The sequence below is a fragment of the Dasypus novemcinctus genome, chromosome 10 (genome assembly GCF_030445035.2).
Source record: "Dasypus novemcinctus isolate mDasNov1 chromosome 10, mDasNov1.1.hap2, whole genome shotgun sequence".
NCBI lineage: Eukaryota > Metazoa > Chordata > Mammalia > Cingulata > Dasypodidae > Dasypus > Dasypus novemcinctus.
Genome location: NC_080682.1, coordinates 125612477 through 125756655, shown reverse-complemented (window position 1 = coordinate 125756655; position 144179 = coordinate 125612477). Strand labels below are relative to the sequence as shown.

At 39.1% G+C, this 144179-nt stretch overlaps 1 pseudogene; it reads right to left on the bottom strand.

Annotated features, from left to right (window-relative positions):
• Positions 1-25229: 25229 nt before the first annotated feature.
• Positions 25230-25974, bottom strand: LOC101425231 (chromatin target of PRMT1 protein pseudogene; annotated as a pseudogene).
• Positions 25975-144179: the final 118205 nt, after the last annotated feature.

Sequence of the window (144179 nt, the reverse complement as noted above, 5' to 3'; positions counted from 1 at the left end):
ATCAAACATTATATTGTATTGCATGACTCATTTTTTCACTTAGCATAATATTTTCAAGGTTCATCCATGTTGCAGCAAGTAACAGTACCTCATTAATTTTAATTGTTGAATAATTTCCCATTATATGGATATACCACATATTGTTTATCCATTCATCAGTTGGTGGACAATTAGGTTTGTCTCAGTTTGCCAGGCTGCTATGACATGTGCCACGCAATGTGTTGGCTTAACAACAGGAATGTATCGGCTCATGTTTTCAGAGGCTTGAAGTCCAAAATCCAGGTGATACCACTGTGTCTGAATTTTTTCTGCTAATGAAAGTCTCCTGTAACAAAGATTAGAGGCAACCTTGATTCACTGGGCCAAAATTAGCATCTTAAAAGGTAAAGATCCTATATACAGATGAGTTCCCATCTAAGATTAAGACATATCTTTCACTGGGTACATAATTCAACCTACCACATGGTTGTTTCTATGTTTTTGATACTATAAATATGCTGCTATAGAATTGTATGCATACATTTTTGAGGGGGCACATGCTTTGATTTCTCATAGGTATATTTCTAGGAGTGGAATTTCTGGAGTTATGGGGTTTCTATGTTCAACATTTTGAAGAAACTGTTTCCCAAACCAGTCACACAATTTTACACTGACACCAGCAGTATATGAGGGTTCCAATTTCTCCACATCCTCACCAACACTTGTTGCTGTCTGTCTTTTTTATTATAGCTATCCTAGTGATTGTGAGGAGCTATCTCATTGTGGGTTTTGCTAGGGAAGTCACGGACACACCTAGCAGCTACCTCCCAGCCCTTCACCACCCCCTTCTTTTCTATGCTGTACAGACGTTTCACCATGTTACCATGCCATAGCCCTGGGAAAATATTGGGTCTAATAGAGCAGCCTGACCATATCTTTTAATCCCCCAACCCAGCTACAAGCAGTTTCTGCTAACCAGCTTATCAGAGCAGAACTCCCAGTGGCAGGGCTACCTCCCCTTGGTGTATATAAATACCCCATCCTCAGGCTGCATGATTTGTCTCTTCTCTCCCATACAAAATAGGGCATATGAAAATATGGAAGTGGTGTCCACTGACCCTGACCTGGGCATTTGTCCTCCCTGGGAGACCAGTCGTGATGGACTCTCTTCACCTGCTCTTTTGGACCTCTGGGCTGTGTAAGTTATAAAGCGGTCATTTGCTGAAAGCCATCATTGTGTCTGAGGCTGTGTTCCCATGATGTACCATATACCAACTCATGCCACAGTTTGGAGTCACATTTTCTTAAAGAATAATGATGCTGAGCATTTTCATGTGTGCTTATTTGTCATATATATATATGTCATATATATATATGGGAAATATCTATTTGAATCCTTTGACATTTTTTAATGAGACTTATTTGTCTATATATTGATACTTGTAAAAGTTCTTTAGATATTCCTGATACAAATATCTTATCAGATAAGTGATTTAAAAATATTTTCTCTACTCTGTGTGTTATCTGTTCACTTTCTTGACAGTATCACTTGCCACCCCAAAGTTTTTAATTTTAATGACATAAAATTCATTTTTTCCTTTTGTCACTGGTTCTTTTAATGTCATATATAAGAAAACAATGCCTAATATCTGGTCACAAAGATTTATGTCTGTTTTCTTTTAAGAGTTATGATTTTACCATGCACATTAATGTATTAGGTCCATGATGAGTTAATTTTTGCATATTGTATGAAGGAGAAGTCTGAAGTACGTTTTTTTGTTTTGTTTTGTTTTTTGCCTGTGGATATCCGATTGTCCTGGCGCAATTTCTTAAAGAGACAATCTTTCCCTATTTAATTGTCTTGATGCCCCTGTCAAATGTCAATTGACTATGAATGTCAGGGTTTATTTCTAGACTTTCAATTCTGTGCCAATGAGACATTTATATATAGATGTAAATGTACCTTTTTCTATATATCAGATAGATAGGTTAATCGGATAGAATATATCATCTTGGACAAAGAGGATACATGGAATGTGCTAGTTATTGCTTTGCTTGTTAAAACTTTCTAGTAAGTTTCAAAATTGGGAAATGAGAGTCTTCCAACTTTGATTTTTTACAAGATTTCTTTAACTCTTTTGGATTCTTTGCATTTCTATATAAGTTTGAGAATCACCAAGTCAATTTTTGAAGAAAAAAAAAAGCTGGGCTTTCTATAGGCAATGCGTTGAATCTATAGACCCATGTGGCGAGAACAGTAATCTAAAAGACATTAAGTCCTCTAGTCACAGGAGGGTCTCCATTTACCTAGGTCTTTATTTAGGTAATGTTCTCAAGTTTCAAGGTGTAAATACTGCACTCCTTTTGTTAAATATATTCAGAGATATTTTAAGGCTTTAAAAATTGAATGGTTTTCTTAACCCAATTTTTGGTTTGTCCATTGCTAGTGTATAGAAATGCAGTTGAGAGGTACATATTTATCTTATATCTGGGAATGTTGCAGAACTCACATGTTTAGTTCAACCAGCCTTTTTGTGGGTTTCTTAGAATTGTCTACATACACAGTTGTGTCATCTGTAAATAGAGATAGTTTTCCTCTTACTTTCTAATCAGGATGCCTTTTATTCCTTTCAGGATGTCTGATTTTCCTGGCTGGAACCTATAGTATAATGAATAGAAGTGGCAAAAGCAGCTAACCTCATCTGTTTCCTGAATGTGCCTTGACCCTCAGCATTAAGTATATTAGCATGTGTTCTTCATAGATACCCATTATTGGGATGAGGAAGTACTCCTCTAGTCTGTTGAGTATTTTATTAAGAAATGGTAATTCTTTTTTTCCCCCAGAATTCATCTATTTTCTTATGTGCCTACTGCCTACTTTTTCCATTATGTAGGGGTCTGGAAGTCTCCAATGCTTTTTTATTTTTCTATTTCTCCATTCAATTCTGCCAGTTTTTGCTTAATTTATTTTGGGACAATGTTCTTTTCTTTTTAAAAAATTTTTTACTCTAATAACATATATACAACCTAAAATTTCCCTTTGAACCACATTAAAGTACATAATTCTGTTATATATACCTAATTAACATAATGCTGTTAATTATGTTCACAGTGTTGTACTACATTACCACCATCCATTATCAAAACTTTTCCATCAATCTGAATAGATATTCCATACATTTTAAGCATTAAGTCCCTGTCAACATCTCCCACCTTGTCTCCTGGTAACTGATATTCTAGATTCTAACTTTATAAGTTTGTTTATTCTAATTATCTCATATCAGTGAGAACATACAATATTTGTCCTTTAGTCTCTGCTTTATTTCACTCAACATGATGTTTTCAAGGTTTATTCATGCTGTCACATGTATGAGAACTTCATTCAATGAATAATATTCTGTGTAAATACCACATATTGTTTATATAATCATTAGCTGATGGACACGAGTTATTTCCTTCTAGCAGCAATTATGAATAATGCTGTTATGATTATCAGTGTGCAAATATCTTTTTGAGTCCATGCTTTCAATTCCTTTGGGTATATACCTAGAAGTGAGAGTGCTGGGACATATGATAATTCTATACTTAACTTTCTGAGGTGTCCCAGCCAGCGGGACGATCAACGGGAGCTCCGGATCCTAGGAGGGAAAGAATGGTATGGGACAAGAGAGACGCAAGGAACGACAGCAAGACAGTGTTCTGATCAAGCTGCAAAACTTTATTGAGGGGACTGAGCATATATACTCTAGGGAGGAGGGGGGGTGGTGGGTAAGGATAGGTGGCGGTCTGGGATTGGCCGCTGCTGTTGCTAGGGCGGGAGGCAGATTTGAGGTAAGAACTTTTGGCAGGAACTGGTTCTGTAAAGAAGGGGGGAGGGTAACCTAAGCTATTGTTGTATCAGCTCCGTCGGCCGTGTTACCGGCATTGCTGAAAGGTAGATTCTATGCCTGCTGCCTTAATTGCCCACATCTCCTCCCTTTGTTTTTCAAAAGGATGGAGGAAGAATGCTCATCGAGCACTCTTTTGGCATTAACCTGCTGGGGGAAGTAGAGGCCTCATTCCCCATGTTGTTTGTGGCTCTGTTTTTCTGGGGAGGGGAATTTGGGGTAGGATTCACGCAGAGCGAACCCTTATTTGTGCAGAGTGAACCCCTATGCTAATGAGGCATGCTACTCAAGGAGCTCGAAAGTGGCCTTTAATTGTTTTGACCCTCCTTTGCAGTGCATTGCCTCGCACCCAGCAGTACCAATCGAAGCATAGTTTCGAGTTATAAGCTGTTCCCATAGGAGGGGGCTCTTCACCTGTGAGGGTGGGCAGCAGTTAGTTAGTTTAGAGATATACCTTGATCAGCGAGGTGAAGCCAGTGATAGTGCACTTGAATAGGCCTGCTAAGAGTGGAATCAATTTCGTCTTTTACTAGTTGTATAATTCTTTTTATGGCCCAAGGTGCAAAGGATATTACAAGGAGTATGGTTATTAAGGGACCTAATATGGGGAGAATGTAAGGAAGGATTCCGTTGAATCCCCAGGAGGCACCTCCTTGGGCTTCTCACTCACGTTTGCGGTTTGCAATTCCTTCCCTAAGTTTGGACATGGAATCTTTGACTAAGCCAGAATGGTCAGCGTAAAAGCAACATTCCTCGCCTAGTGCGGCACAAAGCCCTCCTTGCTTAAGGAAAAGTAGATCTAGGCCTCTCCTGTTTTGGAGAACAACTTCTGATAAGGATGTAAGGGATTTTTCGAGATGGGTGATGGAGTTTTCAATGCGTGCTAAATCTTCATCTACAGCAGCTCTCAAGTGGGACAAACCTTGCTTTTGGAGAACGACAGTGGCGGTTCCAGTACCTAGGCCAGCAATACCTAAAAGAGAGGCAATAGTGACAGCCGTAACAAGTTCTCTTTTGTTCCTTGATATGGTTGGAGGTTGTGCGTCCCAGTATTGATAAAGGTCTTCTCCTCTACGGAAGACGAAGCGGGGCAGCACAGCTACTAAGAGGCACACTTCTTTAGTCTCGTTGAGGGCTTTTGCTGATATGCAAGGAGTAAGCCCTGTGGAAGAGCATAGCCATTTTACCCCTGTTGGGGGAATATAGAATTTACCTGGTGGTGGAGAGGATGACTGTGCACAGACCTTATTAAAGGAGGAGGGGATAGTACCAATGCAATGTCCAGAGTGAATAACAGATTGCATGGTGAGGCCGATTTTTGTTGTATTCCAAGAGCATTGGGGAGGATTATCTTCGTTTGAAGTATTGAATGAGGTATTAAGGGTGACAGCATCATAAAAAGGGGGGTTGGCAGAAAAACATAACCAACAACTACGGGTAAAGTTGGGCTGGGAGGAGTTCAGGGAGAGAAAGGCAGCTTGGAGCACTGACCAGAATGGGTTATAAGTTGGTTTAGGCTCCATGGAAGTTTTTGAAGGCAACAGTGTTAGGCTGGTAGCAAAGAAGAATGGGTTGAAATGATTTGATTGGTGGGTTTGTGAGGAGGGGTAGTTGCGATTTGAGGGGATGGGGGTGAAGCTTGGAGAGGAGGGGGAGCGAGCACTACATTTGGCCCAATGGTGATTGATGGTTGCCGTACTGCTTCCTTTTTTATCATGATAAGACTCCCTGGGTTAGTCCCTGATACCTAGAGCCTGATACCCCAGGTTCGACCGATTGTCCAAGCGAGGTTATTGGGGAGCTGTACAGTGCTTTTTAATCCTATGCAGGTCCCTGGGGTAGTGCGGCCGAGCCCATCAGTGGAAGAAGGTTTGCAGTGAGGGGGAGTTCGTGTTAGGGTAAGATATTGATCGGTGGTACTAGGTTTCCAATCAGTGGCTAATGTTTCACACTCCCAGTATGCACAATAGTATTGATTGGGGGCGTTGCAATAGGTTTTTCCAGGATTTGAGGCTGGGCACATGTAGACCTGGCTGAGGTTAAGATTTTGGCGTATGCCAGCACGGCCTCCTCTACGGGAACTGCTGGAGCAGCTATTGGCATTGGGGAAAGTGCCAGGGAGAAACAGGGTAGTGACATTAAAGATAAAGGAAGGTGCCCCCGCGGTAATGGTGGAATTTACAATTTGTGAATCTTCCCATCGTATTAGGGACCAATTCCAAGGCTGGTGGGGGTTAGTTTCAAGGGAAGTGGTGCTTAGGTTATTGAGCACACTTTGCAGGAAAAAATGTAGGGCGACAGCCTTAAACGGCAGTGGGCTTAATAAGGCCATGGTACCGAGGGCTGTAGGTGTTTAAGGAAGGCAAGCTAGCAGAATAAAGCACGCTACAATGCACAAATACGTTACGGCAAGAAGGGTTTTTTCTAGCAGGTTCCAATCTTTTGGGGCAACAGTTGCTAATCCGGCTGCGAACAGCAATGCCAGAAAACCAATTGGCAAGAGCCAATAGTTATTGTGGCAATAATTCATGTGGCTTTAGTGATGGAGCAAACCTGTACGCTGAACTTCTTTAAGTTATAGGCTGTATGTGGATTCTCTGTGCAGAACTTGAAATCCAATGAGGTTTCTCCGCGCAGGTTACAGCAAGGTTGGCGGGTTTTTGTTGGCGACGTGCTGGAAGAGAAAAAAAAATTTCTTTTCTCAGGGAGGGGTTTGTTCCCTGGAAAGGTTGTTGTTAAAGGGGAGAGGGTTTTTTTCCTATAGTGGAGGATTAACATGTCTTATTAATCTTTCTGGCAGCCAGCGAGGGCCTTCTTTTTCTTGGTCGTATATGCAAGCAGAGCCTCGCCCCCAGATGATAACGGGGTCGGGCCCATTCCATTTCGATGTTGAGGGGTTGCGCCACATAACGGTGGCTTGTCGCGTTTGTGTTTTGGGATGCCAGTGCAGAGTGCCCTTCTTGATCCAGAGTTAGGAAGTTGAGGACAAAGAGAGCATGATGTAAAAGATCTTGGGGGCGTTGTTTTGTGAGATCAAGAGTGCTATCAGCTAGACGGCACAAGGCATTTTTTAGGGTGTGATGTGCTCGTTCTACTATTCCTTGGCCCAGGGGGTTGTATGGTATTCCTGTATTGTGTACGATTTGTAATTTTTGACAGAAGGTTTGAAAATTTTTTCCAGTGTATCCTGGTCCATTGTCTGTTTTAATGAGCTTAGGCTGGCCTAGAATAGTAAAACAATGTAGTAAATGAGAGATAACATGTTTTAAAGCTTCTCCTGATTGTAGGCTAGCTAAAATAAATCTGCTGTATGTGTCAATGCAAACATGAATATATTTGAGTTGCCCAAAACTGGCAAAATGGGTGATATCCATTTGCCAGATTTCGTTTGGGATAAGTCCTGCTGGGTTAACTCCTAGGTGAGGGACTGGCAATTGGGTTACACAATTTTTGCAGGTTTTAACAATTTCCCTTGCTTGTTCTCTAGTAATATTGAATTTCAGTCGGAGAGTGTTTGCATTTAGGTGATGTTGTGCATGGGCTTGGGAAGCTAAGGTAAAAGAGTTGCAAAGATTGGGACATATTAGCTGAGTGGCAGCGTCTGCTAATGCATTGCCTTCTGCAAGAGGGCCTGGTAGACTTTGGTGGGCACGGAGATGCCCTACAAAGAAGGGGTGTTGTCGTTTGAGAATTAGTTTTTGCAGCTGTGAGAATAAGGGGACTGCAGTGGAGGAGAGCTTGATAAATGGAGTGGTTTCTAATAGCGGTATAGACTGGGCTATATATGCACTATCAGTGTATAAATTAAAAGGTTGGTTTTGAAGGCGGGAAAAAACTTGCAGGACTGCGTAGAGTTCGACAAGTTGGGCTGAAGTATAGGGAGAACACATGGGAAAGGCTTGACCCTGGATGACGTAAGCTGCAGTCCCTTTAGCTGATCCATCAGTAAAGACTAAGGTGGCCGAGTCTATGGGTTTTGTTGTAGTGACTTTAGGGAAGGTGAATTGATGGATGTTGGCGAACTGAATTAGTGGATCACCAGGGTAGTGGCTATCAATATTGCCTGGAAACGAAAAGCATGTGATAGCCCATTCGTCGTCGGTTTGGGAGAGCCAATGGATTTGATCCTGAGTGTACGGAACGATAAGGGAATCGGGGTCTTTTCCAAACAATTGACGACTAGTTTGCTGGCCTTTTATTATGAGGGCAGCTATAAGAGAAATGTATGATGAGAGCACCTTTGATGGAGTAGCGGAGAGGTGAACCCAGAGCAATGGGTGACCTTGTCCATTTTGCTGTTTTATGTGTGATTGCCAGAAAACTCCTGTAGGTGTATGAACTGTAGCTAGAATTATAAAGATTAAGGGTTGGTGGTAATTTATTTGATAACAGGTTTGACTTTGGATAGCTTGATTTATTAAGATAAGCGCTTGCATTGCCTCTGGAGTTTCGCTTCGGGGAGAGGAGGGGTTTGCGTCACCTTTTAAGATATTATAGAGTGGCAGAAGGGTTTCAGTGGGTAGTTTTAGGTAGGGGCGGAGCCATTGAATGTCTCCTAGAAGTTTTTGGAAATCATTTAGAGTTAATAGATGGGAGGTTCGCAGCTGAAAGCAGGGTGTTAAAACTTGTTGGTGCCAAAGCTCGAAACCCAAATAGGAAAAGGGGTTTGAAGTTTGCACCTTATCAAGGGCTATTTGAAGACCTCTTGCAGTTAAGTTTTTTAGAAGGTCTTGAAAACAAAGGTGTAGGTTGGACAAGTTTTGACCTGCTAACAGGATATCATCCATATAATGAAGGATATAGATTTGTGGCCATAGTTGCCGGATGGGGTTAATAGCGTCGGCAACAAATTTTTGACATAAAGTTGGGCTATTGGCCATGCCTTGTGGTAAGACTTTCCATTGAAATTGGGGCATAGGGCCTTGGAAGTTAATTTGAGGAACACTAAAGGCGAAATGTTGCCTGTCTTTCGGGTGAAGCAGTATGGAAAAAAAACCAATCCTTTAAGTCTATAACTATTTTGTGAAAGTCAATAGGAATAGCAACTGGTGAAGGGAGACCGGGTTGCAGTGCCCCCATGGGCACCATTGCTTTGTTTACAGCTCGTAAGTCTTGTAATAGTCTCCATTTACCTGTTCTCTTTTTTATGACAAAAATGGGAGTGTTCCAAGGGGACTGAGTGGGTTCAATATGTCCGGCGTTAAGTTGTTCCTGTACTTACTCTGTAGCCACTAGGGTTTTTTCCTGAGTTAGGGGCCATTGATCAACCCATACTGGCTCTGTGGATTTCCAGGAGATTTTTTCCGCTTGGGGTACAGGGATGTCAATGGCCATCAGGTTAAATTTTGAGAGAGCCCAAGTCCTGTTTTAGTTGTATTAGGTGTTATAGAGATGGGCTGCTTTATCCCTTGATTAGTTTTGCCCAGGCCTTTGCCAGGGAGAAAGTTCATTTTGAGCATTTGGGCAGTAACTACATCGCTGGGGCTGCACATAAAAATTTTCATTTGAGTTAGAATATCTCTGCCCCAGAGATTAACGGGGAGATGGGGGATAATATACGGTATAACTGTACCAGTGTTTCCTTCCTCATCTTCCCATTTTAGGGTTTGTGAACTTTGTAGAGGATTTGTGGCTTCACCTATTCCTTGTCAGTGGGTGGCAGCGGCTGTGAGGGGCCAGGATTTTGGCCAGTGGTTTGAGGATATAACTGTGGAATCGGTTCCTGTGTCTAAGATTCCCTCAAATAGCTTGCCATTAAGTTTTAGTTTTAAGGTGGGCCGATTATGGGATATTGGTTGTGCCCAAAAAACATCGGAAGATCCAGGGCCTTCTGTGGGGCGCTGGAGCTTTTTGAAGTTTGAGTTGACATGTAGAATGGGGAATATTATAAGTTGTGCTATTCGAGTGCCAGAAGGAATATGAATAATATTGTTTGAGGTGGTTGCAATTATTTGTATTTCACCCTTAAAGTCATTATCTAGTACACCTGGGATAATTTGGATTCCGCGCAGGGTGACACTAGCTCTTCCTAAAATGAGACCAAAGGTATTTGGGTGCAGAGGCCCATAGATCCCTGTAGGTATGAGGAGAGGGCTGGTTTCTGGGGTTAATATTGACTTGGAGGCGGTACAGAGGTCCATTCCTGCGCTCCCTGCTGTGGCTCTCCATAGGTCTGAGATGCAGCAGCATGGTTTATGGTTGGGAGCGCAGGGACTGCGACTGGGGAAGGTGGAACAAACCGCACTGCCCTGGGTTTGTTCTGGTCGGGGCCTGGGGCCAGCCCCATTGCAAGTTTCCCTGGGGCTTAGGCCTAAGGGGTTGGCCATTAATATCTATGCGGGAGTGACACTCGGATGCCCAATGAAACCTTTTTTTACAACGGGGGCAAATAGAGGGTGGCGACAAGGGTTTCTTAGAGATGAATGAGGAGGAATTGACTCTTGGTACGGGGCAATTTTTTGAAAAATGGCCAGGTTGTTTACAGTTATAGCATGTAGGAGGCTTAGTTTGTGCTGCAAAGTTTTGGAGGGCAGCGCCAGTGGCTATTCCCAGAGTTTGAGTGGGCCCGATGCCAGAACAAAGTTTTATGTAGTTATTAAGATCGGTATTGCGAAAAGGGCGAATTGCGGCTTGGCAGGCAGCGTTGGCATTTTCAAAAGCCAGATGTTTAATGAAATCACTATCACTCTCGCTGGCCCCAAATAAACACTCAGCCATATTCTGTAGGCGGCTGAGGAAATCGGTATATGGTTCATCGGGTCCTTGCCTTAATTTAGCGAGAGAGGCAGTGGCAGCACCCTTTTGTGGAAGTTTTTCCATGCTCTAAGCGCGGCTGTTTGTATTTGTGCTATAAGGCCGGGGGGGAACTGGACTTGTTTGTTATTTTGATGGTAGGGGCTTTGACCTAGAAATTTGTTTAATGTCCATTTTTTAGAGGTGGCTTTACGGGCGTTATGGGTGGCATACTTTTTGCAGTGTTCTTCATAATCGGATTTCCACAACAGGAAATCGCCGCCGGACAAGGCAGCTCTAGCTAAGTGAAACCAATCGTTGGGAGTAAGTTCTTTCTCACTGATGCTTTCTAATAATGCGAGTGTGAAGGGGGCGGTGGCGCCATAAGCATTCACTGCCTTTTTTAATTTTTCTAAATATTTTAAACTAAGTTTCTTATGTTTAGCTGTTGTTGTAGTACTAACTTCCTCTTTCTCTCTCCATGTAGTACTAACTTCCTCTTGTTCTCCCTCATCAGAGCTGGGGGGCTCTTCCTCACTTTCGCTACTCGAAGCGCCATTTTGAGACCTGGCGGTGCCATTTTGGGAGCTGGCGGCGCCATCTTGGGAGCTGGCAGCAAGGTCTTTGCTCTGACTGCGCGTGACTGGGAAAGCATAGGTATGGTGAGCACAATGGAGGCGGGGTGAGTGGACATTTTCTGGGAGTGCTAGGGCAGCAATGGTTTGAGTTGCCGACCGGAGTTCAGCAAGTAAATCGGTGGCCAGCTGCCGCTCTTGATTAAAGGTTTCTTTAAAGTTATCGGTGTGTAGCCAGAGATTTTTTGTTATCTTTTCTAAAGCGTGGAATTGAGGCAGAGACACGGCTGGATAAAAAGGAGGATATGGATCGGAAAAATTAGGTTTATAGGGGGGTGGCCGAAATGGGGGAAGGGAATTGGTCTCGAACATGGAAGGGATTTTAGCTTTTGGTTTCGTCTCTGGGTTTTCAAAAAGAGGGTGGGTTTTAGCCTCTGGTTCGATTTCGGCTTGATCGGGCGATAGACTAGCTTGACTGGTTGGGGTATTTGGCATACTTTCGTTGGGGTTTTTGTTAAGGGGGCTTTCAGGCATATTAATTATTACTGAGCTGCATGCTGAAGTGGGACGAGAGTGCTCCTTCAAAGCTTCCTCTCCCTTTTTGCAAAGTTCTTGAATGTCTGGAGTGGAAAAATGGACTTTTAAGGTTTCAGAAATAAGACTCCAGTAAGAAAAGGCAGTAACTGGGACTTTTTCTGGCCCAAAAGTTTTGTAAGAGTCTTGTAGGCAGTCTCCAACCCTTTTCCAACACTTATGCTCTATAGTACCTTCTAGAGGGAACCAAGGGCAGGTTTTTAACAAAAATTCAAAAAAGCATGTGAGATCCTTTTTCTTAACTCTAGTTCCTCGTGCCTTGAGTGCCTCTTTCAATTGTTTCATATATAAACTATGTTGGGAAGTTCCTTGTTCCATGGTGGGGGAGGGGGGAGCCTACCTTTTTGCTTTTTTCTTTTTTCTTTTTTTTCTTTCTTTCTTCTTTTCGCCGACACTGGGTGATTTCTCAACGGATCTGTCTCACGAGCGAGTTCCCTCATGGTGATCCCGGGTGCGGTGAGTGAGAGCGTGCTCTTCTTTAGTGCGGCGTTCTATCTCTCAGAGGTTTCGTGCCCCACGTTGGGCACCAGTTTGTCTCGGCCAGCGGGACGATCAACGGGAGCTCTGGATCCTAGGAGGGAAAGAATGGTATGGGACAAGAGAGACACAAGGAACGACAGCAAGACAGTATTCTGACCAAGCTGCAAAACTTTATTGAGGGGACTGAGCATATATACTCTAGGGAGGAGGGGGGGTGGTGGGTAAGGATAGGTGGCAGTCTGGGATTGGCCGCTGCTGTTGCTAGGGCGGGAGGCAGATTTGAGGTAAGAACTTTTGGCGGGAACTGGTTCTGTAAAGAAGGGGGGAGGGTGACCTAAGCTATTGTTGTATCAGCTCTGGTGGCCATGTTACCGGCATTGCTGAAAGGTAGATTCTATGCCTGCTGCCTTAATCGCCCACAACACTGAGGAACTGGCAAACTGTCTTCCACAGTGGCTGCACCATTTTACATTCCCACCAACAGTAAATGAGTTTTCCTATTTCTCCACATCCTCTCCAATATTTGTAATTTTCTGTTTTGTTTTTAATAGTAGGGAGAAAATGGTATCTCATTGTGGTTTTGATTTGCATTTCTCCAAGGGCTAATAAAGCTGAACATCATTTCATATGTGTTTCGGTCATTTGTATACATTTTTGAGAAATGTTCATACGATTCTTATATCCACTTTTAAAATTGGGTTTTTGTCTTTTTGTTGTTAAGTTTAAGGATTTCTATATACATTCTGGATATTAATCCTTATCAGATATGTGGCTTCCAAAAGTATTCTCCCATTGTGTTGTTTGTTGTTTTACTTTCATAATTAAATCCTTAGATGCACAAAGTTTAAATTTCACTGAAAGATTCCATTTATTTTTTTCTTTTGTTGTTTGTGCTTTGGGTATAAAATATTTAAAAAACATATTTAGGTCTTTGATTCATTTTTAGTTGATTTTGTATGTGGTGTGAAAAAGTGGTTGTCCTTCATTCTTTTGCTTATGGATATTCAGTTTTACTAGCACCATTTGTTGAAGAGACTATTCTTTTCCAGTTGAGGGATCTTTGCCACCTAGTCAAAAATCACTTGGTCATAAATAAGAAGATTAACTTCTGAGCTCTAAATTTGATTCTATTTGTCTATATGTCCTTGTGACAATACCATGCTGTTTTGATTACTGTGTCTTTGTAGTACATTTTAAGATTGGCAAGTGTATTAGTAATCAAAGAAAATGTGGCATTGGTGTGGAGAAAGTGGCCATGGTGGCTGCTGGGGGTAGGGAATGGGAGGAAGAGATGAGATGTGGGGATGTTTTTGGGACTTGGAGTTGTCCTGGGTGGTGCTGCAGGGACAGTTACCAGACATTGTATGTCCTCCCATGGCCCACTGGGTGGAATGTGGGAGAGTGTGGGCTATGATGTGGACCATTGACCATGAGGTGCAGCGGTGCTCAGAGATGTATTCACCAAATGCAATGAATGTCACATGATGATGGGGGAGATTGTTGTTATGGGGGGAGGAGAGGGGTGAGGAGGGTGGGGTATATATGGGGACCTCATATTTTTTGAATGTAATATTAAAAAAATAAATAAAGAAAAAAAAAAAGAAAATACAAAAGAAAAAGATTGGCAAGAGTGAGTGTGCCAACTTCATTATATTCATTTTCAAGATGTCTTTGGTTATTTGGCTTTCCTTTACCCTACCATATAAATTTAATTACTAGCTTTTCAATTTCTGCAAAATGGTTGTTGGAATTTTGATTTAATTGCATTGAATCTATGAACCTCTTTGGATAGAACTGATGTCTTAACAGTATTTGGTCTTCCAATCCATGAACATGGAATGTCCCTCCATTTATTAAGTTTTCTTTGATTTCTTTTAGATATGTTTTGCAGGTTTCTGTGTACAAGTCCTTTAATTCCTTTGTTAAATTTATTGCAGATATTTGATTCTGTTACTTATTATTTTACATGGAAGTTTTTTTCAGTATCAACTATATTGAGGAACGAAGTTCATAATAGTGTATAGAAACACTACAGATTTTGGGGTATTGATATCACTCCCCCATTTTGCTGTATTAGATCTAGGATTTTTGTTGTGAATTTTTCAGGATTTTATGTATATAGGATCATGCCATATACAAATAGGAAATGTTTTACCTCTTCCATTCCAATTTGGATGTACTTTATTTCCTTTTTTTTCCTCCTAAATGCTCTGGCTAGAACTTCTTGTAAAATGTTGAATGGAAGTGGTGACAGTTCCTGACCTTAGAGGGAAAACTTTCAGTCTTTCAACATTAGGTATAATGTTATCTGTGGGTTTTTTGCTTTTTGTTTTCATATATGCACTTTATAATGTTGAGGAAGTTTCCTTCTATTCCTAGTTTTTTAAGGTTTGTTTTTTTTCAGTCATGAAAGCATGGTGCTTGTAAGGGCTAAATTCAAGGGTCCACTTGGCCGAGTTTTAGTGTTCAGTTGTTTGGTCAAGCAAGCACTGGCCTCATTGCTACTGTGAGGACATTTTGGGGATTTAAATCATCAGTAACTTGATTGCAGCTAAGACTGATTACATCCACAATCAACTGAGGAGATTGTCCTTAACAAGGAGAGAGGTCTCATCTGATTTGTTGAAGGCCTTAAAAGGAGAATTGATTATTTCAGCAGTCAGAAGAGAGAATTTCTATCTGTATTTTAATTAGCCAGCTTCTGGGGATTCATCAGAGTTCTAGCTTGCTGCCTGCTTTATAGAATTTGAAGTTGCATATCCCCATGGTCGTTTGGACATTTCTTATAAAAGTATCATAATATTTACTGATATTTCTTATCAGTTTCCCTAGAGAATCATGCCTACTACAGCTTTGGTACCTGGAGTGGTTTCTGAGAAATGGAATGTTAAAGACGAAATTTCTGAATTGGTTCTGTAATATGATTAGATTCAAAGGCACTAAGGATTGTAATTCCAATTCCAAAAATCAAGATGACACTAATACTCTATGGCATGCGATGTCAATAAAATTATGCAAATACACTGGCTATGGTATGCAAATGTTTATAAGAAGCAAGGTTCTGAGTGAGAGTGGTTTTGACACCTTAAAAGAGTTTTGTGGAGTTAAAAGCTATAACAATGTTAGCTAGTTGCTCCTAAATACACTGATTAGAGTTATAATAAAAGGGATTGAACTCAAACCTTCAAATTTTCAACTTATGTTGTGTGTAATGGAAGTGAAAGTTTATATGCCTGTGCCCTGAATGGAATTTTTTATCATGGAGCAGCAGATTTGAAATTTCTGAAAACCAGATCCAGATTCTAATTGCTCAAGTGGTGAATTACAATGTTTACTAAACTCCCAACTTTACAGGGTGTCTGCTGTTAAAGTAAGGTCATAGACTGTAAAGGAATAGGATACTGAAAATTGGAATGTGGACAGATGTGTTGATAATGATGGTGGTGGGGTCATTGAAACACTAGATTCTTCTGAGTCTTTGCCAGATAAAACTGTAATGATCTGCCCTGAGCAACCAGCCATGTGACCTCCATTCTGTCCTGAGGAATCTTCAACCCAACCACTATCTAAAGAAATTAAACTTGCTATGCCTGCTAAACCTGTAACCACCTCCCCAGAACAAACAGCCCTCATTTATCAGTCTAAAGAGATTAATCCTGTTTACCAGATGAAACTGAAGTAACTGGCTTGCAGGACCCTTCTACTTCATCTTGTGACCCATACCCACCACCCCTCTTTTCTTACAGACCTATAATTAAACTGAAGAACCAGCAGGCCCCCGAGGATGAAGTACAAAGTGTGACCCATGAGGAAGTACACTATACTCTGAAAGAACTGCATGATTTTACAAATGTATATAGATAGAAATTGGGAATATGTGTGAGAATAGGAATTAAGGGTATAGAAATATGGTGGAAGGGGTATAAATTTGGATTGGGCTGAATTTTTTGATACAGGCTAACTAAACAGATTCTGGATTCAATGTTGTAGATGGAAGTGTTAAAATGGGCTTTAACAGTTTACTCAGTTGGCTGGCTGAAATATGGACCAAAGATAGTGACATTATCTGTGGTCAAAATGAAAGAATTGACCTAGAATAATATATACAAGAGGATCCTGTTAGAGTTGATTTATCATGTAAGACCTGCTAATGTATCCCAGGAATATCCCGAGTTCATACCTTCAGCAGAACTCTGAGGAATAAATTTGTGATACTAACTCTATCTTCCCTGAGAGCTCTGTGGTTGCTCTTCTCTGTAGGTCAGATATTACTTTGGGAACTGCTGTCACTGAACTTGGATTATTAAACAAAATGGGATCATCAGATCCTGAGTGGGCAGAAGTCAAGTAGCAGCAATTAATAGCCAAAAACAAGGTGGGCATGACTACCACAATGGACAGCAGACTCAAAGCAGCAGTCGAACAGTCTGACTTGCTGAGACCTATGACATTGGCTAATAGATCATGAGGTACCTAGAAATAAAACAGATGAGCAGGCTTCCAGATTCTTACTTGATCTGTATAAGAAGTATTCTAAGTCAGATGAACAAAAGTCTAAATTAAATTTCAAAATCACAGATTAACAACTCCTTAATCAACTCCCAGACTTGAGACAGTTTATAGACCCCCTTGAATGAGAGGAAGACTGGGTCCCCTTGGGGAAAGACACTGTTATAGTGCCAAAAACGTATACTGTTTATCTTCCTCCATGGATTCCTGAAGGAATAACTGTGAATTAGGGAAAAGAAGTAAGACATTTTGGGGATTATTAAACCCTGGCTCAGATACTACATTAATTCCAGGAGACTAGAAGGCAGATATGGCTTAACAGATAGAGCTTCTGCCTACCATATAGGGGGTCCAGGGTTCAATACCCAGGGCCTCCTGGCCTGTGTGGCATGCTGGCCGATGTGGAGGACTGCCATGTGCAAGGAGTGTCACCCTGCACAAGGGTGTACCCCCACACAATGAGTGGCCCCCATGCATGGAGTGCAGCCCCATGCAGGATGGCAGGGTGCCCAGGAGTGGTGCAGCACACACAGGGAAGCTAACACAGTACGATGATGCAACAAAAGGGAGACAGAGAAGAGACAATATGAGATGCAGCAAACAAGGGAACTGAGGTGGAACAAGAGAATGGTCACCTCTCTCTCCCCCACTCTGGAAGGTCATGGCATGGGTTCCTGGAGCTGCCTAATGAGAAAACAACAGACACAGAAGAACACACAGTGAATGGACAGAGAGAGCAGTCAATGGGGGTGGGAGATGGGGGGAGGGGGGAGGGGAAAGAAAGAAGGAAAAAAAATTACAGGAGACCCTAATCGTCACTGTGGTCTACCGATCAGATAAGCAGCTTATGTAGGTCAGGTTGTTGGTAGAGCTTTAGATCAGGCCCATCTCACAGTGGCTCTAATGGTTTCAAAGGCCCATTCTGTGGTTTTTCCCCAGTTCTGGAATGTACAACTGGAAGAAACATACTAAACAACTGGCAGAATCCCCACACTAATTCTATGATTTGTGGAGTGAGGGGTATTATGGTAGAAAAGGCCAGATGGAAGCCACTAGAACTGCCTCAACCTAGAAAAACAGTAAATCAAAAGCAATCCTGGATTCCTGGAGGGATTGCTGAGTTAGTGCCACCATCAAGGACTTGAAGGATGCAGGGGTGGTGATTCCCACCATATCCATATTCAACTCCCCTATGTGGCCTGTGCAAAAAACAGATGTGTCTTGGAGGATGACAGTGGGTTATTGTACCTTAACTGGGTAGTGACTCCAGTTGTGGCAGCTGTTCCCAATGTGGTTTCTTTGCTTGAGCAAATCAACATATCCTCTGGTTTGGTATGCAACAATTGATCTGGCAAATGTTTTTTTCTTGATTTCTGCTAGTACGTCACCAAGAACAGTTTGATTTCAATTGGCAAGGCCAGCAATATAGCTCTACTGCCCTCCCTCAACGGTATATCAACTCCCCAGCCGATATAATAACCTTGTTCACAGGGACTTTGATCATAGTTCCCTCACAAGATATCACGCTGGTCCATTATATTGATGATATCAGGTTGATTTGAATTACTGAACAAAAAGTAGAGACTACTCTAGATTTATTGGTAGAGTATCTGTGTGTCAGAGGATGGGAGATAAATCCAACAACAAAAATACAGGGGCCTTCCTCCTCAGTGAAATTTCTAGGTATCCAGTAGTGTCGAGATATCCCTCCAGGGGAAGGATAAGCTGTTGCATCGGGCCTCCTCTACAACTAAAAAGGAGCACAATGCCTAGCTGACCTCTTTGGATTTTAGAGACAACATATTTCTCATTGGAGTGTGCTACTCAGCCCATTTACGGAGTGACCTGAAACTCTGCTAGCATTGTGTAGGGACTGGAGCAAGAAGAGGCTCTGTGACAGGTCCTGGCTGCTGTGCAAGGTGCACTACCACTTGGGCCATATGATGCAGCAGACCCAACAGTACTGGAAGTGTCAGTGGCAAATAGAGATGATGTCTGGAGTCTTTGACAGTTACCTATAGCAAAATCACAATGTAGCCCTTTAGGATTTTGCATCAAAACCTTGCCATCCTCTGCAGATAACTACTCTTCTATTGAAAAACAGCTTTTGGCCTACTAGTGGGTCTTAATAGAGACTTAATGCTTTGCCACGGGCTATCAAGTTATCATGCTATCTGAGTTGCCTATGAGGAGCTTGGTGTTGTCTGACACACAAAACCATAAGTTTGGGTATGCATACCAGCACTCCATCATAAAATGGAAGTGGCATATTTGAGATATGGCTGGAGCAGGTCCTGAAGTCACAAGTTACATGAGGAAGAGGCCCAAATGCCCATTGCCCTCATTTCCACCACACTACCTCTCTTTCCCAGCCCACAGCTATGGCCTCTTGGAGAATCCCTTAAAATCAATTATCAGAGGAATAGAAAACTTGGGCCTGGTTTACAGATGGTTCTGCATAATATACAGGTACTACCTGAAGGTTGTCAGCTGAAGCATTATAGCCCCTTTCCGTGACATACCTGAAGGACAGCGATGAAGGGAGATCCTCAAACTTGGCAGAACTTCTTTCATTCATTTTGCTTGGAAGCAAAAATGGCTGGAGGTGTGTTTGTATACTTATTCATGGGCTGTCACCAATGGTTTAGCTGGATGTCAGGGACCTAGAAGGAAAAGGATTGGAAAATTGGTGACATAGAATTCATGGGCAAAGCTAGATGGATAGATTTTTCTAGGTGGGCAAAAATCATGAAGATATCTGTGTCCCATGTGAGGGCTCACCAGAGGGTGATTTCAGCAGAGGAAGATTTTAATAATCAAGTGGATAAGATGGCTCATTCTGCGGATACCAGCCAGCCTCTTTCCCCAGCCACTCCTGTCATTGCCCAATGGGCTCATGAACAAAGTGTCCGTGGTGTAGAGATGGAGTTTACACATAAGCTCAGCAACATCGACTTCAACTCATGAAGGCTGACCTGACTCGGACACTGGTGTGTGCTCAGTATGCTAGCAGCAGAGACCAACATTCAGCCCCTGATATGGACATTTCTTGAGGCGATCAGCCTGCTTCTTGGTGGCAGGTTGATTACATTGGACCACTTTCATCATGACAGGGCAGTGATTTATTCTAACTGGAATAGACACATACTCTGGATATGGACTTGCCTTCCCTGCAATGCAATGCTTCTGCCAAACTCTTAACCATGGACTTACAGAATGCCTTATCCACCATTGTAGTATTCCTTCTAGCATTGATTCTGATCCAGGAAACCACTTCATAGCAAATGATGTGCAGGAATGGGTACATGCTCATGAAATTCACTGGTATTGCCAAGTTCTCAATCATTCTGAAGCAGCTAGATTGATTGAGAAGACTCATATGGTACCAATTAGGTGGCAATACTCTATAGAGCTAGGGCAATGTTCTCCAGGAGACTGTGCATGCTTTAAATCAACATCTATGGCACTGCTTCTCTTGTAGCCAGGATTCATGAGTCTAGGAATCAAGGGGTAGAAATGGGAGTGGCACCACTCACTATATTATCCCTAGTTATCCACTAGAAAAATGTTTGCTTCCTGTCCCTACAAACTTAGTCTTTGCTGGTCTTTGTTCCAAAAGGAAAAGGACTTCTACCGGGAGCACAATGATTTCACTGAACTGATAATTAAGACTAACACCTAGCCAGTTTGGGCTCCTCATGCCTCTTAATCAATAGGCAAAGAAAGAAATCATTGTACTGGCTGGGGTAATTGATCTGACTATCAAGTGGAAATAAGAATGCCATTACTCAGTGGAAGTAAAGAAGAGTTTTCATGGAATACAGAGATACTCTAGGGTGTCTCTTTTTACTACCATGCTCTGAAATAAAAGTCAATGGAAAACTGCCACAGTCCAATCCAGACAGGATGACCAATGGCCTAGAAACTTCAGGAGTGAAGCTTTGGGTCAATCCACCAGGGAAAGAACCACAGTCAGTTGAGGTTCTTATTGAGGGCAAAGGGAATATGGAATAGGTTGTAGAAAAAGGAAGTTATAAATGCAAACTATAAATATGTGACCAGTTACAGAAACAAGGACTAAAATGGTTATGAACATTTTTCTTCCTTGTTTTTTATGAGTATATTTGTATATGTACATAAAGTAAATATCTTTGTTTTATTCCCTATCTTACCCTGTTGTGACCAATTATTTGGTCAAACAAGCACTGGCCTGATAGGTACTGTGAGAACATGTTGTGGACTTAAATCATCACGGTAAGTTGATTGCAACAACAGCTAATCGCATCTACAGTCAACTGAGTAGATTTCCTTCAGCAATAAAGATGTCCAATCACTTGAAGGCCTTAAAAGAAGAAGTGATGATTTCAGAAGTCAGAAGGGAGAGTTTCCGTTGCTACCTTAGCCAGCCAGCTTCTCCTGGGGAGTTCATGGAAGCCTTCATCAGAGTTACTGTCTTACAGCCTGCCTTATGAAATTTGCACTTGGGCATCTCCACAGTTGCATGAGACAATTCCTATAAAAATCTCATTTTACTTCTTTCCAGTTGGTTCTGTTTCCCTAGAGAACCATGACTAATACAGTACAGGATATTTTCAAATAACTTTTCTGCATCAATTGAGATGATCACTTTTTCCTTCATTCTCTTAGTGTGATACATTTCTTTGATTGCTTTCTATGTTGAAACAGCTTTTTGTCTTGGGCTTTTGACAGTGTCTCAGTGTGGGGCTCCTTTAGCTTATCCTAATGGGAGTTTGAGTATGGTCTTGGATGTGTAAGTATATGTTTTCACCGAAATTTGGGAAATTTTGAGCCATTACTCTTCCTGATGATTTTTCTCTCTCTCTCCTTTCTTTATGGGAGAAAGAATTATTTATGCGCTTGTATTTTTGATGATACCCTACACTTGAAGACCCGGTCATCAGACTGGATTATCATAATGGACCTACCTTCAAGTTCACTTGTTTATTTCAGTTTTAAATCTATTTTTCAGATCCTTTCATGAATTTTTCATTACAGTTCCTATTACTTTTAAACTCCAGAATTTTCATTTGGCTTTTTTTCTTAATTTCTGTATCTTTATTGATATTTCTATTTGTTGAAACATCATTGTCATACTTTCTTTTCAGTCTTCATACAAAGTTTACATTCATTCCTTTAATATATTTATAGTGGTTGATTTAAAGTCTTTCTCTAGTAAGTTTAACATTTGCTTACCATCAAGGACATTCTCTGTTGCCTGCTTTTTTTCCTCTTTCTGGTACCAACATTTTTCCTTTCATTTTTATTTGCGTATCTTATAAATTTTTGTTGACATTTAAGATAAATAATACAGTAATTCTGCAAGTCAGAATTTTCCCTCTTCCTCCTTGTCTTATTTTTATAAATTAATTATATCGATACATATTAATAAAGGATGAATCCATGCAAAGTGTACAATAAATGGTATTCAGTATAATCACATACTTGTACATTCATCACTTCAATCAATTTTAGTGCATTTTCATTAGTCCAATAATAATAGCAACAACAAACAAACACCATAACAAAAATCTCATCACATCTCAATCATTCCTTGCTTCCCCTGCCATACGTATTTGCTATTCTGTTTCTGTCTTTCTGGTTTATTTGTATTTGTAGTTTGTATATAGGTTGGTGCATAAGTAATTGCGGTTTTGCTTGACATTTGCTGTTTGATATTGGAATACATTCTTAAATAAATATATTATGCTGCACATCATTTCAATGTGCATTTCTCCCTTTATGGTTTTTTTGTTTTTGTTTTTTTGCTAATGGCTTATTACTTGCTGTTTATTTTATATTCATTTTAGACTGGGGTAATGATGTTAGACAAAAAGCAAATGTGAGCAATTTTCTTGTTTGAATTCAAAATGGGTCGTAAAGCAGCAGAGACAACTCGCAACATCAACAATGCATTTGGCCAGGAACTGCTAATGAGCATACAATGCAGTGGTGGTTCAAGAAGTTTTGCAAAGAAGACAAGAGCCTTGAAGATGAGAAGCATAGTGGTCAACCACCAGAGTTAACAATGACCATATGAGAGCGATCATTGAAGCTGATCCTCTTAAACTACACAAGAATTTACTGAAGAACTCAATGTGGACCATTTTATGGTCATTCAGCATTTGAAGCAAATTGGAAAGGTGAAAAAGCTCTATAAGTGGGTGCCTCATAAGCTAATAAAATTAAAAAGAATTGTCATTTTGAAGTATCTTCTCTTATTCTATGCAACAACAAACTTTTTCTTGACTGAATTGGGATTTGCAACGAACAGTGGATTTTATATGACAACTGGTGACAACCTGCTCAGTGTTTGGACTGAGAAGAAGCTCCAAAGCACTCCCAAAGCCAAACTTGCATAAAAAAAGGTCATGGCCACTGTTTGGTGGTCTGCTGCTGGTCTGATCCACTACAGCTTTCTGAATTCTGACGAAACCATTACATCTGAGAAGTATGCTCGGCAAATCGATGAGATACACTAAAAACTGCAGTGCCTGCAGCCAGCAATGGTCAACAGAAATGGCCCAATTCACCACAACAACACCGGACCACATGTCTCACAACCAACACTTCAAAGGTTGAACGAATTGGGCTACAAAGTTTTGCCTCATCTGCCATATTTATCTGACATCTAACCAACCAACTACTATTTCTTCAAGCATCTTGACAACCTTTTGCAGGGAAAACATTTCCACAACCAGCAGGATGCAGAAAATGCTTTCTAAGAGTTCATTGAATCCTGAAGCACAGATTTTTATACTACAGGAATAAACAAACTTATTTCTCATTGGCGAAAATGTGTTCATTGCAATGGTTCCTATTTTGACTAATAAAGATATATTTGAGTCTAGTTATAATGATTTAAGATTCACGGCCCAAAACCACAATTCCTTTTGCACACATAAGAAAAACATTCTTATATGTGCAATATCACCCATATTCATAATTACCTTAGGTTTCCCTATGTTATACAGTCCCATGCTACAGTTTTTAGCTTCTAGTAATATACATGTTCTTAGACTTTCCCTTTCAACCACTGTCATACCCATATAGTACACTATGATGTGCTTTCACCATTCCTATATATTACCAAAGATTTACAAACAACCTTTTTTTAACCAATTCTGCACAGATTAACTCTCAGCTTTTCATTCTCGGCCCGCATTCTATTTTATAGTGACTTATAGTCTAATAATTAACCCCATGAGTTTATACAATATATTTAGTTCAAAATAGTTCAATCATACAGTATTTGTCCTTTTGCTTTCGGCCTGCTTCACTCAACATAATGTCCTCTGGGTTCCTCCGTGTCATATGTTTCACAATTTCATTTCTTCTTACTGCTGCATAATATTCCATCATGTTTATACAGCACAATTTGTTTATCCATTCATCAATGGTGGACACCTGGGTTTTTTCCAACTTTTGGCAATTGTGAATATGCCACTATGAACACTGGTGTGCAGATGTCTAGTCATGTCACTACTCTCAGTTCCTCTGGGCATATACCCAGTAATGGTATTGACAGGTCCCATGGCAAGTCTATATTCAGCATTCTTAGGAGCTGCCAAAGAGTCTTCCACAATGGCTGTATCATCCTACATTCCTAGCAATAGTGAAAAAGTGTTCCTATCTCTCCACATGCTCTCCAACACTTACAGTTTTCCAACTTTTTAATAGTGACCAGTCTAAGAGGTGTGAAATGATATCTTATTGTCATTTTTTTTTAGCAAAGCCAAGAGGAAAGTTTATTAATCTCACTCAAGGGTAGAAGTGCACACACTTAACCCCACACACTGGTTATCATCTATCAATGTAGTGTCAAAACATGTAGTAGTAACTTTAACCAGCTCAGAGCTGCTACCACCTGTAACCTGTCATGTGACCCTGTAGCTAAGTCAAATCTTTCCAATTGGCTAGATATATTATCAACATAGCAGAATCATTTTTAAACTTCAGATTTTTATACACTTCTAAGAGGACATTAAAGATGTAAAACAGAAGCATACCTCAGAAACCTAGACATTAGGGAGGCACCTTAATCTCCCAATTATACTGATTGTAAAGTGTACCCTAAATGACTCCTTTCAGAGGTGAGATGAAGAGAGGAAATTTTTGAATGTTAGCGTAAAAGAAAGAAGGCATGTGGGAAAGAGGGTGTTTTAGTCACAAGGCCAACACATTGATATTCAAAGAGAAGTCTGGGTGAAAAAAAATTAAAATTATATAGAAATATATATATATAAAAACAAATCAAAGGAAAGAATGGTTTCATACAATGCAGTATCAAAATGTAAAAGGAACACACTCTATGCACTAACTGGTGGCAAGTCAGTCCATAGACTGTTGTGATAGGTCCTTCCAGCATCAATCAAATTTCTTCTCATCTGTTACCTAAGGTTATTTACAATTGAGTGACTTTAACAAGAGTCTCACAAAGGAGGGTAGGCAGGCTTCAATCACTGGTTTCAGGATCTGTCTGTGCCATGTAGGCGACCAACTGTGCATCCAGGTGTCCCTTCGTTTTTGACATGTAGGCATCCAAATGGTTGTCCAGCTGCTTCTTGGTCAGTACAGAGCAAGCAAGGGCACCTCTCCCTTGGCCACAGGCTTCTGCCTCTTCCTCCAAAGGCCTCTCTTCCCATATCTATCACACCCTGACCTCTACCACTGATTCCACCATGACCTATAGCTCCACACCTTGGGGTCCCTCTCCTAGGACCTCCACGACCTTGAACGCCACCTCTTCTTATGCCCATTTGGAGAGCTATGGCTAGTCCATCTTGGAACAGGTTTTGACCTTGGAGCAGCATCCTGCCCCTAAGTAGGGTTCTCTTGGCCCGTCCCCCATGAAGTCCTCCTCTGGGCAAGCTTCTCTCTAGGGTGCAGATGCCTATTTGTATCATTGCTCTCAGTTTCCCGATTGCTTCCCAGACTAGGGTCCCTATGGGTTGGACTAACCATGCCTGGATGTTACTCTTACCCAGATGCTGCTTCAAGCTCTGCTTAGGTTTTAATGGCGCCCAGACAGAGGGTCTACTCTCCCTCTGCTGGGCCCGTCTTCTGTTTCTGGCACTGGCTAGCCGCTCTTGTTGCTGCATCAAAGTCTGCGTGTTCTTCAACATATTAGTAAAGTGATCACTTAGAGACGTCTTGGTGATGCTTTTTAGCACAACTTTCGGAGCTGATTGTGCAGCCATTTTCAAATCCCAAGAATCAGAAAAAATGGATGCCAGTGCTCACCCCAGGGCTGCCCCCACGGCTGGACAGGCAGGATGGGAACTGGCCCAACCTGAGTTGACAGTGGGGGAGCTCGGGTTAACTTGGGGGGCAGGTAGTTAGATACATAAGTGGTAGGTACTAGGTCACTTCATTGTTGGTTAGCTGTTTGGTCAGCAGTACACTGCTCACCTGACTTGCCTTTTCCTCGCTTTGTTCTGTGCCACCACAGCTGCTGCCAACTCCCGCTCGGAGTCCAAGACCTCACTGTCATTTTGATTTGCATTTCCCTAATCGCTAGCAATGTTGAATATTTTTTCATATGTTTCTTTATCATTTGTATTTCTTCTTTAGACAATTGACTTTTTAAGACTTTTGCCCATTTATAAGTGGGTAGTTTGTCTTTTTATTGCTGAGTTGTATGATCTATTTATATATCATGGATATTAAACCCTAATTGGATATGTGATCGCCAAGTATGTTCTCCCATTGAGTTGGCTGCCTTTTCACCCCTTTGACAAACTCTTCTGAACTGTAAAAGAGTTGAATTTCAAGGAGGTCCCATTTATCTACTTTTTCTTTTGTTGCTCATGATTTGGGTGTAAGGTTTAAGAAATTACCAGCACCACAAGATCTTGAAAATGTTTTTCTACATTTTCTTCTAGTAGCTTTATGGTTGTCACATTTATGTTTAAGTCCTTGATCCATTTTGAGTTAATTTTTGTATAAGGTGTTAGATAGGGGTCCTCTCTATTGCTTTTGGATATGGCTATCCAGTTTTTTGTACCAATTATTGAATAGACCATTCAGGCCAGCCAGAGGGTTTGACAATTTGTCAAAAATCACTGGACTGTGGATGTGAACATCTATTTCTGAGTTCTTGATTCAGAAGCATTGGTCAACCTGTCTGAGTTTATGCCAGTACCAAGTTGTTTTTACCACTGTAGCTAAATAATAGGCTTTGGAGTTAGAAAGTGAGAGTTCTTCAAACTTGTTCTTCTTTTTAAAGACATTTTTGGCTATTTTGGGCCCTTTACCCTTCCAGATAAATTTGCTAATTGACTTTTCCATTTCTGCAAAAAAGGAGGTTGGTATTTTTATTGAGATTGTGTTGAATCTGTAACTCAGTTTAGGTAGAACTGACATCTTAACAATATTTAGTCTTCTAATTCATGAACACAGAATGTCCTTCCATTTATTTAAGTCTTTGGTATAGTTTAGCAATGTTTCATAGTTTTCTGAATACAGGTCCTAATTTCTGTCCTTGGTTAAGTTTTTCTGAAATATTTGATTGTTTTAGTTGCTATTATAAAAAGAATTTTTTTTCTGATTTCTTCCTCAGATTGCTCATCAGTAGTGTATAGAAACACTACTGATTTTTGCATATTAATCTTGTAGCCCACCACGTTGCTGAAATTGTCTATTATTTCTAGTAGATCATGATGGATTTTACAGGGTTTTCTAGATACTGGATCATGTCATCAGCAAATAGTGAAAGTTTTACTTCTTCCTTTCCTATTTGCATGCCTTTTATTTCTTTATCTAGCCTAATTGGTCTAGCTAGAACCTCTAGCACAATACTTAATAACATTGGTGACGGTAGGCATCCATGTCTTGTTCCTGATCTGAGCAGGAAAGCTTTCAGTCTTTCAACATGTGATACAATGCAAGGTGTAGGTTTTCATATATGTACTTTACCATATTGAGAAAGCTTCCTTCTATTGCAGTCTTTTGGAATTTTTTTTTTTTTCAAGAAACAGTACTATATTTTGTCAAATGCCTTTTCTGTATCAATGGAGAGGATCATATGATTTTTCTTTCTTAATTTATAATTGTGGGTTATTCCACAAATTGATTTTCTTGTGTTGAACCATCCTTGCATACCTGGGATAAAACCCACTTGATTGTAGTGTATAATTATTTGAATGTGCTTTTGGATTTGGTTTGTAAGTATCTTGTTGAGAATTCTTCATCTATATTCATTAGGAATATTGGTCTCTAATTTTCTTTTTTTGAAATATCTCTATCTGGTCTTGTATGATGGTGATGTTGGCTTTATAGAATGAATTTTTGGAAAAGCTTGAGCAAGACTGGTATTAGATTGTCTTTTAATTATTGGTAGACTTCACCTGTGAAGCCATCTGATCCTGGGTTTTCCTCTTTTTGAGGTTTTTGATGATTGATTCAATCTCTTCACTTGTGATTGGTTTGCTGAGGTTTCCTATTTCTTCTAGGGTCAATGTAGGTTGTGTGCTTCTAGGAATTTGTCCATCTTGACTATATAGTCTAGTTTTATGGCTTACAGTTGTTCATAATTTTCTCTTATAATCTGTCTTATTTCTGTGGGGTTATTCATTCAGAATTTATTCATTTGTATTTTCTCTCTTTTCTTCTTTGTCAGTATAGCTATGGACTTGTCAGTTTTTGTTTTTTTTTATATCTTCTCAAAGAACCAGCTTTAAGTTAAGTTGATTCTATTGTTTTTTGTTGTTGTCGTCGTTCTCGATTTTATTTATTTCTGCTCTGATAGTTACTATTTCTTTCCTTCAGCTTGGTTCAGGATTAGTTTTCTGGTTCTCATTCTGGTTCCTTCAGGTGTGCAGTTAGATCTTCAGTTTTAACTCTTTCTTTTAGCTCTTCATTCAGTTATGACCAGGAAAGGCTGTTTTGTATAATTTCAATCTTTTCAAATTTCTTAAGTCTTATTCTGACCCAATATATGGTCTGTCTTGGAGAAGGGTCTCTGAGCACTTGAAAAAAATTTATAACCTGCTGTTTGGGGTGTAATGCTATATAAATGTCTGTTAAATCTAGTTCATTTATCATATTATTTAGGCTCTGTTTCTTTATTTATCCTCTGTTCAGATGTTCTATCCAATATGGAGTGTGGTGTATTGAAGTCTCCAACTATTATTGTAGAGACATCTATTTCTTCCTTCAGGTTTGCCAGGGTATGCCTGATGTATCTTTGGGACACTCAGGTTCAGTGCATAAATATTTAGTATAGTTATTTCTTCTTGATGAATTGTCCCATTTATTAATATATAATGACCTTCTTCATCCCTTATAACAGTTTTGCATTTAAAATCAATTTTGTCCGATATTAATATTACTACTCCAACTCATTTGGTTATGATTTTCATGGAATATCTTTTTCCAATCTATCACTTTTAACTTGGTTGTGTGCTTACCTCTGAGTTGAATTTCTTGTAGATAGTATATAGATGGCTCATATGTTTTTTCCCATTTATCAGTCTATGTCTTTTGATTGGAGAGTTCAGACATTAACATTCAATGTTACTAATGTAATGGCATTACTGACTTCAGCCATTTTATCCTTTGGCTTTCTGCTGTCATATCCTACTTTTTTTATGCCCTTGTACACTTTAATTTACCTTTCTTAACAATCTTCATGTCTATGATCTTCTCCTAGTCTCTCACACATCTATTTTACTTTCAGGCTGCAGGACTCCATTTAGTATCTGCTGTAATTCTGGTGTTTTGGTAATATATGCTATCAGTTTTTGTCTGTTTTCAAAGACTTTGAACTCACCCTCCCATTTTTTAGCTTAATCAATAGGAATATATTGGTAACAATTTTCAGACTAGGATATGTCCACATTTGTGGCATCATCAAGACAATACTTTCTCCCTTTAGATTGTGGACTTCTGATCCTGGAATGCTTGCTATTCCATCACCTGGCAATGCATGTAGTGGCTTCTTCTCTTTTCTCATTCATGTTCCTTTGACTTCCCTCTTGTGTTCCTCCATATAGCTTCTCCATATCTGTTAGTAGAATGCTCTGATTTTCTCTGTTCTTGGTTATGTTGCATAAGGGAATTTAAGTTCATGCTATACAGTAGGCAAGGGAGTAAAGAGTTAATTAAGAAACAAAGCAGAGATAGTACACACCCCAGGCACAATCATTTTTGATGGAAAGTTTTTCCAGATACAGAAATCTTGGCTGGCAGTTTTTCTCTCTAGTATTTAAATACATCATATCACTTTCTTCTCGCATCCATGGTTTCCAATGAGAAGTCTGCACTAATCTTATTGAGAGTCCCTTATATGTAATGCTTTTCTTTTATCTTACTGCTTTCAGAATCCACTCTTTATGTGTGATAATTGTCATTCTGAATTGTAGGTGTCTTCATGTAGGTCTATTTGGATTTTTCTGTTTGGAGTGCATTGTCCTTCTTGGATATTGCTATTTATATTTTTCATAGGGGTTGGGAAGTTTTCAATCATAATTTCCTCAAACGTTCTTTCTACACTTTTTCCATTTTCTTATTCTTCTGGGATACTGATAATGTGTATGTTTGTGAGTTTTGCATTGTCATTCAATTCCCTGAGACCCTGTTACATTTTCCCCCATTATCTTCTCTTTCTGTTCTCTTATCCTTTCCAGTTTAGAATATCTGTTTGAAATCGCTAATTCTGTCTTTAAGCAATTCCACTACACTCTTATGTGCCTCTAATGAATTTTAAATCTCATCTATTGTGTCTTTCACTCCCATAAGCTCTGTTACTTTTCTGTGCAGGCTTTCAAATTGTTCTTTATGCTCACCCAGCATCTTATTAATATCCTTTATCTCTTTAGTCATATTTTATTTCAATTTTTTGAGTTGATTTAAGAGATTTGTGTGATTATCATTGATTGTCTTAAATTCTCTATCTCTTCGGGATATTTGGTTTGTTTCTTTGGCTGGGCCATCTCTTCCTGTTTCCTGGTCTGATTTATAATCTTTCATTGATATTGAGGCATCTGAATATATTGGTGAATTTACTCTGGCCAATTTCTCTCTCTTGCCTATTATTTCTTTTTACAGTTCTTCTTTGATATTTAGTTCAACTTATATGTCTTTAAAATTTCCCAGTTTAAGTTCTCAAAATTGGGCCAGAGACTCACTAATGGGGCACAGTTTTCTACCTCGAGTTCAAGTTAAGGGAGACCTAAAAGCAGATTTAGTTCTTGCAATTTCCATGCCAGCCAGCAGGGGTTGATAATTGTCACAACTTTCCATGGAGATCTTCCTTTAAATCTGTTTTTCTGTGTTTTGGTCTGACTAGAGTGGAGTTTCAAAGTGGGATCTGCTGGCAGTATTCACTGAAGAGAAACCTCCTTGACTCCACCTCCCTTTTCCCTTGTAACAGAGACAGAGAGGAAGATGTCTGTTCTTCTTTCAGTCAGTTGCAGTAAGCCAGAAGATTTATCCCAGCGTAATATATTGGGGGTGGGGGATGGGAGCCTCCCTGGCCACCATTTGGTAACTTCAGGTTCTTTGTCTCTCTGTCCCTCACACTCCTTGGAGTTATGTAGGACTTTTCTGGTCTGCCTATCCCCAATGCAGGTCTCTTGGACAGATTTTGGCCCTTTTTCTGTTGTTTTTATGAGAGAATTTAGCCCAGTCTGCTGACTCCAATACCATCTTCCCAGAACTCCTCCTCATTGTTTTTTAATATTGCTGTTGGTTTGTAACTTTTCTGGTATAATTCTGTAAAGTATGTATTTCCTTAGTTTGCAGCCAATGAAGTCTCTTCTTGGTTAGCTGGTGGTTAGCTAATGATTGTTTCAAGATTCCCTTAATACCTTAAAACAGTAAGCTTTCCACACTTCTCTAAAATACTCTCTGAGTATGTGTGCATGTTTAAGTTAGATCAAATAACAGCAACATCCTGCAATTGCATTGTTTTCTAATGAAACTGTGAGATAATTCAAATAGGGAAAATACTCTGAGAATTGGAATTTTTGAGGCACTCCCAAGTTAGTCTGACCCATTTGGTTGTTAAAAGGCTGCTGGTTTTCACAGCAACAATTATTACAGGGTGGCTTGTTATCAAGGCTACCATTGATCGGAAGATGAGGGGGATGGAAGTAGGCTTAAAACACCACAACTCCTGCTGCTGCTTTTATGAAATTTAGGAAGTTGTCATGTATAAATGCTCCTCATATTGTCACAGGGCTTTGTTTAATTGCCACAGTCTGAAAAGATGATTATGATAATTTTGCCCATATTTTCATTGCTTTTATTGAGAGTAAATTTATGGAGATCCTCATTTCACCATTCCCTCTCTCTAATAGTTTTTCAATGATGCTGTGACTTACAGTATCTCATAAAAATGCACTGCCAATTGTTAAGTGTGTTTGAAAAAGAAGTTCACATCCTTTAGTGTATTTGTCTCTGAAATTTCAAGAAAGATGAGAACCTCTAAAACAGGTTAGCTGTTTTTGTGTAATACACAATGCCAAAAACTTGTCTTCTCTATGGAGATTGCATTTTTAAGCTCAGTTCTCTTTACATTCATATGTGCATCAATGTAATGTTGCAGCATAAGGAATTAATCTTTTCACAATTTTAAAGTTGTTGCTTTTAAAAAATATGCTATTGGTGTTTTTCAGATAAATTTTTAGGATATTGACCTTGCTCTTTGTCAAGTTTTCAACAGTAAATTTTTCCTCATTTAAACTGCTTAAAAACTTATGCAGTAAAACTCAGAAGTTATTTCTAGCATAATTGATTCCAAAAGAAGTAACCATCTCCTAGATCCATCCAAAAGTTTGTCTGCATTTTATTTTTATCATGAATAATAGGAATATGAATAGGACTATTCCTATTTTCACAAATGTTGAAGTGAACCAACAATAAAGCTATTTAGGGTGTACCAAGAGATGGCAAATCTGGTCCTGTGACTACCCATTAAAGCTAACATTTAGGAGAGATGACTGAGGAAATCATTAGAGTCATGTGTTGTCTACCATATGGCCAGTTTTTGTGGCATTACCCTCTCTACCACATGGGATATACACCCTATCAAAAACTTATCAGAGAAAGATGGCAGTATGGAGACAAGTGTCATATTTGATATAGTCTGTCTCGACAAGGATATATGTGATTTTACCATTGGTGTCATAGATGTATTAGAAAGTAAACTCATTTCCTTCCAGAAGGAAGTGGTTGAGGGAGAGGCTTTCAAGGTCTGATCTTGGGGGTGGGTGCTGTAGTTAGAAGAAATCATGACAAAGCTCCTCTGGGAAGTAAGTAAGCCCTGCATGGCCTTCTTATAAAAAAATAACAAAAACAGCATTGTATACTTTCCTCAAAAATGGCACTCATGGCTATCAAGAGTTCTTGCTATTGTCTATTACAGTACTGCTAAATAAAAATGCTTGCGACACTTCCTCCATTCATTCTCTCAGCAGAGCTGAATGTGAGGCCCAGAGGTGGTTCTGGGAATATATGCAGCAAAAGTGAAATAGTCTTTTAAACTTTATCTATGTTTTCTTTGTTATCTTTTCCTTATTTTCCATCTTATCCCTTTCCATGTGCGTATCTTTCTATCCTACACGCTAACAACATTATGAGAATATTCTGTTCCTAATTAGCCATGTCTATGCCAATGCAGGTAGTGAGCTTCTTTAGAACAGGGGCTGTACACTGTTCTGAACATGGATAAATTTAATCAATTGTATGGAACATATAAACAGTTACATTAGAGTTTCAATTGGGGAAGAACTTTAATATCATGTGAGAAATTTGTCCCTAAGTCTCTAGTCAGTTGTGGGTCTGTGAAGACTCATTTTGTGGTGAAAACCAGGGCACATTTTAGAAATAGTAGACAATTTTAGGTAAATTATGGGAGGATGATGGTGGAGACTGGAATTCTAATAAGTTAAGAACTTATTAACATAGTCCAGGAGAGAAGATAATAAATACATAAAATTACACAAATGGCAGCAGGGGCAAAGAAGGGATAAATAGGAAAAATATATATACATTAGTTATAGAAATACATGTCACTAGGACATTCAAGCCATCTACATTAGGTTCCAAGATATGTTTTCTAGTCTCATCTCCTACTCTATGCATTCATTCCATCACAACGTATATTTTAGCCAGTGTAGAAATTGTCCTAAACATCCCTTTTAGCTTTTGTTCATGGGGTTGCCTCTCCTAGAGTAATATTCTTTGAGTATTTTCAATGAAAGAACTAATTATATCAGAAAAAATCCCACCTCCTCAACTGTATCTTTCCAAGACTTTCCCATTGACTTTACTCTCTCTTTTCCCATACCCCTACAATATTCTTATTTACCTATAATTCTATTAGAATACAGATTTTATTCCATCTATGGGTCTTTCTGTCCTTCTGCTAGATTATGAGATAGGAGTTTACAGGCAGGGGCTGCTGCTTTTTTATCTTTCCATTACATGGTACCTGTGACTTAGTACAGGAGGGCTAAAAATGTTGAATTATTGAAGTGAATTATCACACTTTAGGTAATCTGATGTAGTGTTGAAAAACTGAAAAACATGAATTTGGAGCCAGATGAATCTGACCTGACTCCAGCTCTGTCACTAGTTAGCCGTAGTCTCTGAAAAAAACCATTAAATCTTTTGGTGCATTTTTGGAAATGTGAAATGGGGATAACAGCAAACACATGTGAAGTTGAAATGAGTGGGTTTTATGATTAGTATTTATAAACTAAAAATATCATTCATCATCATTTCATGTTAGTTATTAAGTATAACTGTGTGAGCTTGGATCTAAAGAAGATTCCTCAAGTCAGATTTCCTTCCAAGAAAAATGTCATTTATGGGCATCTCAGCAGTCTGACCACTTTCTCAACAGTTAGAGTCTCTTCCTTGATTATAAAGAACTACAAATTACTGTTGGACTATCTCTAAAGGGACAAATACTGTCCTTACTGGGCATCCCTCATGGATCCCATCCCCAGTGTAGGCCGCCACCCTCTCCCCTCCTCTGTGGGGTTATAGGAGTTACCCCTCTCCCGTCTCACTAATAGATCAAAGACCATTTTACAATACTGGTTCCAACTTGAGTGGGGCTCTGACCATCCCAGAATGGGAAGCAGCCAACACCAACAGGACAGGCTTTGCGCTGAATGCTCTTAGAGGAAGACCTGGGTGAGACGAGACAGCAAGGTTTCAGAAAGCTCTTAACAAGTGTGTTCTCTGGCTGCTTGTGGCCCAGGTCGGAGTAATAAGAACTTGTCACACAAACAACTATCCTGCTCAAGGTAATGAGCATTGACTTATACAGTTTTATTTGTATGTTTGTAAAATGTTTCTGTTCAAAGGTCAGCATTTGTTGAAAAATTCATTAGAGTAGGATTATGAAAACATGGGTTGAAATACCCATTCTGTAATTCCCTCCCACCAACGCCCCTCTCACACACACGTGCACACACATGCACATACATACACTCACATGTGTTTATCAGACAACACCTACCCTTAGAAAGAACAGGTTGAGAACATGGACAATCAGATCTGGGTTTTCCACATGCTAGCTGTATGACCTCTCCAACACCAATTTCCTCATCTATAAAATTGAAATAGTGTGACACTTGTGGGCTTTTGCTGGTATTGTTTACCAGTCTATTTTCTCCTTTAAAGTAAATTCTTTGGAATCTCACCCTATATTTTACTTATTTCTACAACTTTATCATTTAGATTAGTATTTGGGACATGTTAACACTTCACATTTGCTGAATGAAAGATGGGTAATTCTTAAATCAAGCTTGTTTATCACATATTGTGTGATTTTTAAAAATCTATTGAAGTATATCTCTCACACATAAACATACATAAACAATAAATGTATAGTAATAGTTGTGAACCTAAAAAACAAACATAAATAACTTCATACCTCACCCTACTACCAATACCTTAACATTGTTGTTAAACATTTTTAACTAATAATTAAAGAATATCATCATAATATTACTACTAACCAAAGCATTTTCCCCCAACTCACCCTATTATTATTATATCATTTATATATGAACATACATAAACATTAAATATATAGGACAGGTTGTGAGCTTACAAAGCAAGCATGCACGACATCATACAGGAGTCCCACACATCAACCCTCCACCAACACCTTGCATTGTCGTGAGACATTTGTTACAGATTATGAAAAAAATATTGTCAGATTCTTACTATGAATTACAGTCCTTATCTTACATTTGGTGTATTTCCCCCCCAACTCACCCTACTATTATTTTTAAATATATTTTTATGACAGTTGTAAACTTACAAAACAATCATGCACATGTGCAGAATTCCCAAACAATACTCCCTATCAATACACCACACTGTGGTGGAATATTTGTTACAGATGATGAGATAATATCATCTGATTATTACCAGGTCCATAGCATACATTTGGCACACATTTTCCACACTCCCCATTACATCTTTGGCATAAATGAAAGAATATTACATTATTACTGCTAACCACAGTCCATAGGTCACTCCAGTTGTAGTTTTCCCATGCTTCTTCACATTCCTACCACACTGCAGCAGTGATATACATTTGCTCTAGCTAACAAAGGACATGTTTGCATCTATACCATCAACCACAATTCTCATCCATCTCTGGGTTTACTGTGTTATTCAGTCCCTAAATTATTCTCTACCTTTCTGTCAATTGTCATTTACATCACTAGACTACCATTTTTAGCCACGTCCACATTTATAAACCAGCTGTTACTCACTACGTGTTATCATCCACTCTATATATTTCCACACTTTTAAAGCTAATTAAAACTGCTACATACATTAAGCATCAGTAGCCCATCTCAGTCCTCCTATCTCCTTTAAGAATCTACCACCTACCACAGGTCTTGAAGATATTTTCCTATATTTTCTTCTAGAAGATTTATGGGCTGGAGTGTCAGGAAGCAATATTTCAATTTTTTTTTCTTTTCTCACTTTGGGAATTGATAAATTCCAAGTTCATTTAAGAGAAAGCAATAGGTATAGAAGTGTATATATATTTCCTACAGGCAGACAGAGATGCAATCTTACTCTCTAATTAAGGATTCAGGGAGGAAGTTTCTGTGGTGCCATGAGGTGTCAAACACACAGGAAACACACATGGCAGTCAGTTGCTGTGGAGGTAGCTAACATGCAAATTCACTAATTAGAGAAATGCAAATTGGTAAGGCATAATCTGTTATAACCTGGAGCCATGATGCATAGGAATCATCATAGGAAGGATCCTAAAAGTGCCCACCTTTGGGGGATACTGTAGCCAGGATGTGGTTGGCACACATTAAAGCAACAGCAAGTGCCCTAGAAGCAGGGCAGCTCAATGGAGAACAGGTTTAAATTGTGAGAGCAAAGAGAGGGCTCTGTAGACCTGGAACCCAGATGAAAAACTTGTGAAACCATTAGGTGTGACAAAACTTCCTATATTCTATACTCTGCTCTGTCTCTGATTCAGTTTCAGATAGTTTGAGTAGTTTGAGTACACTTTACTGGTTAGAAATGGAAATGGGGTTTCCTGTGTGTATGATACCTCACAACACCACAAATAAGCAGGAAATGGATTAAATGAGTATATTCCTTATTTCCTTCATTTCTGACCGTCCATGAGAGAAAAGGGTTAAAATTACCACTGCAGAATGAACACATTTAAACATTCAATTCTTTTTTCCAAATAACCTGTAGATTTTTCCCCTTCTGAATCAATTGATTTTTAATTAAATCAAATTACTTGGCTGATTGTTTTTATCTTCAGACTGCCTAAATCCTGACTTACTGTGCTGAAGCCCTAGCTTAAAATTGATTATTGGTTTATAGATCAATGGTACTCAGCTTTGAGTTTCTGTTCTCCATGGGGAATCTTCATTTAGCATAGGAAAGTCTACACACATTCTAGAACTCTAGGAAACAATTTGTTAAAATGCATGCATATAGTTTTTTTAAATTTGTTTCATTAAAAAAATCTTTTATCCCCCACTCCCCCTTGCGGCTTGCTTGCTGTCTGCTCTGTGTCCATTCACTGCGCATTCTTCTATGTGTTCTTGTCTCCCTTCGTTGTGTCATCTTGCAGCCCCAGCTCTCTGCAGGCACAGGCTGTCAGCTCTCCATGGACATGGGCCATCAGTTCTTCATGGGCACAGGCCATCCTGCCTTCACAAGAAGGCCCTGGGACACAAACCCAGGGTCTCCCATATGGTAAACAGGGGCCCAATTGATGGAGCCACACCCACTTCCCAGTGTACAGTTTTCTGAAGAGGTTTATGGCATTTTCTTTGGGCCTTTGCCTCCCCTAGCCCAGTCTCCAAATTTAATAGAAGTGCTTTTTCAATCTTATGACTAGTAAATTTCAGAGTGTCTTGAATAATACTTGAGTCTGGCTACTTCTCCCCAGCTTTCTTCATTTATATTCATTGGTGCAGACTTTGGGGGAGACAGCATTACTTATAATGGATGGTGAGTACAGATATCAGATGGTCTTGCCCTTTTACACATTCCTAATGACTTAACTCACTTCTCTGGCCAGCAAAGAGGGTTTAACATACTTGTATTTTGATCATATTATTGTGAAAATTCTGAAATAAATTTATTGCATTGATTAGAAAAAATGTACTAATTATGCAATGAATCTGCCTTTTTTATACTGTTATCTCCCTTCTTTATATTGTTATCTCAACATTTTCCCTGATAAAATAGAGACACATAAAACTCATTTGTTCAGTGGCTACTCATGTAGGATTTTCAGTTATTCAGTCTGAACTCTTCTGAAGGTTGCCCTGGCATTGTATATGAAGGAAGGTTTCTTCAGAGTATGTATATGTTACAAAGATAAGCAATCCTTACATAGGAATTGCTGATGGTTTTAAGAGCAAGACCACATATATTGCTATTTCCAGATAAGTAATAGTAACACCAAGGACATATGTCTTATTCATTGAAGTATTCTAGGTTGGACTTCTGTATATCAACAGCTTGTTTTCAATTATTTGAAGTACTAAGAAAATTCCATTTCTTAAAAAAATTCTGTGATTCAAATTTTTCACTCTTTAGAGTGAGTTTCTTTCTCAAATAGTAAGAAGTAATAAAATAGTAAAATTTGAATAAGTCGATTTTATAAAAGAAATTGATATAAACAGAGAATATATATATTTTAATGAATTTCATCACAATCTTATAATAAGGCAGTGCTAAGCAGAATTAAACCTTAAATAATGACACAAGAGGTACCTCTTGAACCACTACATGTTGAGAAAAAGTACTACAACTCTTACATATCGCTTCATACACTAGTTTTCTATTAATAAGTCAAGACAGCAGACTTTCTTTTTTATGACCTTAACAGAAGCGTCGTCAGGAAGGTGACAGAGAAGCGATTGCAGAAGAGGAAATGGAGCTCAAAGAGAGGTAAGTGACTTGCCAAAGTCATATAGCCTCAAACTGATAAGGTTGAGTCTCCAAGAAAATAGCACTTCCTCTTTGGGTAAATCATTTCAATGTGGTTTTAAGGGCACTGGTTTTTAATGTCAGAAAGGCCTATGTTTAAACCTATTCTGCTTCTTCATAGTGGCATAATTTTAGAAAAGTCATTTCTTCTCTATAAGCTTCTGCTTTCTTATCTGTAAAAAGGGGTTACTAATAGAAAACTGATGAGGGTTTGATTATGTTAACAAATAACACAAGAATATCTCTGAAATAAGATCAGACATTGATAGCTGGTTTATTAAAATTATGTGACACACTCAAAGTTCAATTCAGACAGAAAAAGAAAATTAAACAAAATCAAGTACAATGATCTTCAAAGCAACAAGAGGAAAATGATGCCTTCCATGAAGTGGCGCATCCGTAAAAGTCATGGGTCGTGGCCACAAAGCTGTGGAATGGCATGGTCAGAGCAGTGCAAGGAAACACTGTCAACCATGGACTCCACACCCAGCAAAGTGAAAGTAAGGTAAAGACAACCCAAGACAGACAAATAACAAATATGTAGGTGGTTGGCTTGAATAACAAGAATGCTTGACTCACAATTTCAGAAACTGCCATCTAAAAGGAAGAAGCCAACGAGGCATGCTTTCTTTTCCAGCCAGTCGTTCTGATAAGAGCAGTGCTTTATCACGTGATGATGTGGTTTTAAAAAGTTTTTTTAGAGAACATGGGTACTCTGTGCAGTTGGAAAGATTGACTTCCGTTCCTGGCTGTGCTAATTTCCAGGTTTGCAAACTTAGGTAAGTTTTTGTACCTCTCTGTACCCCATCTGTAAGATGCAGGTTTGTTTGACAAACCAACACATAAGGTGATAATGATGGGTCCCATATGATCAGCAGTACACAAATATTTGTCTCTCTTTATCCACCAGGTTGCCTGCACATCCTCAGTTATAGCTAAGGATGGTAGAATTCCGTTAGACATAGAACATTAGGCACAGAGCAGGGATGTGATGCTCTTACATTTTAAAATAATTTACAGACATACGTTTAATTGTAAAACATAGAAAACAAATAATATTTTTTTCTGGATTGGTGAAGTTTGACTCTACCTTAAGTAAACTCAGGGAACTGATTCCTTGCACTTTATCCAGAGTTTATTCTTAGATCTTACCTCCTGTGATTTTTCACCTGCCTCAGACTTAGAACTTGAATTCAGCTCTCACAGATTTCTGGCCTGAGAGGTCTGTGGTGATTTCAGTAAGATTCAGAGGTCACAGTCTCCAGAGTCTCATGCTTATTTCACCTGATTGGCTATAAGTTTTACAGAATCAGGGGATCATATCAAGCCAATGGCATTTTGGCCACAATAAGTTTAACACCAACTTTAACATCATTGTCACCACATTCCTGGGGAAATTACTCCATTTTGACTATCTGTAAATAATCTATTATAAAGACATAAAAATGTGAAAGTCCTTGGATAGTGCCAGTTCCTTCTATGAAATACTTAAAGTGAGGTTACTTCTCTCCATTCAATTCCTACCTCAACCTCTCACTTTTACATACCTTTAATAAATTTTTGTAGGCTTGAGTTCTAGTTTTCCTCTTAAAAAGATCTGTATAAATATATAAATACCATCTATCTTAGGTATAGTATAAAAATATCACTTCAAAATTATACTCATCACACTACAGCAAGTCTAAGTTAATTCTGAGAAAGCATTTAATATCCTCATAAAGAATTTCATGCTACCCCCTACTAACCTGCTAGTGGTTCCATTTTCCACTTAATTAGGCTGTTCTAATGGAGCCGACCAGTCTATTATGCTATGGTTTGGCATGCCAGTGGGCAAAATCTCTTTACCTTACAGTGTCTCCTGTGGGTGAGTGTAGGTCAAGAAACATTCCGTGAGTGCCTATCAGGTACCTGGCTCTGAGGTAAATCTTGAGAATCAAAAATGGATAACACGGTCCCTGCCCTTGATGTATGCTCAGTCTAATGGGAAGACCCAAAGGTAAATTGCTTAATTTGAAACACTGTGATGAATGCCCTGATGAAAGTATATGTAGAGTATAGTGGGAGTTAATGCAAACATACACGGGGACTGGCCTTTCCAGAAGAGCTGATGTCAATATCTCTTTCTCTATTGGACAAGGGTATGGATTTTAGAACCAGATTAAAAGTTAGCATGTCCTAAAATTTCATGTGTTTATTATTATCAGATAATCATTATTATGATTGGCATATTATTCTTGTCTGCTACTTCATGTTCCTTCCTTCCATTTATTTTTATAACCATTTTTAGAATACTTATAGATAAGCAGGTAGATGACTTTCAAATTTTCTAAAGTATAATCTACCATAGTAAACACACTTTATATTAAATCAAGTGTGTGTATATATATATTATAAAATGTATACATATAGATACCTACAAATAATCCATATATTAGTGAAGCACTCTATATTGTTTATTCCATTCCATTAAATTCCATTCCAATAACAGTCAAAAGAGTGCTTGTCACAACCCATTGGATTGAATTTAATGATCCAATAATGGGTTGAGGCCTGTGGTATGAAAACATGGAGGTGGGTAATATCGACTAATAATTAAGAAATTTCATTGTGTGCTGTGATAAATGCTGCAATGTAATATGCAAGGGTGACAAGGAAGATTAAGGGAGGAAATCCTGATAAGCACATGGAGATAAGCACATGGAGGGCAGGAGCTGGGGCTTTTGGCATTTAGTCTGTCTTCATAAACACTTGTTCAATTAATGAAGCAGGGCCAAGTCAGCATCACTTACTTCCAGATAATCTCCAATGTAGTCATTGTGTCTTTTAGCTAGTACAGAGAAGACAAGCACAGGGCATATTTGTCACCACACATGCCTGCCTGTGACAGACATTCCATGGCACCATTTTCTCTGAAGCTCAGAATCTGTCCCAACATAATGATGCAGACAGCTGCTACTAATCTCCTGTATCTGACATGTTAAAATGTCTTTTTGGATATCTCTTTAAAACATTTTATACTACTGGCAGGTTGGCCAAAGACAGTTTCATTCTGAGTATCTCTCTGAAATGTCCCCTTCCTTAAAAGCAAGAGCAATGTCTCCTAATTAATTTCAACTCCAGGGAGCACTTAATTTTAGGTGTGGCACACAGTGGGCTCACATATTGAGATGATATAACTTTGTTATGAATTTAATTCAACTTTCCCATCAAATTGGAACTGTTAAATTGTGAACATATTTTTGCTTTCCTGCTTCATAAAATATGAACACTCTAAACCCAGATGGCAAATCATCCAGAAACATATGGACAGGACAATTTATAAGGAGTACTCTTTCAGGAGCCGGCTCCACTTAGCAGAGGAGGCTGCCTGATTTTGCCAAGGTATTTCAAGTTACTTATTGAGAAGGAGGGTGAGCCAGTTTTATGCAGCCAAGGAACTGAAAATATGTGGTACAATTTCCTACCTTGAAGGGTAGGCTTTTACATAATTAGGGATGAGGTGTGGTAGGTTGGGATGGGAAATTCTCCCCCCCACCCTACACATGAATATATACCTTCTTTTGATTCTTTACCACCGAAATAGGCTATTCCTGGTCTTGCCAAGCTAAGTTCAGAAAGGGCATGTGAAGGAGGAAAAGGAACTTGGTATTTGTGGACAACCTGCTATAAACAACCACCTCAGTGTTTTACATATATCATAGCATGTGTTTTGAATACATTACATCATTCTAATGCTATGTCTTACCCTTAGTATGTCTCTTAAAAGAGGGTAAACTGTGGTCAGAAATACAGTTAGAAATATTGTAACTTAAGGGAATGGGCTGGTGAAAATCAATGAAGCCCTGAATATAGGAATGTTTTCTCAGGGAATATGCTCTTATTACACCAAAGGAAACTTGGTTACCTGTGCCAGAAGTGACAAAAACCTGCTGAGTTTTAGTTGCTTCATTTGAGAAATGGAAATCAATATTAAATTCACTATATTATTTTATGGTTTGAGTTTCAGCATTTAAAAGCACAGGGCCCAGTATTAATTATTCAATATGTAAGGATGAGTATACAAGGGTGAATAACAGGTGGTTGTTTCGTGGAGATGATAGCCGGGATAATATTGAGATAAAATAATATAACATTTAAAAAATACTATGGAACCTCAGAAGAGGGAATATAGAATTTTAAGGGAGATTGAGAAGGCTTCAGAGAGGAAAAGTAGAATTCAAGGTAAGTTATGAAAGATGATTAAGCATTTCCAAGGAGGAGAAAGTAGAGTTAGGCCACTGTAGACGGAGTGAACCACTGACGAAAAGATACAGTTCATGACAAAACATGGCACATGTGAGACAATGAAAAAAACGTGGGTACTAGGGGTGTTAGATTCAGGGTGGGGAGCGGTAGGAAAACGTAGTGGACAGGCCACCAGCAGTCACAGGTGAGAAATGCTGCTTATCAAAAGGGTTTTTACCTAGCACTGAAATAGAATCGGGTGGGTTCGGGCGACTCTGCGCCGTCACTGCTTCAGGACCCCGTGACGGCGTGGATTGCGTGGTTCTCCAGCTTGACCGCCCAGAGATCTGTGCGGGGCAGGGAGGGAGTGTGCCTCCCAGGCAGGGAGGGTACCTACGAGTCCTGCACTCCTCCGTGCACTCCTCCGTGCCCACTCGTCTAGCACCTCCATATCCCCTAGCCCACCTGTCCAGGCCCCACCTGTCCAGCACCTGCTCATCTCTCAGCCCAGTGCCCACCTACACGTCCTCCGTGCCCACTCGTCTAGCACCTCCATATCCCCTAGCCCACCTGTCCAGGGCCCACCTGTCCAGCACCTGCTCATCTCTCAGCCCAGTGCCCACCTACACGTCCTCCGTGCCCACTCGTCTAGCACCTCCATATCCCCTAGCCCACCTGTCCAGCGCCCACCTGTCCAGCACCTGCTCATCTCCCAGCCCACTGCCCACCTGCACGTCCTCTGTGCCCACCTGTCCAGTGCACGCCTGTCCAGGGCCCGCCTGTCACAGCGCTTGCTTATCTGCCCGCCCACTTTTCCTCCCCTGCCATCACCAGAGGTAAGAAATTCACAGAAGCAGCACAAGAAATCATCACTGTTCTTAGGAGCTTAGTGTCCAAATGCTTGGAAGCAACAAAAAGGAATGAGTTACATAAAAATATGCCTGACCTCTGTGTAAGTAATCTGTAAATAACAGCGCTAGAGCCAGCTCACCTTTCCACTTTCCCTGTACACACCAGGCAACCCTAGGAAATGAAGCCCCAGTTGTCTGAGTACAGATGTCTGTGTGTCTGATAGTAATGCCTGTAATCTTTACACCAAGCTGTCTCTCCTGGTGAGCATTCTGCACAGAGCCGGGTCCGTGCTGACTGGTCAGGAAGTCAGGCTTGCATGAATAAGCCTTGCCCTCTGTCTATGCCTTGCCTGCCCCATTGTGTCTGCACTTCCAGCAGTCTTCCCTCACCTTGCCTCACCTTTTTGGCCATTGGCAGCTGGAGCTGGAGCAGGTATTTAAATCCTTTCTGTTGTTTGTGACACTGCCTCTTAGACTGATGGTCAGAACAGAGTCCCGGGCATTTTGCTATGTGCCAGATCAAATAGGCTTCTGACGTTGTTTTCCAGATCTGTATAATCCAATGACTAGTATTTGTAGGAGATTTAAATCATGCTTGCATGGTTTTACCAGATGGAATTGGAAAAAAAGTGTTTAAAATACAAATAGAAAGTTTTGGGGGCCTGCGACTAAATCACTGTTTTTATTATTTTCTGTTTAACAAGAGTTGAATCAACATAGAACAGGCTCATAGAGGCGACAGACTGGGAAGAGTAAACTTACACTTACATACTTTCATCACTATGCTAATTGCATCATCCACATTATTTTATTGAATATTTACAATAACCAAAAGAAGTAGATCTTATTAGTTCCAGGTTCTACATGCAGAGAGGTTAGATAACTTGCCCAGGGTCAGACAGCTAATAGAGGAAGAGCTGGGGTTTGAACATAGATCTGATTCTAAAACACCGTACATGCATAGCCTTTTATTTAAAATCCAGTTACTGAAAAAGCCCTTCTTATTCTTCTGTAAATTTCTACCATCTGCTGAGAAGTTGGAGCATCACCTAGCCAGAACACTGTCTTATTACCAGCAAATAAATGTCAGAATAAGACCATGAAAATCATCTGTTACCTCAGCCCTCAAGAAGCACATCCTCTCCTGCCTGACAGCACTTTTCAACTATGCTGGGAAAAAGAAATAGTTTAGTGAGGCTGGAGTCTTAGGGGGTAAGTAACCTTATGTTTCTGAACATTTAACTTACTAGAAGTCACAACAAAGACCTTATGGTGCCATCATTTAGCCCACCTAGCATCGTCAGGATGGCTCAAGGCTGTGGCTTTCGACAGCTGCCCCGGCAGCAGTGAGCATATGGTTTGCCTTCTCTTTGAAGCCTCAGGGCATCTGGTGGTGCCTTTCATGGATAATGGCTAAAGGCTGCCACACCAGTAGGTAACTTCTGTTCCATCGCTATTGCCTCCGTGCCAAGAATGCTGAACAAATTCCAGGTTTTGAACTGACCTAGCCTCTTCTGTCAACAGTAATGCCCTCACGAGCAGTAGGGACAAACGCTTCCTGATGAGCTCGATTTTGGAATTCCTCTATGTTCACATGAACTCCTTAAAGAAGGAGCTGGTATCACACTAGTCAGTGCCAAGTTTGATCTACAGTAATTTTTTTGGTAATTGTTTAATTGTCCTGGTTTGGTCTTTCTACCCTACTGCTTCAGGGTTAAAGAATAGAAGTTCTTACCATAGTAGCCTCAAGGGACTATTGCAAGCATCTATTAAGAGTATTTCCAAAAGAAAAGGTAACTGAAAATGTTCTTGCACATTATTTCCTATAGCACCTAAACTGTAAATAGCATCACTATTTATTGTGTCAGTGTCTTCCTAGCAATTAAGTGCAATTCTACCTAATCTGCATTCCATTGTCAATCTATCAAGAGGGTAAACATCTCCTTTCCACATTCCCCCGGAACTCTCATAATATTGAGAATAGTGCAGGGGATTTACCAAGACCATGGAAAGCATCTCATCTCAGCAGTGCATTCACAGTTGTTTTGAAGAGGAAAACCACAGGAGTTTTTTGTACTTTAAGGAGTTCCTGTAGTGTAGTGACTAGAAAGAGGGTAGGCTTTGGAACCAGATGGGGCTGGGTCCAAGTTCAAACTGGGTCACCTTTGGCAAGTTGCTTACTTCGTCATCATCAGTCCTCATTTCTTTTCTTTCCCTTTTATCTAGTTGTATTCAAATCAACAAATGTTACCATAATTCACATACCTGTTTAGACCCCCAAATTAGTACTCCTCATTGACTTCCTCCTACCACATCTAATCCATATCCCAGTCCTTCACACTATGCCTTAAAAATCTATCCTAAACGTCACCTTTTCTCATTAGCCCCATAGGTAAAAACTCTCATCAAAGGCACCATCTTCTCTCACCTAGACCCTAGCCTCCTACCTGAGTTCCCGCTTCACTCATCTATCCTTTAGAGCCTATTATCTGTAAAATTTATCTCCACGATCACTCCACAGCCAGAGTGAACCTCTTTAAATTAAAATTAGATCACATAATTCCTAGGCTGAACGCCTTCCAGCAGCTCAAATTAAAATTCCATGCTCCTTACCATTGCCTACAAGGCACTCTATCATCTGTCTGTTTTTCTTCATCTCTTTCTACTTCTCACTATGACTACTCTGTTGTAGCCAACCTAGCATTTTTGATGCTGCTTGAACAAATTGAATTCATTCCTCTCTGGGTATTTGGCCTTGCTATTTCCTCTACCCGGTGCCTTCATTTAATCCAAGATATTTGTGCTATGTCCTTCACATTGTCAGGGACTCAGAGAGCTCTCTTTCCAGCACCATAATAAAAATAGAACATAGTCTCAGCCTAACTCTCTATCCTCTAACTCAGGTAAGTATTATGTATTTGTTGAATGAACACATTGATAAATGCATAAATAAGGCCCTTTTTCTTTTCTTTATGTGAGTTTGATAATTTCTCCCTTGCAGGATTGCTATAAGGATTAGAGTTAAAATATAAAGCAACTAATCACGTTTGGCATGAGGCTTCAGTAAATAATTCCTGTTACTATTTAAATTTGAACCAGCTAGATTAAAGCAAACCAGCAAAGATTAAAGACAGATCTTTGTGGTAAGTAGTACCTTTTGGGACTGTGTGGAATTTAGCTAATGGATGGCATGGGGTCTCTGGATACTCACAGCCTGACCCAGATATCAACCCCACTGCTGCACCTGCTCTGGTGCCAGCAGGTCATGCTTAGCTCCGGGGTCACAGCTCTACTGGCTCACACTCATTGCTCAGTCACATCCTTGCCACAGACAGCTCTCTTCTGAAAAACTGAGGGCATTTTCTGGCCTGTCCCTCTCTTTCCTTCCAATGCATGCTCCTTTATCCTTTAAAGAAGAGGGTTTTGTCTGGGCCACCTATTCCTCTCAAGCAGATCTCCCTGGCTGCATCATGGTGGATGAGGTGTTAAATGTTCCAGCTCCTCTCCAGCACTGTGAGAGGTAAGGGACTGCAGGGATGGGCAGCTGTCGTAGTTTGCCACAGGACTGCCATTGCAAAGTACCAGAAAAGGGTTGGTTTTTATAATGGGGATTTCATTTAGGGTAACATTTACAGTTCAGAGGCCAGGAAAAGTCCAAATCAAGGCATCAGCAGAGATGCTTTCTCACCAAAGTCAGCCACTGGTGATCCTGGGGTCCTGTCACATGGTAAAGCAAGGCGGCCCCTGCTCTCTGCCAAGTTCCCTGTCTTCCCCTCCAGAATCTACCATCTCCTGGAGCCCAGCTGTGGGGAACCAGGCACAGCCCTCGTCTCTTCAGGCTCGAGCCAGCCATGGGCCAAGCCCCTCGTGGGCTGCATGTTTGTTTCAGCTACTTGGGATCCTCAAGTCCTCTACCACATGGCATGTGTCTCTCTCTGTGTCTCCATTTATTTAAGGAATAAGAGGAAGAGGGCAGAGACTCCACTTGAGTCATGCCTCATTGACATAGTCCAATCAAAAGCATTTTAATAAGGTGATCTAAAGTGAATCTACTGCAATCAAAGGGTACCACTCCCACAGGAATAGACCAGTTTAAGAACACAATCTTTTAGAATTCAAAAAAGAACTTCAAACTGTCACAGCATCCTTCTTTAAAGCACGGAATTCAGTTACAGCTTTCCTCCGGACAGTGTGTCCTTCATCTTAAGCCCGCACAACCACAAGTAACCCTCAAGGGATCCTTCCTCAAATGTCAAATTCTTCAGTAAGCCACTCTTGATCTTTAAAAAGGGAGGCAAATGGCACTCAGCTATATCTCATTATTTTTAGATTAGTTTACGAAACAAATCAACAGCAACAACAAACATTACTGAGTGCATTTAGTTTAGTATTTGGTTTAATCCAAAAAGTTATTCTTGAATTGAAGATTCCTCTTAAAGCCATGGTACTTTTGTTTTTATAAAATATATATGCTTTGGAAAATAATCATGTGTAATGTGAAGCAATTATTACCTAGCAATTTGGTGTTCAACCCAACGCAATTCTAATAATCTGAAGATTTCTTTATCCCTTTATAAACACATCCATAGTACTCAGAGTCCTCTTTGATATATTCCTACTTCAAAGCACAGCCCCTCTTTTCACTTATTTGATATGAATGTTCACGAATATAAAGCTTGCCTGGCAGAGGTTTCCCTAATACTGTCTGGCCTAAGACTTACTCACTCCAGGCTCTCCAGATAAGGCAGCTGTTTGTTCAGGATCTGGCTAAAATTTAGGAAAATAATTTTCAAAACTACAAGGAAGATACTTTGACTTCTGGAGTGAGTCAAAGGTAAAGATGCCATGCTATCATGCCCTGGTCGGGACCTTTGTCACCAAATAGGATGATGCCCAAAACAAATCTTGGAACTCAGCCCATCCAGATCAGACTTCTTTATAAGTCTCATGACGTGACTTGATTTTGATTTATTCTTGGAGAAGTAAGTCAGCTGGAGAAGTGACACTGCTGGGCTGTTATTTTAAAGTCATTCCATCCAGGGCTGACTCTTCTTCTTCCTAAGTCCTAAGTTTCAACCTTGATTCTGATTTATTCTTAGAAAAGCAAGTTAGCTGGAGAAGTGACTCTGCTAGGCTGTTATTTTATAGACCATCAGTAACCAGAAAAGACAGGTCCAAATATTGGGATTCTATTTATCCCAAATAAATTATTGGAAAAATTGGGTAAACTATGGAATTTTGTTGCATGGTTCCAAATGTATGGGATTGTGTTTTAGTAATGAAAGTAATTCAATACATTTGTAACTTTATGTGATTCTTCTTTTATATACTTTTTAGAAAAAAATCTCACTACATTGGAATAATGCATTTTAAAAGCAATCAGCCAACAATGAGACATAAAATAATTTTTAAAAATCAATAGATTTCACTCATGTGGGCATTGGCTCACAACCTTCCTCTCCTCTGCTATTTCCTGTAAGCCTATCATCCAGTCTCTAGCTCTCTGAGACAATTTAATTTGCTTAATTCATATCAGAGAGGTCATGTAGTATTTGTCCTTCACTGCCTGGCTTGCTTCACTCAACATAAGGTCCTCAAGATTCATCCATGATATCCCATGTGCTAGCATTGTATTCCTTCTTACAGTATTCCAGTTTATGCATGTACCACATTTTGTTTATCCATTCATCTGTTGGTGGGCATTTGGGTTGATTCCAACTTTTGGCAATGGTGAATCATGCTGCTATGAACAGCCGGTAATGCAACTAGAAAAAGACCTTGAATAAAGGGGGAAATGGTAAAGACAAATGAGTTTATATGGCTAAGAGACTTCAAAATTAGTTCAGAGGTCATCAGAGGGGTCACGTTTACACACTCTCAGCAGGATCTCAGAAATAGCCGAAGTAGATACAACTCCAGGTAGTGGTGCTTCTGAGGGTTACAGAGACACCCAGGTCCTATGGTCATGGCAGATGGCTCTGGTGTCACTGCCTTGCCAGTGGGCCCTACTTTGGAATTTGTGTTCCTGAGTATGATGGATTTGGACTCAGATGTGGCCTCTCTGCACATACCTCTTCTGTCACTTTTTCTGAACCTGTGCTTGGTGCTGGGGTTGGTGTATGCTCAAGAGACTTGAATCTCTGGACTGTCCATGTGCCAGCTGGGCCCTGAGCCTCAGCAGAGTTGCAACACCTACTCTCTGTTTCGTTGAACTTAACCAGGTCAGTTAATAGGGACGTGAGATGGTCAACCACGACACCAGGGAACCAAGAGTGCCTACAACAGCAAGCAGGAGAATCCCATCCATCACATATATGGGATCAAAGCCCCCCTCGATTTAGAGGTGGAGTGGACATTGCCATCCCTGGGTCCTCAGGATGGAGGAATAAAATATGGATTAGAGTGGACTAACTGGTATTCTACTATAGAATTATTGTGACTCTAGCAATGGAAGAGACTGTTTCATTGATGTGGAGACAGTGGCCATGGGAGTTGCTGAGGGCAGGGAGAGGGGAGAAGAGGTGTGATATGGTGACATCAAGTTGTCCTGAATGATATTGCAGGGACAGATGCAGGACATTATATATCCTGCCATAACCCACTGAATGGACTGTGAGAGAGTATAAACTCCAATGTAAACTATAATCCATGCTGTGTAGCAGTGCTCCAAAATGTATTCATCATGTGCCACACTGACGAAAGGGGTTGTTGATGTGGGAGGAATGGGGGTAGGGGTGGGGAGTGGGGATTATGGGAACCTCTTATTTTTTATTTTTTTATTTTTTTATTTTTATTTAGGTTTTTTTTTTGCATTTTAACATTTTTATTACTCCTTTTAACATTTTTTGTTATTGTTTGTAATATTTTTCCAAACAATTTAATTATCAGTAACCCCAAGTACCCTAAATCTTTACCATGTTTATTTTATGAAGAGAAATGTCAGAATAAGACACAGGTAGTTTATTCCAGCTTGTGTGTTAGCTAGTAACTCATTTAAAAAAAACAATAGAGCCTTAATTTTTCATTTAAGAATCACTTGAGTGACCCTTTTACAAAAATGTGAGTAGCTTTTCAATATCTAAGTCATGGGGTAATGGAACCCCATTTTGCAGCTTAATATAGGCTAAATTTTCATTAATTGACAAAAGGAATCATAGATTAATTGGAATAAGAAGCTCAGGAAGAGTGGGGTTGTGTCCTCAATCTCTTTGCCATATTTGAAGGTAGGAGAATCAGTCAGGAAACATCGGGAGACCCTAAAGAAACCTTTTGTTATTAACTAAGATCTATGAAGTTTATACTTGAAGTAGTCTTTAAAGATCACAAAAATCATGATAATAGTAATAATAATAATAAGCCTATCGGGATTTTTTGAAGATTAAGTTAGGTAATACATCTAAAGTAGTTAGAAAAGTATCTAGAAGCCCTCAAAATAGATGTTATTTTCTTTTCCAAAGAACATACAATGGACTCAGTCATTGTCATATAGACACTACTCAGTATATGTTGATAGTCATTATTTTTACTAGCCACCAAACTTTTACTATTCACAGTGCAGCTATGATAAATAGAATCTTCCTTCATTTTGTGTATAGCAGATTTGATGAGTCATTTTGTATTAATTTAAAATAAGAAAATGACAATATGATAGTCCAATATCTGAAGATTATTTAAAAAATCATTTTCTGTCTCTGCACTATGTTAAATCTATTTTTTTGCCTATTGGAATTCAAAAGTAGGGATTAGAGATATGTTTGAATCTGATTATCCTATGGGGTGAGTCTAAATTCTCACCCTATTAGAAAACATTAGCAAAGTTCTTTACTTCCAGGTCCTCAGCTGGAGAGAAGCAACCCCTAGGCAAAACTTCTAACTAGTTAAACTTAGATTATCTGTCTGAAACCAACTGTTACCAGCAACTCAGAATGTTGAGGAGAGAGATACCTATTCCTTGCTACCCATAGTGAGTAAATTTTCCATTTCTTTAAGCAATATGAATACATCTTTGTCATTTCCACATGGATGCAGGTTTTAGATTGGAAGATATTAGTTCACTAAATATTTTTAAAAAGAGAGCTGACCATTTATTTGCAGTCTGTAGGAGTAATATGTACTAAGCATAAATACTTATTTATGCAAATCCCTACCCTCTAATAATACAAAGTCATAATATTTAAAAAAGAAAGCACAAAAATCAGATCTACTATCAATTTTTATTTTCCTGATGATGAATTTGATGGCATTTTCCTCTCGTCGGTTTTCTTGACAATTTAATTTGGGGTTTCACCTAATTCTCTACAAAGCTCTTCAGTTGCTGGTAGGTTTGCTGGCTCCTGAGAGTCACTATAGCAAAATTGTTTAAAGAAAGCAAAATCAACAGTCTTTTCTACTGCTATGAAGAACCCACTTGTGAAAGACGTAGCTGAAAAGACTCCTCTCAACACAGCTGTGCTAACAGATTGCTCATCAGTGAGTGACCTTTCTCATCAGAGCAGTTCAAAGCCTTCTTCCCAACTTTGCTTTTAATTTAATTATCATTTGAAGGGAGGAAAATCCTTTTATGCATCACTGAGAAAAAGACTATATCTTGGGTTTGCAATGACAATGATTTTGCCTATTGCAAGGCCTGAGAACTATCTGATAAAAGTAAAACTTTGTTCCAGATCAGAGAAGCATTTAGGTTTAAAAAAATTGGATTACTCTTCAAAAAATGTAGAAATTAGGTAGATTGAAAATAGGAAAATAAAACGTTCTCTATGAATCACAGACTACTTGGGACAACAAAATTCTCTGAGGTATGGTTGCCTTATTTTATTTGATCATTGTAGAAAAAAAAAATTAAATTCATTCCAGTGTGAAACTTTTCATATTGCTTTCCCATGTGAATCAGGCAGAAAGTTTCTCATAGTCTTATTTAATCTATCAAATTGAAATAGCATGTGTAAAAAAATGATATTTTAGGCATGGATAGGTGGTTTCTGACCAGGTGATTCATAGTGATGATATATTCAAACTAGAGAATCTACTTACTTTGAATAGAGGCCCCAAATTGATAAGGCATCCATCCCACCCCACTTTCCTATGGTCACCTACAGAGTAGGAAATGACAGATCTGGCCATGTACATTTAAAACGGCCTTTGACCATAGGCCCCTGGCTCATTTCCATTATGAGTTAACACTTTTTTTTTTTTTATTTTTTTATTTTTTATTTATTTATTTATTTTAATTGATTTTGTAAAAATATTACATTAAAAAAAATATGTGAGGACCCCTTCAACCCCACCACTCCCCCCGCAGCAACACTCATTCCCATCATCATGACACATCCATTGCATTTGGTAAGTACGTCTCTGGGCACCTCTGCACCTCATGGTCAATGGTCCACATCATGGCCCATACTCCCCCCATTCCATCCAGTGGGCCCTGTGAGGATTTACAATGTCCGGTGATTGCCCCTGAAGCACCATCCAGGGCAGCTCCAAGTCCCTAAGACACCTCTACATCTCGTCTCTTCCTGCCATTCCCCATACCCATTAGCCACCATGTCCACTTTTCCCACTCTAATGCCACCTTTTCTCTGTGGACATTGGATTGGTTGGGTCCATTGCACCTCTATGTCAAGAGGAGGCTCAGATTCCTCATGGATACTGGATGCAATCTCTCGCTTTCAGTTGTAGGCACTCTAGGCTCCATGGTGTGGTGGTTGTCCTTCTTCAACTCCATCTTAGCTGAGTGAGGTGAGTCCAATAAATCAGATTGTAGGTGCTGGAGTCTGTTGAGGCTCAGGGCCTGGCTATCACATTGTCAGTCCAGAGATTCAGATCCCCTAAATATATCTTAAACCCCGACACCAACTACAAGTCCAGCACAGTAGCATGAAAGTCTTAAGAAGAGAGATCCCATCTGAGTCCAGATTCATCACGCATAAACACCAGCTCCAAAGAAGGGCCATCTGGCATGGCAGTTAACCCCATCTGCCATGACCATAGCACCCATGGGCCTCTTTAGCCCTCAAAGGAACCAATAACTGGGGTTGTATCTACTTTATCTGTCTCTTAGACTCTGCTCAGTTGTGCATAAGGGCAATCCTTCTGACAACCTCCAGACCCTTTTTTTAGAGACTTGTAGCCATATAAACTCATTTCTCCTTTCCATTTCCCCCTTAGATTAGGTCAAACAGCATTTTAAAGTCATGTTATTTTATGTAGACAGGGATATTCTGCTGATCCACATTGAACCTTCCATTCAAGGTCATTCTCCAGTTGCATCATCATTTGGTTGTTGATAGTGATCCCTCGGTGCCAGGGAGGCTCATCCCCGGGTGTCATGTCCCACGCTGGGGGGAAGGCATTGCATTTACATGCTGAGTTTGGCTTCGAGACTGGCCACATTTGAGTAACATGAAGGCTGTCAGGAGGAAACTCCCAGGCACAATGCTGCTCTAGGCCTTGTTCTTATTTCAGGCATATCAGCTCACAAGCATAGTCATTAGCATCAGGGGCTCACTCTTGACTCTGACTTTGTTCCCAGCCTATCTAGAGAAGTTGTACCTATGGTGCCTTCTGCTTCCCAACCTGTTCTTGCTGTCTTCCATTTCTGACCTCTTGCTACTGTCCTGTAGTTTACCCCTGCTCTTTTCAGTTTAAATCAATTTTGCTGATTTCAAAATGCACTTATGATGTACTTTCTACATGCCTAGTATAAATTAGCCACTGAGGATACAAGAATCAAATACATACCCTCTTTCTTTAGTAGGTTTTTATTTCATGGCCTAGATAAGCAAGCAGATCATTTCAGTAAAGTAGATTTTAACAGACAGTCATCCATAGGTTAATTTAGGGACTGAGGCTTTATATCTCTACATGTAACCATACTTGTTAGATCCAGGTTAAAGAGGCTCGGAGACAGATCAAGACTCAGGCAGGCGTTTATTAGGTCGCCAGCCGAGCAAGGGTCTAAGGAGAGGCTTTAGCCCCCCACCCCCACGCAGGTTGGGAGTGCTCCTTTCGAGCTGGGGGATCGGGCGGGTTTACAGAAAGTGTGCACGGATGTGGCACGAAGATATGGGGTGGGCGAGTACTAAGTTAGTTCTCTCAAGGTGAGGCATGCTGTTCTGAGAACTGTCCGAGCGTTGGGGAAGGAGTGTTCTGTGGCCTTGTGGGGACAGTGATAATCAAGGGTTGAAACAGGGCATCCCGTGTTTGAGCACGTACGAACTCAGGAGGCAAGAGATTATATCCTTATAAGACCATCCCTATGACCCACAAACAATCACTTGAAACAATACGGATTTATTTGTTATAGTTCTGTAGGTCAGAAGTCTGAAATCAGTTCTGCTGGGCTAAAATCGAGTCTCTGAGGGGAGAACCCATTTCCTTGTTTTTTTAAAAATTTGCTTTATTTTTACATACCGCCTTCATTCCTTGTCTCCTGATACCTTTCTTGCATCACTCCAAACTCTTGTTTCTATGGTAATATCTCCTTTGATCCTCCTGTTTCCCACTAATAAGGGCCCTTGTGATTACATTGAGCCTACGCAGATAATCTAGGATAAATTTTCCATCTAATGATTCTTAACTCAATCACATTTACAAAGATATTTTACCATATAAGATCACATATTCATGGGATCCTGGAAACAGTACATGGGATTTTTGGGAGACCATTATTCAGCCTACCACAGGATGGAAATAGTCTAGGTCTGTACTGTGGATGAAGGAACTTAGTTTGGTGGATAGATTTGCCAGTTTCTATAAAGATAAAAATAAAATGGCTGTCATACATTGTGTACTTTCTCTTTAGGATATCTATTATATATGGAGTATTATAGCATAGGCATTATATATGTCAGATAAATACCATGAATGTATTACCTTAATTCAACAATTCTGTGAGTAAAGTACTATTACTATTTCCTGTTTACTAAGGCAGAAAAATAAGGCTTAGTGCTATTAAGTTACATAGCCCAAGTATCATGGTTAGTGGTAGAGCTGGATTTAAGCCCACATCTGCCTGACACTAGAACATGCCTTTATCACTACATGCCATGGTCAATATCTAATTCTGCAGCATGATATTGGAGTGAAGAGAAGGAGATTTCAGCCCAAAGCAGAGATGCTGGAAAGACCTAGCAGAAGTCTTGGACTCAAGGACTGGTGCTGATGCTTAGTTGCTGATCACAATTTCCTGAGAGCTATAATCTCTCATGGTCTTTTATTTTTAAAAATTAATTTTTTAAAGATACTTAAGTTATATAAATGTTACATTAAAAATCTAGGGGATTCCCATATGTCTGACTCCCTACCCCTCCCATACTTTCCAAAATTAACAACATCCTTCTTTAGTGTGGAGCATTGCAACTAAGGGTGGATTATAGTTTACATTATAGCTTAAACTCTCTCCCAGGAAGTGGATGTGACTTAAGTGATAAGGCCACTGTCTACCATATGGGAGGACCCGGGTTCAGTCCCTGGGGCCTCCTGGTGACAAAGAAGGAAAGAAAGCATGCCCATGCAGCGAACCAGTGCCTGCATTGTGAGCCGAGTGCCCGCGTGGTGAGCCGAGTGCCCGCGTGGTGAGCCGAGTGCCCGCGTGGTGAGCCGAGTGCGCATGTGGTGAGCCAGTGCCCGTGTGGCAAGCCTGTGCCCGTGTGGCGAGTCAGTGCCCATGTGGTGAGCCAGTGCCCATGTGACGAGTCAGTGCCCGTGTGGCAAGCCAGTGCCTGTGTGGTGAGTCAGTGCCCGTGTGGCGAGTCAGTGCCCGTGTGGTGAGCCAGTGCCCGTGTGGTGAGCCAGTGCCCATGTGGTGAGCCAGTGCCCATGTGGCGAGCCAGTGCCCGTGTGGCGAGCCAGTGCCCGTGTGGCGAGCCTGTGCCCGTGTGGCGAGCCAGTGCCCGTGTGGCGAGCCTGTGCCCGTGTGGCGAGCCAGTGCCCATGTGGCAAGCCTGTGCCCGTGTGGCGAGTCAGTGCCCATGTGGTGAGCCAGTGCCCATGTGGCGAGTCAGTGCCCATGTGGCGAGTCAGTGCCCGTGTGGCAAGCTGAGTGCCTTCATGGTGAGCCAGTACCCATGGAGGCAAGCCGTGCAGCAAGATGATGACACTACAAGAGCAAGACAAAGGGGAGAGACCAGGAAAAGTGCAGCAGAGACCAGGTACTCAGGTGACACAATTCATAGGGAAACTCTCTCCACATCAGAGGTCCCCAGGATCGAATCCTGGTGAATCCTAGAGGAGAAAGACAAGAAGAGAAGACAAAAAGAGAAAGAGATACAGAAGATCACACAGCAAATGAATACAGACAGCAAAAACAGCAGGGCATGGGAGGGGGAGGGGAGGGGAGTAAACCTCTCTCATACAATTTTGTAAGTTATGACAAGATATATAATGGCCTGTATCTGTCATTGCAATGTCCTTCAGGACAATTCCAATGTACCCCAATGCCCCATATTATACCCGTCTTCCCTCTCCCTCCCCTCAGAACCTCCGGTGGTCCCTGCCTCCACATCAGTGATAAAAGCTAATTTGTATCTCCTTCCAGTGGTTCCCGGGAAGCACTAGCTGATGTGTATAGTGCCCTGTTCTCCTCACCAGTCTGGAATCTCTTCCACAAATAGCACCTTCAGTCCAGTAGGTTCTGGCCCTAAACTCACCCCAGTATGGGGAAACAAATCCTGACAGGATTCAGATCCAGAAGAAATCAAAAGATGAAAATGTGGGGTAGTCATCGGGGCAGGTGCAGACACAGCTCTCTGCATTGTGGGGCTGGAAAACAGCTTCTTCAACGGGTCTTTCCAGGCCCGGGCTGGGCTCCTCTAGCATTGAGGTTGGCTCTCTCCTTTGCTCTCCTCATGTAGCACATTTTGGGATTGCACACCAGCATCTAGTTATCAGATCGGGATTTGTATCTCCTTAAAATAAATCATGGTTCTCTATAGACCTCTCATTAGGCAGAAATAAAGTTAGCACGCTGGCACTTAGGTGACCCAAGTGGCCCTTTTCCAAAAACCATGGAAGTGAACCACTGTGGTTTTCCACTCACAAGGGCTGAGAAGTGATTATCATTCTTCCCCTAATTTTTTCATAGTGACATCTGTTGACCTTCCTCTGACTTTCTTATAATGTGTATGTAATGAACAGAAGAAGACAGAGTGGTACAAATTAGGCAAATAAGATTATTGGTCCCTCATGTTTTTAATGAAAAAGAAAGAACCCCCCCCCCCAAAAAAAAAAATTACTGCAGGATCTTCTTCAGCCTCATCTGACAAAATGACCTACTCATTTAAGAAACAGCAAACATTGAAAACCCCTGTGCCTTGTGAATTTGGAGTCAGATATTTCAATGATCTAATTTAGCCAAACCTGAAGCCATTAACTCTTCTAAATGAAGTCTTTCAGATGACAACACTATAAAGCTTTCATATACAAAAACACTGTTAACACAGGGGGTGAGCCGGGAACAGGTACTCTAACCACAGGCCGAGTGTTCAGCCATGCATGTGTTGTGTGTATTCAGCAAGGACCTACTCTTTGCCAGGCACCGTAATAGGCAGTGCAGAAAGCAAGTGATGGTGTACTGGCTTTGTGAACAATTAGAGCGTCATCTTGAGGAAAGGCACAACTTCCCAAACCACAGTGTTCGCATCTCTACAGAAGGCATATTAAGGTTGGCCCCGCCATTCTCAGGTAGTCGCCAGGTACATCAAATAAGGAGGTATATTTGACGGCCCTTTGTGAGTGATAGCAATGATATGCTAACATTTATTATTAATATAAATGTAATGAGCTTTCCCATCAACTCAAACAAAGCTAATGCATTTGGTTTATAAATCCGTTGAGAGAGAGACCTATACTGATTGGCATGAGATTGCTATATTAGTTTATAGATAACCTGTAGGGTTAGTTATTCATTTTTAACAACAGTAGAAATGACTTTTTGGGCCATACGGCACATTATATACAATACTAGTGTTTCCAACACAGAATGTAATACTCATGAATATGTAATGTTTAGCTATTCACCTCTGACATGTTTAAGTATATGCATATTGAGTTTTCTGGCAAAATTATAGAGTACAAATTATTTCAATTAAAAATAAACATGCTTTTCACAAAATTAATTACACGTTGCATTTAGATTTAGACATTGCCTGGTGAAATATAGCTGTAAACACAGCTATTAAAGGTGTATTAGAAAACTCAGTCTACCCAAATCTCTTTTCATAAGTGATGTGTTAAACTATGTTTTAAAGACTTGATTAACTTTGTTTCTCTATCAGATAGCATTCTTTACAAAAGCAGGGGCATTTTCATGTCTATTAGAACCTTCGAGGGTGGATCCTGAATGATGGAATGGTGCACATTTTCACTGAAAAGGCCACTGGGAAAATTTTTTCAGAACAACTACATAAACTCTTCTCCAAATAAGTATGTAATACATTTTGATCCAAAGATTCATAGGATTGGAAAGGCTCATGGAGTTAATGTTGAAATTCCCCCAGTGTGCCTGATTCCCCACTCACACCATCCTTGCAAAGTGGTAAACAAACCACGCTTATATATCATAGTGAGAAGGAGGTCACTGCCACCCAAAGCAGCACGTTCCATTGTTAGATACCTCTGCTGGAAAGTTATTTGGTTGTTTATTTATTAATTAATTAATTTGTGAAGTTGCAGCTTTACAAAAAAATCATGCATAAACAGAGTTCCCATATACCACCCTATTTTTAACACCTTGCATTTGTGCGCTACATTTTTTTTAATTCATGGAAGAACACTTATTTACACTCTTAACCATAGTCCATTTCTTTTGCAATAGCATTCACTGTGTTGTGCAGTCTGTTGTTTTTATATTTTGACTAATTTACAACCTAAAATTTCCCCTTTAACCATACTCTAATATATAATTCAGTGTTATTAATTACCATCACTATCATCTATTACCAAAACTTTTCCATTAGTCCAAATAAAAACTCCAAATAAAAACAATTTAAGCATTAACTTCCCATTTCCTACCCCTCCTTCTGCCCTTAGTAAACTGTATTTGAGTTTCTGTCTCTTGAATTTGCCTACTCTAATTACTTCATGTCAGTCAGCTCAGATAACATGGGTGAACCTGGAAGACATCATGTTGATTGGTGTAAGCCAAAGACAAAGGGACGAATACTGAAATTTATTTTTATACCTAAGTATGCAGTTTACAACATGGTAAGCTCTAGGATTAAACAATGAATAAGAAATGCATGTTTTTTATCTTCCCAGAGTTTATAAACCCCATGAAAAACATGAAAAATGTTGAACTTCTATAGCAAACAATTTTCTTTAGTCATAAGCATGAAAATGATGATACCAAGGTAAAATTATTTAATGACTGATAGTTTACATTATGCCCTCTTCCAAAGTATATTAGAAATTATTTAAAGCATGGTTCTAATTGTCTAATTAAAGGAAGCATACATCTTTATGTAAATAGAATGTAATTTTCCTGAATTGAAAATTTAAAATGAATTTGTTGAACTTTTATCATGTAAAAAATGCTAAAGAGCATTTAGGTGGTATCATTATCTACAACTTTGAAAAATAAACAAATCTTCTTTAATATCCCACCATCCAGCAGTGATTAGATCTATTTTAGTTGTTGGACAAAGTATGAATAGCATTCAGAACAGGGCACTCTTTACACTTCACGTCTTGAAATACAGAAAGATAACTTTCTATGTTAAACACCCTTCCTTACTCTATAACTTCTAAACAACTTAATACAGCTAATGTTATTTTATGATAGCATTTTAAGTTAAAGTAATGTTACACAATTTAAATCATCTTAAGAAAGTTATCCTTTTGTGTCTAAATATGAGTTAAAGCAAAATTAGAGCTAGATATCTAATGATAGAAATGTAGTCATTAAATAGACAAGTGTACCTGCCTACTGTTTCCTAATTTCTGAGTTGAACCAAGATACTCAAGTATTTTTAGCAAAACGTAGTGATTATTTTAAATCATTGAATATAAAATAAAAGAATATTACATCTTAATCAGGAAGAATTGGAATCTAAATGACTATAATAATAGGTGTGAATTACAAGAGATTCAGTTCTAATGGCTGAAGAGCTCAATAAAAATAGTCTCAACACATAGCCATCCCAGTGTCTTCAGGATTGAGGAATAAAATATAGATTAAAATGGACTTACTGGTATTCTGCTATGGAACTATTGTGACTCTAGCAATGAAAATGATATCACTGATGTGGAAACAGTAGCCACGGGAGTTGCTGAAGGCAGGGAGAAGGAAAAAGAGGTGTGATTTTCAGGACTTGGAGTTGTCCTCAATGATATTGCAGGGACAGACGCAGGACACTATATATCCCGCTGTAACCCACTGAATGGACTGCGGGAGAGTGTAAACTACAACATAAGCTATAATCTATGCTGTGTAGCAGTGCTCCAAAATGTACTCATCAAATGCAATGAATGTACCACATGAATGAAAGAAGCTATCGATGTGGGAGGAGTGGGAGGTGTGGGAGGGGGGTATATGGGAAAGCTATATATTTTTTAATGTAACATTTTGTGTGATACATGTATCATTTTAAAAAAGGTAAAAAATTTAAAAATAGTCTCAAGATAGATACTTTATTTAGACTCTCATTTGGTTAATATATTATGACTTAATTCCTTAAGACTCTTTTTAAACAACTTTATTGAGCTATAATTCACATTCCTTAAATTCACCTATTTAAAGTGTACAATTTGAAATGTTTTGGTATATTCACAGAATTGTATAACCAATACCACAATCTAATTTTGGAAGATTTTTCATCATCCCAAGAAAAACCTCAATACTCTATTCCCCATTCTGACCCCAAAGGCAAGTAATTACCTACTTTCTCTATAGATTTGCTCATTCTGGCATTTCATATAAATGAAATCATATGGTATGTGACATTTTAAAACTGGCTCCATTCACTTCATTTAATCCATGTTGTAGCATGTATCATTGCTTCTTTTCTTTCATTGCTGAATAATATTCTATTGTATGGATATGCAACATTTTACCTATTCATCAATTGAGGGATATTTTGTTTTTACTGTTTTTGGTTGTTAAGAATAAAGATGTTATGAATATTCAGGTACAAGTTTTGTATGGACATATGTTTGCATCTCTCTTGGGTACATACCTAGGCCTGGGATTGCTGGGTCGTATGATATGTCTGTTTTAACATTTTAAGAAGTAGCCAAACTATTTTCCAAAGGGTCTGGAACGTATTATATTCTTACTAGTAATATATGAGGGTTCCAGTTTTTCCTTACACACCAGCATGTCATTGTCTGTCTTTTATCTTAAGTGACATTAGTGGACATAAAAGGGCATTTCACTGTGGTTTGGAATTTACTTTCTTTAATGGCTAATGACACTGAGCACCTTTGTTTATTATTGAGTTATAACAGTTCTTTACATATTCTGAACACAAATCTCTATCAGAGTTGCATAATAAAATATTTTCTCATATTATGCGGAGTGGTTTTTTCATGTTCATTGTGGTATAATTTTCAAAACAAAACATTTTAAATTTTTATGAAGTCCACTTTATCTATTTTTTCTTTTATCATCTGTGGTTTTGGGATTCATTCTATGAAGACTTTGCCCAACCTAAAGTGATGAAAAGTCACTCCTAATTCCTTTTAAGAATTGTATTGTTTTAACTCTTATGTTTAGGGCAATGAATGATTGTCAATAATTTTTTGTATATGTTGTAGGGAAGGAATTTATCCTTTACATGTGGCTATCTAGAGGTCAAAGCACTATTTGTTGAAAGATTATTATTTCTCCACTGAATTATCTTGGCAACCCTACTGACAGTCAATTGACTATAAATATAAGGGTTCATTTCTTGAATTCTAAAGTCTATTCCATTAATAAATATATCTATCCTATCCAAAGTTACTTTGGGTTCTCTGTGTTGCTAGTATTTCTATGTGAATTTTAGGAATAGCTTGTCAGTTGTTGAATAAAGAAAAGTAAGCAGGGATTTTGGTAGGTCAAACTGGCAGATCAGTTTTGGGAACATTGCCATTTGAACAAACCTAGGTCTTCAGTCCCATGAATGTGGCATGTGATAACATTTATTATTCAGGTGCCCTTTACTTTCTTTTAACTTCATTGTTTTGAAGTTTTCAGTGTAGAAGTCTGATACTTTGTTCAATTTATTCCTAAGTATTTGGCTCCTTTAGATTTCTTAGTAAATGGTGTCATTTTCCAATTGCCATTGTTCAATTCTTCATAATGATGATACTCTTGTTTTTTTGTAAAGTGATGTTGTAGCCTGCAAACTTGCTGAATTTATTAGTTCTAAACATTTTTAATGAATTTTTTAGACTTTTCTATATACAAGATTATGCCATCCGCAAATACAGATGAAAATACAGATGCAAATATGAAGAAAATATAGTTTTTCTTCTTCCTTTCTAATGTGGATGCCTTTTATTTCTGATTCTTGCCTAATTGCCTGGGCTAGAACTTCTAGTTAAATATTAAATAGAAGGGACAAGAGCAGACATTCTTGCCTTGTTCCCAATCTTAGAAGGAAATCATTTAATCTTTTACCATTAAGCATGATGTTATATGTGAGATTTTCATAGATCCCCTTTACAGGTTAAGGAAGTTCCTTTCTGGTCTTAGTTGTTGAGAGGGTTTTTTTGTTTTATTTTGTTTTTAATTTCTGAAAGCATGTTGGGTTTTGTAAAATGCTTTGTGTGTTTGGATGTATACATGTATCTATTGAGATGACAGCATGGTTTGTGTTCTTTATTCTATTATTAAAATTCCTTTAGTTATTATACACCCATACAGATTTCCCTTTTTTTTCTTATATCAATCTTGGTAGTTTGTGACCTTCTAGGGATTTGTCCACTTCACTGAAGTCATCCATGCTTGTAGCAGACAGTTATTTACAGCATTCTCTTATAATCGTTTTTATTTATGTAAGGTTAGTAGTGATATTTCCCCTTATATTTCTGATTTTTGTAATTTGTCTCTTCTTTTTTATTCTTGATTTGTCTCATGAAAGTTTTTCATGACTTTTAGCCTTTTTAGAGAAATAACTTTTTTACATTCATTTCTCACTTTTTCTCTTCTATTTTCATTTATTTTCCACTGTAATATTTATTACTCCCTCAATTTTGCCTGATTTAGTTTTTTTCTTTCTTTCTTTTTCTTTCCTTTCTTGGGCTTTGGATATGAGGTCTAATAAACCACCTCTTCCACAAGATCTTGAAGATGCATTTCTACATTTTCTTCTAGGAGTTTTATGGTCCTGGATTTTATGTTTAGCTCTTTATTCCATTTTGAGTTAATTTTGTATAAGATGTGATAGGAGTCCTCTTTGATTCTTTTGGATATGTATATCCAGATCTCCCAAAATCATCTACTGAAGAGACTGTTCTGTCCCAGTTGAATGGGTTTGGTAGCCTTCCCATGAATCAATTGACTGTAGAGGGTGAGGTTCTGTTCCTGAACTCTCAATTGGATTCCGTTGATCTATACATCTATCTTTATGTCAATACCATGCTCTTTTAACCACTATCACTTTGTGATATGCTTTAAGGCTAGGAAATTTTAGTCCACTGACTTTGTTTTCTTTTTGAAGATATTTTTGGCTATTTGAGGTCACTTTTTCTTCCAAATAATTTAGGTAATTGATTTTTCCATTTCTGCAAAGAAGGCTGTTGAAATTTTGATTGGGATTGTATTGAATCTGTAAAGCAATTAGAATAGAATTGGCATCTTAACATTATTTGGTCTTCCAATACGTGAACATGCAATGTTCTTCCATTTGTTTAGGTCTTCCTTAAATTCTTTCAGCAACGTTTTCTATATACAGATCCTTTACACCCTGGTTAATTTTTTTCCTAGATATTGCATAAATGGAATTTGTTTCCTGATTTCCTCAGATTATTAATTTCTGGTATATAGAAACACAAATGATTTTTGCATATTAATCTTATATTCTGTCACTTTGCTGAATTTATTAGCTTTTGCAGGTTCATTGTTGGTATTTGGAGGTTTTCTACATATAGGATAGTATCATCTCTAAATAGTGAAAATTTTACTTCTTCCTTTCTAATATGAATTCCTTTTTATTTCTTTTTCTTGCCCTATTTCTCTAGCTAGAACTTCTAGTACAGTGTTGAATAACAGTGTTGACAGTAGATATCCTTTTCTTATTCCTGACCTTACAAAATAAACTTTCAGCCTCTCACCACTGAGTATAAAGTTAGTTGAAGGTTTTCATATATGCCCTGTATCTTGTTAAGGAAGTTTCCTTCTATTCCTATCTTTCATAGGGTTTTTAGCAAGAAAGAATGCTGGATTTTGTCAAATGCCTTTTCTGCATCAGTAGAGATGACCATGTGAATTTCTATTTTGATTTGTTAATGTGCTGTTTTACATTAATTGATTTTCATGGTGAACCACCTGTGCATACCTGGAATAACATTGACTTGATCATGGTGTATAATTCTTACAATGTGATGTTGGATTCAATTTTCAATTATTTTGCTGAAGATTTTTGCATTTATATTCATTAGCGATATTGGTCTGTAGTTTTCTTTTTCTTGTAGTATCATTATCTAGCTTTGGTATTAGGGTAATGTTGGCTTCATGGAATGATATAGGTAGTGGGCCCCCATTTTCAATTTTTTGGAAGTGTTTGAGCAGGATTGGCATTGACTTTCTCTAAATGATTGGTAGAATTCACCTGTGAAGCTATCTAGTTCTGGGCTTTTCTTTTTTGGGAGATTTTTGATGATTGATTCAATCTCTTTATTTGTGATTGCTTTGTTGAGGTCTTCTAATTCTTCTCATGTCAGTATGGGTGATTTGTGTGTTACTAGAAAGTTGTCCACTTCGTCTAAGTTGTCTAATTTGTTAACATACAGTTTTCTGTAATATCCTCTTATAATGCCATTTATTTCTGTAGTACCAATACTAATGTCATGCTCTCATTTCTGATTTTATTTATTTGCATCATCTCTCTTTTTCTTCATAAGTCTAGCTAGGGGTGATTTGATTTTTTGATCTTCTTGAAGAACCAACTCTTTAAAAATCTCTATTGTTTATTGTTTTTGTACTCAATATCATTTATTTCTGCTCTAAGTTAGTTTTTTTCTTTTCCTCTGCTTGCTTTGGGATTAGTTTGCTGTTATTTTTCTATTTCCTCCAGGTGTGCAGTTAGGTCTTTGAATTTAGCTCATTCTTCTTTTTAATGTAACCATTGTAGGGCTATAAATTTCCATCTTACTGCTGTCTTCATGTATCCTATAGGTTTTCATATGTTGTGTTCTTGTTTTAATTTGTGTCAAGATATTTACTTTACCCCACTGATTGTTTAAGAGTGAGTTGTTTAATCTCCATTTATTTTGTGAATTCTCCCATTCTCTGCCTGTTATTGATTTCCAGCTTCAATGGAAAGCTTCAGAGAAGCTTTCTGGGAAAGTTCTTGATATAACTTCAATCTTTTAAAAAACTTTGAAACCTGTTTTTTAACCCAACATATGGTCTATCCTGGAACACTTGAGAAGAATGTACATCCTGCTGTTTTCAGGTGCAATATTCTAAATATGTCTTTTTCTAGTTCATTTATCTTATTATTCAGACTCTCTGTTTCATTATTGATCTTCTGTCCAGATGCTCTATTCAGTGATGGAAGTTGGAGATAATAGTCTCCAATATTATTGTAGAGGCATCTATTTCTTCCTTCAGTTTTACCAGGGCTTGCCTCATGTAATTTAGGGAACCCTGCTTAGGTGCACAAATATTTATGATTATTATTTCTTCTTGGTGAATTTCCCCTTTCATTTTTTTCCTTTTTTTATTGTATTATTTTTGAAGATACATAGATCACAATTAATGTTACATGAAAAAAATATGAAAAGTTCCCACATACCCCACACCTTACCCTCCCAGACTCCCACGTCAACAACCTTTTTCACCATTGTGGCACATTTATTGCATTTGGTGAATACATTTTGGAGCACTGCTGCACCACATGGATTATAGTTTACATTGTATTTCACACTATTCCCCAGTACATTCAGTGGGTTATGGCAGGATATATAATGTCCAGCGTCTGTCCCTGTAATATCATTTAGGACAACTCCATGTCCCCAAAGTGCCCCCACATCATATCTTTTCTTTCCTCTGCCTGCCCTCAGCAACTACTGTGCCCACTTTCTCCAGAACAATGGTGCAGTTTCTTCCATTACTAGTCACAATAGTTCTATAGTAGAATAAAAGTAAGTCCACTCTAATCCATATTTTATTCCTCCATCCTGTGGACCCTGTGATGGTGATGTCCACTCCACCTTTATATTGAGAGGGGGCTTAGATCCCACATGGTTGATGGATGCGATTCTCCTGCCTGGAGTTGTAGGCACTCTCCGTTCCCTGATGTGGTGGTTGACCATCCTCACCTCCCTTTTAGCTGACCTGGGTAAGTCCCATAAACTGGAAAGTAGGAGTATCAACTTTGCTTAGGCTCAGCGCCCATGGCCAGTCCAGAGATTCAAGTCTCCTGGATCTACACCAACCCCAGCACCAACCACAGTTGCTGCATACATAATTCTTTTGGGTATTTTTCTTTCAGTATTTTAAGTATCTTATACCACTGCCTCACAACTCCACAGTTTCTGATCAGAAGTTTGCACTTTGTCTTATTGAACATCCCTTGTATACAAATTGCTTTTCTCTTGCTGATCTTGAATTCTCTATCTTTGGCATTTGACATTCTGAATAGTAGGTGTCTTGGGGTAGGTTTTTTAGGATTTATTCTGTTTGAGGTATATTGTCTTTCTTGAATATTAATATTTATGTCTTTCATAAAGGCTGGGCAATTTTTGGCCATTATTTTCTTAAATATTCTTTCTGCCCTTTTCCATTCTAATCTCCTTCTGGGACAGCCATATCATACGTGTTTGTGCATTTTGTGCTGTCATTCATTACCCTAAGACCCTGTTCAATTTTTTGCACTCTTTTCTCTGTCTCCTCTTCTGTTTTTTCAAGTTAAGATGCTCTGTCTTCTAATTTTTTTTATTAATTCTTCTACCATTTAAAATCTGATGTTGAATGCCTCTACTATCTTTTACTCTCAGGTATTGTGTCTTCCAGTCCCTTAAAATCTGTTACTTTTCTTTGCAACCCTTCAAATTCTTATTAATGCTCATGCAGTCCCAGTGTCTTCTTAATCTCCTTAATGTCTTTAGTCATATTTTCCTTCAGCTCCTTGAATTGATTTAGGTGATCTGTGTGAACATCATTGATTAGTTGTTTTAAATTTTGTGTCTTGTGAGAATTTTAAATTTGTTCCTTCAGCTGAGCTGTATCTTCCTGTTTCTTAGTATGATATGTAATTTTTTGGTGATGTTTAGCATCTGATTCTGGTGAGTTTACTCTCACAGTCAATTTCTCTCTCTTCCTAGGATTTTAGTGTTGAATAGTTTGTTTTATTCTCCATAACTCTTCTTTGATTTTTGCTTCAAATTATTCTAAATCTTTAAAATTTCCCTCTTGAAGTTATCAAAGCAGGGCCAGGAACCCACTAATGTGGTACCGACCAGATCCAAAGGGACCTGGGGAGAGGGGCAGGATAGACTCCAAAACCCCCTTTACCCTTCATTTTCCCGGCCTGCCAGCAGATGGTGGCCTTCTGCAAACCTTTCCACAGAGGTCTCTTCTAATCTTCCCTGGTTGTTCTGGGCTGCTTAGAGATAGATTCAAATCTGGATCCTGCTGTTTAAACTTGCTGAAGTTTAAGTACTCACCCCTCCACTGTACCCTCCCTATTCCCAGGTAGAAAAATGACCATTCCTTCTCAGTCAATGGCAATCAGTGATGCATTATACCAAGAATGTCTGCCTCAAGGGTGGGGGGTGGGCACTGGTCCCTGGCACAGGGGTGAGTAACTCATAGTTTAAATCATGTCCTCTTTGTTTCTCTGACCCACTTCCATTTGGATGATGTGGGCCACGCGTCCTTGTTTTGTTGATCAAAGCAGCTGCTTCAGACAGCTTCTGTCCTTCTGCTTTTATAAGAGAGGTAATCCCTGCCAACCTACTCCAACGCCATCTTCCTGGAACTGCTCAACAACTCTTACTGCTGATTGGCCCATTTTTCCCTTCAATTCTATCTATTTTTGCTTCATGTAATTTTGGGCTCTGTTATCAGATGCATATAGGTTTATAATTGTTATATTTTTCTGATTGATTGTCCTTTTTCTCACAATAAAATTTTCTATTTAGTCACTACTAATGTTTTTCGGTTTAAAATCTGGTTATTTTAGACATCATTATAGCCATTCCTGCTTTATGTGTGCTCTTTGTGTCGTATATATTTTTCTATCCTTTTATTTTCATCCTATTTGTGTCTTTGAATCTAAAAATGTGTCTCTTGAAGAAATTATTAACATAAGGCTGAATTTTGTGTTTTTTATTAATCCAATAAGATATTCTCTACATTTTGATTGGATTGCTTAATGTATTCCCATTTAATTTTAGTATATTACTGGATTTATGTCTGTGATTTATCTTTTTGTTTTCTATATATTTCATGTATTTTTCTTCTTTTTTTTCTTTTTCTTTTGTTCTGTTTTCCTTTGCTTTAAGCAAATATTTTCTAGGTAATGTTTTAGTTCTTTTAACTATTTATAGCTATATTTTAAAACTTATTTTCTTAATGGTAGGTCTACAGTTTATAATATACATCTCAACTTGCAACAATCCACTTCAAATTTATATTAACTGAATTTCAATAAGATATAAAAACTTTCTTTCTATATATCTGTATTCCTTCTTCCCCTTCCTTGTGTAATTTTTGGTATACATATTTTATCTATATAAATTACAAATCCAACAGTATATATTTATAATTATTAATTTATACAATTTTATGTTTTTTTAAATAAACATAGCTTGGAGAGCAAGTATAGATTTATGGATCCAGGATTCTTGTCCTCCCTGTGTGGGGCAGCTCTTCCACTCTATGAGTGAAGACCTGATATCTCAGCTGCATTTACCTGGAATAGTTTTTCTGCAACATCAAATTGGGGGTGGTGGTGAAAAATACTGGCAGCTTTTTCCTCCCAAGGAGAAGATGTAACACTCTACTAGGAGCTGGGAAAAGAAAGGGCCCTATTGCTGCCACATTTGACCTTGGTAGAGCTTCTGTCCTACCAAGGCCTGGTGAGTGAATGGACAGTTACTTTAGTGCCGCAGGTTCACTGTTCTCAGAGAGGCTTAGTAGATTTTCTTGAACATTGTTTCTCATTTCGATGCATGCCCTCAGAACAATTTTCATAGATTTTAATGTGTTTTTAAAAATTTTTATGAATTTTGTTTCTTTTGCTGGTGAGAGGTTTTTGCTAGGTCCTTCACATCACCGTTTCAGGAGTCCTGCCCTGTAGAGTTCTTTTTTGTGTTGAAGCATGTGATTTGCTTTGCAATTATTGTTTCTACGATAAAGTTACAACTCACTTCTTTTCCTGGGCAGAGCCTCTGTGGTATTGGACAATAATTTGAGGTGAGTCCAGTGACCCAGTTCTCTCAGTGTGACACCTGTGTTCTCTAGGCAGAGTGCTTGTTGGGGTGGCGGCCCCTCGTGCTTGTTTCCTTCAGTGCCTCCTTCATATACAGCCACTGTTGTAGCTTCCTCCCCCAAATCCTCACTTCCGCATGCTGTATAACGTAAACTCCTGTAACCGTTCCTGTATGCCTTATATGACATGGCTTTAGAGTTCCCTTACTACAACAAATATTCTTTTATGAATGAATTCCTGTCTATTATTTTCTCTCCTAAGGTGTGGTGTCAAAATTTCATATTACACCAAGGCTTGGCTGGAGAAGCAAGGTAGAAGGTGGCCCTAACACCTCATCTTGGGCTAAGGAAACCTATAGTTACAGTCTTTTCTTGTGCAGCCTCTTTGTACATTCCTGTTTGCAGTAGTTTTTCCATATCGTTCTCAAGCCTGCACTTATGAAAATATAATTATCAGAAAATAATCCCGCTGATCTGTCATCTGTCTCAGAGTTCATGGTGGTGATAGTGGAGTTTTGAGGTTATAACCTCAGCCTCTACCAAGTTGCTTTAGCAAACCACGGATGTAAATATGTACTTTCCTGCCAAAGTATAGGTACCTTTTCCTCCCTATACTTGTTGTCCCTTTTCTCCACGCATGTCTGAACTGTTGAAAAGCCCCACAAGTTATGTTAAATTTGACTTTTTTTCTTGCAAACTTCCTATTGGCATTGCTCTTCCTTCTTTGTATTTTCATAGGGCTCTCATGTAATATTCTGATAGAATATCTCCCTTGCTAAGATCCTGCCCATGCCTGTATTTCTACACTGCTGCATGCCATAAAATTCTTTCCTTCTTTACTCCTGCATTTCACCAAGGCTATTTTTTAACTGGTAGCTAAGATGAAAATGATCTTATTCAATTAATTCATACTAGCATGTGACTGAATGACTAATACTTCTTTCAGAGGATGTTTGCTTATTTTTAACCAAGGATACAACATATCAATAGAATTAAAAGACTGTCAGGACAATTCATTTGATCGCAGTACCTTTAATTTGGCTTTAAACTACATCACAGATGACAGGTTACTTCACTGAATTATTGTTGTTATAGTAATAGCAATAACGGTACTCCTGATGATAATTATATCTCTGACACTTTACAGAGCACGTTCATCATCGTTTCATTAAATATTTTAAAAACCTTGTAAAGTAGGTATTATTACCACCTCCATTTTACAAGTATATTTATTTGAAAATTAGTATGTGTCAAATAAAAATCGTAGCATTTTTTCATTGCTCCTGTTTTATTTTAGCCACAAGCTAGGGAACATTGGATGGAATTATCTGTATCTGGTACAGATTTCTTACACTAAAGGATTATCTCTCCAATTGAAGTTTTTGAAGGACTAATTTTAAAATGTTTTTGTTATTCTGAAAGGAAGAGAGAACTGGTTAATAACTTATCATGAGCAGTCAAATGATGCAGCCCTGCTGGTGATGTTCTTTTCTAATTTTCAACTTGGGGAATAGTTATCAGCTGCCCAGGTGTCTCATGCTAGGAAACGGAATGAGCGGCTGATGAACCCTCAGCCTTGCACTGCCTCTCCTCCCGCAGCTTCTGGAAACACCGCAGCTCCTCACGGCTTCTTCAGCTGTGCAAAGGTAATGTGGGAGTAGAAATCGGAAAAAAAGGTATTGCTGCCTCCCTTCACCCCTCCTCCTAGCCTTTGTTATCTCCCTTTTCCAGCCGTTGCTATCCTTCCCGCCAGTCCCGTCCACTTAGCCAACTCATAATCTGCCCCCTTTCTTAATCACCGCCTACTTCATAGCTGCCTGCACAGTTCCGCCTATCCACTACCGCCCCGTAGTTTACCCGCCCCAATTCCTACCCCTCCCTTGACCCGACCTTATATAATCAAGTGTATTTCCGCAATAAATTGGACTAGCTCATTCTCACAGGCTGTCTCCGTGGTTTTTACCGCGCGTCCCCCACGCCTGGAGAACCTAGGCCTACGCGTTGGCCTAGGGGCTCACCGCCGAGCCGTGGAAGCCCGCCCGGTCCTCGTAGGTTGCTAACTTAGAGTAGCAGCCCACAGCAGGGGTTGCTAACTTGGAATAGCAACTCTCAGCAGGGGGCTCGCCCGGGATCCTTTCCTTCCACCGCCCTCCGGCCCCTCTCTGCTGCTGCTGCTGCTGTCTACTGGTGACCATTTCAGCTCTCCAGGTAGGGACCCCATCGCCGTCTTTTCTTCTCCCACTATGGGCACCTCTCTCTCCTCACACCATACCCCTCAGGTTCGGCTTTTAGCCGCCCTGCTTGATACCAATGGAGTCCGCGTTTCCCTAAAACAGCTCCAAAAATATTGGGACCTGCTACTCCCTCTTAATCCGTGGCTCGCCACCTGCCAGCTCTGGAGCCCAGACACATACTCTCGACTCATAGATCGAGTCACCTCCGCCATAGAGCATGAAAAGCGGTCTTTTCCGCATGGCCTGCTGCCTGCTCTAGTAGCCATACGCGCCTGCCTCCTTGGTGCACCGTCAGAAGCCATCCGAGACAAATCAGTTAAGCAACCCAATGACTATGAGCCCGATGATCCTGGCGACCCAAATTCTCTGTCTGACCAGCTCGCCGCCACTCTCAAGCGCGAACCTCCCCGCCCGCGCTCCCCATGGCCCGCAGAAGCCGCTTCAGTAGCTCCTCAAAATAGCGGACTTTCTCCTTTTTCTTCCACCTCTGCCCAAAATGGCGCACTTCCGGCTTCTTCTTCACCTATGTCCGAGCCCGCCGGCGGAAACAAAGGCGCCTCCTCTCACCTTTACCCGCCCCTCCCTGTCTCGTCATCTTCCGGCCCTGCCCCGGACATAATGTCGCCGCCATCTTGGCCGGCCCCCGGAAATGACGTGACTTCACCGCCATCTTGGCCGGCCCCCGGAAATGACGTGACTTCGCCGCCATCTTGGCCGGCCCCCGGAAATGATGTGACTTCGCCGCCATCTTGGCCGGCGCCCAAAAATGATGTAACTACATCGCCATCTTGGCAGGCGCCTAAAAGTGACGTCGCCGCTCCGCCATCTTGTCCAGCGCCCAAAAATATCCCGCCGCCAGTTTGTTGCTGCCTTGACGCTGCTAAGCCATCATTCTCTCATCTGTTTCCCGCTACCGTTCATCCCTCGCCACCACCGTATGGCAGCAGCTCCCCACCTGCTTCTAGCGAAGCACATTCTCCCGCCCCCCAGCTATACCCGCTCAACCCGCTGCCCACGCAGCAACGCCCTCAGACTTGGCTTCCCTTCACAGCCGAAGAAGTTAAAACTCTTCGCAAAGCTTTTAAAGAAGACGGCATAGGTAGCCCATATGTCCAACAATTAATAGAAGAGTTAGGGGTTCAACTTGCTCTTCCTTATGACTGGATTTCTCTAGCCCGTTCCATCCTTCCGCCAGGCCAGTTCCTTGAATGGCGTGCTTACTATCAAGTAGCTGTTGATAAGCAAGTGGTAGAAAATGTCCAGGCGGGTATCCAAGATCCAGCTGACGCCTACACAGGAATTAACAACTATGCTGACCCTTGTTCTTACATAAACATAGATCCAGGGTTTTGGCACCGAGTAAAAGCTCTTGTCCAGCGATCGTTCTCTTTAGTTTCTACCAAGCAGTCCACCAAATTTGCGCAAATGCTTCAAGACTCGCAAGAAACCTTTCCAGCATTTGTCGCACGCGTTTTAGAAGCATGCCAGCGGAAAATTACTAATGAAGATGCTCAGTTTGTGTTAGCAAAAGAATTCATTCTCGATGGGTGCCTTGCACCCTTCTGGGCCGTTATTCTTCCTATCCGTGATAAGCCAATACATGAATGGGTATTGGCTTGTCGAGATATTGACCCACAGACTAAAGCACTTACTGCTGCCTTCGCTTCCGCCATGGCTGTGTCATCTGCCTCCACTTCTGCCTGCTTTCGATGCGGTCAGCCCGGTCATTTTGTCTGCGAGTGCCCTCAACAGGCAGCTCCCCGCCCTGCTGTAGCACTGCACAGACCAAGAGGCCCCCCCACACCATGCCCGCGCTGTGGCAAGGGGTATCACTGGGCCCGCGATTGCCGCTCATTGCAACGTATCTCCCAGCCTTTAAACTTCCAGCGGGGCAGGCCTCAGCCCCTCCCCCAAGAGGCCCTCCAGAGAGCTCCAAAACCTTAATGTGGACAATGCCTATCAAACGTCACCAAAAACCTTCCTTAGAGCTTAAAATAAACGGACAATGGCTTGAAGGGCTCTTAGACTCTGGTGCTGAAATCTCTTGTATTCCCTTTGAAATCGCCGCCTTCAATCATTGGCCCCTCGAAACCGGCCCTCAAGTCATCGGCGCCACGGGAGCTGCTACCTCCTGGAAAACCTCCCAGCCTCTGCATTGGAGCGACCAAGAAGGTCACGAAGGCCAAATTCGTCCACTCGTCCTTTCTTCAGTCCAAACCATCCTGTGGGGAAGAGATGTACTCAGCCAGCTAAAAGCTCGAATCACCACAGAAGCCTTCATAGCTGCGCCGCCCCCCCCCCCCTTATAGGGACCACTGCTCCCATCTCAAGACCTGACCCTATCCCTCTGGAATGGGACACAGAGGAGCCCATCTGGGTCGAGCAGTGGCCCTTGCCAACTCATAAACTGCAAGCTCTCTCTGCCCTCGTCGAAGAACAGCTACAAGCAGGGCATATTGAGCCGTCTACCAGTCCCTACAATTCGCCAGTCTTCGTCATCAGTAAAAAGAACACGAGCAAGTTCCGCCTCCTTCATGACCTTCGAGAAATTAACAAATATATTAAGCCAATGGGATCACCTCAGCCTGGTTGCCCGCATCCCACTGCAGTCCCTCAGCATTTTTATGCAGCCACCATTGACATCAAAGATTGCTTTTTCTCCATTCCTCTTCACCCACGAGACTGTCCACGATTTGCGTTTACAGTCCCGCGTACCAACAATCAAGGAGCAGCACTCCGATTCCAATGGCGAGTACTACCACAAGGCATGCGGAACAGTCCAACTATATGTCATCTCTATGTCAATCATGCCATTGAGCCGCTACGCTCTAAGTTCCATCCAGAGCACACACACATCATCCACTATATGGATGACCTCCTTTTAGCAGCAAGTTCTAACACACTTCTCAATGATTTACTCTCTGCAGTTACGACAAACCTTTCAAGTCTTGGATTAATAGTGCAACCTGACAAAGTCAACCCCCAGCCACCTTTCCAGTTCTTAGGCTTTCATTTTCATCAATATATTCGGCCCACCAGCCCGCAAATCCATGTTTCTGATCACATGACGCTGACTGAGCTCCAACGGCTTTGCGGACAAATCAATTGGCTTCGATCAGCACTCCCCATCACAACAGCGCAAATGCAACCCCTTTTCGAGCTCCTGCAGACTAAGTGCAGTCCATCCGCTGCAGTCGTTCGCCCCATCACCATCACCCCAGCTGCCAAAGAAGCCATCCAACAAGTAAATGCTGCACTCCAGCAATGCCGCCTAGAGCGATTCTCTCCCGATCTCCCAATCCTTGCCTTAGTTTTGCCAACACCAGTCACCCCAACGGGTCTCCTATGGCAAGATGGTCCTCTTCTTTTTCTACACACGTCAAAAAGTAAACTCCCAAAAATCTGCCCATTTACAAGGGCTTGGATCACATTAGCCACTGACTTAGTACTTCTCTCCATACAAACGTACGGCGTCCTGCCACACACCATCGTTTGGCCCTTTGATGCAAAAGAAGTTACCTCTCTCATCATGAATAATGCCCAAATGCAAAGCCTAATAGAATTCTTTCGTGGCTCTTTTGACAATCACTATCCGCATCATCCACTACTACAAGGGGTATCTCAATTAGCATTTTCCAACCCGTTCCATCCGCTGCCCGCAAGAAAGCCAATTCCTTTTGCCATCACTGCTTTCACCGATGCTTCAAAAAAGGCATTCGCTGCTGTCATATATACGCCAAGAGAACCTAAGCCATGACAATTGGTGTTTGCTAATGACTTTTCTGTCCAAACAGGTGAACTTTTAGCTGTCGCCGCAGTCCTCAATCTCTACCCGGACCAGCCTCTTAACATCTTCACAGACAGCTTATACACTTTACAAGTGTGTCGCAGCCTCCCGCTTGCTACTTTCCTACCCAGTGACTTAACTATTGACCAAGCACTCGCTTTTGTACAGCGACTGCTTAAAGAAAGGCAACAACCCTGGTTCATTGCTCATATCAGAAGTCACTCTGGCCTGCCAGGACCGCTAGCTCAAGGAAATGCCCTCGCCGACGCTTTAGCATCCGGCCGCCATGTATGCCCAGTTGCCATTCAAGAAAACCTCACTGACAAAACAAGACTGGGAGACTTTGTCAACCAAGCTAAGCTCCTACACTCTCAATTCCACTTCTCAGCGCGATCCATTCAAAAGCTCTTCCCAGACCTCCCCATTGAAACATGTAAACATCTTGTGCACTCCTGCCAAACATGTGCACCTTTGCTGCCTCTTGGACCCTTGCAGCCTCGCGGAGCTAATCCCCGCGGCCTACGGCCTAACTCCCGCTGGCAACTTGACGTCACACACGTTAGCGCCTTTGGACGCCTTAAGTATCTTCATGTTGCAGTTGATACTTTCTCGCACCTGTGCTACGCCGTGCCCCTCACAGGAGAGAGCGCTAAACATTGCATCAAAGCACTCCGACAAGCCATTCTATTCATGGGAATTCCCTGGGATCTCAAAACCGACAATGGACCAGCCTATCGCAGTGCCACCTTTGCCAGCTTCGTACAAATGTACCACATCACACACCATTTTGGCATCCCCTACAATCCACAAGGGCAAGGAATTGTTGAGGGCACTCACCAACAGCTCAAGCTACTCATTCAAAAAGAAAGAGCTTCCTCCCCCCATAAAGCCCCTGCTGACGTCATCAATGCCTGCCTTATTCATCACAATCTCCTGACCTTCGATGACAAGGGACTTTCCCCAACCCACAAACATTGGGGACCCATGTGGCAACCCTCGCAAGTCCCTCTTGTTCACTGGAAAGACCCTGCCACAAATCTTTGGCAGGACCCGGCTCCCTTGCTAGCACAGGGGAGAGGTTTTGCTTGTATCTTCCCAGACTCTGAGCCACAACCACTCTGGGTTCCTGGGCGCTATATCAGGCCTGCCACCGACCCCAAGGTTCCCCTTAATGATAAGTACCCTATGCCCTCCGTGAGAGACAACATTGACAGCGGAGGCCCAGATGTCGCCCCATTCGCTCAAATTCAGCACCAACCAGCCCCTCCCTGAAATGCTTATATTTAAATAAGTGCTCTCTCCGAGTTTCTTTCTGCTGATTGCCCCTCCTCTATGAGGGCTCTCTTCTCCTTCTTTTGTCATTACAGATCTCTCAAAGGACCCAACTCTGCATACTCCACAAGAAAAGCCTTTGCTACCTCCGCAACCCACCGTTGACAAGTGCCTGACCTTCACCAAAACGTGCTTTATAGTTCATCAGAAAAGAACTCTCAGTGCAGATGCTCCTCAAGCTCCCCTCGCACCCACTCTTACTCTGCTTCTTTCTTGTAATTTTCATTTTCTTAACAATCTTCTCAGCTGTTTGCCTCGCAGCTACAGCCCCAACAGATTGGAACCTCTGTCAACGCCTCCTCCTCGCTGTCGCCTTTCTACTTTTAATTGGCATTTTCACCTCTCTCGTCGTCCTTCTCCCATGACCACTATACGCCCCCAGGTAAATTCACCCGAGTCTACCTCTCCGACACCGTCGTCCATGGGAACCACACCAGCTCTTTCTCGCCGCGAACGACCTCGACAATGTTTCTTTGCCCGCCGCCTAAGCCGTCTTTCCCTTGAAGATGATGACCCCATCGAGCGCCAAGTTCTCCAACTCCTCCAACAAGCCCGCTCTGTTCATACCCCCGCCTCCTGTTCCCCTACCCTCCCCTACCTCATCCATCTCCTCATTCTCATGTTGTCTCTAGCCTCCTCTGCCCAAAGCTCCTCCTCCCATCAGCCATTCAACTGGACCCTGCAGACATTTCCAGAAAAACGTGTTCTCGCTTATAATGTTACTAGTGTCGCTCCCTCCTTTTTCAAGCACGTCTGCCCTCTTGCTGGAATTTCCTTCCGTCCCGAATGCCAAGTGAGTAACATCAAAAAAGCAAAAGTAGGCTTCCACCATTCCTCATCCTGTCGAGGCGGGAATACAGCATGCCTGCTTTCTCGAAACAATCGTCTCCTTGGCCCTCAATTTAACCCTGTGTCTGGTTTTTACATCTGTCCTGCTAGTGCTCGAGGTTGTCATGACCCATCACACTTCTACTGTCCCTCTTGGGGATGTGTGACCATGGCCCATGGATGGTCCGGCGCCCCCAACAGAGACCCGTATCTCTCTCTCCAAGTAGCCAACAATTCCTGTTGGGACTTCATTTGGCTGACAGTAAAAAACCCAAACGACGATACATGGCTGGCCGCTCGCCCCTATGGACTCCGGTTGTATATGAGCAACTATGATCGTGGCGCTTTGTTTGAAATCCAAAAGCGTGTTGTCTCCGCCCCACCCTCTGCTATTGGTCCCAACCACATCCTTAACCCTCCTCCCTCACCCACTGTTCACCTTCTTCCGTCCTCATCTACTCCCCTCAAAATCTCTTCCACCTCGGCCGCCGTCGTCCCTTCTACAAGCCCCACTTCCCACCCCGCTCCAGGTATTCAACCACATCCTCTCATCCCCTCTAGTCCCTACTTCAAACTCCTAAATGCCTCCTATTCCTCTCTCAATGCCTCCCACCCCAACCTCACTCGCTCTTGCTGGTTGTGTCTTTCCCCCAGCCTCCCCCTCTATGATCCACTTGCTATCCCTTCACCACTCTTTACTTCCTCCACCGACGATTCCCCCTCTTCCTGCAATTGGAATCAGTCTACTCATGTCCCACTCACTTTTATGCACATCTCTTCCAAAGGTTTATGCATTCACCCCCGTTCTTCCCACACTCCTAGCCTTACTGCCTGTGCCAACTATACCTCCCCAAACATCTCTGCCAAATACTTAGTTCCCCTAAACACCACCCAATGGCTCTGCTCTTCCACCGGACTTACCCCATGCTTATCTGTTGCCACACTTAACAAGACCAAAGAAACGTGTGCTCTCATCCTCCTCACGCCTCGAGTCATCTACCACACTCCTCTACATTTCTTTGAAGCCTTTGACCACACTCAAGAAGCTATTTACCTCCACAAACGCGAACCTATTACTGCTGTACTCACTGTCACTTCCCTCCTAGCTACAGCTGGAGCTGCCACTGGTGTTGCAGCCCTAGCCACACAAGCCTCCGCCCTCCAAAACCTCAGACAAGCAGTAGACTCTGATATCATCTACCTCCGAGATGCAGTCAAATATCTTAGAGACTCCCTCAATTCCCTTTCAGAAGTTGTCCTGCAAAACCGCCGAGGCCTTGACCTCCTCCTCCTCAAAGAAGGTGGCCTATGTGCAGCTCTGGGAGAAGAATGCTGTGTCTATGCCAACTATACCGGTTTAGTAGACTCCAGCTTAAAAGAACTTGAAAAAGGTCTCAACCAATGCCGACTTGAATGAGCCCAAACTGCTGGTTCCTGAGGCTTCCTGCAGCCCCTCCTCCCCTATCTCCTCCCGTTACTAACCCCAGTTCTGCTCATCATCCTAGGTCTCACCGTTGGTCCTTGGGCCATTCGACGAATCATCCGCCTTGCCAAAGATCATGCTGACAGTGTATTTTCCTCATTTGTTCAAATCCATTACCAACGTCTTGCTACCTCTGATTCCATTCCTCAATCTCGACCACGTCCTCACCCCCCTTCCCACTGTACGTCCCGCCTGTGAAGCTGCTTGCTGTGAAGCTCTCTGACTTTAGCCGTCGGTACGGGTTCGCTTCCCTCGGCGTAAAGGGCTTGGGTGCACCCTCCGCCCCCCTTTATTGCTATACGTCTGAGAATTCTTCGCAGTTAAGCTAGCCACAGCGCTATCCACCCCAAAAAAGCGTGCGCAACATCATGTTAGATATTTCGTCTAGCACCGGCACGCACCAACCCTAAGGGCTATGCATACATTCTGGCCAAATGATATGTCATTTGCCCATCGCCAGTCAATCCTGCCCTCTTTTTCTCTCACCCTCCACAGCCCATCCCTCTACTCTCTCACACCTTTTTTTTATAAAACAAAAGGAGCAATTGTTGCTGCCTCCCTTCACCCCTCCTCCTAGCCTTTGTTATCTCCCTTTTCCAGCCGTTGCTATCCTTCCCGCCAGTCCCGTCCACTTAGCCAACTCATAATCTGCCCCCTTTCTTAATCACCGCCTACCTCATAGCTGCCTGCACAGTTCCGCCTATCCACTACCGCCCCGTAGTTTACCCGCCCCAATTCCTACCCCTCCCTTGACCCGACCTTATATAATCAAGTGTATTTCCGCAATAAATTGGACTAGCTCATTCTCAGGCTGTCTCCGTGGTTTTTACCGCGCGTCCCCCAAGCCTGGAGAACCTAGGCCTACGCGTTGGCCTAGGGGCTCACCGCCGAGCCGTGGAAGCCCGCCCGGTCCTCGTAGGTTGCTAACTTAGAGTAGCAGCCCACAGCAGGGGTTGCTAACTTGGAATAGCAACTCTCAGCAAAAGGAATGTGCGATATGGAAAATTTTCCCTTTTACACATTACATGAATGTAAAAATTATGGATGTAGCAATATTTTAAGTTCTTTCTCGTGAAAATTTTCACTTCAAAAGATTTTTTCTGGACATTAATTATCACTGTTTTAGGCTGAAGACAGAATTATTTACATAAAATTTGGGCACTATCCTCCAGTAATTCTTAGTCAAGTGGATCAAATGTAATTGAATGATTCTATCAGGTGTGAACCAGAGGATTAGAATGACTCAGTCCATTATTACTATCGTTTAAGGTACTGGGGCCATGGATTGAACCAGGGACTCTTATGTGGGAAGCCGGTGCTCAGCCACTGAGCCATATCTGCTCTCCATTATTTTGTATTGGTCCAAGAAATAATGCGTACATAGGGACACAACTGGTATAATTTAATTTTAAAAAAGTGAATCTATCTTATTTTTCACACTATCTCTACTCTACTAAACTAGATAAGCTGTTGATTAACCTTTTTACATTTGGACTAAATGAAAAGTCAGAAACAAACTTTGTTTAACTTATGAATACTTTGAATGATGGGACATTTCTACAAAAAAACAGGATTGAGATTTTAAGGGTTTTTGGATATGGACATGAGATGCTCCACTGCTAAGAACTTGGGAGTAAAGGAAAGCATGCTACTTTCTGAGATTTACACATATAAATTGGTGTTTAATTGATAAGAACAAATATGAAGTTTTATATTATAGGTACATATGACTCCCATATCTATAAGATTTTGTCTTAATCTCATTTGAGTTATTGACTTATATGAAGGGGGAAAAGCCTGCTAATTGGAAGGGAGGATTGGTTAATAAATGAGTAATGGAAGGCCAGAAAGCCTTGATGAATGTATGGCAAATATGGCCAAATAGGGCTTAGCAGGTTTGAGAAAGATGAATATCCATATCCTGTATTCATTCTGGAGAGTCTCAATTAAGTTTTTAAAAAATTTATTGAAGTATATCACTCATACATAAGCATACATAAGCAATAGGTATATAATAACAGTTGTGAACTTACAAAACAAACATATGTAACATCATACAAACTCTCATAACTCACCATGGCACCAATAACTTGCATTGTTGTTAAACTTTTTAAACTAATGATTAAAGCACATTGTCAAAATATTACTAATAAACAAAGAAGTTTTCCCCAAACCACTCCTATTATTATCTTTATATCATTTATATATGATCATACATAAACAATTAAGTGTATAGTAAAAGTTGTGAACTTACAAAGAAAATATGCATAACGTCATACAGGAGTCCCATACATCAACCTTCCACCAACACCTTGCATTGTTATGATATGTTTGTTACAAATTATGAAAGAATATTGTCAAAATCTTAATACTAATCATAGTCCTTATCTTACATTTGGTGTGTTTTTCCCCAAACCACCCTATTATTATTTTAAATATATTTTTTATGACATAAGTTATAAACTTATAAAACAATCGTGCACATATGCAGAATTCCCAAACAACACCCCTCCATCAACACGTCACAATGTGGTGTGTCATTTGCTACAGATGAAATAATATCATCTGACAGTCCACAATGTACATTTGGCTCACATTTTCCATACTGCCTCAGTATCAACACAGTACATCTTTCCCATAGATGCAAGAGTATTATATTATTACTACTAACCACAGTCCATAGGTCACTCCACTGTATTTTTCCCATGCTTCTCCACTTTCCCAACACCATGCAGTTGTGATACACATTTACTCTAGCTAACAAAGGACATCCTTGCAACTGTACCATCAACCACAATTCTCACCCACCTCTTGGTTTACTGTGCTTTGCAGTTCGTAGATTGTCTAGCATTCTGTCAATTGGCATTTACATAACTAGACTAGCATTTTCAGTCACATCCCTATTTATAAACTAGCTGTTACTCACTGTGTGTTACCATCCACTCTATACATTTCCACACTTTTACAGTAAGCTAATTAAAACTTCTACATACATTAAACATCAGTAGTCCACTCAGTCCTTCTCTTACCTCCTTTAAGAATCTGCCACCTACCACCAGGTCTTGAAGATATTTTCCAATAATTTCTTCTAGAAGTTTTATGGTTCTTGCTTTTATTTTGAGTTTTTTAAAATCTATTTTTAGTTAATTTTTGGATAAGATGTGAGATAGGAGTATTCTTTCCTTCTTTCAACTATGGATATCCAATTCTTTCAGCACCATTTGTTGAATGGATTGTTCTGCCCAAGCTGTGTGAGTTTGACAGGCTAATCAAAAATCACTTGACCACGGGGAAATGGACTTTGGCCCAGTGGTTAGGGCGTCCATCTACCACATGGAGGGCCACGGTTCAAGCCCCAGGCCTCCTTGACCCGTGTGGAGCTGGCCCATGCGCAGTGCTGATGCGCACAAGGAGTGCCCGTGCCACACAGGGGTGTCCCCCGCGTAGGGGAGCCCCACGTGCAAGGAGTGCACCCATAAGGAGAGCCGCCCAGCGCAAAGGAGGGAGCAGCCTGCCGAGGAATGGCGCCGCCCACACTTCCCGTGCCGCTGACGACAACAGAAGCGGACAAAGAAACAAGACACAGAAAACAGACAACCGGGGGAGGGGAGGGGAATTTAAAAAAAAATCACTTGACCATACCTATGAGGGTCTGTCTTTATGCCAGTACCATGCTGTTTTTACCACTCTAGGTAGGTATTATGATTTACAGTCTGGAGATGAGGGTTTACTTTTCCTTTTTATGTTTTTGGCTATTCAGGACTCCTTACCCTTCCAAATGAATTTAATGATTGTATTTTCAATTTTTTCTTTAATGCCGGTGTTATTTTTATCAGGATTGCATTAAATCTGTATAGCAATTTGAGTAGAGTTGAAGTCTTAATGATTTTTAGTCTTCCAATCCATGAGCATGGAATGTTCTTCCATTTATTTAGGGGGTTAGGGATTTTTTTATTTGTTTTAACATTGAGTTGAAGTTTTCTGAATATGAGTGCTTTAAATCATTGGTTAAGTTTATTCCTGACTATTTGAGTTTTATCTATCATATTTTATTTTCACCACTCTTTTGACACTTTTAGTTACTTTTATTGATATATCTTCATTTCTAGACTCTCTTCCAAGCCCCTCTCTCCTGTCTTTTCTCTTCAGACTCTAGCACACCCTTCAGTATTTCCTGAAAATCTGGTCTCTTGCTTAGAAATTCTCTCGGTTTCTGTTTGTCTGGGAATATTCTAATCTCACACTCATTTTTGAAAGACAATCTTGCTGGATATAAGATTCTTGGCTGAAAGTTTTTCTCTTGTATTATCTTAAAACTATCAGACCACCGTCTTCTTGCCTCTATGGTTTCTGGTGAGAAATTAGCACTTACTCTTATTGGATATCCTTTATATGTTATGCATTCCTTTTCTCTTGCTGCTCTCAGAATTCTCCCTTTGTCTTTGGCATTTGACATTCTGATGAGTATGTGTCTTGGAGTTGGTCTATTTGGATTTTTTCTGAGGGGAATACGTTGTCCTTCTTGGACATGGATATCCATGTCCTTCACTAGGGTTGGGAAATTTTCTACCATTATTTCTTAAAATATTCTTTCTGCTTCTTTTCCCTCTTCTTCTTATTCTGGGACACCCATGACATGTATGTTTGCAATGCCTTTTGCTGTCATTTAGTTCCCTGAGACCTTGTTCAATTTTTTCCATTCTTTTCTTCATCTCTTCTTTTGTATGTTCACTTTCAGAGGCCATTTCTTCAAACTCACCAATTCTTTCTTCTGCCTCCTCAAATCTGCTATTATATGATTCCAATGTTTTTTAATTTCATTGATTGCACCTTTCATTCCCATGAGATCTCTTTTTCTATGTATGCTTTCAAATTCTTCTTTGTGCTCATCCAATGTCTTCTTAATGTCCTTAATCACTTTAGCGATCTCATTGAATTTATTAAGGAGATTTGTTTGAAGATCTATGATTAGTGGTCTCAACTCCTTTATGTCATCTGGGGCTTATCTTGTTCCTTTAACTGGGCCATAGCTTCCTGTTTCTTGGTGTGGATTGTAATTTTTTTTGGAGTCTTCACATATGGTTTACTAGAGTATTTTTTCTGGGTGCAGTTTTTCTCTTAAGTTTAGAGCTCCTTATCCTTTCTCCCTTGCTGGTTGTGCAGTTGGAGCCAAGAATGTAGTTGGTGCTGTAAGCTATGGAGGCTCAAGCTGCCCTCATTGCACCAGGGACCAATGAAGCTTCTTCCAACTTTCTCCTTTGCCAGGGGTAGGAACAGAGTCACAGCTGTGTGGAATAATCCAAGTGCAGTCCTAGACTGTAGTTGCCCAGAGAGACTAATGAGACTTCATACCTCTTTCTCCCCTGCCTAGGACAGGGATGGAGGTGCAGGTGTTGGCAGCAATCTATGCAGTGCAGGTCCAAGATGACTGCAGTTGCACTGGTAGACTTCAAATTTTCAGTCTATGCCACCCAAAGTTACCTGCAGTTTCCTGTATAGACTGGTACAGGGTTCCTCAGCTTCCTCCTTGCCAGAGGCAGGGCTGAAGCATAGTCTAGGGCTACAGACTGATCTGCATGAAAGAAAGTGGTTTCTGCGGACACTGAGAGTTTCAGTCAGCCCAGATTGCCCTCTTGCTGGGGATGGAGTCAAATGTTGTATCCTGACCTCTTTCAGAGTTGGGCTGTTTCACACCCCAGCTGTTCCCAGGGTTATATCTTAGCCAGCCAAGTCTACCCATCAGTAGCAGAAATCGGCAGTCACCCGTCTCCTCCTCCTCTGTTTCTGGGAAATGGAGCTTCTAATTCGAGCCCCAGAAAAGCTACTGGTTCAGCTTGTGGCACCAAAGTAGGATAATAAGCAGCCTCTGCCGCTTGCCAGGTAATTTCCCGGAGAGGCTGGTGCCAGTCCCTGCAGTTTCCTACCTCCTGGAGGTGGCACTGGGGCCTAGGCTAGAAAACACACCAATTCTACTGAAGCCTAGGCTAGGGCTACAGGCTGATCCAGGTGAAAGAAACTGGTTCTTATGGTCACTGTGATTTTCAGCCAGCCTGGCTTCCACTCAGGCTGGGGTGGAGTCAAAATGGTGGCCACCAGCCTTTTTCTGACTTGGACAAATTCACACCCCAGCTGTTCCTAGGGTTATTCCTTAGCCATCGGAGTCTACCAATCAGTAGCTGAAATCAGTAGCCAATTGTCTCCTCCTCCCCTATTTTTGACAAAGGGAGATTCCAATTCACAGAACAGCTCCTGGGGCGGCTTGCACCAACAGAGTAGGACAATCACTTGCCTCTATGACTTGCCAGGCAATTTCACGGAGAGTTTGGCACAGGTCCCCGCAGCTTCCTCTCTGTCGGAGTTGGCACTGGGTCTTACACTAGAGATGCAGTCTGACCTGGATGGAAAGAAGTCGGTCCCCACCAGCACTGGGATGTTCAGTCCACCCCGCTTCCCCTCGTGCCACTAGCGGAGTTAAGATGGCGGCTCCCAGCCTCTTTCTGACTTGGACAGGCTCAAACCTTAGCTGTTCTCAGGATTATACTGTAGTCTGCTAAATTTACTCATCAGTAGCTGAAGTTGGTGCCCAACCATCTCTTCCTCCCCCATTTTGGGGAAGTGGAGCTTTCAATTCCAGCTGTGGAACAGCTCCCGAGGTGACTTGTGTCTCCAGTGGAGGATGGGCACTGGCCTCCGTGGCGTGGAGCACTCTACTTATGAATCTTCTCTGCAGAAGGGCAATGTCCTCCTTCCACTCCTTCAAGGATGTTGCAGGATGCTCTTCTATCTCCTGGAGCCCCCAAACAGGTGCTTCAGCAGCTCCAGAGAGCTGTGTACTAACTTCCCTGTGGCAGTAGCTGACTCTAGGAGCTCCTTACTCTGCCGCCATCTTGCTGTAATAGCAGTTATTTAATCATTTCTCAATTCCTGGAGAATAATTTTCTCTGCTGTATTTTAAAAAATAATGCCCAACAATCCCACAACACTGTTGCAGAAACTGAGAAAGTATAATGTAAGGATATAGGGATATAAGATAATGGAAATTAGTGAAGTTCTGAACTTATGAAAAGGAGAATAATAGCCAATGTTTTATCTCAGTTTAAAAAAATGCCAAGTATTCTATTAAGAATTTTCCTTTATTTTTTTAAAAATTTTTTCTTTATTTTCTTTGAAATGTTACATTAAAAAAAAATATGATGTATTCATATACCCCCCAAACCACCCACCCCACCCCTCCCACATCAACAACCTCTTCCAACACTGCAGCACATCCACTGCACCTGGCGAATACATTCTGGAGCACTGCTGCACCACATGGACAGTGGTCCACATTGTAGTCCACACTCTCCCCCAGTCCACGACAGGACACACGGTGTTCTGCTGGGGAAGAATTTTCCTTTTAATTATTCTCCTAATGTTCATCATGACCGTATCATATGGGCATGATTATTTCCATTTTGGAGATGAGGTTATCTAACCTGCCCAGTTACACAGTTAACAGATGTCAGAATTGTATTTCAATCCAGATCTGTCAGACTGCAGAGCTCAGGATTTTAACCCAAAGCTATTTAGACTTGGTGTCTGCTTGTGATTTATATTTTGGTAAGCAATTCACAATAAACAATAATGAGAAAATATGACCTCAATTTTGTTTTTATTAGACCTACTGTATGACCAGATGCAAATCACAGCAATAGGTCCAAGGGAAACAGTGATTATTATCGTACAGCTAGACTTGGGGGCATGGATTTACCTTTTCACTGTTAACTGTGAAAAAGCAAATGGAAAAATCCTTAGTAATGAATATTAAAGATTGCTTTTGTCTGAGTTGCTTTTTTATGTCTAAAAATATTCTAGGGTAAAATTTCAGTGCAAGAAAAACATGCTTTATATTTTTCCCCTTGATTTCTTATATCTTGAAGGAGGCATTGGCTAGAATATAACACTGTTTTAACAATGACTGCTGTAACTTTACTGCCTAGACTACGGTCAATTTCAATACATAGTCCATGTGTGTTTGAGAAGAAAGTTTACTCTGTCATTGTTAGGTTCAGTTTTCTGTAAAGTTAAATAATATATATCTATACAATTACCATTTATTTCTATAGAATTAAGTCTTTAGATCTTTAGATCTTCTAAATCCTTATTGCATTTATTATATCTGCTTGTTCTATTAGCTATTGAAAGAAGGGTGCTAAAGACTTCCATCACCATTGTAGACTTGTGTATTTCTCATTTTAATCTGTCAACTTGTGGTATATAGAGAGAATATTTGTGATTGAGATATGAGATATTCCTGTTTTACTGGCACCATTTTCTTTATGGAATTATGCTATTTCACAGAGAGCAAAAACAGCAGGGAGGGGGAGGGGAAAAGAGGAAAGAAAAGAAATCATGCTATTAGTTTCTAGTAATTATTCTTGCATTATAGTCTGACTTGTCTAATGTCGGTGTGTATGTATCATGTTTGCTTTGGTCACTTCAGTATGTTTGAGATGTTGTTCTTGTAAATAGAATAATTTTTGCAGCAATTTATTTTGTATATTTGTTAATCCAGTCTGACGATCTTGGTTTTATACTTAAACTATTTAATCCCCTTATATTTCATGTAACTACTCTTATTTTTTTGTGTGATTTTTTTTGGCTTTATTTATTTTTTTAATATTACATTAAAAAAATATGAGGTACCCATATACTGCCCACCCCCCTCACCCTACTCCTCCCTCCATAACAACAATCTTCTCCATCATCATGAGACATTCATTGCATTTGGTGAATACATCTCTGAGCAACGCTGCACCTCATGGTCAATGGTCCACATCATAACCCACACTCTCCCACATTCCACCCAGTGGGTCATGGGAAGACATACAGTGTCAGGTAACTGTCCCTGCAGCACCACCTAGGATAACTCCAGGTCTCCAAAACGCCCCCACATCTCATCTCTTCCTCCCACTCCCTACCCCCAGCAGCCGCTATGGCCACTTTCTCCACACCAATGCCACATTTTCTTCGATTACTAATCACAGTAGTTCATGAATAGAATATCAGTAAGTTCACTCTAATCCACACTCTATTCCTCCATCCTGTGGACCTTAGAATGGTTGTGTCCACTCCACATCTATATCAAGAGGGGGCTTAGATTCCACATGGATGCAGGATGCAATTCTCCTGCTTTCAGTTGCAGGCAGTCTTGGCTCCCTGGTGTGGTGGCTGACCTTCTTCACCTCCATGTTAGCTGAGTGGGGTAAGTCCAATAAACCAGAGTGTAGGATTTACAAGTCTGTTGAGGCTCAGGGCCTGGCTATCATATGGTCAGTCCAGAGATTCAGGTTCCCTGGGTATACATTAAACCTCAGCACCAACTGCAGTTCCAGTAAAAGTAAATGGAGAGACTTCTGGACAAAGATCACATCTAAGTCCAACTCCATCGCACAGAAACACAAACTCCAAAGTAGGGCCAACTGAGATGGCACTGAACTCCATCTGCCATGGCCATAGAACCTGTGGGTCTCTGTAGCCCTTAGCAGAACCAATACCTGGGGTTGTATCTACTTTATCTGTCTCTGGGACTCTGCTCAGGTGTGCATAAGGGTAACCCCTCTGATAACTTCCCGGTTCTTTTTGGAGACTTATAGCCATATAAACTCATTTGTCCTTTCCATTTTCCCCTTTTCTTCAGGTCAAAAAGCATTTTTAACTCCTGGTATTAAATGTAGACTGAGATATTCTGCTGGTCCGAGTTGACCCTTTTATTCAAGGTCATTTTCTAGTTAAACCATCAGCTGGTACTTGGTAGTAATCCCTTGGTGCCAGGGAGGTTCATCCCCGGGAGTCATATCCGATGCTGGGGGGAAAGCAACACATTTACATGCTGAGTTTGGCTTCGAGACTGGCCACATTTGAGCAACACAGAGGCTCTCAAGGGGTAACTCTTAGGCACCCTGCAGCTCTAGGCCTTGTTCTTATTTCAGGTGCACAGGCTCACAAGCACAGTAATTAATATCAAGGGCTCATTGTTGGACCTTCATTCTTTTTTGGTCTTTGCCATTGCACTTGGGGGATTGTTGCTGTTCTTTTAGGGACTGTGATAGAGCTCCCCAGGCTAGGAATGCAGCACTCCCTCAGTTGTTGTTTTTAATTGTAACCACTATGAAAATGTCCAAACATTTTTATGTACCCTGGATATATGCCCCGGAGAACTACCTGCCAATCATGTGTCCCCTGTCAATCACATCCCACACCAGTATTCCTCCCCTGCCATTGTTGAACCGCTCTGTGATCCAAAACTGCTTCAAAAGTGAAGCCCAATATATCACCAGCATCCATTAATAGTAAAATGTAATATAGTGATGAGTTTAAAGGTTAGATATAGAATACATATTAATTTGGAAAAATTAAGGTAAAAATAAATTGGGGTATCAAAAAATTTAAAAATGCAAAAGCTTTGTTTTTGATATTTTGCCTTCCATCACTGCAATAAGTGTTGCCCTGTATGCAAATTGGTAAGGCAACTACTTCCATCTTTTCCTCAGTGTCTATGTCCTATCTTTTTCTTTTTTTCCCCCTAATTATTAAGATTATCTTCATGAAAGTTTTAGATCATAGTAATTCATATATACAATATACAGTACTACCACATATCCAACATAAAACCCTTTTCTCTTCCACATATCTTTTTACATATCCATATTATATTTACTGAAATTGATGTACCGATATTGAGACAATAGCTTTCAAATAATGTAACATTTGGGTTTACATTGTGGTTTATATTTTAGACTATACAATTTTCTAAATTTTTTTCCCAAATTCTACTCAATTTATTCATTTTTTAAAAAGATATTACATTAAAAAAAAATGAGGTCCCCATTCGCCCCCACCCCACTACTCCCTCCCCAACAACACTCTCCCGCATCATCATGTCACATCCATTGCATCTGGTGAGTACATCTCTGAGCATCGCTGCACCCCATGTCCCGTGTTCCACACCATAGCCCACACTTTCCCACTTTCCATCCAGTGGGCCATGGGAGGACATACAACATCTGGCAATTGTCCCTGGGGCACCACCCAGGACAACTCCAAGTCCCGAGAATGCCTCCATATCTCTTCTCTTCCTCCCCTTCTCCGCACCCAGCAGCCACCATGGCCACTTTTTCCACATTAGTGCCACCTTTCCTCGATTATTAACCGCAATAGTTCATGAATAGAATATCATTAAGTCCACTCTGATCCTTACTGTATTCCTCCTTCCTGTGGACCTTGGCTTGGTTGTGTCCATTCCACATCTATGTCAAGAGGGGGTTTAGATTCCACATGGATATTGGATGCAATCCTCCTGCTTTCAGTTGTAGGCACTCTAGGTTCCATGGTGTGGTGGTTGACATTCTTCAACTCCATGTTAGCTAAGTCCAATAAATCAGAGTGTAGGAGCTGAAGTCTGTTGAGGTCAGGGCCTGGCTATCATATTGTCAGTCCAGAGATTCAAATCCCCTAGATATATCTTAAGACCCAGCACCAACTACAATTCCAGTAAAGTAGCATGAAAGTCTTGTGAAAAGAGATCCCATCTGAGTCCAGCTGCATCACGCAGAAACACCAGCTCCAAAGAAGGGCCAAGTAGCATGGCAGTGAATTCCATCTGCCATGACCATAGAACCTGTGGGTCTCTTTAGCCCTCAAAAGGACCAATACCTGGGGTTGTATCTACTTTATCTGTGTCTGAGACTCTGCTCAGGTGTGCATAAGGGCAATCCTTCTGACAACCTCCAGACTCTTTTTTAGAGACTCATAGCCATATAAACTCATTTGTCCTTTCCATTTCCCCCTTAATTTAGGTCAAACAGCATTTTTAACTCTTGTTATTATATGTAGACAGTGATATTCTGCTGGTCCGCATTGAACCTTTAATTCAAGGTCATTTTCTAGTTGCATCATCAGCTGGTACTTGGTAGTGATCCCTCGGTGCCAGGGAGGCTCATCCCCAGGTGTCATGTCCCATGCGGGGGGGAAGGCATTGCATTTACATGCTGAGTTCGGCTTCGAGATGGCCACATTTGAGTAACACGGAGGTTGTCAGGAGGGAACTCCTAGGCACAGTGCTGCTCTAGTCCTTGTTCTTATTTCAGGCGTATAGGCTCACAAGCATAGTCATTAGTATCAGGGGTTCACTGTTGGACCCTCATTCCTTCCTGGTCCTTACCGTTGCACCTGGGGGACTGCCGCTGCTCCCCTAGGGACCACGACAGAGGTCCCCCTCCGGCCAGTAACCCAGTACCCCCCCAGCTGTTGTTTTTAATTGTTTCCAGTATGAGTATATCCAAACATTTCCATGCACCCTGGACATATGCCCTGTATAACTCCCTGTCAACCATATATCGCCTGTCAGTAACATCCCATACCATATTCCTCTGCTGCCATTGTTGAACCACTCTGTGATCCAAAACTTCCTGAAAAGTGAAGCCCAATATAATGTCAGGTTCCCTTACTAGTAAAATGGAATATAGCGATGAGTTTAAAGGTTAGATATAGAATACTTACTGATTTGGAAAAATTCTACATCATTATCTTTTTCTTTTCTTTTTTCCTAATTATTGAGCTTCTCTTCACAAGAGCCCTAGATCACAGTAATTCATATACACAATATACAGTACTCCCACACATCCACCATAAAACATTTTCACATCCACAGCGATAATCTTATAACTTATTCATATCATATTTACTGAAACTGATGTACAGGTCTGAGACAATAGCTTTCAAACAAGGTGACATCTGTGCTTACATTGTGGTCCATACTTTAGGATATACAGTTTTCTAAATTTTTTAGTTATCCTATGTTTTACGTTATGGTTTACATTATTAGTCTGACGTCCCCTATAAGTTTTTGGTGTAATATTACATGTTTTATATCCATCCTTGTGTACTCTCGCAAAAATCCTCTCTTGCTCCCACATTTACCTTGGTTCCATCCATTCAACATCCATTTTCCCCTCCCCTTGGAGCCCACAGCGACAGCCAATCTCCATTTCCCGAGGAGCCATGTCCAGAGATACTTGCAACAGTGTTCAGGGCCTGACTTGCTCAACTGCCCTAATGCCCTGGGAGCCACCCTTTCTCTCGAGAGATACAGTTCCCTCTATTTGATGGCATTAGTCCTCCCCAGGATGTGGGTCCACCCCCACTCTCACTACTTGGGTCTCTACACAATGGTACAACCCACCCTGGCAAAATGAGCCTTCAGACATTCCCCAGGAGTCCGTCCCGCATCAAACCATCCCCTCTGAGCATCCTAAACAGGTAACCCTCCTAATTATATTTTGATACGATTTTCTCAGCATTTTACTCTCAACCAACACCTGACACTCTCCTATGTTCATATGTTGCCCCACCCTCCCCCCAATTTCTTGGGCAATATTACCCATCCTCCCATCCCTAGCCCCCCTCAAGCCCGCAAAGCCCCACCCAAAGGTAACCCTATTCTTCCATTTTATCCCTTCCTTGCACAAATACTTACCTCCAGCTTATCATAGATTTCACCCATATAGGTGTCAGCTTAGATCCTTCCTCTATCCCCCATTTTCTTTAAACCTATCATCCAGTCTCTAGCTCTCTTAGGCAGTTTGGTTTATTTATTTCATATCATTGAGGTCATGTAGTATTTGTCCTTCAATGTCTGGGTTGCTTCACTCAACATAAGGTTCTCAAGATTTGTTCATGTTATCACGTGTGTTTGTAGTATATATGTTCTTAAAGCTGAGTAGTATTCCATTGTATGTATATATCACATTTTATTGATCCATTCATCTCTTGATGGGCATTTGAGTTGATTCCAACTTTTGGCAATAGTGAACAATGCTGCTATGAGCATTGGTGTGCATATAACGGTTTGTGTCCTTGTTTTCAGTTCTACTGGGTATATACCCAGCAGTGGAATTGTTGGGTCATATGGCAAATCTATAGCTAGTTTTCTGAGAAACCGTGAAACTGTCCTCCAGAATGGCTGGATCCTTCTGCATTCCCCCCAGCAGTGGATGAGTGTTCCCATTCCTCCACATCTTCTCCAGCATTTGTAGTCTTCTGTTTTTTTCATAGCTGCCAATCTTATGGGAGTAAGATGGTATCTCATTGTAGTTTTGATTTGCATTTCCCTGATAGCTAGAGATTTGGAGCATTTTTTCATGTGCTTTTTAGCCATATGTATTTCTTCTTTGGAGAAGTGTCTATTTAAATCTTTTTCCCATTTTTTAAATGGGTTGTCTTTTTATTTTCAAGATTTAGGAGTTCTTTATATATGCAAGTTACAAGTCTCCTATCAGATATATGGTTACCAAATATTGTTTCCCATTGTGTAGGCTCTTCACTTTCTTGACAAACTCCTTTGAGGCGTAGAAGGCTTTAATTTTGAGGAAGTCCCATTTATCTATTTGTTCTTTTGCTGCTCGTGCTTTTGGTATGATATTCATGAAGCCATTTCCTATTACAAGGTCCTGTAGATGTTTCCCTACACTGCTTTCCAAGATCTTTATGGTCTTGGCTCTTATATTTAGGTCTTTGATCCATCTTGAGTTGATTTTTGTATAAGGTGTGAGATGGTAACCCTTTTTCATTCTTTTTACATATGGATATCCAGTTCTACAGGCACCATTTGTTGAATAGGCTATTCTCTCCCAATTGAGAGGGTTTGGTGGCTTTATTGAATATTATAAGAGTATATATATGAGGATCAATATCAGAACTCTCAATTTGGTTCCATTGGTCTGTATGTCTCTCCTTGTGCCAATACCATGCTGTTTTCACTACTGTAGCTTTGTAGTATATTTTGAAGTCAGGTAGTGTGATTCCTCAAATTTCGTTTTTCTTTTTCAATATGTCTTGGGCTATTTGGGGCCTCTTTCCTTTCCAAATAAATTTCATAGCTAGTTTTTCTAGTTCCTTAAAGAATGCTGCGTTGATTTTTATTGGGATTGCATTGAATGTGTAGATCAGTTTTGGTAGGATAGACATCTTAATAATATTTAGTCTCTCTATCCATGAACAGGGAATATTCTTCCATTTATTTAGGTCTTCTTTGATTTCCTTGAACAGTGTTGTGTAGTTCTCTGTGTATAAGTTTTTTACATCTTTAGTTAAATTTATTCCTAGGTATTTTTTTTTAATTTACTATTGTAAATGGTGTTTGTTTCTTGATTTCCTTTGAGCTTGCTCATTATTGGTATACAGAACTGCTACTGATTTTTGCACATTGATTTTATAACCTGCAACTTTACTAAATTCATTTATGAGTTCTAGAAGCTTTATTGTAGAGACCTCTCAGGGTTTTCTATGTATAGGTTCATGTCATCTGCAAATAATGAAATTTTGACTTCTTCCTTTCCAATTTGAATGCCTTTTATATCTGGTTCTTGCCTCAGTGCTCGAGCAAGTATTTCTAAGACAATGTTAAATAGAAGGGGAGAGAGTGGGCATCCTTGTCTTGTTCCTGAATTTAGAGGGAAGGATTTTAGGATTTCTCCATTGTAAACGATGTTGGCTGTGGGTTTTTCATATATACTCTTTATGATGTTCAGAAAATTTCCTTGTATTCCAATCTTTTGCTGTGTTTTTATCAAGAAAGGTTGCTGCATTTTGTCAAATGCTTTTTCTGCATCTATAGATAGAATCTTGTTATTTTTTCCCTTCAATCTGTTTATATGGTGTATTACATTGATTGATTTTCTTATGTTGAACCATCCTTGCATACCCGGAATGACTCCCACTTGCTAACCATATTATGGGTTAGCAAGTATTTTGTTGAGGATTTTTGCATCTAGGTTCATTAGAGAAATTTGCCTGTAATTTTCCTTTCATGCGTTGTCTTTGTTTGGCTTTGGCATTAGGGTAATGTTGGCATCAAGGAATGAGCTAGGTAATGTTCCTTCTGTTTCGATTTTTTGGAAGAGTTTCATCAAGATTGGTGTTAGTTCTTTCCTGAATGTTTTGTAGAATTCACCTGTGAAGCCGTCTGGCCCTGGGCTTTTCTTAGTTGGGAGGTTTTTAATGACTGATTCTCTTTACTTGTGATTGGTTTGTTGAGTTCATCGATTTCTTCTTTTGTCAATATAGGCTGCTTATGTGTTTCTAGGAATTTGCCCATTTCCTCTGAATTGTCATTTTTGTTGGAATATAGTTTTTCAAAGTATCTTCTTATGATAGTATTTATTTTCTTGGGGTCAGTGGTGATATCTCCTTTCTCATTTCTTATTTTGTGATTTTGCCTCTTCTCTCTTTTTTTTCTTTGTTAGTCTAGCTAAGGGTTTGTCAATTTTATTGATCTTCTCAAAGAACCAGCTCTTGGTTTTATCTTTTCAAGTGCTTTCTTATTTTCTATTTCATTTAGCTCTGCTCTTATCTTTGTTATTTCTTTCTTTCTTCTTCTTGTGGGGTTACTTTTTGTATTTTTACTAATTCCTCCAAATGTGCAGTTACTTCTTCAATTTTTGCTCTTTCTTCTTTTTCGATGTATGAATTTATGGCTATAAATTTCCTTCTCAGTACTCCTTTTGCTGCATTCCATAAGTTTTGGTATGTTGTATTATCATTTTCAAGGTAGTTATTAATTTCTTTTGAGATTTCCTCTTTGACCCACTGTTTTTCTAAGAGTGTGCTGTTTAATTTCCATATCTTGGCATGAAATTTTGGTCTCTGGCCTTTGCAGATTTCCAGCTTCATTCCACTGTGGTCAGAGATATTATTTTGTATGATTTCAATCTTTCTGAATTCATTGAGACTTTCTTTGTGGCCTAGCATATGGTTTATCTTGGAGAATGATCCATGTGCACTTGAGAAAAATGTATAGCCTGCTGTATTCGGGTGTAATGATCTGTATGTCTATTAGATCCAGCTCCTTTAATATACTGTTGAAAGTTTTTGTTTCTTTATTGATTCTCTTTTGAGATGTTCTGTCCAAAGTTGATAGTGGTGTATTAAAGTCTACCACTATAATTGTAGAGGCATCTCTTCTTTCATTCAGTTTATCCAGTGTTTGCCTCACATATTTCGAGGCACCCTGTAACTACTCTTGTAGTTGAGTTTATATTTACTCTTTTTCTATTCTTTCCACTTGACCCAAACATTTCATATTTGTTTTCTCTTATTTCTTACTTTCTCTTGCAATTATAAAATATTTTCTCCATATTCTCCCTTCTATTAATTGGTTATATATGTTTGTTTTTTGTTTACCCTTTTAATGGTTACATTTGAGTATAAGTACACCTTCCTGATTTATTAGTGGTCCAATACAAATGATCACTTTCACAATTTCCTTCTAATGCTGGGACCTTAGAATATTTTAACTGCATTTACCCATATTCTATCTTGTGTATAATGTTGTCATACATTTTTAGTTTTCAGATATTCTAATCCCACAAGGCTTTACAATTATTGCTCTGTACTGTCAAAATTTATTTTGTTCTTTTATATTTCCCCATATATTTACAGTATTCTTTGCTCTTAATGCCTCCCTTTAATTAAATGTTTCCCTCTGTGGTCATTTCCTTTCTTTAACATATCATTTAATTTACTGGTTACCAATTCTTTCATTGTTTTGTTTGTTAGAAAACATTGTAACTCTATGTCTTTCTCTGTAGTATATTTTTTACTGGGCACAGCATTCTAGATTGGCAGCTATTTACTTGCAGAAATTTACAGCTATCATTGCATATCGTATGCTTTCTATCATTTTGGTTGATGATTCAGCCAATGAGTCCTTTCTCTCCTTTGAGAAAAAAATGTCTTTTTTTTTCCTGTAGCTTTTTAATCTTTGAATAAAAGATAACTTTTGTAAGGAAAATGCATAGAACTCTGGTTGCTTCTCAGATTTTCACCTTGTCACTGGTTTCTTGCAACTTGACCTGAACTAGGTGTGGTTTACTTTGTATTTATTCAGTTTGGGGTCTGCAGAATTTCTTGAATCTATTCATTGGTGCTTCTCAAAATTTTGATAATTATTCCTTGAAATATTTTTATCACATTATCTTTTTTTCCAACTGACTCATCTTAAACATATGTTAGAGCCTTTCATATTGTTCCATGTGTCTGATGTTATTTTCTGTGGTTTGCATTATTTTAACCTATGCATTTGAATTTAGAAATTTTCTTTGTCTTGGCTTCCAGTCTATTGGTTCTGTTATCTATTGTTTTGGAACTGCTTTTGAACCCATCTTTTGAGTTCTCAATTTCCGATGGTGCATTTTGCAGTACTAGGCTGTACATTTCATTCTTTCATGTGTTTTAAATATCTAGTGATATTCTTGATCTTCTCATCTACTTTTCCATCTTTCCTTCTATTTTCTTAATTATATTAATCTTAGTTAACATAAAAGCCTTTCCAGTCAACTGCTATATCTAGATCAACTTGGTTTCTGTTTCTATTTTCTTTATTCCTTTGTTTTTTTAGTTAGATGGTCCTATTTTTATGTTCCTAGTACAATTTGATTGAATGCCAGGCACTGTAAATAAAAAATGTATAGGCTCCAGATGGTATCATTCGCCAGAGAAAGTTGGATTCCCTTCACTAGCCAGTAGTGCAGTGACTGGCCATCTTAATCTAATCAAGGACTGTGCTGGGTCAGAGTATGGCTGCGTTTTCCTAAGGCATAGCAACCCTCTGCTTCTCTCCTGGTCCTGCAGGCTTTGTATCTAAGAGTACAGTACATTCTCAACAGCCCTTTTCCCTAGTATGATCAAATGAGATATTTTCAACCTACAAGCATTTATTTAAAAATTACTATTACCATAGGAATCCAGGTACAGAGATTTTGATCCACATGCTTAAGATCACAAAGTAAAGGAACTGTGGAATTCAATTTAAATGACGTATTTTGAAGGGATTAGATTAACAAACCCTCCTGTTATAGAATGGACTAATGATGTGAACAGCAGAGGATAATCTAAAAAGAAAATAAAGCTGCATTCAGATAACTTTGGTTTGAATAGTTATTTTATTTTCTGTTATCTGTGTGTGGAAAATTTATATAGATGAAGATAATAATAGCTATTACCTAAAAATCATTCACTACCAATCACTGTTCTAATTGATGTATATAAGCTGACATATTTACTCTTCTCATCTACCCTCTACAGTCACCTATATTTAATAGATGGGGAAACTGAGGTATAGCAAAATACTCTCCCAAGCTCACACAGCTAGTAAGGCTAGAGCTGGGATTTTGACCCACGTAATCCAGCTCTTCTACTTAATGGCAAAGAATCAGAGAGAGAACTCGCCTAGATGCTGCTTGTTGTTTCTTTTGGCTGCTTCATTTGCTAGGTCCTCCCATCCTTTGAATCTCAATTGTTATCCATTTAAGAAAAGACTCTGCTTTTCTGAACAGTTTGTATAGTACTGAGGTTTCCCCCCACATCCTTATTATTTCTATAAGAATTCTCTTTTTGTCTTCTTCATATCCCTAATATTAATCCAAATGATTTTGGATTGTTTATCTTTACCTTTTATCTATTTCCTGTTCTAAGGTGTAAGTATCATGATGGAAGGGGACCTAGTCATCTTGTTCATTAAGTGTCTGGGACATAGTAGGTGTTCATTAAATATTTGGAAATTAAAAAATGAAAAAAATGAACTCTTAAGAGAAAATGATTCTCTACAATTTTTGTTTGTCCCAGAAAGAATATATAACTGAAAACTTCAGCCTTTCTTTTCAAATTTACATGAAGTGGTAACAAATTTTAGGGCAACAAAATTGAGTGTGCTATTTTGCAACTTTCCTGTTCAGTGCAGTTCTTATAAGTGTAATTAAAGATCAATGAACCAAGTGTTTAAAAGGCAGCCAACTTAATTGCCACAATTGTATGATTTAGATGAATAATAAATGTGTTAATGATAGTATAATATTAAATATTCAACTTGGTTATCAAAAGTCAATTAAGAGATAATTGTAAATCAGTAAGCCACAAGTAATGAGGAGATTCCTCCCTTTTTTGGAAAGGTTCTTGACAGGAAAATGGAATCCTAATTCACTTGCTTTTTAGCTTTTGATTTAATAATAGAAAAAATGTAGAAATATTTAATTTAATTATGTCTATAGCAAATCATGACATTCCAACATTGATACTGCCTTGTAGTGGCAAAGCAAATTTTTACAATTCTGAGAGCTTATAGACTAGTTTTGCTGTTTCAAGGAAAAGGTCTCAAGAATGATCCTCCCACTTTTGCCCCCCTCAGTTAGAATGTTTGCGTGTGATTTCTTCCTATCTTCCCATCCCTCTTTTCACATTACCCCTCACTCACTTCTGGACTTCTGGTGGAAGCAATGTACTGTTTACCAGCCTGAAGCAGATATGGGAAATGTTACTTTAGCAAACAGAGGCTAGTGAATGAAGATGAGAAAAATGGTTAGAAATCTTACATAGCAAAGAGCCTGACCTTCAGATCTCCTTCTGAGTGATACTGCCTTAGTGTCACCAAGAGGCTCTGAAAGGCCTCATTCTTTGGTGAATTCTCCTTTGTCCAGTATTTGACCCCACCTTGCACAGTCTAAAACAGGTGTTCTTAACTTTTTTGTTCCATGGACCCATTTGCCCATCAGGTGAAAATTATGCCATTTCAGAATGTAGTGGCAGATAGTTTTATGACACTCAACTTTTGCATGTCTTTAAATTAAATTTTAGTATTATTCAAAATTACATTTTACAACTTCTCCTTCATTTCAATACTGCATAACCTAACACGGTTCAACAACTGTTCAAATGGTCATTTTCAGCAAACATTTAGAAATTTGAGTTTTCTCATGGCATCATAAAATCATCTCTGCCATCCTTACCAACCTTTTTGCAGGCAGTGATCTACTGCAGTCAACATGCTACATCAAAATAAAAACTACACTAAATCCGCACAATACTGTGTATTAATTAATAAACTTATCACACCTGCACCAACGCGTACCCACAAAAAGAATGCTTCTTTGAATTTTCAATTGGAGCTCGTGGACCCCTGGTTAAGAGCCCTGGTCGAAAACTTAATTTCCAGAATATGTGAAGGAACTCTAATTCTATGATGTTGACATACTTGTTTTTCTGTGGCTCATCAGGAAGGAGTAGCCAAAAGAGTAACGTATTATCTTGCATTGCATATCATGCCTCAATTTTCTTTTCCTCTTCTTTCTATGAGATTATACCTCCCAAGTAAAATAGGGATTTAATCTTTTCCTGACACTTTGTATCTAGAGATCCCAAGCTAAGACACACCTCTCTTCATGAAAGCAAGCAGTGGCAGTACGCTCAGCAATTCTCAGTCATTCATGCAGTTAGACCGTCAATCACAGTATTCATTAACTATTATATTCAAATCACTGTGATGTGCACAACAGGTGATACAAGGTGACTAAATATGTTCCCTGCTTCATGGAGATGAGCCCAATAGTGGTGATTTTACATGCATCTTTACTGAAATTATAAAGTAATAAATACCTTGAAAAGGCATATATGAATGCTAGACTCCAAAGACAGTGATTTTGTTTGGAAGTTCATGGAAATAACTCTGCTTGTGGCATTTTTTCTGAGCCTTGTAGTCCAGGTAAATGTGTTGATTTTGGTGGAGTCATTGTTAGCCTGAATAGCATAAGTGTCCTGTGAGCTCTTCTGCCTGTTGAAATGATTCTCTAAGTCAGAAAGTTTGAGATTCAAAAGCATTCTTGCTTGTAATAGGACCAAAGCAATTATATTTTGTCTAAGTGCTACAAAAATTACATTTGATGTTTTCTTATAGAATAATTGCATGATTTGAATAGAAAATATAAACAAATTAAAATAACATTCATAATTCCACTACCAAAAATAGTCATTCACTGTTTTAATTAAAATTAACATTTCAGGCATTTTTTTACATGTGAACATATGCAGTTTTTCAAAAACTGAATCATATGGAAAGTAAGATCTTGTCAAGTTAATATTGCCTTGTACTATTGTCCACATTAGTAATGTACAGCAGCTTTTTAATGGCTGCATAAAGTTTATACAGCCATTAAAACACACTTCATTGTCTTGCCGTACCATTGTTAATCTAATACTTTCTAGTGGATATTTATTTTGCCTCAACCTTTTTTCTTTCCAAGCTTCGTATTATGTTACATTGACTCTTCCAAGTTCGAGAAATCTTTCTGCACAATCTTAATTATATCCTTAGGATAAAGTCTTCCAAGCATAATTGCTGTGCTAAAGTACAAAGCATTACCACACTTTTCTCATCTGTTGCCCAATTGGCAGCAAAACTACTATCTTAATTGATAATCTTACCAGAACAATGAAAGAGTGCCAATTTCCCTGCACAGAAAATGGATTTTATGATTTAAATAAATGCATGTTTGCCATTTTGATCATGAAAAGTGCGTATCTGCTTTGTAAACTAGAAATGACAATAACTGTATCAAAGTGTTTTTCAGGATTAAAAAAGTAATTATAAGTTAAGATGTGAATATTCACCTGATTAAGAAACAAAGAAAGAGGAAAAGTAGAAAAATTATATGTGGAAAAAAATAACCAACTATAGATAAAGGAGTGAGTTACAAAATCATGAGAATAGTTTTATAATTATGACATTTTATTTGAAAATGTAGAAGAAATGTGGGATTTCCAAACAAAATATAAACTATCAACCTTGAAACCTAAAGAATTAGAAGGTTACAATTTACAATAGAAAAATACCACAGATGAGATTTTAAAGTTATTAAAACTGTCTGATAAAAAAGACAGAAGGATCAGGAGGGTTTACCAAAAGGTTTGATCTCCTTTAAACAGCAATGATATCCATGTTTGAAAAATGTTTTCAGGTCATGAGAAAAGATAAAAAATTTCCAAGATTTTAAAAGGATACGATATTTTTGGTAAATCTAATAAAGAAAGCGCAAAAAAAGAAATCTATAGAACAATCTTACATATGCACATGTCTAAATATTTAAGTAAAATATCAGAAAATACAATCAATCTATATTTTTTGGCCTTTATTTTTTTTAATATTACATTCAAAAAATATGAGGTCCCCATATACCCCCCACCTCCCTCACCCCACTCCTCCCCCCATAACAACAACCCCCTCCATCATCATGAGACATTCACTGCAGTTGGTGAATACATCTCTGAGCACTGCTGCACCTCATGATCAATGGTCCACACCATAGCCCACACTCTCCCACATTCCACCCAGTGGGCCATGGGAGGACATACAATGTCAGGTAACTGTCCCTGCAGCACCACCCAGGATAACTCCAGGTCCCGAAAACGCCCCCACATCTCATCTCTTCCTCCCACTCCCTAAACCCAGCAGCCGCCATGGCCACTTTCTCCACACCAATGCCACATTTTCTTCGATTATTAATCACAATAGTTCATGAATAGAATATCAGTAAGTCCACTCTCATCCATACTCTATTCCTCCATCCTGTGGACACTGAGATGGTTGTGTCCATTCAACATCTATATCAAGAGGGGGCATAGATTCCACATGGAATGTGGATGCAATTCTTCCACTTTCAGTTGTAGGCACTCTTGGCTCCCTGGTGTGGTGGTTGTTCTTCTTCACCTCCATGTTAGCTGAGTGGGGTAACTCCAATAAACCAGAGTGTAGGAGCTGCAAGTCTGTTGAGGCTCAGGGCCTGGCTATCATATAGTCAGTCCAGAGATTCAGGTCCCCTGGGTATACATTAAACCCCAGTACCAACTACAGTTCCAGTAAAAGTAAAAGGAGAGGCTTGTGGACAAAGATCACATCTAAGTCCAAATCCATCGCACAGAAACACAAACTCCAAAGTAGGACCAACTGAGATGGCACTGAACGCCATCTGCCATGACCATAGAACCTGTGGGTCTTTGTAGCCCTCAGCAGAACCAATACCTGGGGTTGAATCTACTTTATCTGCCTCTGGGACTCTGCTGAGGTGTGCATAAGGGCAACCCCTCTGATAACCTCTCAGTTCTTTTTGGAGACTCATAGCCATATAAACTCATTTGTCCTTTCCATTTCCCCCTTGATTCAGATCAAAAAGCATTATATAGACTGAGACATTCTGCTGGTCTGAGTTGACCCTTTTATTCAAGGTCATTTTCTAGTTATATCATCAGCTGGTACTTGATCGTAATCCCTCGGTACCAGGGAGGGTCATCCCTGGGAGTCACGTCCCACGCTAGGGGGAAAGCAACACATTTACATGCTGAGTTTGGCTTTGAGACTGGCCACATTTGAGCAACACGGAGGCTCTCAGGCGGTAACTCTTAGGCACCCTGCAGCTCTAGGTCTTGTTTTTATTTCAGGTGCATAGGCTCACAAGCATAGTCATTAGTATCAAGGGCTCATTGTTGGACCTTCATTCTTTCTTGGTCTTTGCCATTGCACTTGGGGGATTGTTGCTGTTCCTTTAGGGACTGTGATAGAGCTCCCCTGGCTAGGAACTCAGCACTCCCTCAGTTGTTGTTTTTAATTGTAACCACTATGAAAATATCCAGATATTTTTATGTACCCTGGATATATGCCCTGGAGAACTCCCTGCCAACCATGTGTCCCCTATCAATAACATCCCACACCAGTATTCCTCTCCTGCCATTATTGAACCTCTCTGTGATCCAAAACTTCCAGAAAGGTGAAGCCCAATATATTGCCAGGTTCCTTTAATAGTAAAATGGAATATAGCAATGAGTTTAAAGGATAGATATAGAATACATATTAATTTGGAAAAATTAAGGTAAAAATAAATTGGGGTATCAAAAAATTAAAAATGCAAAAGATTTGTTTTTGATGTTTTGCCTTCCATCACTGCAATAAGTATTGCCCTGTATGCAAACTGGCAAGGCAACTACTTCTGTCTTTTCCTCAGTGTCTATGTCCTATCTTTTTCTTTTCTTTTTTCTAATTATTAAGCTTATCTTCACAAGAGTTTTAGATCACAAGAATTCATATATACAATATACAGTACTCCCACATATCCAACATTTCCCTTCCACAGCAATAATCTTTTTACATATTCATACTATATTTACTGAAGCTGATGTGCAGATATTGAGACTATACCTTTCAAACAAGGTAACATTTGGGTTTACATTGTGGTTTATATTTTAGACTATACAATTTTCTAAATTTTTAGTTATCTTATGTTTTACGTTATGATTTAAATTTTAGTCTATCAGCCCCTAATTATTTTTGGTGTAATTATACATGTCTTATATCCATCCTTGCATACTCTTGTGGAACACTTCTATTGCCCACACAGTTACATTGGTTCCATCTATTCAATACCTCTTTCCCCCTGCCCTTAGGGCCCACAGTGGCAGTCAATCTTCATTGCTTGAAGGACCATGTTCAGAGATACTTGCAACAGTGTTCAGGGCTTGACATGCTCAACTGCCCTAATGCGCTGGGAGCCACCATTTCTCTTGAGAGATACAATTCCCTCTATTTGAGGGCATCAGTCCTCCCCAGGATGTGAGTATACCTTCACTCTCATTATATTGGTCTCTATCCAATGATAAAACACACTTTGGCAAAATGAGCATTCACATATTCCCTAGGAGCCTGTCCTGATTCAGATATCCCCTTTAAGCATCTTAAACAGGTAACCTTCCTTATTATATTTTTGAAAAAGTTTTCTCAGCATTATACTCTTAACCAAATACCTGACAATCTCCTATGTTCGTATGTTGCCCCACCTTCCCCCCAATTTCTTGGGCAATATTACCCATCCTCCCATCCATCTATATCTTAATAAGAATCATATACTATGCTCTGACAATGTGGGTTAATTCCAGGAAAGATGACTCAAAATAATGAAATTTGTTCTCATTATTTTTTTTATTATAATAACAAATTAAAGGTAGAAAAATTTTGAAAAATATGAATAGGTGCTGAAAAATAATCCAATAAAATTCAGCAGATTTTTCTATTAAAGCTCTAAATAAAATATAAGCAACTACTAAAATATTACCATTACTATTTATCAAATCCAATGATAGATCATGATAAAACAGTAAACCCATTTCAATAAAACTATAAATGGATAGCTGCTATCACCATTACCATTTAATATTGTTCTGTAATGTCATAAGTCAAAAAATGTAAAATCTGCTATGAACATTGGAAAAGGGATATGATTTTGGTTATAATATGATTGCAAGTCTATAACACCAAAGAAGCTCTGATAGCTTCAATTTTTTAAAATTTATAAGGGGACTGGCTAGATATCAGTTAAAAATTTGTATAACATCCTATTGATGAGAGTAAACACATCTATAAAACATGAGAAATATAGCAAATAAGAAGCATATTGGATTAAAAATAAATTTACATGACATTTTGAAGCTTTACATGGATCCAGAGATCTTGCTCTTGAAGCTAATCCATGCCTGTGATTGGGAGACTTATTGGATTGGGTCAGTCAGTGAGAGCTTTGATTGGATTACTCCAGGGAGGCGGGACCCAGGGTGGGTCTTGGGCCTCCTGCTGCAGTCCTTTATAAACAGAGGACTGAAAGCAGAGACCCTTAGAGAAAATGCTGCAGAGATGCAGAGGATGAACCCAGGAGCTCAGAGAGGAATCCAGAGAGAGGAAGCCCAAGTGGAGCAGCCAGAAGCTGAAGCACATGGCCTGAAAGAGGAGCAGATGGCGCCTGTGTCTGGTCATGTGGAAGGGCCCAGGAACGCCAACAGCTGACCTTGGATGAGACAGCATCTCTGATGATACCTTGACTTGGACACTTGCATGGACTCAGATCTGTCACATAATAAATTTCTTCTCTGAAAGCCATTTCTAGTATATTGCTCCCAGTAGCTTTGAGCAAACTAAAACATTCTAGAACTATATATATAAAACCTAATATTTCTCCTTTTAACCACATTCAGATATATATTTCACAGCTGCATACAGAAATCTTATGAAAAAAACACATAAATTCTTGTTGAATAAATAAAATATCACATCAATTACTGTAAAAATATATTGACTTCTTCAGTAGGAAGACTTTAAATGATAAACACATTAATTTTAGGTAAGTAGTGTATAAGTTTACTGTAGTTCCAATTAGAATACTAGCTTGTATATGGAAGAATAATTGCTGAAGAATAGTCAAGAAAATTTGGAAGGATAATATTGTCACTGTAATCAAATCAGCAAAAACAGAAGAGAGAATTCCAAACCATATCCCATTATATATTGCCTATTATAACTTTAATTTTCTTTTTATGTTTGTTTATTTTCCTTAAAAATTGTTGAGATCTGGATTTGATTCTCCATGAATTGCCTCTTCATAATTAGTTTGTAGTTATTTTTTTATTGATCTTCAAGAACTTTTGTATATTATACTTCCAACTGTCTTTCTACATACTTCTTGCATTTTTCCAAATCTATTGTAAAGGTATAATCAAATATTACTCTACACTAACCACATGATAAAAATTTAAAAATAAGACTCATTAGCTATGGCTGAGAGGCTGTGAAGAAGACTATTCATATATTTCTTATGGAATTATTCAATTACTATAAAGCAGAATGGGATATCTAATAAAATAATAAATAGATATATACTTTAACTAGAAATTTTCCTCTTTGGACTCTATCTCATAGAAGAAAAATAGTCATAAGTATATAAGTACAAGTATGTGCAGTATCACAAGTCAAAGAAAACAAAAGTTATGTAAGACACATAAAAATTGTAAATGAAGTTAATGCCTTTCAACTGATAGATTTCTGAATATTTTAAAGGACACACCATACAATGTCTCAGGGTGATTAGGAACAATGACTCTCCCAGTTTACTTGGAGATGTTTCCATGAGGTATTTTTGAATAAAACAATAAACAAGATTCATAAATGCGTGTGTCCAGTTTCATAATGATGAAATAATAATGCTGTTTTCTTTTTAGATGTAAATGTACATATTTACATATGACAGTATGAACTTGTAGGCAAATATGAAAGGTGATAATTATATTGTCATATTTTATGGGGATAGGAAGAGAAATGAAAGAGTGAGGAGGCAAACAAAGGAACAGACAAATAAGGGTGGCACAAAAATATATACCATGATTACATTTATGCTTTTACACAAACATAGGTGTATGTTGGTTTAAAATGTTTAAAAAATTAATAATAAAGACTTTTCTTGAAGTTTCCAAGAACATTTCATAAAGGCTGATTTCTTTATAGTTGCTCGATAAATAGTAGATCCCTTATATTCTTTTTTTCTTTTCAAAATATTCTTGTTCATTTTCTTTTTTTAACTGTTTTTTAAAATATCTTTTTTTAAAGTTAGATCACACAAAACGTTACATTAAAAAATATGAGGTTCCCATATACCCCACTCCCCATCCCCCACCCCATCAATTTTTAATTGTATTTTTTGAAGATACATAGATCACAAAAAAATGTTACATTCGAAAAATATGAGAGGTTCCCATATAAAACCCATACCCCCTCACCCCACTCCTCCCACATCAGCAACCTCTTTCATCATTGTGGCACATTCACTGCATTTGGTAAATACATTTTGGAGCACTGCTGCACAATCTGGATAGTAGTTTATATTGTAGTTTATACTCTTTTCCAGTCCATTCAGTGGGTTATGCCAGGATATAAAATGTCCAGCATCTGTCCCTGCAATATCATTTAGGACAACTCCGAGTCCAAAAAATGCCCCCACATCACATCTCTTCTTCCCTCTCCCTGCCCTCAGCAACTACTGTGGCCATTTTCTCCACATCAATGCTACAATTGCTTCCATTACTAATCACAATAGTTCCATAGTAGAATATCAGTAATTCCACTCTAGTCCATCATGTGGACCCTGGGATGGTGATGTTCACTCCACCTCTATATCAAGAGGGGGCTTAGATTCCACATGGATGGTAGATGCAATTCTCCTGCTTGCAGTTGTGGGCACTCTCGGTTCCTTGTTGTGGTGGTTGACAATCTTCACCTCCCTGTTAGCTGACCTGGGTAGGTCCAATGAACCAGAAGATAGGAGTTGCAACTCTGCTGAAGCTCAGCGCCCAGCTGACACATGGACAGTTCAGAGATTCAAGTCTGTTGAGTATATAGCAACCCTAGCGCCAACCACAGGTCAGTAAAAGTGACAGAAGAGGCATGTGTAGACAGGTCACATTTGCTGTATTCTACTTGCCTAACCATACTAAAATTTTGATAATTTATTGTAAATTGTATAGTGCAAGGGTCAGTAAACTACAACCTGCTGGCAAAATCCAGCCCCACATCTAACCATTACCTACGTTTTAATTCTGCTTTTTAAATTTTTCATTTTTCATAAGGATCATGAGCTTAGACTGCTTTTACATATTTTATTTTGTTTCTTGGCCCACATAGCGTAAGATATTTACTATCAAACTTGAAAGAAAAAGTTTTCCAACCCCTGATATAAATCAAAGATGAAGGAAAATTAATTCTGATCAATGAAGTATATGGTCAAATGATGGGAGAAATTTTATCACAAGTTGTGGCAATCAGGATGTAAATTATGAATTGCTACAAGAAAATTGACCAATGAAAAGTCAAGCCTTAACTGGCCAGTAAACATGAAAGTAATTGAACATTGAAAAAAAACCATTTCTTTCTCTTCATTAAAATCTTTTGAATTTATGCATGTTATGGGCAAATTCAACCATAACTTCAAGAAACAGTTTTTTGCTATTTTAGCCATTTCAGAACATACAAATAATGAACATATCATTACAATACTATCATAAATCCTACATGAAAAGCTGACAAAGATAGCACACACAAATAGAATATTGGAGACCTAAATAAATGTAAGTATAATGGGCTCAAATTAAATAGAAACAGATCTACTCCCATAGAAAAATTTTTAATGTCTCAGGTCTAAGTAGGATTTATTACAAAAATATAAAGATAAATTAGGAAATTTATCAAACAATCCATCACATTAACAAATCAAAGGAGAAAAACTACATCTCAATGAAGCCCAAAGGATATTTGATGATATTTAAAATCCATTCTAAATTAAAAGTTTTGTTAATTAGAAGTAGAATGATGGTATCTTGATATGAATAAGTAATAGACTCAAATCTAAAACTTTATTTAAAGGAGAAACATTACAGATGTTCTCATTAAAGTCAGAAACTAGTAACAGATGACCGATGTTATTCTTGACCTTCTAACAGAATGACACCAAGCCTCCTCAGTACCATTGGATCCTAGCAGATGGTATAGGCAACTTTGATTGTGCCTGCCAGCTTATACATTTATAATAAGTCCTACTCCTCTGGGAAATGCTTCCCTTCCCTCCCATGGTCCTCTCTACTGATTTCTAAGACAGAGAGGTGGTTCCCTGTATTGGACATACCTTAAAATTATCCCCAATGAGCCATACCTTCTCATAATCTCTTTCCCTGGAGTGTGGTTGGAACCTGTGACTTGCTTCTAACCAATAGAATATGGCAAGTGTGATGAGATGTCACTGCTTTGGTTAGGTTATGTTATATGGCAAAGGCAATGACATGATTACCTTTCATTAGCTAAGACTCTATCGTAGCAGACTGGAAAGAGAAATTCTCCTGTTTGCCTTGAAGAAGCAAACAACTCCCTTGCAAACTGGCATGGAGTGGGAGTTAAGGGCAACCCCTAGGACCATCAGCCAGGAGGAAGCAGGACATTCAGATGTAAGCCACAAGGAAATGAATTCTGCTGCTAGTCTTAATGAGCCTGCAAGAGGATGCTTCCCTAGTTCAGCCTCCTGATGAAAAAGCAACCCAGTCAACATCTCGATTGCATCCTAGTGAGAACCTGAGCGCAAGATCCTCTTGAACTGTGCCTGGACTCTGGACTGTGGGACCTGTGAGATAAAATGTGTGTTAAGACTCAGCGTTTTTACTCATTTGTTTTGCAACAATAGAAAGCTAATGCAGTCCTGAACAGTCATCTTTATATTATGTGGTGAGGTACTGGGGATAACCTATGTCCGTGTCTCTTCCCAAAACAATTCAGAATTGAGACCAATATATTTCAGTCTCAGTAAGGGCTTATGTCTTGAACAGAGAAGCTTTAACACCCTAATCTGTGATGAAGCAATCGGTATTGTGGGCTGAGTGGCAGAAAAGCTAATCGGTGGAGAGAGAATTAACAGATACATAAGAAGAAGAGAAATGAAATATATGAAAATAATCTTTCTTGGGTTTCACTTAGCATTTTATTTCCTGGTTCCAGTACATTTATGAGGCCTAGCTGCATTTTCATCCTTGGCCTTAACTGATATGATATATCCCTGTATTTTTGTAATAAATCCCTCTCTTTTTAAATAAAGTTGTCTCAAGTTAGTTTCTTCTCTGTGATCAAAGAATCCAAACCAATACAAGTAATACACACAAAAAAGGGAATTTAAATTCCTCTTGGTACCACTGATACTATTTGACAATTCTACTAAATTCAATATCTTTTAGTGTTATAGATTGGATTTATGTCCATTTCACTTTATAAATTCATCCTCTTTTCCACGTTAAATGATTGAAATTCACAATACCAAACAGTAAGCTAAAATATTTATGTTTCCAAAAGGGAGAGGTGATATATTTTATAGCTTTAAAAGAAGCTACTTTTCCTGTTATAATTTCTATTTGGAATGAAATTGAAAATTTTGAGAAAGAAAGGACAAGAATAAATGCTATATAAAAATAATCTTGTGTGCCTCCTGTAATCTTACTTTTATTTTTGATTAAAATAAATTACAATAATTAGCTGTTCAATTAAGCCTTAAAATCAGTGGTTAAAGAGATATAAACTGATATTCTGATTGTGGAATAATATTAACAAGGCCAACTTCAAATGATGTAATAAAAGTCAGGAAGGGAGGAAAAATGACATTGATTTTACACATATCCCTAAACTGTAGGATGATATAACTGCCTCCAAGAATCAGGAAACAACACTAAACTGCTGCTGAGAGTGGCTGTGAAAAGGAAGAATATAACATTTGGAGATAAATACTGATTGGATGAGTCAAATTATATGTAGTAATTTTTTTTTAGGAGGTACCAGGGATTGAACCCAGGATCTCCTACACAGGTAGCAGGCACTCAGCCCCTGAGCTACATCTGCTCCTCTACAGTAATATTTTTGAAATAAGATGTTCCGGCAAATGACCCTAAGATATGAAACAGGGAATCTGAAAGACAATATCACTACGTTTTTAAAACAGTTGTACAACAGCGACTACAGGAAGTAGATTGGTGATCCGAGGCTGTGTTGGTAAATGTACAACTGGCTCTCAAGGTGGGGGGTATGCAGGTGTGTTTGGCTCATCTGTAGCATTTGCTGATATCCCTGGTGTAAATAATCCCACCATGGGTAATTTCAAGCTAACACTTTGAAGTCAATGAGGGCAGAGTTGGGAAGTGATGTGCTATCAGCAGATGGCTCCATCATACATAATTCTTCTGGGTGGAGGAGGGCTGTCCATTTCCTAATATTTGGCCCAGTGGAGGGGCTTCTAACAAAACAAGCCAAATAATTCAAGTCTTTGTCTCTTCATAGACGAATGAAGATGAAGCTTCAGGTTCAAGTAAAAATAGTATGACAGCATTTTTAAAGTTCACACACACGCACATACACACACTTACTCCAGATCTCTCCATAATTAGAGTGCACAGAGTCTAATTTCTGTAAGTCTGGAATGGGGCGTATGAACCCACACTTTAACAGGCACTCATAAGTGACTCTGATCTGCAGTGAACACACTGTGAGAATCACAGGATTTCTAAGTGCAGCTCTCCTTGTTGATCAGCATTGCTCCTTCCAGAGACCGTGTGAGGTTAATTCATCCGGCTATGAATTAGGAAGCTTGGTGTGATGCAGAGAACTTCAGCTCTGCTCATATGCCCCCCTGGATCTCATTCTGAGCTCTGTCATTTGTGAGCCACGTGGCCATGTGCTCTTTTAGCCTGTTTGCTGATGTGTAAAAAATTATGGATGCGTTAAGGCAAATAAGATACATATGAGAAGTGCTTAGCCCAGCACTCTGCAGGGTGTGGGAAACTAATAAAAGTCATTCTGCTTCTACTCAAGGAATTCTCAGTCTAATTGAGGAGATGGTCAAATAAAGCAGCGACTAAAATTCAGACTGCAGATGTGAATGGACTATGTATCAAGGGAGCACAGAGAAAGTCCACTAACTCAGTCAAGAGAGGTCAAAGGAGGTTTCAGTCGAGTGTTGTGACATAAATCAGAGAATAAAGTGGCGGAGGTGGGGAGGCAAGAGGGGAGAAAATCAAAGGTAGGAATCTGAGGGAAAGCGTAGGGTGTTTGGGAACAGCAAGTAGTTCATTTTGCCTAGAGCATTTTAGTTTTATTGTTGGGTGCTTTAGGAGGTGAAGTTAAGAAATAGTTCTTTCCAAAAGGTGGAGTTCTATAACAAAGAAGTTGGTTTCATCTTCAAAATGAAGGGGCTCATTGAAAGATTTTAAGTAGAAAAGTGCTTAAATCAGATATGTGTAAGCTCCCTTTGACCATAAAGACAGTCAAGACCAGGTCCCAAGGAAGCCAGAGTGTGTGTTGCTAAAACAGACCAGGAAAGCAATGGTTAGGCTTGTACCAGGTAGGATAGTGGCTTTTAGGGTACAGTGGAGGGATAAGTAACGCAATACCGTGCTGGGGAGACAGTTCCCACTGGCTCACGAGAGCCTATTGTTAAATTTTCAAGAATTTTGCAAATTGGTTGTTAAATATGATGATGAATAAAAATTAAATTACATAAACTTAAAATAAATGATATTAAAAATAAAGCTCAGATAAGCAAAACTCATCACTTCTTTATTTTATCACATTTTACTGTTTCCTATGTTCTTGAGACTATGTCTATTGTATCTGTTTGGCAAAAATACCGTACAATAGTGTGCCACTCTACAGCTCTTTCCAATGTTTCATTCAGTGATGTCATGTTGGTAGCTTCAAATGAGCCATGGTGAGAATACTTACATCACAGAAATCTGTAAATGCTATAAATCAGGCTTTAATGCATTGCGTTGTTAGTTTTTCTACATTTAAGAAAGTAATGGTAAAAGGTTAACAGTGCAGTTTAAACATAAAAATATGTCATGTCCATGTCATTACATTGCAAATGTTGTACAATTTTAGGAAATATTCTAACAGTGTTTGAAAACCATTATCCAAATAAGCCAAGTCACATCATTTACTAACAGGTTAAATTCCCACTTATGTCTTAGCGGTTTCATTTTTGTCTTACTCATTAATATAACTGAAAATATGACAGACTACTAATGCCAGAGATACATTCATCGATTTTAATCAATTTCAATCATGAATTGGCTATGCATGCAAAATTTCAGCTAGAATTACTAAAGCATCTTTGAGAATTGGTTATATGGAATTTCAATAAGGAGTACTATATATATTATATTATTTGGTAATTGTCACATGTTGTTTATAAAGGTAAAATCTATAATAAATTTATGTACATACTTTCATGCACACCTTATTTTTTCAGATACCTTGTTGGTAATTATTTAGTAGCATACTCCTGGGATAGGAAAATGCTCTACAGTTAGATATTAAGTCAAGTGGCAGTGAAGAAGAGGGAGGAGAGTGTGATGACACTAGTTTTAAGATTTAGGTGTGAGAGAAGATTGCACACTAAGAGCACAAACATTATGGGCAGACCAGGTTTCCATGGAATAATTACAAACGAAAATATTCATTTGGAGATTTACCATGTTAAAGCCATGCTTGGAAGTCCCATTGTTTCATCACGTGCAGAGTGGAGAGCTCTGCAGCTTGATGCTTCTTCATTCCAGACTCAGGGTTCCTGGGTGCCACACAGAATTGGAAGCTCCTGCCAGAGAAAACTGGGCTCTAAATCTCTTTAATACTCTTGCCTGAGAATTGTATCTTGATAATTCCTTGATATTCTATATTACAGATTCTAACACTAAGAGAAAAGAGGAGAATTCTATCTAGTGAGCATGAGTGAGCTTCTGAGACACAAGTCTTTGTTTTCTTTAGAGGCAAACTTATCTACTCAGTGCAAGAACTTTATATTATCAAGTAGTATGTTTTTCAAATATTCTATTAATTTCTTATTAAAAATTATTCCATATAATAAATAGATTTCTAAAAAACAGAGACTTATTAATGAATTCTGAGAGTACATACAAAAGTTAAAGAGTAGAAAAAACAAAAAGAAAACATTATTATTTCCTTGATAGGAAACTGTTATTACTCTGCTCTACTTCTGGTTGTTTTGCTAGATCAAATTGTTTATTACTGAATAGATTTCCTGCCTCTATCTTTTTGCTGTACATATTTTTTTACCTCTCTTATTCTCACTGTGAATATTGTATGTCTTAAGAAAACTTTTTTGGCTGAACTCATAGTGGAACTGTGAGATGTTTTTCCAAATGGTTTATATAAAATCTATATCTGAATTAGTGGAGGCCCTGGATTTGTAAAATGTCTTAGTTTTACAAACTTCACTTGTAGTCCTTTTGGCTGGAATGGAAATTCCCAATGTGGCTTTTCATTTATCCCAACTTTGGTAGTGTGTGTGTGTGTTCTCGTAAATCTCCATGACTTAATCTGAAATAATTACTCATGCAGCCTTTAAAATTGTGACATTCCTAGGGCAGGGCTAGCTGTAAGAGGAGTAGGGAATTCTCTCCTTACAGACGGTTCTGGGAAAACAGGTGCATGACATGTGAAGCAATATTCTTGGAGAATAAGATTCTAATGTACTCACTGGTTCAAATTCAAAGATTTATTCCTTTTGATGAAAGCACTTTGGTCTCTTAGAAGGCACTTCTGGGCCAGCTGCTTATAATTTTCAGTTGCAGAGATTGCAGGAAAAATCTATTCCTTGAATGCAGTGTAGTTCTTTTCCAAATTTCCTAGGACTTTGTCTCCAAATCACTTCCATTCTGCATTCAATGTTTAGTCTGTGTCCTTTTAGCCTTTTGGCTAAACTTCACAGGAGTTGGCATAGGGAATCACATTAATTGTCCATTTAATCTAATAGTCCTCTCTGGCAGAGGTCCATTTCTGCTGTTTCAGGGGCAGACAAAAGATGAATCATAATGCATCCAGCCAATTGGAGATTACGAGATTAAATTTGCTGAGAAAAAAAGAGTAAATTGAGAAGTTTGATCAGCCACTAAAAGGAATTGATTCATTTTCCTGGCATTTAAAGGAATGCATGCACCTATCATAGCAACTCTGAGTGTCTGCAGACAGCTTAAAAATAACATTAGCTTTCTGAGGAATAAAATCCATAAAAATAAACTTTCATTTCCATTTATGAAATATTTAAATAAATTTTAAAATTCATGTAAGAATTATACTGGTATATACAGTATTTACCTAATCATTCATATTATAAACCTACTCTGTCCATGCCTCATGTTAGTTAAAAACCTAGCCATTCAAATGTGGTTCATGGACTAGAAGAATCAGTATTACCTGGAAGCTTATTAAAATTTCAGAAACCCTGGCTCCACCATTGACCAGCAGAATTAGCATTGGCATTGACCAAGATCCTTGGGTTATTTGTATGCCCCATAAAGTTTGAGAAGTACTTATCCACAGTATATGCTGAAAATAATACTTAAAAATAGTAAACAATGGTTCCTTACATTTCCAAATAATTGAATAGATGTATAATTGCCAAATTCCTCCTTAACTATAAGATTTTTTCCATAGTCACTACACATGTGAGTGTTGTTTCCACAGTGATCCTGTTTTCTCATTATCTAATCAAAATAAAAATACTTACCTTGCCTTTCTTCAAGTTTTCTGTGAGAATCTGATGAATAGTTCCTTGTCTCTTTAGGCTTCTTGAATCAGGAACTGTTTCTCTGTCTTTCCTTGGCTTTCATCATCTTGATACTTCAGCAGATTGTCAACCCATTATTTTGTTGAATGTCCCACAAGTTGTGTTTGTCTGATGCGTCCCCTGATTAAACTCAGTTTATTTATTGTCACGGGTTGAACTGTGTTCCATCAAAAGATATCTGAAGTCCTAGCTCCTAGTATGTGCAAATGTGGCCTAATTTGGAAATACAGTCATACTGGAGCAGGGTGGACTCTTCACCTTGATATAACTAATGTCCGTATAAGAAGAAGAAAGGAGGTACAGACAAACCGAGTGAAGATGGTCAGAGGCCAAGGCCGAGCCATGCTGCTGCTGTTCGAGGAACACCAGGAGTGCCACCATGAGAAGCCAGGAGAAGGGCACGAGCAGGTTCCTCCCTGCCTGCCTCAGCAGGAGCAGGGCGTGCTGACACCTTGGTTTCAGGCGTCTAGCCTGCAGAACTGTCTAAAAATACGCTTCTATTGTTTTTAGTCAGTCATCCCAGTGTGTGGCACTTTGTTAGAGAAGCCCTAGAAACCAAGGCATTTATCTGTAGCAGAATTTTTAAAGACGTGATGCTGCTCCCATTGCATTCTCTCAGGTAATGTACAATTTAATTTGTCCCATCTTAGTGAGGTTACCTTTGACCATATAACTAAAAAAGTAGCTTCCAGGCTTCTCCACTGTAAATTTACTCTTTTTAAAATATATCCTTTCTTAAAAAAGAAACTTAGATTACATAAATGTTACATAAAAAATATAATGGATTCCCATATGCCCCATTCCCTCCCCCTCCCTCACTTTCCCACATTAACAACATCCTGCGTTAGTGTAATACATTCATTACAATTGATGAACGTATTTTGGAGCATTGCCACTAAGTGTGGATTATACTTTACATTGTAGTTTATATTCTCTCCCACACAATTATGTAAGTTATGACAAAATATGTAATGGCCTGTATCTGTCATTGCAATGTCATTCAGGACAATTCCCTAGTCCCTAAAATGCCCCCATATCACACCTATTTTTCCCTGTCCTTACCCTCAGAACCTCCAGTGGCCACTGCCTCCACATCAGTGATAAAATTTCTTCCAATCCTAGGATCACAATAAGTCTATAGTAGAATAATAATATTCTTTTTTTCCTTTGTAATTTTTAAGTGTTTTTGGAAAGAGATACTTTAAGACCATGCATATATCCTGTTCTTCAAGTTTCAATTTATGTACCCTTATAGGCTCATGGATTCCTATTTTATTCAATTGATAGTCAATTACTATCATTGTTTATTTTCATGCCCAAGTTTCCTGATCTATCCAGAGGGAGCCCATTCAAGCAGACGTCTGTGTTCTTTTGACATAACAAGTCCTCATTCTTGGACCCTTCCTTGCTTTTTTGGGACAATAAGACATTTCAGGCTCATTTTGCACTTGCAATGACCCAGTCCTGGAGTCATCTATTTCTCCAGGAATTCCTGGTTTTGTTAATGGAGAATGATATTTGAAGCCAAGATCTGGGTTTTATGTGTGCCAATTGCTCCTGGGAGATTCCTGCTTCCAGAAAAACTCAGTGTATGAAAGGAACTTATACATATATAGCATGTATAGACCACCTATGTATGTATATACCACTGCCTGGCCACTGTTAGCAGGTACACCCAAAAATAATCCTCTTGCATGGCCATGATTATCATGTCAACTATGTGAACCTATTCCTCAGGTCTTCTAACTCCTCTGAGGATTTGACATCTCATGTCAGACCATTGCTATCTTCACCTCTTCCCTGAGGATGTCCTCATAACCCACTCAGATGTTTCCTGAGGAGAAAAAATTCTGCTTGGGGACAACAGATTCAGCCTGTTTCAAGAGTTCCAACCTGCCCTTTATGGCCTGCCCTATTTCAGATTTGCCTAACTAGTCTCCACAATTACATGTACCGATTCCTTGCAATGCATCTCTTCACTGGTTCTGCTTCTCTGGTTGAAGCCTGACAATTGCATGAAGGAAAGAGAAAAGGAAAAAGAAGTGAAAACAAATAATTATTATTTTAATGAAAACTCATTGAGAAGTGTTTAACCCCAGTTGTGTCTTTTACAAGGAAAGACCAAAAGAGAGGAGAAAAAAAGATATGGTATGAGGCTCTTATGTTAAAGGATCAATTTCCTTACAGTAAAGGTAAAAATTGAAAGAAAAGCATGTGCTTAGTCATATAGTATCTCAGCAATGTTTATTCGTAAAGAAGATGGACTTCTTTCTCATCTCCTACTCTCCAATATCAATGTATTGAATTCCAACACATCTCCAAGAATCCCTTTCCATAGTATAGTGTGTAGACTGACCTCTACTTTTGGTTCCCAAAATGGTAAGTGAAAACACAACCTAAAATGAAATCACATACATTTAGATATAAGGATATAATAAGAAAATGTTGATATATCCAGCTATAGTCAATGTAATGACCCTTCCTACAAGTTTCTCATCTATCATTAGTCTCAAAGTTTTCTTTCTGGAATGCTTATTTCCTGCTAATCACAGGATTGTCTTCTCAATCATCAAGTCTCAACTTAAATACCTCTTTTTCTAAGAGACTTTCTCTAAAAAACTATCTCTTCTCCTCTTAAAAAATTTCTCAGCCTTCATTTGTCTTCTATTTTATCACAGATCATAATTTTTTTTAACTCTTTGTTTACTTGTTTTTATTCTCATCCTGAGTCAGGTTTTAAAATATATTAGGAAAGGTCTTGTGTCTTATATGCTCACTTGGTTAATATGAGCACTGTTTTAATTTCCTAGGTTGTTCAAGAAAATACCATGAAATGGGTCAGGTTAAATATTTGCTTATGGTGTGAGGTTAAAAGAAAGTCCAAATCAAGGTATCATCAGGAAACGTGTTGTCCCCCCAAAGACTGGTGTTCTGTTGCTGGTGAATCTTGGTTCTTAGCTTGTTACATGGCAGTGCATTTGGTGGTCTATCCATTTTCTTCTGGGTTTCATTAATTTCAGCTCCTTCCTTCCACGGCTTTCTCTCCTTCTGTCTGAATTTCACTCTCCTTATAAAAGACCCCAGTAATAGGATTAAGACCCATCCTGATTGAGGAGGGCCACACCTTCTTACCAGAAGTGACCTTAACAAAAGGTCCTATTTACAATGGGGTCACACCCTAGGAATGGCTTAAATTTAAAAACACGTTTTCTTGGGGAATATATAGCTTCAAATCACTGCAAGCACTAAGACAGATAATAGGTACCTAAAAAATATTTGCTAAATGATCAAATGTCAGTTATAGTTAGTTGTACATTAGTATAGTATCAGATTTTTGAAAAACAAAGCAAAATAGCCTGATATAAAATCAGAGATCGTCTGTCTGCTGGTTAGTTGTTGTATAATATCAAGTTCCTAAATGGATAAATTGAAATAAAATTTTACTCATGTCTAATTATATAGTTTCGCTTTATGTGAGGGCTATCATTCCAAAAGAAACCCTCCCTAGACATTGCCTCGTCTGATTAGGTGTTGTGGCTCTTCACCCACCTGTCAACAAGCTTTAGGGTCTAGTGAAGCTTACTACTGCCTGGACCACAAACAGCCTCATGAGAGGCGAATTCATTGCCTGCACCCATAAGCTTGGTTTTGGAAGAGCAATTAAACTATTGCAAATATGTAATGCAAAGGTAAAAACATATATATATATATATATATATATATAAGTTCCACACAACTGGCCGGGCATGTCTTAGCAGCCAAAAATTATTAACTGTTTAAATGAGGTGCCAGGAGATCAAATATCAGACCTTCCTGTATTACTTTCAAAACAAGCCTCCTTAATAATATTGAGTCATGGAGCAATCATATAAAAATATACCAAACAGTATAGTGATATTGAAAATTAAGATTTAGGATTTGGCTAATTTACAGAGACAAGCAAATATAAGTAAGGGTTCATCCTCTTTCACTACTAAGGTATACGGGTCATTGTCTGCCAGTGATAGTAATTCTTAGAGTGACAATTCTCTTTATTTTTATAAAATGATAAAGAAGAACAAAAAAATGTTTTTCTTTAATTTCTCATCAGGAAATATATTAATCAATCATTATTATAGCATCTTTGGCAAATTGTTTAGTTGTGGTCTTTGAAATTTACCATCACTATATCATTATTTCTCATTGTTTTTATACAATAAAATAGCCTGGACAATTAGCTTGGTTAAATAGCCATATTTATTTTTGGCTATATGCTATCCCAAATTTCCTCCTTTCTCCAAAGGACAAATCCCTTATATAAACGATATTGATTGTCTTGGCTTTGCTGATGAGGACAAAGCACATTCACAGATGTCCTTAGAAGATGAGATTTGGGCTTACAAATATCTGAACAGAATGTAGCATGAAGACCATCAATTGTCTAAATTAGTGCTTTACTTTTTATGTAGATGTTCTGAGTTTTTGGTGCATACAGTTTTCTTTCAAATGATGTGTTAATTTACTAGTGATATAATAAAATGTACTGCTGCAAGAGTAATGATTATTTTGAAATCATTTTCTTATTAAATATAAACAGTAAATAAGAACAATCCCACTTTGACTTTCATCGTAAGAAGAAAATATATAACATAACTTTTGTGACTGATTCAAAACATGTGTTTGAAAATGGCAGTATACGATCAGCCAAATGTCTAGATATTTGTGTACTAATATTTAAAAGTATCTAGATGGTTGATTAGATATTATCTAGTATCTAATTAATTAGTGTATATTTAAGCAAATAGTATTATGCATAGTCTAAAGAACTGAAAAAAGACTATCATTATAATAAGTTAAACTCCTGGTTTTTATTAGTGGTGGTATTAATAAATACATATTTCAAAACATATGGGCTTCCAGAAATGATTATGCAACTATTTCAGTCTGGTTTTTTTTTTTTTTTGCTTTTCTTTTAGTATACAAGTCACATACATAAAATAGAAAAGTCTTGAGAGTCTGTCCAAACTTACACACAGAAAGTAGAAAGAGGGCTTTTTTTTTTTTAATAGGGGATTTAAGTAGGCAAATATCCAAAAAATTTCCATGTACTTTTATTGTCTAACCAATCTCTATTTTTTCATAGCTTGGAGCATTTTGTTTGTTTGCTTTTCCTCTTAAAATATCAAAACTCTAACACTCCAACTCAACATTTTGCACGTAAGTTGTCACTGGAAATGAGAATCATGGCTTACATTGCATGGCTTGAGGCTCTTGAAGATTCAGCTGTGTGGAATCTTGATTGGAGTAATGATTTACAGATAACAAACTTATTGATGCATATAAATTAAGGAAACATTGAAGTCTTTACAATTTGAAGGGCAAGTTACCATTAGATACGTTTAACGTGCATCATGGAGTCTTCTTGGAATGTCAGAAAACAGATGTGAGGTATATATTTTGGTTCAGGGTATAAATGGAAAGAGAGATTCTGAAAGACAGTGACACTAGAGAAAGAATGGATGTCTATAAAATTGGGTGGAAAGAACCTTTAAAAGAATATTTCCCACAAAGCCTTGCATTATCACCACAGGATAGAAGTTTTTTTGCACCCAATGCCCATTCATTCTCTTCCTTTTAGTTGACCTGTGAATTAACGATGCTCGTTCATTGAATGTTCACGTGATGACAAGGGAATAATCTATTTTGTAAGTGGCACTGAAAATGTGATGAAGCATGCACAATTTAAATTAGCCATTCAGTCCTGCTGATTCAGCTGCATCAAGGGCATGGAGTCTAAACCTCACATTTTAATTGGCTGGGACCCTCTATCTGAATAGGGCCCATGGCGCAGGGGTTTTGGTCTTCTGAGACAAATCTTCCCTCTTTAAATATCAGCATCTCATTAGACTTTTGCACTGGATCATTTTAATGGTATCTCCCCTGTTCCCTAGTGAAATGAAGTGGTTAACAGCCTCTCCAGTATTAAAAGTACAAGCACATAATTTGATTCTAGGTGGACTGTGACTCTTTGGAACAAAGACTGAACAGGTACTTCTGTCATGGTGGAATTAAAAACTCAAAATTTGATAGAGACATAGCTTATAGGAGAGCAATGGTAATTTCTATGTTTGATAATGCTTAACTGGAGATTATATCTGATCTCCAAAGGTTGCTGGATGTATGCTCAGTAGTTAGAGAAAGTCTAAACCTTATACCTCTTGAGTGTTACTACATTTTGGTAATGTAAATTAAGGGCCATTATTCACATTTTCAGTGGAAGAGTCCTGTCACTCAACTTCCTATCTGTTGGTAAAAATACAAGTTAAGACCACTTTGTTTAAAAAAAAAAAAAAAGCCTCAGAAATATGTGTGGAAAATGTTCAGGGTCTATGTCAGAAGTGTAAGTATTGTGGCCTGGCATTTTGTCATTTGAGAGAGCTGATTCTTTAAATACTGTGTGCTGTGGTTGGAATTATACATTGGTTTAACAAAATTTTATTGTTTAGTATTAAGTAGAAAGAAACTTCCTTTTGGCTTTACAGGGGAAAATAATACTTTGCCTGATTTTCACATTACAAGCAATTGTTTTAAAATGGCATAGAATGACAGCAAGGAAAGCAAGGATAAAGACAGTACTGTTTTTAAAAATTGCTTATTTTCAAACTGACTTATGCAACAGAGTTAAAAAATATCACAAGACTAATAATAATAACAGCAATAAAAAAATAATACAGTGTTCCCCTTCCCGACCACCTCTCATATTATGCCCTTCTAGTCTACCAACCATTTTGATTTTAATGTTAAAATCTCACATCCCAGGAAAACTTTCCATTCCAAACAAACCAGGAAGATTGATGACTCTAACTTAAACAAAAATTTCTTGCTGTGTTAAAGATCTAGCAGTCAAATAGTATGCCAAAAGTCTTTTTACACTTTATAACACTCTTTGTATTTGAATTAGTGTTTATATCTTTAAAACTATATAAATACCACAACAGAGCCAAATAGTATTATGATAATATTCCCTTTTTCACATTCTTATCTGATCTTTTTGGAGGTAACAATTGCCTTACTTTCCACTTAAATCACTTGCTATCCACCTATCCTTACTTTGGTACCAAATGCCCCTCATTCTATTAAATCCCCGTTTTTAATGGGGATCTCATTTTTAAAAATCCTTTTATTTTTAAATAAGCTTTAGGTTACATAAATGTTGCATCAGAAATATAGGGGATTCCTATATACCCCAGTCCCTGTCCCTCCCCCACTCTCCCCAACTAACAACGTCTTTCATTACTGTGGTAGATTTGTTATAGTTGATGAACACATACTGAAAGCATTGTTACTAACCATGGTCTATAGTTTGCATAACAGTTTACATTTTGTACCACACAATTGTATAGGTTTTGATAAAATGTATAATGGCCTGTATCCATCATTGTAATTTATGCAGGAAATTCCAACATCCCAAAATGCCCCATGTCATACCTAGTCTTCCCTCTCCCTCCCTTTAGAACCTCTGGTGGCCACTGCCTTTGTATCAAAGATACAAGTTCTTCCATTGCTAGAATAATAATAAACTACTTTAGTCTATAGTTGCATTTTCCCTTTATGCTTGTTCATTCCTCAGTCTTGAGGATTTGGGATGGTGATGCCCACTCTTTTTTTGATTGAGAGGGGGCTTAGATCCCATGGGGCAAATGGATGGTACTATCTTGCTTTCAGTTGGGTTTGGTATTGTCCATCATCATCTCCTTGTTAGTTGTCCTGGGTGAGTCTGATGAACTGGAGAGCAGGTGTTGAAACTCTACTGAGATTCAGGACTCAGCCAGGATATGCGCAGAGAAAATATTTAAGTCACTGGGATTTATATTTAATGAGTATAGTACTAATTATGGGTTCAAATAAAAGGGACAGAAGAGCCATATGTAGGGAAATTACACATGAATCTAACTCTGATACATTAGGGAGCATATATTCCAAAGTAAGGCCCACTGACAGGGTGCCAAATTCCTGAGATTGTCTGCCCTGCCTATAGTGTCTGATTGTCTCTAGAGCCCTTAGGAGCCCTGCTATTTGAGGCACTGTTTACTGTGGCAGTCAATGAGATGCTCCTGAGACATGCATAAGTGTAACCTTTGGAATGACCTCCTGACTCACTTTGTAAGCTCTTAGTAAAAAAAAAACTCATTTGTATTTAATATTTCCTTCTTTTGGTCAAAGTCTGTTTCCAGTTGCATAGCTAGTTGGCACTTGGTAATAATCCCTCAGTGCCAGGGAGGCTCATCCCCAGGTAATCATGTCCCAAGCTAGGGGGAGTATAGTACATATATATATGCTGGACACACATCACTAATCATTACACAGGCATCTCATTTTACAAGTGTAAAATCTAAGAATCAGAGAAGTTAAATAATTCCCTTCTATCAACCAATAGATGCTGGAGAAAAGTCTAAATAGGCATCATACCTTTCCGGTGTTCAGGAAGAGCCGCTGTCCATGATGGTAAATTTGCAGAGGAAGCGGGAAGCATTTGGCATGAATGTGGGTCAGCCATTTCTCAGGCTCCTTCCAGTCCCATGATTCCTGCCTCAGGAAGAGAACATGGATCATCCCTTCAAGAATTAATTGTTCAGAAAATTATAGGAGCTCAGGCATGTCATTAATATTATAGAGCTCGATATAGTGCGAACTTTTGCTTATTAAAAGTTTTACATTTGACTGGATATCTCTACTAGTCCTCAGATACAATATGACCGAAATTTTACAAAAAAAAAAATCTTTTTCTATGTCCAGATTTCAAATCTTCTAGCCATTCGGTTTCAAAACAACACAATCTACTTTGACTTCAGATTTCTCACTTAATCTTCCTTCAACGGCCAAATATTTCCCAACTCCAATTATATTTGATCTCTGCTCCTTTCCATTCCTATGAATTTCACCAAAGTTTAGGTAATTAATGTCGTACCAGTTTGCTGTAAACTCTATACTAGATTCATCTCAGAGAAACAGTTAAGAACAAGTCACTGCTTTCACTCAAGCTTTCAACTTGCCAACTTAGGTGCCGTATTTTATGTACCTTCTTTCATCTGTTCTCGTCTTACTGTTCGAAACATTTTCTAGCCTCTTTCTGCACTGTTCCATTCTGAAGCATTTTTTGCCAGTTTTCTTAACTGCCAACCCCACACCCTACCCACAATGCCTTCTAATAGCTCTTCCTATAAAATTTGTATTATTATTCAGGACCCCTTCAAATGCCACTTCCCCAAAAAGTCTTTTCTCACTAATGAACATTAGTGAACATCAATTGAATATTATCTCTCTCATCTGAAATCCCATTTCATCTTTTCTCCAAACTGTTTAAAAATATAATGTACTCTCTAAAGTAGAGAAGAGTACCTAGAACAAGAAGTTGGAATAAATTAAATTATTTCTATTAGATGCAAAGGATGTGTTTTATTAAATTGAAATATACATTTTTAAAATGCTGGAACCATAATAATGTCAGCAGCTACTCTTTTGTCCATGAACAGCAGTGCTTAGAGCTCCTTAGTATAGTAGTTTGACTCAATATGAAAGGAAGATATTGAAGAACAGAAACGTGGCAAGGAGAGGAAAAGTTAGAATAGATAAGAAAGGCCTGAAAAAAAAGAAATTGTGAGCTTTCTGGTGAAATATAGAAGCGATAAGGAAAAATGGTCAAATTAAATTTGCTTACCCCTTTCTGGATTGTAAAAGAACCTCAAAGTCAAGGGCTTTGTACTATTTTTTTTTTTTACCTCATCCAGAACAGCTAATACATTGTTTATTTTTTCATTTATTTATTTATTTATTTTGATTTTTAAATTAAAGTTAATAGATCACAAGGAATATTACATTAAAAAACATTAAAAAAAACACAAGAGGTTCCCATATAACCCATGCCCCACCTCCCACCATATCATTTTTGTGAATTGTATTTTTTTGAAGATATATACATCACACAAAAAAAGGTGACATTAAAAAATATAAGAGGCTCCTGTATACCCCCCATCCCCCCACACCCCACTCCTCCCACACCAACAACCTCCCTTATTGTGGCTCACTCGTCGTACTTGGTGAACAATTCTGGGGCACTGCTGCACTACACAGATAATAGTTTACCCTGTAGTTTAAATTATGACATAAATAAGCCTGGTTTACCATATTAAGTTAAAAAAGTATCTTATATTTCTTGCCTTCTCTGCTCACAGTAATCTTAATTTCAATAGATGTTGCCTTTCCCTCACCTATTAACTTCAGAATAGAAGTGCTGTCTTTACTTTGGAGCATTTTGTAGTAAGTCAAAGCCTATCTTGAAAAAGAGCCCAAAGTATGTAGCCCAAACTATGAATTGCTCAAGTATAGTCAGCATTAGCATGATTGTATAACATGAACTATAAATAATTTTTAGCAATTTCAGCAGATACATTTCCAATTCCTCCTCAATATAAAACTTGTTAGTCCTTGGGCTTTAGAGAATTCTCTCTACTTTCTTTGTCCTTTTTCTTTTATTTCCTGCTAAATCCCTTGCACATTCCTAGACTGTATTTATCCCAAGGATCTCTATGCTGCAGTGCCACTCTTTTGTATCAAAAACCATATCCTCATCTCTATTCACTTTCTCAGACTTTTATTAGTTGCTTGGTGGAAGGAAATTTGCTTCTCTCCACTGAGCATTGCAAAATGCCTTCAACAAATATTGTTCTAAAAACTGTTTTCTTATCCAGTTTATGAGATGCTATGGCTCATTGTCCCTCTCTGTGCTCTGAATTCTTTCATGTTTTCTTTATACTCTTCCTTAGCTGTGATCAGGAGGACGAGGGGGTTTTACTATTCTCCCATTGGAGGAAAGATAGAATTTCTGATTAGGGTCAGTCTTAAAATGGGGCTTTCCCACTGGAAGAAGTCATGATACTTTCAGTGTGATGCCATTAAACAATATCCTTTGAACAAAAACTCAAAAGTTTATTTAAAACATCACTTACACTCTTTCATTCAGCCTACATACAAATAACAAGTGCTCAGTAAGGTTACTTAAAATTTTTATAATGTATTATATAGGGCATTTGGCTAATAGCCTCTATCAACATGTATCCACACAACACAAAATGGCTATTTTTAAAAATGGAATAAAAATGCTGAGGTTGTTCTTAGCTCAGCATTTTCCCTTCTATAACATATACTTTATCTTTTCATTATAAAGGGATTTACCTTTAAATTCCTTTTAAGTAACAGATCTTCATCTTAAAAATAATTTTCCTTATAGCACTCCCCTCCCAAATCAAAGAACAGCTTTCCAAGTACTGAAACCAGGCCATCTGATTGACTTTCCTTCCTGCTCTTCTCCCATGACATGAATACATTTGGTCTGACTTAATGTCTCAGTGATGTGTCTCACCCCAAAGTTTTTGGCTGTTATCCAGTCAAGTTTCTTGCAACCCTGTATGATTTCAGAATTTAAACAATCCTGTTGTCTGGAGTGAAATTTCATGGTCAAGAATCAAATAAATTTTAATTCTCTCTGGGAAGACAGACTCTCTGAGTCTGTTCCAGTTTTGACCCCCACCCACTACCACCAACACACATAGGCACGTCTCTTGGGACACACCATTCTTTCCCCAGGGTATTGACAGAAGAGTTGGATTACCTTGCATGGTGTAAGACTAAGTGGTATGGTAATGCAGAGCACAAAAAAACCCAGTGATGAATTATTTTTGTCTCAAATTGTACTTGTTAACTTCCATGAGTTGAGTTTTCAATAGCAAACTTTTCATGAGAAATAATGAAAAAGCCATTGCAGTTGTGTATATTTCATGTGTCTGCAAGTAGAAAATATTCAAAATAGTAACAGTCATTTTGAATTTCACAGAATCTGAAGCATAGAGAACATATCAAGAAGTCATCCACTTCCTTAATTCTGACAGTCAGTGCCATTTCCCTCATATTTTATTTTGATGTCATGCTATGTAGCAGTTACATGATCCTCCCATGAGTGTTGGAAAATGCTAGATCTCAAGAACACCTTTCTCTTGACCTCAGGGAAAGTAGGAAAGTCTATGGAATAATTTTGAATCCCAACTCTGACAATAGTCTTGGGCAATTTGAAGTGCTACTGAGTCATCTATAAAGTTAGAACAAAAGTGTATAGACTCACAAAGCTACATGGATAAAGGAGAAAACCTATATATTCTAACATAGTCCCATTCAATACTTACTCTCTTCTCTTTCCCTTCCTTTTCCTGCCATTTGCTCCCCTCTCTTTTCCTTCTTATTTATTTTAAGAGAAGAACTTCATAGAACATTGTGATTCCCAAGCAGCTTGTGATGGGAGAAGTTTTTCTATTACATGATTAAGTTAAAATATACGTGTTCCATTTAAGGAAAAATAACATCCTAGGGAGGAGATATGCCTCTTTCCATGCAGCTGAGCCATCTGGTCAATGGACGAATGTGCAACTTGGAGAGGGACATCGAGGTTCTTATAGCCAGTAAAGATGCACACAATCCATAAGCTTTTGTGGTGTGTTCCTCCTCTTCCTCTGTGATTGTGCCTATCGAGAAAGGCAGGGAATAAGGTGATCTTGACTCTCATCTCTAAACTTAAAGCTTAAGGGGGATTGTGCCTCTGCAGATCCTGCCTCATATATTCACTTCTCAATTAGATCTTATGTTTGGCCTCAGAATAGAATAAGTTCCCACAACTGATGCTTACGTGTCCTTTATTTTTGACACTCTAAGGGTGAAGGTTAAAAATTTCTGAATAGGGCCAAAGGTGACAGTATCCTCTCTAGGAACAATTCTCCAGTGTGGACTGCACTCGTGTGTTCCCTAGATAAGGGATGGAGCTGTTCATGAGTGGATTGTCTCCACCTCTCTTTTGAGAAGAAATGGTGTTTTGTTCCTCAACCCACGAATCTTCAGCTAACCATTAAAACGTTGGCATCTCTAACTTTCTTTCAAAATCAGGAAGCATAATAATGTTATTGCACCTTTCCAAAAAAATCTGTTCTATGTTATTTTCAGAAAGTTTGGTTTGAAGTATAGTGCATGAGCTAAGGTTGCAAAAGTAACTATTTTTTTGCTAACAATGCCATAATTCAGAATGAGTAAAACAGTACATACCAGTGTTTCTAAGTAATATTGGTCACGCAAACAGGAATCTTTTTATATGACTTTTAAAAGATATACCTCATATTTGAGTCCATGGTAGTGAAGGATCAGAGTTTGTCTAATAAAACTAGTGAAATATTATTCTGCAAAGATAACTTTTTGATTAACAAATCCATTTTCTAAATATTAATACGTAAATTGACATAGGAATTCATTCATTAGTGAGTATGGAATATGATCCAAAAGAGAGAGAGGGAGGGAGATGTTTCCCATCAGTTTGAGAAGGAAAAGAAAAATAATAGGGAGCTCCAAGATTTCTGAAGGATAAAGGGTTGTACTGATTAGATAAAGAAGCAGGAGATCATGTGTGATGAGAAAAATATTTATATAATCTCATGAAATAAAATGGGGACTGTGTGGTAGATATGTGAAAGTATATTGTTAAAGTTACAAATTATGGTAAGACTAGAAAACTCCATCAGAATCTTCACATTTAAAATCTCTATTGTAAGAATATGTATTCTTAACATATATTTCATATATTAAAGGAAAATTCTAATATAATAATAAAATTCTACTATAATGATAAGGATGTCCAGAGAGTCTCTGAGGACAGAATGGAAATATAATAATCATAGAATGTTGAAAGACTGGAGAAAATTATAAACAGAGATGCCACATAGTACAATCTCTCTTCACGTGTGATGAAAGGGACTTAGAGAGATTCAAGGACTTCAATTTCTTATGCCTAGTGAGTGACCGGGTCAGGTCTAGCATCCGCAAGCTAATTTTCATTGCATTGTACAACACGGTCACCCTAGTTAAAACCACAACTTCTGTAGAAGAAATGATGGAATATCCTTTCACATTTGACTTCTATAATTTGGGGAAATAAAGCTATCTCTCTTGGATATCTTAATATTCAGAGTCTAAGCATTTTGATTAAAAACAAAATCGCAATGAACTAATCATACATTAATCCACAAATAGTGTTTAACACTCTGATATTTTTCATTTCATTAAGTTTCATTTAATTGTGTAGAAATGAAATAAAAGGCAAAAGAAATGCCTCCAAAACTTGGACATGCAATGATAAACTGAATTGCTGTATTGCATAGCATCTTTTAACCATGTATTTTAGAAAGTCACTATAGAACTTCCTATCTACTGCCGAGAACAAACCAGAAATCCAACCTTCATCCAGTGTTCAGTTTAAATTCCTTCTCACTTGCTGAAGAGATCTCATCCACTTTGACTCCCCTATGACATTATGCTTCATGAATCTAGGAAAGCTGTATAATTCCCTGGGGATGCATTTTCAGTGGCTTGAAATATTTTTAGAAACTTGTTTTAAAAGGTACAAAATATAATAGTTGATTGCATGTGCAGTGGTAAATTACTTATATTATGCGTAAAAGAAACTGTTGGCATAAACTTGGTAGAACAAATGTTAGTGTTTGTGAACAGAGATGCTGTTAATATATTAGAAGTGGTTTGTCTTCCAACCCAAACTCATGCCTAAACACACTATATAGAAAGTTAAGTAAATACTGAACTAAGGGATGTGGAATCATAGGTGGCATAACCCCATTGTAATTTCCTCTAGCACCACACAGTTGTGGTTTTTTTTCCTGACATTATGGAGAACTTTATAATTATACATTTTGTGCCACTGAAAGATTCAGTGTATAATTACACAGTTGAAATACAATAGCTGTGCTTACTGTTCAAATACATGTAACTACATGGGATTAAAATGTATTGAACACTAATTATACGGAAATGTGATGGAACCTATTACCACTTTTATTGTGAATATCAAATGTGCAGGAAAAAGGGCCCCATTTGGATGTGAAGGCGGCATCTATCCCTGTATGCAAGATTGTATGACCATTTAGTTAGTGTAATGCTTTTGATATATTAACACCTACTTTATAAACATTACACAAGGAGGTGAATAATGAGTGAAAGTCACAGTGGGGTAGATTTTGGGTAAATAGTATGTACTTATTACTTGTGTATTTTGCAGTTCTTTTAATTTTTTTTTTTTTTTTTGATTCAATAAAAACCACCAGGTAATCTCATCAGTGAACACCAGATGGTGCTGCATTGAATAGCATTGTGTTTTCAATTTTCTATGTGAGAAATATGATGTTTTGGAGATGGAGAGCATGTTAGAAATAATTTTGTCCAACCCCTCATTTTGAATATGAAATTACCCCAATTCAGAAAGGTTATATCATTTCCAGAAAATCTTGTTATGATTTTGTCTGATCCTGCATTCAAGTCAAGATGGATTTTAAATTTGCTATCCTAGCTCTTCTTGAGATTTTGATTTCCTTGCACAAAAGAAAGAACAGGATAAGGCAAATGATCAAATTTTAAATCCAAGCTGGGCCATTTACTAGATGTGTGACATTGGGCAAGGCATTTTTATCCACTTTCACACACTATTTCCTCATTTGGGAAAAAGAAGGACTTAAAACATGCCTACTGGATAGTTTTGTTTTTAAGTGGATTAAATGAAAGCTGTGTGTAAAATAGCACGAAACTTGTTACCTAGCACATGCTCTGGAAATATCGGTCTCCCTGGTGAATTCAAGGGACCATCATTGTTTCATCATTTCATAATCCTAAATCATATTTTACTCATCTAATTGTACTTTACACTATTTTTAAGATGAGCAGTCTTCTGCCTTCTAGGGGCTCACACTCCATGGTATACACCCTGATGCAGACACGTGGACAAACAGTACAAGGCAAGCGCACCAAGTCAGTAAGCAGAGGGTATTGAGACAGTGATGTGACGAGGGATGTGGAGTTCCAGGCTGCACAGGGTAAGCAAGGAAACATTGCAGGTTTAATGGCTCTCAAGAGGACCACTCAGAAGAAACCTCCCAGTGTTGGAATTTCAGACATTCCAGTGATTGGTTCTTCTCAGTTTCCTCTTGAGCTTCCTCCAGCCTGTGCACTCTTCTCACAGTTCCAGATATGACCACATACTGCAAACTCTTAACAGTGTCTCCACTGGATTTTGGTGTGACCTGCTTTCTTTTCTTGTCTTTGCTAATAGCCAAATCTGTGTCTTCAGCTAGACCCCTTACCTTTTCCGTGGTCAATTCAAATGGGGCTTGTCTTCTTAGAGAACCTTGTCTTGTGTAGACCACTATGCTGTGAAGAGTCCCACAGCAGCCATGTGGATGAGCCATGTAGAAAAGTACCAGGGAACCCAGATACTAGCCATAACAGAGGCATCTGACATATGGCCCATCCCAGCCATGGTGTGGCTCCAGATATTGTGGGATTGCCCCCACTGTGTCCAACCCAAATCTCTGATGCATAAAATTGTGAGCAAAGAAAATGATGTTTGAGGGTAGTTGTTACGTATTAGTAGATACCTGAAACACTGTGTATCCTTGTGGATTAGCTTTAGTTTAGCCTAAGTCTCAATTCCCTCATCTCTAAATGGAAGATAATAACATAGCCAATGCCACAGAATTAGTGTTATTAAAGATAAACACAGTGACAGGCACAGAAGAAAAGGTCAGTAAATGATATTGTTTATAATTTAAGGAAAATCCTGCTATGATTTGGTAAGTTTGGTCAAGAAAATCTCAATCAAGTAAATGAAGTCGTTAGGAGATTAATGAAATAACTGGAGTAAAACTGTAGACCTGGTTATTGGGAATTCCAGGGCACGTACAGTGTTCCAAATCTGTTCCAGTTATACCTGCTATTAATGGGCCCTGGAAGTGTTTGTTTGTTTTTTAAGCTGCAATGTATACATTGGCGGGAGTGATTTCAGGTTCTATAGATGACTGCCATTTCCAGGAATTTCATGGGGAGTAGACGCTTGTTTGTCTGCCTGTATTGTGAAAGACTGAGCCAAAACCTCTACTTCTTCCATTATACCCTTCATTTTAACTCTTTCACCCCACCCCCATCTCCATCAAATAAAAACTTTAGCTTCCTCCACTTGAAAATAGGGGTTTGGGGAGGGAGAAGGAGGGTGAACAATGATAAATCACATTTTACCCAAATTTGCCTATTGCAGGGTATGCCATTATGATGCTTTACTTTATTATAGTTGTTTTCTATAATTATCATTATGAAATAGAAAGTAGTCCACTATTTCATTCCTTTACAAGAACACTGATGACAGATTACTATTGTATACAATTTAGGTATGAAAAAATTGGTTTTCAATAAAGTTAAGTCAGGTACCCAAAATAACATAATGAATAAAATCTAAATGGGAACAGATCATTGTCTAACACTGATTATACTTTCCTTATATGTACAATGGGAACAATTGTACTCACTTCCTATGGTCATCATGAGTACTACAAGTTATAATGCATGGAATGGTTTTTGGCCATGACTGGCACACAACTGCTATAACTTCACTGTGTCTGTTCTGGACAATACCCCTCTTTACTGTTACCATGTGTATTAGTCAGCCAAAGGGGTGCTGATACAAAATACTAGAAATCTGCTGGGTGTTATAAAGGGTACTTATTTGGGGTAGGAGCTTACAGTTACCAGGCCATAAAGTATAAATTACTTCCCTCATCAAAGTCTATTTTCACATGTTGGAGCAAGATGGCTGCTGATATCTGCATGGGTTCAGACTTCCTGGGTTCCTCCTTTCTAGGGTCTTGCTTCTCTCGGGGTTCAGGGTTCCCCTCTTCCCAAGGCTTGCTTCTTCTTGGGCTCAGGGTTCCTCTCTTCCTGGAGCTTACTTCTCTTTCCTCTGTGTGCTTACTTCCTGGGGCTCCAGCTTAAGGCTTCAACATCGAACTCTGTCATCAAAACTCCAACATCGAAAACCCTTAATTCAGTAAAAGACTTATACACAGACAACTACACAACACTGTTCAAGGAAATCAAAGAAGACCTACATAAATAGAAGAATATTCCCTGTTCATGGATAGGAAGACTAAATATTATTAAGATGTCTATCCTACCAAAACTGATCTACACATTCAATGCAATCCCAATAAAAATCAACATATCATTCTTTAATAAACTAGAAAACAAACTATGGAATTTATTTGGAAAGGAAGGAGACTCCAAATACCCAAAGACATTGAAAAAGAAAAATGAAATTGGAGGAATCACACTACCTGACTTCAAAACATACTACAAAGCTACAGTAATGAAAACGGCATGGTATTGGCACAAGGATAGACACACTGACCAATGGAAACAAATTGAGAGTTCTGATATAGATCCTCATATATACAGCCATATGGTGTTTGACAAGGCCAGCAAACACTCTCAACTGGGAGAGAATGGCCTCTTCAACAAATGGTGCCTGGAGAACTGGATATCCATATGTAAAAGAATGAAAGAGGATTACCAACTTATACCTTATAAAAAAATCAACTCAAGATGGATCAAAGAACTAAAATTAAGAGCCAAGACCATAAAGACCTTAGAAAGCAAAGTAGGGAAGCATTTCCAGGACATTGTAATAGGAAACGTCTTCATGAAATTCACACCAAAAGCACAAGCAACAAAAGAACAAATAGGTAAATGGGACTTCCTCAAAATTAAAACCTTCTGTGCTTCAAAGGAGTTTGTCAAGAGGGCGAAAAGAGAGCCTACACAATGGGAGAAAATATTTGGAAACCCTATATATGATAGGAGACTTATATCTTGCATCTATAAAGAACTCCTCTACCTTGAAAATAAAAAGACAAACAGCCCATTTAAAAAATGGGAAAATGATTTGAACAGACACTTCTCCAAAGATGATATACAAATGGCTAAAAAGCACATGAAAAATGTCCAAAATCCCTAGCTATTAGAGAAATGCAAATCAAAACAACAATGAGATACCATCTTACTCCCATAAGACTGGCAGCTATCAAAAAAGTGGGAAGACTACAAATGCTGGAAAGGATGTGGAGGAATGGGAACACTCATCCACTGCTGGTGGGAATGCAGAAGGATCCAGCCATTCTGGAGGACAGTTTGGCGGTTTCTCAGAAAACTAGCTATAGATTTGCCATATGACCCAGCAATTCTACTGCTGGGTATATACCCAGAAGATCTGACAACAAGGACACAAACTGATATATGCACACCAATGTTCATAGCAGCACTATTCACTATTGCCAAAAGTTGGAATTAACCCAAATGTCCATCAACAGATGGATGGATAAATAAAATGTGGTATATACATACAATGGAATACTACTCAGCTATAAGAACAAATACACTACAAACACATGTGATAACATGGATGAATCTTGAGAACCTTATGTTGAGTGAAGCAACCCAGGCATTGAAGGACAAATACTACATGACATCTCTGATATGAAATAAGTAAACCAAGCTGTCTCAGAGAACTACAGACTGGATAATAAATTTTAAGGTAGTTGGGGAGTAGAGGAAGGTTGTGAGCTGACAGCTACTTGGGTGAAATCTATGATAAGCTGGAGGTAAGCATTTGTACAGGGAAGGGATAAAATGGGGGCATAGGGATAACTTTGGGTGGGGCTGCATGGGCTTTAGGGGTGCTAGGGATGGGAGGATGGGTCAGATTGCCCAAGAAATTGGGGAGAGGGTGTGGGGGACATTTGATCATGGGAGATTGTCAGGTATGTGGTTGAAATTGTGGTGCAGAGAAAAATCTTTAGAGAATGTAATATGGGAGGTTGCCTGTTTGGGATGCTAAAGGGTGGGGGGGCAACTGACACAGGGCAAGCTTCTGGGGAGTGTGTGAGTGCTCATTTTGTCATAGTGGATTATATCATTCGGTGGAGACCCATACAGTGAGAGTGAAGGTATACTCACATCCTGGGGAGGACTGATGTTCTCAGAGGGAACTGTATCTCTTGAGAGAATCAGTGGCTCCCAATGGGTTAGGGCAATCAAGTATGTCAAGCACTCAACATTTTTGCAAGTATCTCTGAATATGGTCCCTCAAGTAATGAAGATTGATTGTCATGGTGGGCCCTGAGGGGAGAGGGAAAGAGGTGTTGAATACATGGAATCAGGATAACTGTGGGGCAATGGAAGTGTTCCACAAGATCATGCCATGATGGATATAGGTTATGTTAAATTACACGAAAAATATATAAAAGTCTATAGGCTAAAATGTAAACAATAATGTAAAACTTAAGATAACTAAAAATTTTGAAAATTGTATAGTCTAAAATATAAACCATAACATAAACCCAAATGGAACTATGTTTGAAAGCTATCGTTTCAATATCTGTTCATTAGCTGCAGGAAATATAATATGAACATGTAAAAAGATCACTGCTGGGGAAGGGACAAAGGGTTCGATGTTTGATATGTGGGAGTACCATATATTGTATATGTGAATTACTGTACCTGAAACTTATGTCAAGAGAAACTTAATAATCAGGAAAAAAAAAAAAAAGAAAGGAGGTAGACACTGAGGAAGAAATGGAAGAAACTGCCTTGCCACTGTACATACAGAGCAACACCTATAGCAGTGATGAAAGGCAAAACATCAAAAACAAAGCTTTGTCATATTTTCTTTTTTTTTTTTTAAAGATTTATTTATTTATTTAATTTCCCCCCCTCCCCTGGTTGTCTGTTCTTGGTGTCTATTTGCTGCGTCTTGTTTCTTTGTCTGCTTCTGTTGTCGTCAGCGGCACGGGAAGTGTGGGCGGCACCATTCCTGGGCAGGCTGCACTTTGTTTTCACGCTGGGCGGCTTTCCTCATGGGCGCACTCCTTGCACGTGGGGCTCCCCTACGCGGGGGACACCCTTGCGTGGCACGACACTCCTTGCGCGCATCAGCACTGCACATGGCCAGCTCCACACGGGTCAAGGAGGCCCGGGGTTTGAACCGCGGACCTCCCATATGGTAGACGGACGCCCTAACCACTGGGCCAAAGTCCGTTTCCCTATTTTCATTTTTTGACACCCCAATTTATTTTTCCTTTATTTATTTTTTCTAAATTTCTATGTATTTGATATCTAACATTTAAACCCATCACAATATTCCATTTTTCTATTAATGGAACCTGGAAATATCATATGACCATCTGGTCATAAATATGTAAAGAAATCTTGAACCTCTAGATTTCTGGAAGAATGGGCTGAATCTACCAAGCTAAACTTGAGAAAATTGAAAAGAACTGCAGTCAGGCCTTCATACCAATTGAAAGTAAGGAGTGAAAAGGTCAGAGCTAAACACAATAAAGAAAACTTAAGGTGTTCAGCTGATATCATTCCGATCAATCAACCATGTCATGTGGCTACCCAGATTTGAACAATGAGCAAGCCATGCAAGGAGCATCAATCGATATAGCACCTTTACTCATTTTGCAGAAGAGGCTCTACATTCAAACACCTTGTTCCAAATCATAAAGTATTGCTGTAGCCAGAAATAGAGCCAAATCTGACACCAAAGATTGTGTGTCCTTTCCTTATTCCAAAAATGACACTGATGAGGGAAACCAAAGACATAACACACAAGAAATAAGTGGTTGGAAGAATTGTAGCTATTACCCCTGGTGTTTAGAAGACATGTAAAATGGTGTGAAGATAAAAAATGTTGTGATTGAATGGCAATATATTAGGCTTCCTTTTTGAAGAAGTTTTGGGCTACGGAGAGGTTCAACTATGGTGGGGGAGGAGCACTTTTTTGGGGTGTTATTGGTGGGGGGCACACAGTTGGGAGTGAGTTCTCCAGGGCATGTATACAGGGTTCATAGAAAGGTTTGGATATTTTCATAGTGGTTTCAGTTAGAAACGACAGATGAGAGAGTGCTGAGTTCCTGACCAGGGGAACTCTATCACATTCCCCAATGGAACAAGAACAATCCCTCAAGTGCAATGGCAAAGACCAATAAAGATGGATGGTCTAACGATGAACCCTTGATACTGATGACTCCAATTATAAACCTGTGTGCCTGAAATATGAACTTGGCCTAGAGCTGTGGGGTGCCTAAGAGTTACCTCTTGAGAGCCTCCATGTTGCTCAAATGTGGCCACTCTCTAAGCCAAATTCAGCAAGTAGATGATGCATTGCCTTCCCCCAAGCATGGGACATGACTCCCGGGGATGACCCTCCCTGGCACCGAGGGATTACTACCAAGCACCAGCTGATGATGTAACTACAAAAAGACCATGAACAAAGAGGTCAACTCAAACTGGCAGAATATCTCAGCCTACATTTAATATCAGGTGTTAAAAACTGCTTTTTGACTTTGGGTAAAAATGGGGAAAAGGAAGGGACAAGTGAGTTTATATGACTAAGAGACTCCAAAAAAGAGTCAGGAGGTCATCAGAGGGTGATGCTTTTGCTTGCCTCACCAGGGTACCAGAGACAGCCAAGGTATATGGAAACCCAGGTGCTGGTTCTCCTGAGGGCTGCAGTGACCCACAGGTTCTATGGTCAAGGCAGATGGCTCTGGAGTTCAGTGCCATGTCATTTGACCCTACTTTGGAGTTTGTATTCCTGAGTGTGATGGAGTCGCACTCAGATATAACCTTTCTATCCATGTCACTTTTAATGGACCTGTGGTTGACGTTTACATCGGTGTATACTCAGGAGACCTGAATCTCTGAACTGTCCATATGATGGCCAGGCCCTGGGCCTCAGCAGACTTGCAATTCCTGCCCTGTGGTTTCTTGGACTTACCCTGGCCAGCTGACAGGGAGGGGAAGAGGGTCAATCACCATACCAGGGAGCCAAGAGTGCCTACAGCTGCAAGCAGGAGAGTTGCATCCATCATCCATGTGGAATCTAAACCCCCTCTTGATGTAGAGGAGGACTGGGCATAGCCATCCCAGGTCCACAAGATGGAGGAATAGAGTATGGATTAGAGTGTATTTACTGGTGTTCTGCTGGGGAACTATTGTGATCAGTAAGGGAAGAAATTGTAGTATTGATGTGGAGAGGGTGGCCACGGTGGCTGCTGATGGTTGGGAGAGGGAAGAAGAGATATGGTGTGGAGGCATTTTCAGGATTTGGAGTTGTCCTAAGTGGTGACAGGTGCAGTGGATGTGCCATAGTGATGGAAGAGTTTGTTGATGTGGGAGGGGTCATATGGGTGAGGTAGAGGGTATATGGGTACCTCATATTTTTCGAATGTAACATTTAAAAGAAAATAAAGAAGAAGAAGAAAAAAACCCTCAAATCTATCCTTTACAATGCCTTTTACCAAGGGGTGGAGACTCAACACCCTAATGACATGACCCAATCAAATCCCTAATCATAACTTAATTCTGCCCAGGTACAGACCAGATTACAAATATAATCCAATATCAATTTTTGAATTCATAACCATATCAAACTGTTACATCATGCCTACTCAATATGCTTCCTATCATTACGATAATGGGAAGACACCATATCAGTCCTCATGACAATTTAACTCTCTTCGTGCATCTCTAAATTACCTAACATAGAGGCAATAATATGAATATTAGCATTTTTATTTTCTGAGTTTCATGGTAAATTACTGACCTGGATATTTCTTCAACTACACACACAATGCTCTGGAGTTCACCAAGTCTCCTTTGCATTGACATTGCTCCTTTAGATTAATCCCAAATTACTTTTTAATTCTTACAGCAGATTAGCACACCCATGAGACAGCTATAACTTGGTCAGGGTCACGTAGACAATCAGTAATGGAAGGAGGCAAAGTAGGAGACCTCAGAGCAGAGTATTATTAGACCAATGATAAGTTGTTTGGGCCTCAGGGGAAGCAGGCACATTGGGCAGGTGTTTAGGTGAATATGCTGCTGCTGCCTACGTCATGTCACTGTGTATCTCTCGAGCAATCAGGCATCATCGATGATGATACTGTGTAATAATGAAATTGAAGCTGCTTTGCTGAAGCTAGCAGGAATTCTTTACTCCTTTCCCTCTTTCTTCTGTTGCTTGGTTGCCATTCTTCAGTTAATTTTGATCAAGGCAAGGAGCCAGGACAACAGTTGTGACAGGCTAGCTAGATTTTCCTATATGACAGGTGTGATTCTAGAGTATCATAGAATCATAAAAACTCTGACTTTCAGGTTATTAATATAATCTAGCATGGCCATTTTGCAATATTTAAACTCCTTCTACAATAACTCTGTTACAAATAGCCTCTACATGAGTACCTCTCTTGTCAGGAAACTCATTACCTCCTGGGTAATCAGTGAATTGCTTTAGATTTTTCTAATTCTATAGAAATCTTGCTTCTTTTAAATTCCATCCATTTGCTCCTTCTACCATGCCCCTTAATGTATCATCAGATATTTGAGGCATTCAATCACAACATTTTTTATCTTCACACCATTCTACATGTCTTTTAATCACCAGGGGTAAAATCTACAATTCTTCCAACCACTTATTTCTTGTGTGTTATGTGTTCAGTTTCCCTCATCAGTGTCATTTTTTTGGAATAAGGAAAGGACACACAATCTTTGGTGTCAGATTTGGCTCTATTTCTGACTTCAGCAATACTTTATGATTTGGAACAAGGTGTTTGAATGTAGAGCCTTAGTTTCCTCTTCTGCAAAATGAGTAAAGGTGCTATATCGATTGATGCTTCTATCTGGCTGGCTTTCTCATTGTTCAAATCTGGGTAACCACATGACATGGTTGATTGATTAGGAATGATACCAACTGAACACCTTAAGTTTTCTTTATTGTGTTTAGCTCTGACCTTTTCACTCCTTACTTTCAATTGGTATGAAGGCCTGACTGCAATTCTTTACAATTTTCTCAAGTTTAGCTTGGTAGATTCAGCCCATTCTTCCAGAAATCTAGAGGTTCAAAATTTCTTTACATATTTATGACCAGATTGCCATATGATATTGGCTTCTATGCCCTTAGAGGCTATTTGGTAGATCTCTTGATTGCTTGAATAAGGACAAAGGAACTAAGTGTAATCCGTGGGTGAGTCTCTGGTCACTATCCCTGACTGGCCTCCTAGTAAATGTACAAAGATGGTGTCAAAATGTTGTGCCTGGATTCAGGAATGCATCTCTCAAATAAACTAGAGTACATTTCATGTTTATGTGTAAAAGATAAATGTTTATTCGACAGCAGGATTCTTATTTGACTTGGCCACTAAAGTCCTTGATATTAAAATGAAAATTTCACTGTTGATCTCTTGATTTTACCCACTTATTTTTTTGGAACCAGTGTGGTGTGACCCCTGCAACACCATAAATTTGAAAAACAACAGTTTATTAGCACCCCTACTCTAATATCAACCATATGTGTTACCAGACCCACCGGTGAGTCAGATGTGTTTATGACTGCTATGCTTAGTCATCCATTTGACCTTGCAAATTACTTTTCTTGCATTTCATTAAGAAGACTAATCAATTTGAAGTGGTCAACACATTCCATAAGCAATTGCTACCTAAGTCTGTGATTATTTGGCTGGCTCCTTCCTGGCTCTTTGATGATGCCCTGCAGACAGCTTGTCTGATTTTGGCTTACTGCCTCCCCCATCAGGGCAATCATATTCTCCCTAGTTCAGTGAAATTGCCCTGTCATAGTATATTTTTGGTATATTATCTGGTCTCACAATCTTACAAAACTGTATAAGCTGTTTTCTTATGATGTCCTGCTCCTGTTTGGATCATATTTATAGTTTCTTTTACCATCACCACTGTCTTTGAAACTGTTTTATATATTATGTGGTCTCTAAAACCGTGTCTCCTGCCTGTAAGCATCAACAATTCTTTTAATTCCAATATCTAGGAAAATAGCCACCTTGTAATTTTTTTCCTTCATCAAATTTATGGCATCCAAAAAGGGGGCCAAGTATTGAATTCTTAATTGATTTTCAATAACTTAAGGTTCTATATGAAGAGGATTGGTTGTTAGTTCACAAAACTACTGTGTGCCTTCCCCATCCTTCCCGTTTTCTTTGTTCTTGAATATCTTATGCCTCCAGTTTTTACTGACATTTATGAACATGGTTCTGTTAGTTGATCTCAAACTCACTTTCTCAAAGATAATGATGCTTCCCAAAGTAACTCAGGGTTTAGGCAGAGAAGCAAATGCTATACAGAGAAGAGAAGCATCAGGTAACTTGTGGAATTATAGGTCTAATCACTATTATAAAAGAACACTAGGCATGCCTTTCAAAACCTGCCCAGAAGCCTGCTAGGGGAGCCATTTCTACAAGGAACCCTTCCCTGATAACCTACCAGCTGGCGTGCTAGTCATGCTTAAGCTTTTACTATTCTCTGGCAATATTTTACATGCTGAAAGAGCAAATCTATGGAAAACCACCAGAAACCTGTCACATTTCCATCTGAACACATGATGTTTTAAAGGCCTCTGTTATGAAAGTGAAGTTATAATTGGAAAGGCAAAATCTTTGTTTTGTGTCCAAATCTAGGTTGTCTTGCATTTATAAGAAAATATTTAGCATTTTGTATGTAAATACCTCTTCTTTTCAGTAGTTACTTCCTCCACACAGACCAGTGTGTGATGGAACTCTCTAGAATTTTTAACATTAATTCATAAACTAATTCTTTACTCTCTTATATTTCTGAGGCTCTGCATTAGTCAGGGTTCTCCAGAGAACCAACAAAACACACACACACACACACACACACACACACGCAGAAACAGGTATCGGAGTCACTGAATCATGCAACCACGGGGCTGGCTAGTCCGAATTCCATATGGCTAGCCAGACACTAGAAACACTAACAAAGGCGATTGTGAAGT